Source organism: Sceloporus occidentalis, unplaced genomic scaffold (assembly GCF_023333645.1).
Source record: "Sceloporus occidentalis isolate IW3139 unplaced genomic scaffold, rSceOcc1.0.p SCAF_54, whole genome shotgun sequence".
In the NCBI taxonomy this organism is placed as follows: domain Eukaryota; kingdom Metazoa; phylum Chordata; class Lepidosauria; order Squamata; family Phrynosomatidae; genus Sceloporus; species Sceloporus occidentalis.
Window position 1 is genome coordinate 4,666,271 of NW_028317034.1, and position 144,179 is coordinate 4,810,449.

Below are 144,179 nucleotides of genomic sequence, written 5' to 3' on the forward strand. Positions count from 1 at the left end.
AGACAGTCATGTGGATCGTCCTCGGGAGGTACATCTGGAAAATCGACATTAGATGACTGTGTATGCCACAATAGCTGTTCTTGAAGATCTTCTTCTGTGGCTAGATCAATAAAATCCGTAGACGGAATATCAGAATACTCCCCCCTTGGAAGTGGAAGGAGGGCAGCCGGATTGAGAACATTGCATCGTTGAATAGTAACATTGTCGGGCAACAACAGACTCCCTTGGAGACGAAGATGACGCTGAGCAGTGAGATGTCTGGGTTGAGTCTGTTGTAAAATAGCTGAGATATCATGTGGAGCTAGAATTGTCAAAGGATGTCCGAGAACAATATCTGAAGTGACATCTAGAAGACAGCTGGCCGCATCAATAGCCCTTACACAGGAGGGTGCTGCGCGAGCAACTGGATCCAAACGTTTGGAGTAGAATCCGAGGGGGCGATGTCGACAGCCGTGCATCTGAGTGAGAACGCCTGTGGCATGGTCTTGTCGTTCCATTACATATAGACCGAACGGAAGAGAATAGTTCGGAATTCCCAAAGCTGGAGATGAGGCAATCATTTGTTGTAGAGCGTAGAAAAAGACTAGGGCTTCTTGTGTGAGATAGAAAATTGCTGGGAGTTCTCGAGGAATACAGTTATATAGAGGCTGCATCACGACAGAAGCATCAGGAATCCAGGAACGACAGTATGAAATAAGACCCAGAAAAGTCTGTAATTGATAGAGTTTCTGGCAGGGCCAACTCTAGGATAGCCTTCTTTCGTGCCATCGTAAGATGTTTGCGGCCTTTGGTAATACAATGTCCCAGAAAAACAACTTTTTGAAGACATAACTGTAGCTTTGATTTGGAGACCTTGCAGCCAGCTGTGGCTAGAAAATAGAGCAGATCCAGGGTATTTTCTTGACACATGGATGAGTCTGAAGCACAGAGTAGCAAGTCATTCACGTATTGCAGGAGTTCAACTTCTGGGTGAGCGTCCTGCCATGAAGAAAGCACAGAAGACATAGCTTTGCTGAAACTGGATGGGCTGTTTTGGGCTCCTTGAGGCATCACAGTCCAGATATACTGTCGACCAGTGTGGGTGAATGCAAAAAAATATTGACACGAAGGATGCAGTGGAATGGAGAAAAAAGCATTAGCAAGATCAATTACAGTGAACCAGGAAGCCGCAGGCGGAATACTGGACAGAAAAGAGTATGTGGATTCGGCACGATGGGGGCATCCAGAACCGTAGCTTCATTGAACTTGCGCGTAGATCTTGTACCATCTTGTACACTGGAGGTTGTCCTTTTATTTGTTTCTTTTTCACTGGGTACAGCGGAGTATTGCAAGGAGAAGTGGTAGGTATTATTGCACCTGATTCTAGAAGTGCAGCTACTTGGGTGGATATTGCATCTTGTTGGGCCACTGATAAAGGATATTGGGCCTTGTATGGAAGAATGTTAGGATCCTTAAGCACAACTTGTACTGGTAGGACCAATTGGTGGGGATTTTCCACTAAAGACAGTTGGTGAAGTGCGTCACAAGATGGCGCTGGTGTCTGTGCCAGACACAACATGGTAGCCAGAGTAGACAGGGGGCGGGGGGCCTCACAGTACAGACAAAAGCGACGGCTTCCTGACGTCATTGCATTACAGGCTGTGCAGTTCCACCCCTTGTCCGACAACTCGGCACCATTATAGGGCGGTGGCGTATGAGACACTGGAATTTTACACAGATATCTTGAGTGCTTTTCATCATACGTTTCTTTGCCATCTAACGATTTTAATTCTTTGCTACAATCTAGCCAGATTTTAACAGTATCTTTCAATCCGTCGTCATTTTATTTTTCCTGCCTTTTCATTTAGGAGGTTTTGCCAGGTGCAAATCGATAAGGTTCCTCCTTTGGGTATTTTGTATGGTTTTTCCAACTTAGATAACTGCTTAATGTACTTTTTCCCTCGTCTGTCGGCAACTAATTGGGAGGGCGTACAAAACCCACTTGGAACGCTGTTATCTTTCCCCATTTCGCAACAATATCGTAACCTTGTCCGCAACTGTTCCGAAACCTTCAGATACGAGGCACACACACACACTGTAGTAATATAATATACTGGGGACAGGCGACTGGGCTGTCCAAATTAGTATCAGTCTCACGAAACCGTCCAGGGATCAGAGCAACTGGGCTGATCCGGTGGAGACTGTTAACACTTTACTGACTGGCTAGTCTGACGTCACCGTCTGGGGATCAAGGCAACTGGGTTGATCCGGTGCAGACTCCCAGCACTTTACCGATTCCTTCCTACTACAGTGTGCTTGCCAGAAAAGGGAGGCACCACAGTTCAACAAGTGACTACGACAGTATATTTACATGGGGTTCTTTTATTGCCTCTCGAGGGTGCGTCAACCACCTGAGTTCCCTCCTCCGAATACACACGTGAGTAACGAGAGACACACAAGGTAGATAAGAAACAATCTTACCTTGTAACTGGGTTGCGATCCCAGGGTCCAATCGTCAGTTCACGGTGCAAACTCTCCCGGGAGGGACCCCCGACGGGTACGGCTTCCTCGAGCCCCACGTTGGGCGCCAACTGTTTTGGATGCTTTCCAATAAAGCCTTTCTTCAGTTGTTGAACTGCTCCAAATTATATGAATATAAATGTACGTGCACGGAGAGAGAAATAAGACACACGACACACTCTGGGTCAGGTCCAAAATCACTGTTTTATTACGTTTAGGGTATAGGTTATATAGTGTACAAAAAGAGGGACGTCTTAACACATAAATCATATTAATTGGTTATTCCTTAAAACTATACGGATATAGGCAGAAAACCGTTAGAACAAGATGCTATCTTGTGGTTAGCGCGACAAACGGTACATTTCCTGTAGCTAGAACAAACTGCTATCTTTGTGGTTAGTAAGACAAACATGAACGTTTAGAATACTGCTACTTGCGTCTCTCACATATTCATGTGAGGTTTAACTCTTTATACTAGTCAAAGCCAGCTTATATTCACTAAAACCATAAGCGTTTCTTGCTGATATATATATATATAGTTATAAAACTGGGTTCCATAAAAGTGGCACAACATTTGCTATGCGCCAGTCCTGGGGAACAGACCCTGTCACTATAGAGTCCTTCAATATTAGAACTAGGGGTCTGTCTATTACATTACTTAACTCTCTTAGAACGCGGGGGTGAATGCCATCTGGAGCTGGTGATTTGTCTATTTTGATTTTTTTTAGGCGGCACTGCACTTCTTCCTGGGTTAGACAGGTGACATGTACTGGGGCGTTTATCTCATCCTGCTGTATATTACCTGGCATTTAATTTTCCTCTGTGAATACAGCAGAGAAGAAAATATTTAATAGATTAGCTTTTTCTTGATCCCCGTCTATAACTTCTCCCTCATTACTTTTTAACGGGCCAACGCTTTCATTTTTAACCTTTTTACTATTTATATAGTTAAGGAACATTTTGGTGTTTGTTTTACTCTCTTTGGCAATGAGTCTTTCTGTCTCCACTTTTGCATATTTTATTTTTTTCCCCGATAGCTTTTTAGTGCTTCCTCACTGCCTTCCTGTTTTAGTAGCTTAAATGCCTTTTTTTACCATTTACTGCCCCCTTTACATTTTTATTTATCCACTTTGGTTTTCTCTTGTTCCTGACTCTTTTATTCCCATACGGTATGTACCTTTCACAGTGAGAATTTAAGATATTTTTAAAAATCTCCCATTGAGTGTCTGTACTCTTGTTTTTGAGGACATTTTCCCAATTTACAGTGTTAAGTGCTTCTCTTAGTTGATCAAACTTTGCCTTCCTAAAGTTCATAGTTCTTGTGGCTCCTCTAAGAGTTCCCTTATTGAAGAACAAGTTATAATGTATTATATTGTGATCACTATTTCCTAGATGCCCCCTGACCTGCACATTAGTTACTCTGTCAGGTCTGTTGGTTAATATTAAGTCCAGTAGGGCGCCCCCTCTGGTCGGGTCCTGTACCGTTTGGGACAGATTATCTTTAGTTCAGAAACCGGTTTCCTTTATGAGATTCACAGGTCTCGGTTTCCCAGTTTATGTCGGGATAGTTAAAGTCCCCCATAATAACCACCTCATTGTGATTTGCTGCCTTGTTTATTTGCCTTAATAATTGATCTTCTGCTGCTTCCATTATATTTGGTGGCTTATAGCAAACCCCGATCAGTATTTTATTATTTTTCTTTCCATATATTTCTACCCATAATGAGTCCACATTATCATTTCCCTCACATATATCCTCCCACAGTGTGGCCTTTAGGCTGGACTTTACATTTTTCGATCCTTCCTGAATAGACTATAACCCTGTATGTTAACCGCCCAGTCATAGCTATCATCCAACCATGTCTCTGTTATACCCACTATGTCATAATTTTCTTCAGACATTTTCTTCAGTTTTTATTGGTCAGACTTCTGGCATTAGTAAGCATGCAATTTAGAGGTGTATGTTTTTTTTTTCCTATGAAGCCTATCCCTATTAACTATTCTAACCCCTCCCTCCGCTCCAGCACCAGGTACATTTATAAGCCCCAGCTATCTATCTACACTATCTTCCCCTTCTATATTGTAGTTTCCCTCCCCCCCATTCCCTAGTTTAAACACTCCTCCACCCTTCTGGCCATCTTCTCCCCGATTAGTTTTCGATTAGTTGAATCAATTTTATTGAATCTAAGATGAGGTTTTTTTTCAGAGCAAATGCTCTGAAAAATACCCTTCTTCTTATAATTTGACCTCAAATAGAGGTCGGATAATAACGCAGTGCTGCAGGGGACCTGGATCATCCTCTCTGACAGCCGGCATAGATCCTCCGCTACTGTCCTCCACTTCCGCCGGGGCTTCTATGAGGGATCACCAGCGTGACATGACCTTCCGGTGCCCCAGTAGAAGCGGAGGTTGTCTGCGTACTTTGTGCAACATTCGCCGGCTACCAGAGAGGGGGATCCACCGCAGCGCTGCAGGGGACCTGGATCTTCCTCTCTGGCAGCCGTCTGTGCGTGCAGACATCTGCTACTGCCGGCACTTCCGCTTGGACTTCTATGATGGAGCACTGGCGTCACATGACCTTCTGGTGCTCAATCATAGAAACTTCAGCAAAAGGGCTGGCCAGGAGCAGAGGTTTGTCTACGCGCATCGCGCAAACGCCCACCAGCTGCCCCTACTAAACACCAAGGTGTATGGAGCATGGGGGGGGAGGATAAGTCTGGGGGGGTGCAGAGTGGCATATTAGGGGGTTATAAGACATATTTGGGGGGCACAGTGACATATCAGGGGTATAAGGCATATTTGGGGGGCAGAGTGGCATATTTGGGGCAGAGGAGCATTTCTGGGGTATAAGGCATATCTGGGGGGGCAGAGTGGCATATAGGGGGTTATAAGGCATATCAGGGGGCCCAGTGGCCTATGGGGGTATAAGGTATATTTGGGGGCAGAGTGACATATTTGGGGGAAGAGTGGCAGATCTGGGGGAAGAGTGGCAAATAGGGGGTATAAGGCATATCTGGGAGGCAGAGGGGCATATCTGGGGTAGAGTGGCATATCTGGGGGTATAAGGCATATCAGAGGGCACAGTGGCATATGAGGGGGTATAAGGCATATCAGAGGGCACAGTGGCATTTCAGGGGGGTATAAGGCATATCAGGGATATACGGCATATCTGGGGAGGGTGGAGTGGCATATCTGGAGGTATAAGGCATACAGGGGGTATAAGGCATATCTGGGAGGCAGTGTGGCAAGCCTCGGCTCAAATGTGCATAACTGGGGGCAGGTTGGGAAATAAAAACAAAACATGCATTTTTCTCAAAGTTTTTTTATTCTGTTTGTTTTTAACATCCAGTTTGTTCATTAAATTATTTTAAATAAACGAAAAATAATGGGATAACTAATCGATTAGGAAAATAATCGTTAGTTGCAGACCTACTAGAATGCAAAAGGCCTGGAGCCAGTTGCCAAAAGTCCTAGGAATAAGGCAATACCGGCACCTATCCTCATCCTCCTACTTACAGTGCTCGTTACTCTTTTTCGATATTAAAACTCTCCAGCGGCAGTAATGTAAATATATCCACATATTCCCCCTTCCATACGTTGTCTCTGACCTCAGGCTTTAAATGGGCGCTGGAGGCCTGGACCTCAGAGGGCGCGTGAGAGCAACAGCAGCGCTACCTCCCGCTGCAAACTCTGGGAAGCGGGTCCGGACCCACTCCTCGCCATTCTGCAGGGCAGCAGCCCTGATACTGGACATCAGGGCTTCCATTAATGAAAAAAAATTAAAAAGGAGGGAAAAAAGAAAATAAAAACCTGATGAGGCGACAAAAATTGGGGAAATAAGGAAAAAATGGCTGATGGCCAACAAAATAGAGAAAAAACTGACAAAAATATAAAAGAGGGACAAAAAAGAGGTGAACATTAAAAAATATATATAAGGGAAGCAAACAGAATGGGAAAATTAATTTGATGGGGATAAAAATATGCTATAAAATAAAACAGTGATGAAAAAATTGGGACAGTACCTGCACGACAATAACATAACGACGATAACATTTTGTAAAGAGAATGTTACATCCACTTTACAGGCTTAAATGCACATAAGCCTAACCCCCTTTTATGGAAATCTAATTCTAAATCACTTCCCCTGTCATGTGCCCCCCTACCTAAAATGTGCTCTGTTATGGGCCATTTGCTTAAAACCTATCCCATTTGGCCAGTAAACGCAAGCACCTAAGGTCCTGTCAGTACATCAGTACACCAAAAAAGTAATCACACGAGATGCCTGAAGCCACAATTTAGTGCCACTAACATATGCAGAGTGAAATAGTCGAAGATATATACGCAGATTGAAATAGAGTAAATAACACAAAACCTTTACTTTTCCTCTCACTGATTTCTGGGCCTGGAAAGTTTTGTCCTCTGAAGGGACTACAAATTCAGGAGGGCGTTTTATCTATGGATAAGTAAAGATTAAATAGTTCAATTTATTCCCACAGAAAGTAAAGTGCCAGGAAACAGATGACCAAATACACACACAAGAACAGGCTATGCCACACTGACACACAGAAAATCCAATCAGGTGCGCTCGTGTCAACCGACCATGAAAAAAATAAAAGAAGGGTAGTATTTAAGAAGGGTAGTATGCCCCTTTATTTTTATTTATTTTTTCACTCCACATACGGGCAGAGACTGGTTTTCACATTCTTTTTACACTTTACACAAACACACACACCAGGACAGGCTCTGCCACAACGACACCCAAACACACACAACAGGACAGGCTCTGCCACACTGACATCCAAACACACACACCAGGACAGGCTCTGCCACACTGACACCCAAACACACACAGCAGGACAGGCTCTGCCACACCAACACCCAAACACACACACACCAGGACAGGCTCTGCCATACTGACACCCAAAGAAACACATCAGTACAGGCTTTGCCACACTGACACCCGCATCCGGATGGGCTTAGCTACAACAACAAAAAAAAGCAATGCCCCCACAGCTTTCCCCCTTGTGTATTGATGCCGCCAGCCCAGATAAAATGCTGCCCTGCAGTAAGGGGGGATGTATATCTGACTAGTTGGTTCCTTCCATGAATCTATACATCCCTCATACTGCAGGGCAGCATTTTATCTGGGCTGGTCAGCAATATGTAAAAGTTATGTGTGTCCTGGATAACATGGCCTATGTGGTCACCCTAATGCCCCCACACCATTGTGTATTGCCCCAGCTAGCCCCACATTGTATATTTATCCCATCACCCAACGCCCCCTTTAGTATTGATTTATGTGATGCCAGCACCCCTTGTGAATTAATGCCCCCACATCCTTTGCATATTGCCCTTCCCTTTAGTATCATGGCAGCCCTGCCACCCAGACTCCATCCATAGGGCTTGCCCAACCCCCATATTGGCATCCTAGCCTCAAACAGCCTCCCTGTGCCATGCTTCTCCCTACTTACACATCCATGCTATCACACACATATTCATACATTTACTCATTCACATACTTATTTAAATATACTCATTCATTCCCTCATTCAGACACTCATTCATTAACTCGATTACACATACTCGTTCATACACCCTCCCCCACCTCCTTACCTTAACTGCCGCTTGCAGACTTCCGCAGGGTCCGCTGCTTCCCTCTTCATGGTTCAAACTCTGTACGTGCACTTCTCTTATACCGCACAGGGGAAACAAGAACGGAGCAGTCATGTGACGTGAGGTAAATTCATGTGACTCTGCTGGGTTCGTGGTTCCCCTGGGCAGTACTGGAGAGGTTGCTTGCATGGGTAAGCTGCAGGGCCCTTGCAGAAGTAAACAGTAATCCAGCCCCGCATTCGGGGACATGTCCAGGGACATAATTTGTCTGGGGACAGTGTCCTCAATCCGAGGACTGTCCCCAGAAACCGGGGACCAGTAGCGTACCTAGCGGGGGGCGGACGGGGGGCGGTCCGCACCGGGTGCCGCTCATCAGGGGGGTGCCAACTTGCCGGCACCCGGCACCCCTCCAGAGACGGAGACAGAGATAGGGGGTAGAAAGGGAGAAGGGAGTGAGAAGGGGTAGATAGGGAGAATGGAGGGTAGCAAGAATATTGAAATAAAGAGTCAGAATGAGAGAGAGAAAATGAATGGATTAATGTGTGGATGAATTGTGTGAATAAGTGAGAGAATTTATGAATTTGTGAGAATGCATCGATGAATATGTGTAAATAATTTGTGTGAAAGAATAAATGATTGTGTGAATGAATTGTGTGAATGAAAGTGAATTAGTGAGGGACTGTAAAAGTGTTTGTGTTAATCATAGGTGTATAGTTGATTTGTCAAAAAGGCAAAGATGGTATAAGCAGGGTGTTTATGGGACAAAAATGGCGCAGGCAGGGTGTTTATGGGACAAAGATGGCACAGGTAGCGTGTTTATGGGACAAAGATGGCGTACACTCCGCTGTTTTGGGAACAGCCTCCGCTGTGCTGGGCTGTTTGGGAGCAAAGATGGCACATCCTATGTGTGTGTGTAATTTGGGTGCTGGTCAGGTTCTATGTGGGCAATGTGGACGCCCGCTTTGGGGTGTGCAATCTGATATATATGCCTGTAATTTAGGGGGTTTTATCTATACCTTTTATTGCTGAGTTTTTATGTGATTTCTAGTTGATCTATACCTGCAATGCTGTTTTCGTACATTATTATTGTATATCTGCAAATACGGGATTTGTACGTCTGATTCTATGCCTCCAGTGCTGAGTTCACATGTGAACAATAATAACAACAATATTAATATATATATATGAATGCTAACAGCATTCACACTCCTATCATGCCCAGGCAACAAGTACATGCTAGAACCTGGGTATGCATGGGCATGATACATGTTGACAATCATATATATATATATATATATATATATATATATATATATATATATATATATATATATTGCTATTTAATTTTTTTGTCCAATTTTGATGTGTTACTTACTTTTAATAAAAGTGTGAGATTTTTTTAATGGCGTGGGGGGGGGGTCATTTTCGGTTTTGGCCAAGTAAATGCTGAATTTTTGGTTTCGGTCTAGAATTTTGTGGCTAAACATTTTATTCCACTTTTGCCTCAAACCTCACCTCTAGCCAATAACGCTATCAATGTGAGACCCCTACAGCCTGCTTATATTGCCTACTAAACTATTCCTGAAGGGGAGGATCAGCTTCTATTTTAAATTGAAAAGGCTGCAAATAAGAACGAAGTTTTAATCATGGGAGATTTTAATTTCCCATATATAGATTGGAATAGTTCCACTAAGGGCAGCAAGTTTCTGAACCTGCTTAATGACCAATTTATGTCACAATTAGTAGAGACCCCAACCAGAATGGATGCATGTCTCGATCTGGTAATAACTAACAAAGAGGAACTTATCTGAAACATCAAAGTAAGAGAACACTTTGGGAATAGTGACCATAACATGGTTTCATTTGAGATTAATTCCAAAAGGCAAATGGGTAACTGCTCTACCAAAACAGTCAATTTCAGAAGGGCAAACTTTAATGGGCTAAGGTCAACTATGGAGTCTATACGACTGGGATGGATTGTTCTCTGGACTAAACACAGAGGACAAATAGAATTCCGCACACAATTACACATCCCATTATACCAAGTACAAAAAAAGAAAAACAAAACCTGAGTACATTGCATAGGTCTCATGGGGGTATGTTTGAGTTGGGGAGGGGGCCACTAGTGGATTTTTGGGGAGACTCCTTACCTGCCTGCCCAGTCCTTTCTTAAGTAACTCTGTGCACAGGGTGACTGGGAAACCATGTCTCGTCTGCCAGAACCAGACTCCCATGGACTAGCAGGCTATGGGGGCTCTACAAGCCAGGAAACACTCAATGCACCTGACCGTGACCTAGCCGCAAATTTCTGGAACTGTGTGGCGGCTAGGAACCGTGGCGATGCCCGCCGACAATTGGAATAGCGTGGCTACGGACGCCCTTTGCCCCACCAAGTCGCTCTTTTGAGGGTACATTAAGCTTGTGTTCGGCAACAATCGGTGGGGAACCCTGGTTTTATTACCAATTTTTACGACCGGGGTTTACCGGCTACCGCGCCGATTGTTCCCAGGAATGTTTCCGACGCTGTCGCTCAGGGTCCCCGACGTCGGATCAAGCCGCTTTTTGGATCATAGCATCTTTGGACCCTGAGCTCTCCATTGGTACCCCGGGATTGAGGCCACTCCCTTAGGATCACCCTGAAAGTGACTCTGTTGTGTGGCCATTGCTGGCCTTAGAACTGTATGGTGGCGCAGGCTGTCTGGTGGTTGATGGGATTATACATTTAATCCTATCATGTTTGCTGTATATATATATATATATATATATATATATATATATATATATATATATATATATATATATCTGTGCTGTCCTCAATGAAGAGAGATCTGTTTTACCCCTACACTTAGTCTCAGCTAGTGCTTGGGGGAATATGAAAGGTTAATCCCTTGAGCAATTAAGATCTTTACAGCGGAGAGACTCAGTCGGAGTACGGGTCTCCGTCACAGTCACATTTGGGACGTGCACAATACTTTTTTCTTTTATCTTTACATCTGGTTTCAAATAACATCAGTTTCCTCCTATGGATTGGAAGATACAGCACCAATTTTAGGACTTGATCATAATAATACTTTTTTATTTTATTTTTATTTATTAATTTTTTACATTTCTTGGACATATATTGTTTGAACTGGGTGATTCCCCCTATGATGTCACTGGGGTCTTTTTTTTATTTTATAACAACTATTTTTACATTTTATTTCACTGATGACATAGTGATTACGGTAGTTTGCTGGGCTCCATTGACTCAAAGTCAATTATATAAAATATTACGTTCACATTCACAAGAAAGGTATCTTTACATGGATTGGCCTGATTTCTGTAGCACTACTACGATACAGGGTTACAATGAATATGTATCAGATAATCAAGTTATGCAAACATATGCTTGAATTAAATCGACCGGATTAGATTTAGTTGTAGACAAAAAATACTGAATTGTGATTGTGTATACAGTGTTACTGAAACAATTCAATGGCCCTGACTAAAAGCTATTGAACGATCCAAATCCACTTAAGCAGCAGGCGACCGTATCACTTAAACTATAACATATGGCATGAGAATGGCTAAACTGCTTAGACAACCAATTAGATAAAAGAAAAAATATAAAACCATGTTGGAGCATGCTGTTGATACAATAAGTGCTGAAAGCCAATTAAGATGGCTGAGCTAGGGGCTAAGAACTGTGGCTAATATTTACTTTAGAATAAACACCAACAAAATAGTTACCTGCGCACTATCCCAAATCCCCATTGCTTATTTAGACAAATGGAGGTTTTTAGTTTCACTCCAATGGCCATTAAAAGTGGAAGCTCGCCTGCCACGTCACAGTAAACCTCTTAGGCGAGTCACCTTGCTTCAGTGCGGAGCGGAAATCTGTAGGCTCGCCGTCATGAGTTAAAAAGACCGAATGGCGAACCTATGGATTTCCGCTTCCGTCAACCCCTGCGATGCTGCGTAGATGCGCGTAAACAACCTCCGCTGTCGGTACCCACGAGGGGAGTCCCGGCAAGGGAGATTGTTAACCCCTTAACGTCCATTGCCTGACACATCATGAGACTTAAACAAGCTTAGAAAGTGATCAACGATCACTTTCTAAGCTTAAACGGTGTTGCTGTAATGCCTCGATGTCGAGGCATTCAGCAACACCGAGATCGGCACCATGGGCCATGTCTGGCCCCTCCCCGGGGCGTCAACATCGGACGCCCGTTTTAAAAGCGTTAAGGAGGCGATCAACGATCACCTCCTAAACTTCAATGGTGTCGCTGGAATGCCTCGATCAGGACGGGCTTACCCCAGGACGCTCCGGAGAGCGGTCACAGCCGCCACTGCCAGTGATCTGCCAGTGGCGGCCGCCCAGTAAAAAAAATAATAAAGTTGAAAAAGTTTGCTAGATGGTCTCCAGACCCTCTAGAGAACTCTGGCTCCACTTGCAGGTTGAATACACGTACTGCATTCAACCATACAAGTCAACGGAGCCCAGCTTTCTAATCACTATGTGATTAGTAAAATATTTTAAAAAATTTAAGAAAAAATTTTTGGAAAAAAAGAAAAAGCTTAAAAAAAAAACATGGTAACATTTAAAAATTATTATGCATCAGAGGAACTATCCAGTTCCAGCAAAATGTAAAAAAAAAGTTCAAAAATAAAATAAAAAAATAAAGTTTATTATTATGAGCAAGTGCTAAAATTAGGGGGGGGGAAAAAACGCACTTCCCAAATGTGGCCTTTTAACCCCAAACAGCAGTCAAACCCATGCATGGGTGGTATCACTGTACTCGAGAGATGTTGTTGAACACATATTAGGGTGTTGTTTGATAGTGACGTATACCTGAAGCTATAAATTTATACCCAAAGTACAATTTGTGTAAAAAAAATACCAAAAAAGTACTACCACAAAGTGTGGCAAAGGCTGGTGGTAGAATCTCATGCATGGAAAGGGTTAAAATACTAGCATTTGAAATACCTTGGGGTGTCTAGTTTTCAAAAATATATGGTATGATGGGTTAAATTGAATTAGCCGGCTTCAAAGATGGTCCTATTAGGCCATGGGGGCAGAATGACCAGATGTAAAAGTTCCAAGTTAAAAAATGTGCACTTCCTAAATGTGGCGTTTTACCTCCCAAACAACCCGACAAACCCATGCATGGGGGGTATGACTGTACTGTATGTTGGGGTGTGTCTGCTCTGGTAATTCAGGGGGGGGCAGGGTGGCAGCATATCTCTAGGGGGGAGGACAGAGTGGCAGCATACCTCGGGGGGAACAGAGTGGCAGCATATCACGGGGGGGGGACAGAGAGGCAGCATATCTATTACAACTTTTTCTTTAAAAAAGCACCAAATTTTTAGGGTGCGGCCTATATTCGGGTGCGGCCTATATCCGAGCCAATACGGTATTTCCAGTCATGCGTACCTGCAGCCACTAGTGGTCACCCTTCCCTCTCTGGAGCACCCATATCCAATTACCTGGCACAGCAGTTGTTACCTGAGTTTAGCTCTGGCTTTATATACCTGCTCTGCCCTTCAGTCTGGGCCTTTGTATTGTTTGGCTTTGGTTTCTGTTATTCCACTTGCAGCTAAAGATCCCTTGCTTTGCATTGCGGTGTGTTTGGGCCCTGATTGTGTTAAAACAGTCATTTAAGGCAGCAGACTGCCTACCTTACGCCTGAGTAATTTTATTGCTCTGGAAAAAGGAAAATGCCTGCAACCATCAATTTTGCGTCTGTTAACCCCTTCATTCCCCTATAGACGTACCGGGACGTCCAAAAAACGCCCACAAAGAAACCCCTATGGACGTCCCAGTACGTCCAGCCCTTCGTGCAGCATCAGGGACACATCCATGCCGCTGCACGGGAGACCAGGCTGTCATTTGACAGCCTGGACTCCCCCCTGGCAGCAGAAGCCGGCATCGCCGGCTTTCTGCTGCCCGATCTCCCGTAACAGCTTCCGGCATGAAAGCCGGTAAGCTGTTACGGTTGAAAGTGCCCGATCGCGCAGTTGCAAACGCGCGATCGGGCATTCCCTGCGGGGATATCCTGCCCTCCGATGAGGCACAGAGACGCTGCGATCTCACAGACCTGCATAGAGATCACAGTGTGATCGGTGCAGGAGGATCGCGGGGAGGGGAGTGAGAAACCATCTCTCTCACTCCCCCTCCCGTCCTGAAAGAGAAAAGCAGAAAAAAAAAAAAACTATGGTATCAAACGAAAGCTCTATCTCTCCTTGAAAAAACAATATATAGTTTATATGGGTACACTATTCACAGGAAAAGAGAATGATCGCTAAACCGACATACCCCAAAAATGGCAAAATTGCTCTGGGCTTTGAGGTACCAAAAACCCCTGGGATTGAAGGGGTTAAGGACGGAAGACTCAGAAATTCGATTGAGATTGAAGTTACTGAGAGAGAGAAGGAAGGAAGAGGAATAAAGTATGTTGTAGAGGAGTTGCTAATTAAAACACTTGGAATGGATCTTAAAGACATCTACGGCCTGCAAGACCAAGTGAAAGGTACATATGTAGTAACACTACTGAACATCGGTGCATGTCATAACATCTACAAGAGCCTCAGAGGAAAGAAAGATGACCCTCGATTGGATGGACTTCGCTTCACGTTGCTGTATGGCGGTGAGGAAATCCCTCTTACTGTTCACATGTATAACCCATACGTGTCTGATGAAGCTATCATAGCCTGATTATATCGCTATTGTAATAAAGTATCTAGCCCACAGAAGGGGATTTGGAACGGTAAGAGGAGGTTCCTTGTGCAGTTAAAAGGGCATAAAGAAGGGGTCAGTGGAATAGTGCATCCCACCCAGAGCTTCTCAATAGGTAGCAACAAGGGATATTGATTCTACCCAGGGATGCCATTCCTGTGCAGGAGGTGCAGGGGCTATGGGCACACTCAGGCGACCTTCACAGCCGACCCTAGGCCCTTATGCAGGAGCTGTGGAGAATGGGGCCACCTCACCGCTAGCTGTGATAAGTCCAAGTTGTGCAACAGATGTGGCAAGCCAGACCATGTGTATAAGGACTGTCCTAGTAAGCCCCGGCGGTCCTGGGCAGATATGGCTGCTGGACAGCCTGGGAAATTAAATCCAGGTCCATGTAAACCCTCCTCTACAGCTGACCCGAAGGAGCCTGTAATGGTGATGCCGCCACTGGATGATCCTGCTGTGGTGGTTGCAGTGGGATCAGTAATGCAAAGCAATCAAAAGGAAGGAACTGGCTGGTTCAGGTCCAATGATCCCTCCCCAGTAGGGGGTCCTGTGAATCCCAATGTGTTTTTAAATCACACATTATGTCACATTCCTGTGAGAGATCCTGAGAGCAGTCCTGATGACAGAGGTGGAAAGCCCAGCAGTGAGATCTTGCCTTCAAGTCCGGAACAAGAGTTTACTACAGCTGTCATGGAGGAGACTGTCCAATCCCTAATCTCCATTAACCCTGCACATATGATTGCTCTGATGGAAGCGGATGTGGAGTATCCAGCCGGTCTCATGCCTAAGAGGGGGAGGTCTGACCGTGAATGCTGTCTGGCACCCCTTCTGAAGGCTGAAGTGGAGGTCCTGGGAGACAACGCAGAGGAGGAATCCAAAGTAGAGTTTTTCCGAGAGCCCTGGTGATGACACTGCGGAAGTCAGAGCAAGGAGACCTTTCAGAGTCATCTGTCCGAATGGTGGCTCAAAGCATACAGAGCTGTGCAGGTGTTGCTGAGATGGGACTTTCTCTGTCTAATCCTTTTTTCATCATGGATTAGAGCAGCGTATCAGAAGTTTCGGACTCAAGGTGAGAGGGACGCTGAAAAAATACACTAGACCTCACACTGGATCTCACTGTTGCCTCACTTAATGTGAAGAGTCTGAGGAACTCTGTCAGAAGGGCTGCTTTGTTTGCATATTTACAGACTCTAAATGTGGACATCATTTTCTTACAGGAGTGTGCAATAGATCATGGACTGTTTTATGGTTGGGATCCTTTTTAAAAACAAACATGTGGTTTTAAATTCTTTTATTGAAATTGCTCCCGGGAGAGCAATTTTAATTGATGTTGTTTTTAACCCCTTAACGACAAAGCCCGTACATGTACGGGCTTGCAGTGCAATGTAATAACGACAAAGCCCGTACATGTACCGGCTGCTGTTAAACAGCAAGTGAGGCTGACCGTGGATCCGGGGAGGAAAGCCCTCCCCACAAGAAAAATAGCCGCCGGACTGATCGTCAAAGATGATCAGGCTAAAACAGCATAGGAAGCGATCGGAATCGCTTCCTAAGCATAAAAATTGTTGCTGACATGCCTCCCTAACCCGATAGCCTTGTGATTGTTCCAAAGAGCAACCACAAGCACCATTATGTAAACGACGTTGCCGCCACTCACAAGATGGCGTCAACAATAGAAAAATTAATGAGTTCACAGGACTTTCCAGACCCTCTTGAGAACTCTCGAACTCCTCCCGCAGGTTGAATGCATTCAACCATGCAAGGTCAATGGAGCCCAGCTCACTAACCAGTGTGATTAGTAACCAAAATCAGTGTGATTTTAGTCACCAAAAAAAAGAAAAAAAGTGTGTGTATATATATATATATATATATATATATATATATATTTTACATGTGCCTCTGGTTTTAAGCTGAATCTTAACAAATGTGACTATTGGTGATTGGAATGGCAGTCAAGACACCTACTGTCCAGACCCAAGGTGACAGTATTAAAATTCTGGGAGTGGTTTTTGATTACACAAATAATGGCAAGAGATCATGGGATATTGTTTTAGAAAAATTTAATAGGATTATGACAAACCTGAAAGCTGACAATGGAAGGGAGAATTTTAATCAAGGCCATACTCTTAGCAATAATGATGTATTTAGGAGTGGTATTTTCCCCTTCTGACTTGTATTAACCCCTTAAGGACAATAGGGGTTTTTACTCATAGTATATGTTGGTTGCCGGGGGTGGGTTGATGAGAGAGAGAGTGAGAGAGTGAGGGTGAGGGTGAGGGTGAGGGTGAGAAAAATGTTCTAATTCGGATTTCACACAAATCCGGTATCAAAATCGTGAGTGGTGGCAGACTACCTGGAGGGATACAGGCAGGATTTGGGGGTTCATTTGGTGTAACTTATGCCTTGTTAAGGGGTCAAGTTAGTAAATCCAGAGGCCTGGTGCTATTAACCCCTTCACGCCCACGCCTCTAAAAATCTCTAATGAGACTTTACCTTTAGCTCACAGCAGCGAGGTGAATTGTTTAGTGTAGGACTCGCCTAAAAGGTTTGCTGTGACGTGGCAGACGAGCTTCAATTTTAATGGCCATTGGAGTGAAACTAAAAACCTCCATTTGTCTAAATAAGCACAGGTGTTTGGGATAGTGCGCAGGTAACTATTTTTTGGTGTTTGTTCTATGTATTTTGGGCCGATGAATACGATAGCCGTTGCTGCCGCCCAAGAGTGATGGGAGTTTGAGCGCAGGGCTTTCTTCTGTGTGTTTTTATTTCAATTTTGTATTTCACAGCCAGGTTACTATTGCTGCCGCAGGTAACTATTTTTTGGTGTTTGTCTCACCATTGTTTTTCAGGCCTGGTGTAGTAGTTCAGTGACAGGGTTGTCATATTTTAAGCTGGAAAGCATGTGTATTATATTTAGTGGTATGAGAAATTTTGAGTAGAAACAACTTTCTAGTTTCTCAACTAACGTGAATTTCACAGGTTGCTACATTACATTAATTTATAAAGCGCCGGCAGATTCCGCAGCGCTGTTACAGTCAAAAGAACAATTTAGAAACACATACAATAACACATACAATAACAAACTGGTGCAAAGGAGAAGAGGGCCCTGCTCTTGCGAGCTTACAATCTAGTCGGTGGTTGAGGGGGAAGTGAGACAATAGAGAGGACTGCTTGGATGGGGATGAGTTGATCTGGTTCCGATGTGTTGAAGCTGTTGATTGTTCAGATGGCTTGATTATGATGATGGTTGGGAGTACTGGGAAGGAACGTTGTACGTTTCCCTGAACAGGTGGGTTTTCAGAGAGGTTTTGAAAGTTGCGTACGAGGCAGAAAGTCTGAGGGAACGGGGAAGAGAATTCCACAGGAGGGGTGGGACGCAGGAGTACGGAAGTGGGAAGAGGTAACAGCAGTAGATCGTGAGAGGAGGAAAGGGGACGGGTAGGGGTGTATTTGGATTGGAGGATAGAGATGTAAAGTGGAGCAGAGTTGTTGAGGGCTCTATAGGTCAGGGTCAGAAGTTTAAATTTGATTCTGGAGGGTATGGGGAGCCAATGAAGTGATTGGCATAGTGGGGAAGCGGATGAGGAACAGTGGCAGAGAAAAATTAATCTGGCTGCAGTGTTGAGGATGGATTGAAGCGGCGAAAGGCGGGAGAGGGGGAGACCGGTTAGTAGGGAGTTGCAATAATCCAGGTGGGATATCACAAGGGAGTGGATTGGTAACTTGGTGGTTTCTTGTGTGAGGAAAGGGCAGATTCGGGAGATATTTCTCAGGTGGAGGCGGCAGGATTTGGTGAGGGACTGGATGTGAGGGATGAAGGAGAGAGCAGTGGCAAGGGTGACACCAAGGCAGCGAACCTGGTCTGTTGGTTGGATAGTGGAGTTGTCAACAGAAATAGAGATATCAGAAAAAGTGGACAGGGAAGATGGCGGGATTACCATGAGTTCGGTCTTAGAGATATTGAGCTTTAGGTAATGGGACGCCATCCATGATGCAATTCCTTATAGCCAGTCAATGAGGCGAGTTAGAAGCGAGGGAGAAAGGTTAGGGGCAGAAATATAGATTAGGGTGTCATCTGCATATAGGTGGTCCTGGAAACTAAAAGAAGAAATAAGTTGTCCGAGGGAAGAAGCGTAGATGGAGAAAAGCAGAGGCCCAAGAACTGAGCCTTGAGCGGTAGAGGAGAGGAGCAAGTTCCAGTAAATGAGACACTAAAAGTATGGTTAGAAAGGTAGGATTTAAGCCATGAAAGAGCCGTGTCACGGATGCCATGAGCATGGAGGGTTTGTAGGAGTAGTGGGTGGTCGACTGTGGTAAAGGCTGCTGAGAGGTCCAAGAGAATAACCAGTGACAATTGGCCTTTCGTTTTAGCTGCGAGGAGGTCATTAGAAATTTTAGTGAGTGCAGTCTCTGTTGAATGCTGTGGACGGAAACTGGATTGTAGAGGGTCAAGCAGAGAGTTTGAGGAGAGAAAGTTTGTTAGTTGATTGTAGGTTAATTGTTCCAGCAGTTTGGAAGCTAGCGGGAGAAGTGAAACTGGACGGTAGTTTGATGGGGATGTGGGATCAAGGGAAGGTTTCTTTAGGATGTGGGAGATGATGGCATGTTTGAATGAGGATAGGAATATACCAGAAGAAAAGGAGATTGAAGATGTGGGTTAGGGTTGGGGTAAGGACACTAGACAGGGGTGGTAGGAGATGTGAAGGTGCAGGGTCGAGGGGACAGGTGGTGAGGTGGGAGGACAACAGGACCTTGGAAACCTCAAAGGGTGTAACTAAGCTGAAGCAGGTGAGGATGGATTGAGGTGAGGAGGGAGGTTGAGGTACTATATAATTGGCACTATAGGGGAGGATTTTATCCCTGATGGTGTCAACTTTGTTTTTGAAGTAGGTGGCAAGCTCTTGGGCAGAGAAGTTGGAGGGCAAGTTTGGTGCTGCGGGTCTGAGAAGGGCCTTAAAAGTGGAGAATAAATGTTTAGGATCATGGGAAAGAGAGGTGATTAATAAAATATGTTTGCTTAGAGATGGAGGGATGATGTGTAGGAACAGAGCATGAGTTTGTAGTGAAATAAGTCTTCAGGTGAACGAGACTTCCTCCACAGGCGCTCAGCTGTACGTGAACACCTTTGAAGGAGGCGTTTCTGAGTGAAATGCCATGGCAGAGGTGGACGGCACGGGGATTGCATACAGTTACAGGGGCAACCATATCTAGGGCTGAGGCTAGTGTATGGTTATACTGAACTGTTGCTGTGTCAGGACAGGAGGAGGATATACTTGAGAGAAGTGGCCGTAATGTTTCTGTAAGCTGTGGAGTGTTGCAGATGTAACGGTAGGTTTGGGGTGGTTTCTTGGGAAGAGAAGGTGTGTGTGGTATGTTAAGATTAAAGGTAAGTAGGCTGTGATCAGACAGATGGGAGGGTTGGAGAAATGAGATGTGGAACAAAGGCGGGAGACCACTAGATCGATTTGATGACCACCATGGTGCGGATGGGTCATCAATAGGTATATGGAAGTCCCCTAAGATTAGTGTAGGGATGGTGGAGGAAAGAAAGTGGGAAAGCCAAGCAGCAAAGTGATCAAAGAAATGTGAGGTGGGGCCGGTAGATCACTGGAACGCGAAGGGAAAATCGGGGAGAAAAGGCAGACTCTGAAAGACGAGAAAGAGAGGGAATTGGTGGTAGACATTGAAAGGTGCATCGGGGAGACAGGAGAATACCAACACCACCTCCCTGTTTGTCTCAAGGTCTGGAAGTGTGGCTGAAGTGAAGGCTACCGTAAGAGAGAGCAGCAGGAGAGGTAGTGTCTGAGGATGTCAGCCATGTTTCGGTGATTGCTAGAAGATAAATAATGGAAATATGCTATAAAGTTTTTAATTATATAAGTAAAAATTGAAGCAAGAGGAATACAATGACAATAACAAGTATGCATATGGCATTGCAGTTGATGTACGAGTAATATAATAACAGTATTGTAGGAGTACAAAGTTACAGTACATAAACAAGGCATCAGGCATTATAACTTAAAAAAACCTATTGTGGTCTGCACAGCTGGACAGACTTTATAAGGGCACAGGAAAGGTTGCATAATGATAAAAGAGTTAAACGCCTAGTATGGGCGGTCGACCCAGCAACATCTGCGAAGAAAACCAGCCCGTATGCAGAAAGACACACAAAAGTGACATTTTAATAGGTCTTGACCATTTATTGAATGATGCTTTAGCTTTGAGTTCTTTATGGAGAGAGGCCTCAATCCAATTCATTCTGAAAACAAAATTGAACCGAGAGAACATCAAATCCAAAGTTGAACCTATTGAGTTGTATCCTATTTGCACATCACTGATATAATTTATAAAAGTTTTGTCCCTGGCTAATAGACTATTACTTACATTAGGGGTAGCATCCCAAAAAGTGCCTAGGAAATAGAGATCAAGAAATGTATTTTCAAGCTACAGTTGTAATCAAATGTTTGCATCCCCTTGGAGAATAAGATATATACCATTTTATAGAAAACATGAGTGAGCATTGCTTTTATTTAGTATGGGATTCATATTCAACTGTAGGTTATAACAGAATGGCACAATCATGAAACAAAACTGCCCATTCGTCATGGCAAAATGCCTTGAGGTTATGCAAAGTCTTTGGTCATCTTGCATGAAGCGCAAGTTTGAGATCTCCCCAGAATGGCTCCATAATATTAAGGTCAGGAGACTGTGTTGGTCACTCCAGAACCTTCCCCTATTTCTGCAGTAACCACTGGAAGGTCAACTTGCTTACGATCATTGTCGTGCTGGAAAGTCCAAGAGCGTCCCATGTGCAGCTCTCGTGCTAAAGAATGCAAATTGTCTGCCAGTATTTCCTGATAACATGCTGCATAGATCTTTCCATCAATTTTCACAAGATTCTCTGTGCCTTTAGAGCTTACATACCCCCAAGACATCAGTGAACCACCACCATGCTTCACAGTGGGAATGGTATTCTTTTCGCTATAGGGCTTGTTGACCCTTCTCCCAACATAGCACTTATGGTTGTGACCATAAAGCTCTATTTGGGTCTCATCACTTCAAATTACAGTGTGCCAGAAGCTGTGAGTTCTGTCAAGGTGTTGTCAGGCATATGCAGCTAGCTTATGGGAACATCTGTGGTCTGTGGTTATTTTGTTTGGATTCTAGAAAACACTCCAATGAAACAACAAACAGCAGGGGTGAAAGGGAAGTACCGTATTTGCCCGAATATAGACCGCAACCCCCCCCTCACTTTAAGTCTTTAAAGTGGGGGTGCGGCCTATATTCGGGGTCTAGCGCAGGAATGCGCAATTCGTATCACCCAACGCCCGGGACATGCAGCTCCGGGCGCCGGCCAGGCAGCAGGGTTAGGATACAGATCCCCCACAGCCCTGCAGAGGACCTGCATCCTACTCTCCGATGCGATGAGACAGCCTCCCCTGCCAGCACTTTCCTGCTGCCGGCAGGTCTGCACGATGTGCTTTAACAATATGGGAAGTCCCGGCAAGGGATATCGTTAAAGCACATCATGCAGACGTGCCGGCAGCGGAGGTCGTTTACGCTCGCATTGCCACAGCCAGTGAACGTCTGCGCGATGCACTTTAACAATCTCCCTTGCACTGGAAGTTGTCTACGCGTATTGCGTAGCTGTCCTCCGCCGGCCGCACGACACCGGGAGTCTGCTTTGGTAAGTCTAGGGGTGGGGGGGCACATCTTTGGGGAAGAGTGTCAGCATATCTCGGGGGGAGGGGGCGACAGAGTGGCAGCATGTCTCGGGGGAGGGCCGAGTGGCAGCATGTCTCGGGGGAGGGCCGAGTGGCAGCATGTCTCGGGCAGGCAGAGTGGCAGCATATCTGGGGTGGGCAGAGTGGCAGCATATCTATTCTATGGTTTTATTTACTAAGAAAAAAAATTCTTTAGAAAAGCACCTAACTTTTAGGGTGCAGCCTATATTCGGGTGGGGCCTATAATCGAGCCAATAATTTGCAATACTTAAGGAGCAAGATGTCATCCACTTTTTCATCTGGCCCTTGGTGTCGAACACAAACCAAAACCCATGTCATTATGTAGTGACCCAAACCCATCTCTCTATCATAATAGCCATAATAACCTTCTCATTATGATTTGTAGCAAAATAAAATAATGTTGTAGTAATCAGATAACACTCTACATGCCTCAGCTACTACCACTGGGTTTGCCAAGGGGACCATTTAATCTGCACATGAAAACCCTAGGAGTAGCTGTAGGTAGGAGATACCAAAACCAGGAAATGATCTTACCATATCATGGGGCCAATCTTAGTTTCTACCAAAAATATTATGAAGAGAACATTTTTTGTGACATTTTATTCTAAGGTATTTATACGATAAAATGCTCTCTCCACCAAATGTATCGGTTTGTCTTAGTCTGGTCAATTCTTGTCTTGTCATATCCCTTGAATTTATGTATTGTATTAAGCGCTGCGTAAACTGTTGGCGCTATATAAATAAAAGATAATAATAATTATATAAGGCTATGTTTTAATAATATTTTCTGGGCATCAAGGCTTATACAGAGTACTCCACTAGGTGGTGCTCATATATCAAACAAATCCTCAATGAAAGACACAATATACTGTAGAAACTGTAACAGTCACTATTCATCTTAAACAATGAAATGCAATAAAAAAATACATAATTTAAACCCTTAATGATGCGGGACATAATAGTACACCCCAAAATGTTTTAAAGTAATGCCAGGCGATGTACTATTATGCCTTGACTATTGCAACCCTGTCTTAGTTGGTCATACTGATTCCTATCTTTTAACCCTCTACAATCCAACATGAACCCTGATGGTTTTTGATTAATATATACCGTATTTCCCCATGTATAAGACGCACCTTTTTTGAAAAATTTTGGGTCTAAAAACTGGGTGCGTCTTATACAGTGGTTGTAGATTGTAGATTGCAGCTACTACTTCCCAGTAGCTCCTTGCAGTCACACTGGTGATTGGCCCCACCCCTTTCTGACTCAGTCTCGATTGGCCCTGCCCCTTTCCTTATAGCGTCCACACTGCTCAGACAGCAACTCATCTAGAGTATGTCTAAAATTAATATTTGGGCTGCTGAAAGGGGAGGTGGGGGTTCATTTAAGGGCAGTTATGGTTAATGGGGTGTTTAGGGTTAATTTAGGGGCAGTTATGGTTGATTGGGTCTTTAGGGTTAATTTAGGGGCAGGGAGGGACTGTAAGTAGTAACTGCTGTGAGTCACACTGAATGAACTGAATTATAAAATGAGGGGTATTTTGTATTTTCCAGAGCATTTCCTCTGAAAAACCCTCATCTTATAATTGATAAAAATTGATTCAACTAATCGATTATGAAATTTGTTGGCAGCGATTTTCATTATCGATTAGTTGTTGCAGCCTTATATTTTTTTTATATTTTGTTCACTGCTGATCAGTGTTCTGATCAACAGTATTTGACCTTAAGGGGCTAATTCTTTTTTTTTTTCTTGTACAATATTATTTAAGTGTGGGTGGGTGTTTAGTTAGTGGGGAACTTAGTTAGTTGATTAGGCAGGGATTAGGGTTAGGGTTGAGTCTAGGGTTAGGTAGGGCTAAAAAAAAAAATTACATATATATATATATATATATATATATATATATATATATATATATATATATATATATATATATATATATATATATATATATATATATATATATATATATATATATCGTATTGGCTCGGATATAGGCCGCCCCCGTATATAGGCCGCACCCTAAAAGTTTGGTGCTTTTTTAAAGAAAGTTTTTTTCTTTAAAAAAGCACCAAAAAAACATGCTGCCACTCTGTCCTCCCTCCCCGAGATATGCTACCACTGTCCTCCCGCCCCGAGATATGCTGCCACTGTCCTCCTCCCCCCGAGAAATGCTGCCACTGTCCTCCTCCCTGCCCGAGATATGCTGCCACTGTCCTCCTCCCTGCCCGAGATATGCTGCCACTGTCCTCCCTCCCTGCCCGAGATATGCTGCCACTGTCCTCCTCACTTACCATCTACGCAATACGCGTATACAACTTCTGGTGCCGGCACTGGATGTGCCGGCACTGGAAGTTGTATACGCGTATTGCGTAGATGTCCCCCGCCGGCCCCGCAAGACACCCGGGAGTCTGCTCCGGTAAATCGGGGGGGGGGGGGTAAAACGCATTGTGCGGACGGTCCGCACGATGCACTTAGACAACCTCCCGTGCCGGCACCCCCCCCCCCGTGGGAAGTGCTGGCAGGGGAGGCTGTCTGAGCGTATCGGGGATTAGGATGCAGGTCCCCTGCACCGCTGCGGGGGATCTGTATCCAAACCCCGCTGCCTGCCCGGCGCCCGGGACTGCATGCTAGACCCCGAATATAGGCCGCACGGCGCTAGACCCCGAATATAGGCCGCACCCCACTTTAAAAACTTAAAGTGGGGGGAAAAAAGTGCGGCCTATATTTGAGCCAATACGGTATATATACTGCTCCAAAAATTAAAGGGAACACTAAGATTACACATCTTAGATCTGAATGAATGAGCTAATCGTATGACACTATGTCGAACTAATCGTATTCAACTATGTCATGTGCGGACAACAAAATCACACAAAAATTCTCAATGGAAATCAAATTTATCAACCCATGGAGGTCTGGATATGGAGTCACACTCAAAATCAAAATGGAAAACCACACTACAGGCTGATCCAACTTTGATGTAATGTCCTTAAAACAAGTCACAATGAGGCTCAGTAGTGTGTGTGGCCTCCACGTGCCCGTATGACCTCCCTACAACGCCTGGGCATGCTCCTGATGAGGTTGCGGATGGTCTCCTGAGGGATGTCCTCCCAGACCTGGACTAAAGCATCCGCCAACTCCTGGACAGTCTGTGGTGCAATGTGGCGTTGGTGGATGGAGCGAAACATGATGTCCCAGACGTGCTCAAACGGATTCAGGTCTGGGGAACAGGCGGGCCAGTCCATAGCATCAATGCCTTCCTCTTGCAGGAACTGCTGACACACTCCAGCCACATGAGGTCTAGCATTGTCTTGCATTAGGAGGAACCCAGGGCCAACCACACCAGCATATGGTCTCACAAGGGGTCTGAGGTTCTCATCTCGGTACCTAATTGCAGTCAGGCTACCTCTGGCAAGCACATGGAGGGCTGTGCGGCCCCCGAAAGAAATGCCAACCCACACTATTACTGACCCACCGCCAAACCGGTCATGCTGGAGGATGTTGCAGGCAGCAGAACGTTCTCCACGGCGTCTCCAGACTCTGTCACGGCTGTCACTTGCTTAGTGTGAACCTGCTTTCATCTGTGAAGAGCACAGGGCCACAGTGGGGAATATGCCAATCCTGGTGTTCTCTGGCAAATGCCAAACCCCAACCCCCACCTGTGGACATCGGGCCCTCATACCACCCTCATGGAGTCTGTTTCTGACCATCCTGGATGAGCTGCACTACCTGAGCCACTTGTGTGGGTTGTAGACTCCGTCTCATGCTACCACTAGAGTAGTGACCAAAACATCAGCCAGGAAGCAAAGGAACTGAGAAGTGGTCTGTGGTCACCACTGTACCACTCCTTTATTGGGGGTGTCTTGCTAATTGCCTATAATTTCCACCTGTTGTCTGTTCCATTTGCACAACAGCATGTGAAATGTGATTGTCCATTGCTTCCTGAGTGGACAGTGTGATTTCACAGAAGTATGATTGACTTCGAGTTACATTGTGTTGTTTAAGTGTTCCCTTTATTATTTTGAGCAGTGTGTATATAAAAAAAATATGGATAGGTTTTATACAGTGGAAGAGGCACTCTAGCGTCAGACTCTGTGCATCCATCTTTGGGGAGAACAGTTTGGGGACACTGCGTCAGATTTTGACATGGGCCCGTTTACCAGCAGCTCTGATGATGATGCTGCACACCCAGTTGAAAGGAGCCGTGTTGCTTCAACTATTCCTGATCCCTCTGATGAGTGGATCCCTGCAGCTGGCACTTTCCCAGATGTTCCCCCCCCTTCACTGCCAATTCCGGCATTCATCCGGATGTCACAGATTTTACCCCATGCCAGTTTATGGAGCTGTTCATGGGCAATGAGTTTTGGGAGGCATTAGCGTACCAAACTAATTTGTATGCTGCCCAGCAATTTGCCAATTCTAGCAAACAAAATAAAGCCAAAGCAAACAAGCAAAAGGCATGGACTCCCACTGATGCGTGCGAGTTAAAAACATTCTGGGCACTCACCATGATAATGGGGATAATAAAAAAGCCCTGTTTAAAGTCCTACTGGAGCACAGACCCCATTATTTCAACCCAAATTTTCTCTAACACCATGAACAGGGGAAGGTATGAATACCTCCTCTGCTTTTTACATTTTAATGACAATACCCAGTGCCTTCCCAAAGATGACGCCAAATATGCCAGGCTTTTTAAAATTCACCCCCTTATTTCTCACTTCAAAACCAAATTTTCTGCAGTTTATACCCCCAAGCGAGAAATTTGTCTTGATGAGTCCCTAATGAAATGTAAAGGCCGGTTAGGGTTCAAGCAATACATTCCGTCTAAACGCTCCCGGTATGGGGTTACATTTTACAAATTATGTGAGAGCAGTAGTGGCTACACATATTCCTTCCGGGTGTATGAGGGGAAAGATGCCAAGCTTGACCCACCAGGTTATTCAGACCATCTGGGCAAAAGTGAAAACATTGTCTGATACTTTGTTTGCCCCTTACTGAACAAAGGGTACCACTTGTGTAATAGTCGTCCATGTACAAGTGTCCCTTTGTTCAAGTTGCTGTTTTGCATGGACACCGTGGCCTGTGGCACCATAAGGCAAAACAGAATAGGGCTCCCAAAACAGCTTAGGGAAACCAAATAAAAAATTGGGGCATCCTTGTAAAATATAGGGACAAGAAGGATGTGTACATGTTAAGAACAATTCATGATGATGCCACTGTTCCTGTTCCTGTCTGGGGCAAAACACTGGTCCAGAGAAAGCTGACCTGCATCAAGGCCTACAATAGGCATATGGGCGGAGTGGATTTGGCCGATCAGTTATTGCAGCCATTACTCATTATGAGGAAAACAAATACATGGCAGATTGCAACTCACAATGCCTTCTTAATTTAAAAAAAAATAAACCCTACCACAAAATACACATTTTTTTCTTTTCAGCTTAAGTTACTCAGGGAAATCTTGGCTCCAGATGAACAAGGCCGTTCAGTGTCTCCGATAATTCAGGAAGAACATTTTCCTTTCAAATTTCTTCCAACTTCAAATAAATTTAAAACACAGAAACGGTGCAGGGTGTGTTGTGCCAAAGGGCACAGGAAGGACACAATATTTTACTGTTCTGGTTGGCAACTGTTTTAAGGAATATCATACAATTGCCAGTTACAAAAAATAATTTCATTTTTTCTTTGGTTAATATACTCTCTTTTCCCCAATCATAGTGTTAATATTGTTGGATAGTTTGAGGTTTTTACTTCTTATGTTTTATATTATATTATTCATCATACAATGAATTCAGTTCCCATGCTCCAGTTTTGGCCTCATAGCTTCCTCAAAAAATGCATGAACCATGCATGTGAGGCCTTGTTGGAATCAGGGGATAGTGGTGAACAAAATGGTGGTGTCCACTGTTGCACATATGCTGTGCAAGAAATTAACTGCAACATTGAAATATATGCGTTAAAAACGCAATAAAATAAATTTTCCGTGAACTTTGGCAGACATCAGTGAAGAAATGGCTGCCTGAAAACTGTCAAAATTATCCTAGTTGAACACCTTGACTTGTCTACTGCTCATAAACATATAATTTTATGGGGTAATTTAAATTGGGGGGCTTCCAAAATGTCCCAAATGGGATATGGGCCCAGTAAACCAATTTCTGAAAATTTGAAAACTAAAATGCGCATGTTCCAGTTTTGGCCTCATAGCTTCCTAAAAAATGCATGAACCATGCATGTGAGGCCTTGTTGGAACCGGGGGATGTTGGTGAACACAATTTGTTTTTTTTCTGCAGTTGCACATATTCTATACAAAATATAATATGAACTCTAAAGCAACTTATGGAAAAAAAACCACAAAAATATCAAAATACCTCAAAATTTGGCAGCAATTGGTGATAAAATCCCTGTTTAAAAAGTGTCAAAATGACCAAAGTTGTACAGCTTGACTTATCTACTGTTCATAAACATATAATTTTTGGGGGGTAATCAGTATCTGTGACAACTATTGCAGTTATTAGCCTACCATGCCAAATTTGAAAAAACATGATGCATGCCTTGCAATATTTGCCCTATACTGGTCAAAATAGATTAAAATCCTGGCCATATAGGGTGGTTTCCAAATCAGAAGTTAATGAATATATTTTGGATAATTTTTTCCCATTGGTTCAATGTGTGTATAATTTGAATGTATACAAAACTAAAAAAATGCTCCCTGGTGCTGGGAAAGTCTGGAAAATCTATATAAATTAGGTATTTCTGAAATCAGGACACCTGAATTGATAAACTTGGAGGGGATTTTCCATCACTTTACCTAATTTTGTGAGGATTCAGAGGGAAAATGTAAAAAAAAATTAGTTTATTTTTCTAATCTTCGCTAGTTTTTACTAAATTCCTCATTCTAAATTTTCAGCTAATCATCCAACTATGGTATCAAACGAAAGCTCTATCTCTCCTTGAAAAAAAAATATATAGTTTACATGGGTGCACTATTCACAGGAAAAGAGAATCATCGCTAAACCGACATACCCCAAAAATGGCAAAATTGCTCTGGGCTTTGAGGTACCAAAAACCCCTGGGATTGAAGGGGTTAATGTGGTTTCAAATGAAAGTCCTACTTGTGCTGAAAAAAAACAATATAGGATTTGTGTGGGTGCACTAATTGAGAAGAGAGAAATAACAGTTGAAGAAAGACATACCAAAAACACAAAAACGGCTCCGGTCTTTTAGCGCAAACTTAGTAACAAAAAACCGGCCCTGAAGGGGTTAATTGTTTTAATTTATTCATACAAAATAGCGTCTTACACTTGTGAATATGGTTTCAAAAGAAGAGATCACTTGTGCTGAAAAACCGTACACTTCCATCACACAGAACACAGCAAGGAATCAGAGGGAAAGGTTATATGGGCTATATGCCTCTCCAAAGTTTCACCAGTTCTTTATGCCCCCCAAGGTTATTTAATTTTTATATAATGTTTAGCCCTATCCCACAGCACAAAATGAACACAGTAGCACAGACACAGTAACATACGTACACAAACACTAACTATTACAGCACCAACAGTAATATTTTCACTCACACACCTAGACACACATTCAGTAACATACACTACATGGACAAAAGTATTGGGACACCTGACCATTACACCCACAGGGACTTCTATGGCATCACATTCTACATATACACTAATATGTAGTTGGTCCTCCTCCCCCTTTGCAGCTAAAAAAAGCTTCCACTCTTCTGGAAAGGTTTTCCAAAAGATTTTGGAGTGTTTCTGTGGGAATTTTTGCCCATTCATCCAGTAGAGATTTATGAGGCCAGGCACTAATGTTAAACAAGAAGGTCTGGCTCCCAATCTCCATTCCAGTTCATCCCAAAGGGGATCAAGGCTCTGTGCGGCCAGTCAAGTTCTTCCACAACAAACTCATTCAACAATGTCTTTATGGAGCTTGCTTTGTGCACTGGGGCAGTCATGCTAGAATAGAAAGGGGCCTTCCCCAAACTGTTCTCCCCAAAGATGGATGCACAGCATTGTCCAAAATGCCTATGCGGAAGCATTGGGGTTTCCCTTCAGCATACCAAGAGATTTTGGCCAGTGCTATGCTTTCAAATAATGTGGCAAAAATTGACAATTGTGTCTGATGATAGCAACATAACCACTAAAATAAAAAAAATGGATAGAAATCAAATTTTGCATTAAGTCTCTTCAGTTGTAGTCTATCCAAAACAAAACGGCACTTAATTTCTCTCCTTATTTCATTAATATCACCCCCAATGTTTCTCAATTTGGTCAACTGCACACAATTTAATACCATTTGATCTTTTATTATGTTTATCCAAAGAATGTTTAGATACTTAATGTTGCCCATAACCTTTTTCTGATATTTCTTATATGTTCATTCAATCTAATTTTTTTTCAAGTATGTGACGTTGTTCCAATGTATTGGTATCCACAAGGACATGTTAACATTCTTGGAAGCAGAAGTCAAAAATGTTTTGTGAACAGGTTCTTTGATTTACTTGTTGGGGGTATCACCGAGCACATTTATCACTTTTGTTTTAGATGTTATTATTGTGTTACAGAGAGTACACTGATTCACACGCAGCTCGTGAAAGAGTTAAGCGCTAGGTATGGCCACTACTTTTCTATATATGAACAACGACCTGTGCCCTTCTAAACGATCTCAACGTGCTTTAATATGCATTTTTATTTACCCGGAAGTAGACAGAAAAATATACTTGTTTTAAAGGTTTCTCCAAACCTGTTTTGGCTGCTTGAAGAAAGTAGGGGCCACAAACCGTCAAGCCACATGCAGAACACAGGCTTGGCTGTTCTGGGGCAACCTGCAAAGGACATATAGATCTGTGCAACCAGGGTGTATGGATGCCAATCATTTTTCATGACACACATACTAGATTAATCAGTTTTGCATTACTATTGAACTATTAAGGTTATTAAAATTAATTTAAACACAGTGTGGGCTGTTTGTCAAAGTGAAGTACTGTATTACTTTGGAATTAATATTCCATATGCTTCAGTCAGGATTTCTTCTAAATAATCTTTTGATATCGCCAAACCAGCAGTTTGCCTTGTGATGCTGGTGTACTTAATACCATGAACGGCGATTACCCTTTTCTAATGCTTAAGAACAAATCTGCCTCCTTAAGTCAACTTAAATGACGCCGTCCAACATATCTAGGAGAAACCCACATGATGTGAACAGCTGCATAAAATCTAGTTGCATTATGACATCACTAAGCTCATTTCAATGTGACCTCGTAAGTTTTCTATGTTGTCTTTGCTGTGATTGTGTTTACATTCTTTGTTTATCAAAATATCAATATACATTTGTATATGTATTGTGTGATTGCCTGGGCAAAGAGTACAAATGGCCAGAGGGACACTTTTCTCTTTACCAATATGCAAGTATGTGACCTGATGTTGGCTAATTGTTTAATTGACTAAGAATAACTATTGGCATATAGAAGAATGTACATGATCGATGACACAATTTCCTTCATAAATACATGTGTGTATTTTATGTACATTATCCCTACTCAATTTGGGACCCAAATACAGATTCCCCCCTTTTAATAAACATGTACAGTTTGGATGTGCACTATTTACTGGTATTTTTGCCTTAACAATAAACATTTAAAAAAATTACAGGGGGGGTAAGATGACGTCAGATGCAGGACCAATCTGTGACGAATGCAAAAAAGCGCACTAAATGTTGCTAGCATTTGATATTATTCCGTTTATTTTAATTTCTCATTCCAGCTCTTCCAAATAAAGCTTATGGATACCTCAGACTTTTTTTTTTTTAAGACGCCTACAAAGGAAATGATTGCAATATCACGCAACAATGAAACCTTACGGTATCTCTAAGCCTGTAAGCGGCAGCCGAGTCCTTAAAACGGTAACAAAGAAGGTCCCCATCACCGGGTCCCCGTTACTCTGGCATAGCAACTAACCGGCCAAGTACTATCCGCAAGACTTACTGAAATGCCTTATTATCGGGAGCGCTCCTTACCGCCATCGAGCCAATTCCAAACTGCCGCTCCACTTAGGGGTGGAGCTTCAGTTGGTCGGACGTGATGTCAGAAAACAAGGGGCGGCGGCATATGATGCCTAGCAACTGAGGCATACCCCCCCCTAGCAACAGGAGGCAGCAAACACACTGGCAGGTACTTGTATACCACTCAATGGATTTATATAGTTAATTAGATATATCTTTACCGTATGAATCCCGTGGATGTAATCCATTGTGCATGTGCATCTATATGATAAACAGGTTGGATATAAAATATATATAAAATAAATATCCCAGTTGGATAAACATCTCTGTACTGCTCATAGACTATTAGCTGTCCTGTCATTTAGATCTGTCTATAGTTCTTGCTATCTTAATATGTTGATATATATTATCACTCATATATATATATATATATATATATATATATATATATATATATATATATATATAAGTTTGGGGCACTGTTATTATACACCGTACAGTGTGTATGTATGATGCAGTGGTTTTGCTGATTGATCCACTAAACCCCATGGTGTTTATTTTTCCTCTTCAAATAAATGAATCTGGCACAGTCATGGAAAAGATGTTCGATAGACATGTTACATCTAATTGTAAAATGGACCTGGGAAAATCTTCTGATGACCCACATAAATGATAAATACCAAGCTCACTACCTTAGCTCTGTTAAACATTTCAAGCTTGCTCTGGAAAGTCTCATAAAGGGCAGTCTAAGAACTATATATATTACTTTATTGTTTTCATAAACATAACTCAATTGCTTTACATTATTTAAATTTACTGCTAATGGCCATACGTGATTTCTTTAACATTTGATGACATCACATTTATTAAAGTGACAATATATAATTTGACAATAAAATGAACACTCATTAAGATATACTAGCACGGGAAGAGAAGGAGCCAAGGTTAAAATCCTACTAGTGAGTTTACAGTCTAATTTAGTGTTTCGCTCGTACACATTTTGTGGCAAATCTCCTTTTTGCTCGCTTGGCTCCCTCACCTGTCAAGCAGGCAATCATGTTGAAGACATGGAAAGGCACTGCATGGTTCATTGATCCAACTCGAGCCATAAATGAGATTGTATTGTAAGTGTACACTCAAAACTATTTTCAAGGAACCTGGCTGAGTAAAGTCTGTATATGTCGTGGTTATAAAGCAGAATTATAATAATGGTAAAAAAAAACGTAAGGATTGATTCTCAGGCCATCCAGAACACTTTTGTGTTATAACGGCTAGACATGTTTTGCGCATATGTTGCACTTAGGACATAGTCTTAGGCTATTTGCAAGCATACATAGTAAATACCAGTTGTATGTGTGCTAGAGATTCAAGTGCTGGATGTAAAATTGAGAAAAATAAATTAAAATTATTGTCATGATACGATTATTGCACGACAACCTGGCTGAACAGGTTCACTCACCAAAAAAGGTGACCACCAGCAGAGTTACTAAACCACTGAAAAAGTGTGCAGACTGAACTGAGATTATTTAACTGATTTCTGGGGGGAAAAATAGCCATCACTGCTCCTTTTATCTGCCCAGTCTAATATGCCCAGTCATCTGTAGCATTTTTCTATATCTGTCCAACATTTTAGCTGATTATGGCAACCCCTAACCTCCTATATCAACAACATATTATTCTGTACATATCTATCAGCTATCCAAGCTATACACATACAGTGTATTGTAATATATATATTATCATTATTTTGACGAATACCGTTTTGAAATCACAGGGAAATATCCGGTAATTCTTTGATTTCTTTCTTTCTAAATACATGTCTGTGCAGGCCCAGCTGTCACAGTGTCTATGAATGTATATACATAGACATGCAGTGACTCCTGTCTTCTCTCTCATGCTCTCCCCCCCTTACAACGTTCCTCTACTTTCATTGGATTCCCCTTTTCAGCCTGTGCAATACACACACACACAGGAACGGGAGGGGGAGCGATGCTAGCCTTAGTCACTTGGCACAGTCTCTTCCCTGAGGCAGCACATCACCACTCTGTGTTTTTTTATATTCATATTCCTTTGTGTTTTGTTTTTTTTTTTACCTCTGGAGTATCGTTAATTTCCTAACCTCCCTCACTGTTCTATTAGGGGGAGGTGAGTAGGCTTTGGAGACGTTGAAGATGGCGACTGGAATGAGCTGGCACCAACATAATTATCACGGTGGAGGGGCTTCTGCCAGTGCTGCCAAGTTTGTGCCCTCTTCTCCTGGCATCATGGCACATCAAGCCGGCATGAGCATGGAGTATACTGCAGAACTGCACCTCAAGATGAGCAAGAAGATAGCCCAGCTGACAAAGGTAGAGTCTGCTAACACTTGTGAAGAGCAAGATAAATGCTACAGTAAATCGGTTGTGTTCAGATCATAGCACTTACATGATTTCTGTAGCATGTGATAATATTTTATTTATATATTTGTTAGGATGAGTTGGTTAATCAGTAGAAGCCGTACGCAAGTTGATGTCACTGATGCTTGCTTTCAAAAGTTGGCAATATTTTAATGATCTGAAAACATAATATTGCTATGACTGAAGAATATAATTAACTAATGTAGCCAAATACTGTTAAATGGACGCGTATGGCCGACAATTAAAAGGCTGCATACTTATGAATGTTAAAGTTAGTGAGCATGTTTAAGGGGAATGATAAATAGAAGAGGAACCTACGTGAAAAAAATGGAGAGGTCTAATCTCATTGCAGTTACCTGCAGTAGTTTTTATGAGCTTATTTAACAAGCAAACATGGCTACATGGCCTTGCATGTGTGGCTGTACATGCAGAAGAATTGGAATGATATGACAGTGATTTTGTGCCCCTGCCCCGAAGAAAAGCGTTTTGTAAACACAGTCTTGCAATCTAAATGACCCGTTCTGATGTTCAGAGCAGCTTCCTTACCATGAAGCGTTCCAACATCACCTATGCTGCGGTATATTATTGGTGTAGTATTAATCATTATGTCAACTTAGCAAAGTACTTGATAGTTGAGTCCTTTTGTGAAGATCATTAGCGGCTTAATATATGTTTTTTATAGTGATACAGCAATTTACCTCTTATTTCTTTAGTCTCATGGGTTACCGGTAGTTTTTATGCTTTACTGCAGTTTATCTAGCCCTCTCTTGTTTAAGATGTTATCACAAGTAGGGTTTCCTATAGTCACCTTTGATATTTTATCTTGCTTTGTGTGAGCGAGACTCCTGTGGATGTTACGAATGACTCTGTACACCTGGCTACCTCCCTGGAATTCTCAGTACACATTGGACCGGTTCCTGCCTGTCTTTCAGCTTTTGAGGATGGAGATATTTAAAGCAAATCATCCAGATGCATGGTTTTCTTTATATGTGGCGATGCTTCATGGTGGTGTGGGAATAAAACATTTAGAAACACGAGGTTTGGGGCCAAATGTTGTTATTAAAGGTGAACTAAGTTGAACAGCCTCGTAGCAGAAGTGGTTATGGGTTAAACTGTAAATTAAAAATGCATAGGATAGGCATATAGCTATTTTGAATCTAAGACAAGACTGAGGAGTGATTAAGGTTTGAGTCTTGTTTTGAGGTTTTTTTAAGGGAAATTAGATGTGTTTCTTAGTTTAGTTAAAACAGTTCTTTATTAACCATTTCAGTGCTGCTGAAATGCTTGCACAATTTTGTTTTTACATGTTTCCTTGGAAATAGGCAACTACACTAAATTGCAAGCTCCACTGATCTCTGCTTACAAGCAGGATCTGGATCTGGATTGTTTTCTTTTGCTGTAGAAGGAATATTGTGCTGCCAATCTAAAAAACAACACACTGGTCGACCCCGCTGCCTAGGTATACCACTGAATAGCCAAGGTGGCATGGTTGGCGTTCTAGGACTATTCTGTTAAAGCTTATTGTCCTCCACTATCTGCAAAAACCTTTCTAAGCAATCTATATCACACCTATAACTGGGTGAAGGCAACTTGCATTATCAGCTTTCTCCTGATGTGCAGACATGTCTGGTTGTTCATGCAAAAAGCAACAAATCATGTTAAGTGCCAGATTTAATGGATACATGTTTGTTGGGTTCATCCATAAATACAAACAAATTTAACCACACATTTGAAGTGGTAGACAGAAGTATTTATAAATTCTGATTAGTACCAAATTTTATAAATGACCCTTATGTAGGGTGACCACCGTCAGCCATCTTTCCAGAACACATATCCATTTTATGTAAAGTGCTGCCTTGCAGTATGGAGATGTATGACAGTAATGGTTCTGCACATACTGCAAGGTAGCACTTAACATGTCTTGGTTAGCAATATGTGAAATGGATAGGTGACCTGGAAAAATAACTGAATGTCACCCTACACCCATGACACTTTTAGGTATATGTAGATCCGGCGGTTAAATTATGGAATAGATTGCCATCTGAAGTTTTTTTTGGGGCCAATTCAATCAATATATTCCAAAAAACATTTGCATGTTTTTCTAGAGACAAAATGCATACAAGGTTATGAGTAAAAGTAAGTAAGGTAATGTTGATCCAGGGTGAGTCTGACTAACTTCAAGTCAAGAAGGAATTTTTTTTTCTTAGAGACGACATTGCTGTCTCAGTGGGTTTTTTGCCTTCTTCTGGGTCAACTAATATGGGTTTGTGGAATGGTTAAACTTGATGGGCTAAATGTCTTTTTTTTTCAACCTAATTAACTATGTAACTGTAACAACAGAGGACCAGGAGTTATGAGAACTTAATTGAGCACCATGTCTATGTGAATTGGTTTCTTTCTACTGAACACTAGTAAGCCAAACACTGTTTGACCTTTCCTCTAGATGAGGCCACTGCATCATTATAAAAATATAAAGATTAAAAGATCTACCATTTCAGGTGTGTAAAAATGAACACTGTAGATAACATGTTTTATTAAACCTTTTGGTACGTCCACTGTTTCCTAATGACCATTTAATTTATTGAAAGAAATACGTAAGCTTATGTACATAATTGTACACGCTCAGCTTCAATTTATGTAGGTTTCTAATACATTTTATTTTTTACAATGCTGTGAAGAAAATAAGTGAGAGAATTAAATTCAGAGATACAGGAATTTATACTGAGGATTTTGAAACTGAGCCAGGACTCGAGGAGCGCTGATCTGATTTACTTTGACACCGTTTGCTCTTGTATAATTACAAGGATGTTGTTTCCATGCTGTTGATAGGCACATGATTGGCCAATGTTTCAATTAAATGAGAGATCCACAGCACAAAAGAGCAAGTTAGCAGATACTATAATGCCTTTGATCAAACAACATTTAGGACTGGAGTACTTGATTTTACACTATGGCTGTATACAATGAGGTGTTCTTGCTCTCTTAATGCATCAGTTCTCCTCTGTATTTTTGTTGTGGTTTTTTTAAACTTGATTGAGCAGCCAAAGACAAGTAATTGAGCAAAAAAACCCTGAAAATGGCATCTGTTAAGATAATGGTGTATATTTTATTCGAAGGAATAATTATTGGGGCCGTTTCCTGCTTTAGCTTAACCAGAACATGCAACCCTGCTGGCTTTGTTGCATTGCTTGCTTCTCTTTAAGACCTCAAAAACAGATACTCCAAAGGCCATCTATTATGTTTTCAGAGCCCCGATTTGATATTTTACCCTTTACAAGGACCAGTAAATAGTTTTTGCTATGTTTAAGTATGTTCTCTCGATACACAAAAGCACTGTTTGCAAACAGCAACACATAGCATTTGGGATTGTATCTTGAATTTAGGCTGAGCAGTTTGGTCCCACTTGGCTGGACAGAAAGATTAACCAGATTAATTTATACCAAAACCAATAGAACCACAAACAATTGAGTTCCAACTTTAAGAATAACATGAACATGATTTTTCTGTGGTTAACCAGTAACATATGTTCATATCTGTGAAATTCTTCGCTATGGCTACACGGAGCCCTACCTTGCGGGACGTGCCAGGACTGCCCACTGATGTCGGTGGGTGGTCCCGCTGATGTTGGTGGACGGTCCCACTGATGTCGGTGGGTGGTCCCGCTGATATTGGTGGACGGTCCCACTGATGTCGGTGGGTGGTCCCGTGACATCGGTGGGAGCGGTCCTGCTGACATCGGTGGGAGTTCCAGCTGACTTTGGAGGTGTTCCCATTCAAAGGGCAAATGGAGAAGCGGTGCTTCACCCGGAGATCTCCGGGGCAAACTCGAAGAGTTCCATGCGTGTTATAATGTTTCATATATGTAAGTCTTTAAATCAATTTGAACAAAATAATTTGTTGTAATAAAAAAATGGTTTAAAGTAAATTTTGTAAAAAAATTCTGTCTTCTCCCGTCTTAATTGTCTCTTTTGGAGATTTTATTCGACAGGATATAGCCTGGCTTAATGACAACAGATATCAACAGAAAATATATCCTATGCAGATGTCAGAAACTGCCTTCAATATTAAAATGCTCTATTTAAAGAACGGTTGTGTTAACAGTTACAAATTAGATTACTGAAATGCCTAACTGGAATGTCTTTAGGATTTTGCAAAATCCTTTCTACTTTGTAACATATTATGCAGGAGCGTTTATAGTTTTAGAAAAATCTTATGTTCGTCATAGAATCAGCTTCATATTGCAACTGAATTTCCAATTTTTCTATCCCCAGCCATAAATATGTTTACAGGTTTATTTTGATATACAGACAAGTGTTAGATGCATTCTCCCTCTGCTTGGTCTAATTTGTTTGAGAATGCCACCAGAATAACAATTTTTAACGTTTCTATCTGGTACCATACTGGATGCATGGCTTTTCCACACTTGAGAATGGTAGTGTTTTTTGTCTGATTTCATACCAGCCATGTAAAGAATAATGTGTTTAAAATACAAAGGTTCTATCTGTCAGCATTCCTATTGATTTGAATTGCTGAAAATAAGTACTTACTTGGACAGCTGATGGTATGCATCCCCGTAAGAATATCAATAATCCTGCCATCTTCTACATCAGATTTGAAAAGAATCTGATTATTGATGAAGTCTACTGTTTGTCACATCTGTCAAATCAATATATCCGTAACGTATGATGAATTTTCACAACAATCAATTAAAAACTATTAAATGCGGACTGAGGTCTGAACACATCTCCTGCACAGCATTTATTTGGGGAGGTGGAAAGGGGCACATTCATATAAGGAGGTTCTGCACAATCCCTCCATTCATTTGCAAAACGGACAACAAGAAAATGTAAAATGACCACGCATCTATCATATAGATTAAAGGACAACTGTAGTGACGAAAAAAAATAAATCTTTAAATTCCTTAAATACTGACATATTTGCAGTAAAACTATAATGAAAGGATATTGGAAATCACTCTTTTTCAGCTCCCACACTCCCCATATAACATGTTGGGCACATACATATTGCATAAAATATCAGTCGGATATGAGCAAACATTAAAGTTTTCTGCAATTATGGTGTTGTTTTTATCTCACTACATTTGACCTTTAACCCATTGATGACAAATGACGTGCCAGGCACATCATAAGGTTAAATGGGTTTAGAAAACAGGCAAAGTTTTCTTTCTTCTCCCAAGCGGTGTTGCTTCAATGCCTTGATGTAAAGGCATTTAGCAAGAGTGAAAACTGCAGCAGGAGCCCCATCTGATCGCTCCCCGGAGCGACAATGTGGTCTTTCCCCCATGCAGGTCCATGGAGCCCATTACAATGTAAATATTAAAATAAATGAAAAAAATTAAAAATGTAAACAATCCGGTTCCAACAAATTTTTTTAAAAAAAACCCTAAAAGCCCTAAAATTACTGCTTTATCGTCACCAAAATTCAGGTATTTGAATAGTTCAAACATTGGCATTTGAAATACCCATAGGGTGTCTAGTTTTCAAAAATGTATGATTTGATAGGGTTGATTGAATTGGCCAGATTCAAAGATGTCCCAAATAGGGCACAGACTGGCCAAAATGTCCACCTCCCAAATGTGGCCGTTTAGCCCCAAACAACCCAACAAACCTATGCATAGGTGGTATCACTGTACTCACGAGGTGTTACTGAATGCTTATTATGTTGTTTCTTGGCAGTGACATATACCTGAATTGCGTATGAAAAAAAACCCCACAAAAAATATTACCACACACTTTGACAGTGGTAAAATTAGTGCACAGAAATACCAGCATTTGGGGCGTCTACTTTTCCAAAAATATATGGCGACTAGAAACCAACTTCCAGGCACCCCAGGGTTTTTACAGGACAAGGGGGTTAAAAACTGGCCAAGGCTACCATTGTAGCCCCCTCGCCTCATAGAGCTCCCACACTGCTGGCTACCTTCTGCCATTATGAGTTTGATACCATATGCTTTCCTCCAGGGGAGGTGCAGTGAAGCGGGTGCTGCGAGGCACCTGGCAGGGTCACATAATGTTCATTCCGTGACCCTCCTTGGCACCTCACGGCAGCGGGATGGCAGGTCTGTGAGTGTGTATGTGTGTAAATGTATAGTGCTAGAGTCAGTATGTCTACTGTATTTTAGTGCCAGATTCAGTGTGTATGTGTGTATAGTTTTAAAGTGTGTGTTTTTATACAGTGTGTGTTAGCCAGTGTGTTCATGTCTATAATAGTGTAGCGTTAGCGTGCATGGTGTTGTGTATGTTACAGTATGGCATTAGCATGAGTGTGCATGTCAGCATATAGTGTGTGTATTGGTATATGGTGTCAGCGTGTGTGTACATAGGTGTATAATGTTAGCATGTGTGTTACTGTAAGTGAGTATAAGACATTAGCATTTGTGTGTCTGTTACTGTATGGTCTTAGAATAATGGTCAAACACACAGGCTTAACTCTTTATGGTGTAAAATACCCCTTGAAGAGATTAACTGCATTACCATACAAAGTGGTGCAGCACTGAAGAAAAGTGTATTTTATGTTGTATTGGCCCACAAAAGATCCTCTAACTGCAGACCAGTGGGAAATATATGAAAATAAAAATGATCCAAATTTGTTGACCCCTGGGATAAATTGAATTGGCTGAGTTCAAAGGTGTCTCAAGTAGGACATGAGACAGAATTCCTAATTGAAAAATGCACACCTCCCAAATGTTGCCTTTTATCCCCCAAACAACCCAAACCTATGTAGCATGGGTGGTATCACTGTATTCAGGAGATATTGCTGAATACATATTGTTTGGCAGTGACTTATACTAGGAGCTGTAAATTATTATTATTATTATTATCCTTTATTTATATAGCGCCAACAGTTTACGCAGCGCTTAATACAATACATAAATTCAAGGGATATGACAAGACAAGAATTGACAGACTAAGACAAACCGATACATTTGGTGGAGAGAGCCCTGCTCGCAAAAATTCATACCTGAATACCTGTACAAAGCATTTCCACAAATATCGACAAAGGCTGGTGATAGAATTAGTGCATGGAAAGAGTTAAGATGCTAGCATTTGAAGTACCGCGGGGTGTCTAGTTTTTATACATATAAGGTTTGATGGAGTAAATAAATCTGACTGGCTTCAAAGATGTCCCAAAAAATGATTTTAAAATTGCAATATCCTACTTGTACTTATTGCCCTTTAACTTGCAAAAAGCAAAACACCATAGAACATTGGGTATTTCTAAACTAAGGACAAATATTTGAATCTATTTAGCAGGTTTTTTCATTAGCTTTTGTAGATGAGTAAAATAATTTTTCAAATCAAAGTCATAAAAAGTCATTTTTTAATTTGTACCACAATGTATAATGTTCTTAATAGTAAATTAGATGATATGATCAAAATAATGATATCTAAAGAAAGCCATGCGTGTCCTGAAAAAACAATATATGACTTCTGTGGGTACAATAAATGAGAGAGAGGAAAATTACAGCTAAGCATGAGTACCGCAGAAATGTTAAAACAGCCATTGTCATGAAGGGTACAAAAAATAAAAAAACAACTCTGTCAGTTAACCTCTTCGGTACTGGAGGGTAAACATATGTTTTAGTTATTTTAACTTGTTTGTAGTTAACCTCTTTGGGTGCTGAAGTACAACATTCATATGTGTCTGCATTTGAATATGACAGCAAATTGTAAACAATGTGCCATATTGCAGGCTGGGTGCATGAGGCGCTCATCACACCCATTCTAAAAAATTGTTCCTTAGACCCCATCAGTCTGACTAACTACCGCCCTATCTCACTAATTATTTTTACCTCTAAGTTGCTTGAGTGGATTGTGTACAGTCACCTTACTAACTTCCTCTCCTCTAATTCCCTCCTCTGCAGTATGGTTTCAAACCCCTTCACTCTACTGAAACGGCTCTAACAAAAGTCTCCAATGACTTGCTCTTTGCCAAAGCAAAATGTCACTTCTCCATTCTAATACTCCTGGATATCTTACTCATATCTTACATGTTGGTGTCCCAAAGATTAGTTCTTTGCCCTCTGCTGTTCTCTCTTTATGCTTCATCTCTTGGCAATCAGTATCATCTACCTGTCTTGTCCTGATCTCTCTCCATCTCTCATGTCCCATATTACCAACTGCTTGTATGCTATCTTCATGGATGCCACAAGGCTACCTGAAACATAATCTTTGTAAAATTGAACTCATTATCTTTCCTCCTTCCATCTCCACCCCAGTACCTGAATTCTCTATCACCATTAACAACATGACTATCTCTCTCCCATTCAGTCCCTTACTAGATCCTGCCACTTGCGTCTAAAAACATCTCTCGTATCCACCCATTCCTCACCCAAGAATACACAAAAACTCTGGTTCATTCCCTTATCATTTCCTGTCTTGACTATTGTAACACTCTTCTGGTTGACATTCCACTGTATCTCCTCTCTAGTCTATTCTAAATGCTGCTGCTAGGCTTATCTTTCTTGCATGCCGCTCATCTTCTGCTTCCCCACTCTGTGAAATCCTCCACTGGCTTCCTATTACCTTAATAATTAAATTTAAAATCCTTGTACTAACATATTAAGCCCTTCGCAACACTGCTCCTCCATATATGTGTACCCCCATAAAAAATACTCCCCTACCCTAGCCCTAAGGCTTTCTTACTTACTTATCACCTCTTCCTTTTCCTGCCTACTTTACTCGTGCTGCCCTATAACTTGGAACCTACTTCCACCGAACCTTCAGCTTTCACTCTCCCTCCCAACATTGAAGAAAAATCACACTTCTTCAGAGAACACCTTCTCGGTTGCTAGAACTTCCCTGTCAATGATACAACCACTTTACTACCTCTCACCTTTTTCTGTTCCTTATGTTTGTTCTCTCCCCATTCCTTCAAGATTGTGAGCAGGGCTCCCTCTACCTAATGTATCGATTTGTCTTAGTCAATTCTAGTCTTGTCATAAACCTTGGCTATAATAAATGCTGCCTAAATGTTGGCACGATATAAATAAAAGATAATAATAATAATAATAACAATAATAAATGACTGAAATGTAGGGCTGTGTTACTAGTATGCTGTGTTAAGGCTGGTTTCCCCACTTTTTGAATGTGGCAACCCTATTGGAGAGGTAATAAAAGTACACACACCAGAACATAACTCACATCACTCAGAGACATGCAAAGACAAAAGAACAAACAGGCAGACACTGACGCATGTCATGCCATTTCCAATCCTTTATGCTTTATGAGCTTCTAAAGGAAAGAAAGGAAAGTCCCAAGGCTGCGCGACAATCCTGCCTATCAGCAGAACGAGGTGTCTGTGTGTATTTCATCATGACACACAGTCAGCGCAGGAGCCACGCAAAGCCATCTTTGGTACCTAGAGGCACTAACTCTCAAAAATCATTCACCTCCAGTTACTAACGTCAGCTGTGTGCATTGTGTTATGATGTCAAAAAACTAGCACAAATCACAGAAGCAACCATGGGCGTAGGAACCCCTAAAAATCTGGGGGGGACAGCATTTTCCCCCATCAGATCCCCACTTTCTCACACTATCTACCCCCTCTCACACTTTCTTACTATCTACACCCCTCCCTACCCTCCCTTCTCACAAGCTACCCTCTCCCTACCCTCCCTTCTCACTAGCTACCCTCTCCCTATCGCCCCCTTCTCACTAGCTACCCTCTCCCTACCACCCCCTTCACACTAGCTACCCTCTCCCTACCCCCCCTTCTCACTAGCTACCCTCTCCCTACCCCCCCCTTCTCACTGTCTACCCCAGGGGTGTCCAAGTTTTTTCTGCAGTGGGCCACTTCATCAGAATTGTATCCGTGCGCGGGCCACACTCATTTTTCACTGTGAGAAAATATGGCCTTTAATAAAATATGCAGATTAAAATAAAGTAAATAACACAAAACCTTTACTTTTCCTCTCACTGATTTCTGGGCCTAGAAAGTTTTGTGACTACAAATTCAGGACTCAGGATAATTAAAAATGAAATAGTTCTATTTATTCTAGGGATGCACCAAAATGAAAATTCTGGACCAAAACATTCACGGTTCACTTAGCCAAAACCGAAAATGACCCCCCACCTTTAAAAATAATAATAAAAACTCACATTTTTAATAAAAGTAGGTAACACACCACAATTGGACAAAAAAAATTAGCAATATGACTTGGCATGATAGGAGTGTGATTGCTAACAGCAATCACACTCCTATCATACCCAGGCAGCCAGTACATTCTGGTACAGGGTGGCTGTAAGTGATGTGCAGACCCCATACTGCTGGCAGCATCAATACACAAGGGGGGCAGCTAGCTATGTTTCAGCATGTACTGGCTGACTTGGCATGATAGGAGTGTGATTGCTAACAGCAATCACAGTCCCATCTTGCCTAGGTTCCAGCACCTTCACATCCAACCAGTAAATGCTGTAACCTAGGCATGATGGGACTGTGATTGCTGTTAGCAATCACACTCCTATCATGCCAAGTCAGCCAGTACATGCTGGTAAAGGGTGGCTGTAAGTGATGTGCAGACCCCATACTGCTGGCAGCATCAATACACAAGGGGGGCAGCTAGCTAGGTTTCAGCATGTACTGGCTGACTTGGCATGATAGGAGTGTGATTGCTAACAGCAATCACAGTCCCATCATGCCTAGGTTCCAGCACTTACACATCCAACCAGTAAATGCTGTAACCTAGGCATGATGGGACTGTGATTGCTGTTAGCAATCACACTCCTATCATGCCAAGTCAGCCAGTACATGCTGGTAAAGGGTGGCTGTAAGTGATGTGCAGACCCCATACTGCTGGCAGCATCAATACACAAGGGGGGCAGCTAGCTATGTTTCAGCATGTACTGGCTGACTTGGCATGATAGGAGTGTGATTGCTAACATCAATCACAGTCCAATCATGCCTAGGTTCCAGCACTTACACATCCATTCTATCACACACACACTCATTCATTCACAGATTAATTCCCTCAATCACGCATACTCATTGAAACACCCTCCCCACCCCCTTACCTGCACTGCAGCTCCTCGATGCCGCTCACAGTCTTCAGCAGAGGGCGCGGCCTCCCTCTGCGTTCTCTGGTACTGCACAGAGGATGTGATGTAATGTCACGTGAACTCTGCTGGGTTCCGGTTCCTCTGTGCAGTACAGAAGACCCTCCCACAGGTAAGTAGCAGGGCTTGAGGTGCGGACCGCGTAAGATCGGTTGCCCTGGCCCTGGGGGGGATTTCTTAATTATCGGTCCCCCCGCATGAGTTACTGGGGGGGATCTATCCCCCCCGTCCCCCCCGGTTCCTACGCCCATGGAAGCAACCCTGCACAGGGTTGCATCTGCAGTACACAACGCATAGCTGATACTTATTGCTGGTTCTTCATCCAAGGGAAAGAAATTCAGGGCTCCTTACATGCACTAAGGGGACTTAGTGAACGTGTTCTTATGTGTCAAGTGCATAAGGTACTTTGGATTAGATTAACAGCACCCTCTATTCTATGGCTGTTCATGTACATGAGGATACATGAAGGTGAGCATGCGTCTCATATTTTATTGTTCTCCATGAGCTGATCAACTCCAAGCATCGCACAAAAGTAGACTTACCAGCTCAGGAGTAGAAGCTCTGGAGATGAGAACCAGCTTAACTAATGTGGCAGACTGCATGTGAAGATTTAAAGGGCCAGATATGGTCTGTATGCTGCCATTTGGCACCTTTGGTTTAACCTATTGTATCTGTGTATCATTTCTGGTTCAGTGCAGGTTTTCACTTGTTCTCTTCTGATGTGCACAGACAACTCAGATCCATTTATTTTTAATGAGAAATAGTCTTTGTTGACGTGTAGATTATGATGTTCATGTATAGTGTCTAGGGCTGCAACTAACGATTATTTTCATAATCGATTAGTTGGCCGATTATTTTTTAGATTAATCGGATAAAAAAAATGAATGTAAATTTTTCATTTATTTAAAATAATGTAATAAATAAATGATGTTAAATACAAACAGCAGAATAAAAAAAACTTTGATAAAATGCATTTCTTGTCTTTATTTCCCAACCAGCCCCCCCCCAATTTATGCACATTTGAGCCCAGGCTTGCCATGCTGCCTCTCAGACATGCCACGCTGCCTCCCACATATGCCACTCCACGCTGCCTCCCACATATGCCACTCCACTCTACCCCCACATATGCCACTCCACGCTGCCTCCCACATATGCCACTCCACGCTGCCTCCCACATATGCCACTCCACTCTGCCTCCCACATATGCCACTCCACTCTACCCCTACATATGCCACTGTGCGGCCTAATCTTCATAGATGTGGTCTGTGACTAGCACCCGGTGGAGTCCGTGCTAGAGCCCTGCACAGGACTGCTTTTTTAATCCCTCTCCTGCTGATTTTTTGTCCAATCCCGCCCGCTCCCGCAATGTGTGTGTTCCACTCCCTCCCGCTTCCGCAACATGTGTGTCCAATCCCGTCCGCTCCCGCCACATATGTGGTCAATCACGCCCACCTCCTTACCTAAACTGCAGATTTCTCGCGCAGTCCTACAAGGCTGCCTTCGTGTTACTCCCTCACATCGCCACATGACTCTGGAGTGTTCCTGGTCGGAGCAAGAAAGGAGATGCTGTGAGGGAGCAGCGCGAAGGCAGCCTTGCGGGATTACTGGGACCCGCAGGTACAGTGTCTGACATCCCGCCCGCTAAACCCCAGCAAGACTGCCAAACCCGCATCCCAATGCAGTCCTCTAGTCCATGGGGGTGAAGATACCCGTGGACGACGGGGAACCGAGGAAGGTTCCTGACAGTAAACTTGTATTAGAATTATTCTTTTAATGACATTTCCCTCTAACCACTCCAGGTCTGTATTCCTCAATATTTAATGAGTCTGCTTGTTCCCCAGATGAGTCTAAAATCCAAGTATTTATAGCAATATTTATATGGAGTTTTTCATATTTAGCATACTTTGTACTAAGAACAATGACAAGTTCAAAAGAAATAAATCAGTTGAATTATTAGAGCCAATCCTGTATCACATGCTTTACAATAATGGCATGTTGTGTTTTATTATAATTTGCCTCTTGATTAATGTGATTATACTTATAGCTTAATTGCAGTGAGCATTTGTTTAATAAATAATAACTAGTGCTGAAAACAGAAATTAGGTCTGCAATCTGAAGCTTTTCATGGACTAAATAGATAATGAGCTGCATGGTTCTTAGGTTTGGATGATACATTTGCGGACAAAGTGCCAGACACTGATCCAAGTGTTTGAAGTAGAATCATTCGTTGTTATTTGGTCAGAGTACGGAAACCAAAATATATGGTTCTCATTCTTCTCCAGATAATTGATATTATCATCTTAATAGGTAATACAAAAGGCATTTGGTTGGTAGTGAAACAGGGAAATACTTAACCCTTTAAATAGAAAATGCATCAACATATTCTTCTTCATACCTCTTAGCTAATATGACGTTGATAACGGAAGGGTAAAGGTCCCAGAGTTGTTACTAACATAATTTGAAATGTCCATTTTAAATAGCTTGTACACCCATCATTGTAAGGAATCTTATTTTTCTTAAATGTGTTTGGCAGTAAGTATAATGAGTAGTTCTGGTACAAAAAAGGAAAGTACAGTTCTGCAAAAGTCTAAGGAGCCCTTCTACAATAAATATTGCTAAATCACATAACTTCAGAATCAGTTTAATAAATTTTTTCTTAAAAACAGTGTTAAATTTTAAATGAATAAGAATATTTTTCACATTTTTTATTTTTCATTTTCATTTATCATTGTCTGCTGAAAATATTGACCGTTCTTTATTTTGTTCTCTTGTTTTGTGGTCTACACTATGCACATTATTGACCTGAGTCTAAGCCAATATAATTAATATACTAGAAGAACCTCCCAATACAATTTTTCTTATTCTCTTAAAATGTCCCTCATTAAAAGTACATTTGAACATGAATATTGCAAATTTTATGTTTCAGTTAAACATTCATTATTAGATTATCACACCTTTAAAGTATGACAGTGCAGTTAAACATTATTAGCCCCTGCGGTAAGATAAAATGGCATTGCTCTGTTTGAGTTTATCATGAATTTACCTTCTCTCAAGTAGAAAAAAATAAGTAGAGGAAATAAATATATGTATAATATATATATACCGTATTTGCTCGATTATAAGACAAGGTTTTTTTCAGAGCAAATGCTCTGAAAAATACCCCTCGTCTTATAATCGAGGTCGTCTTCTAATCAGACCTCAAAAAAACGTCTGCTGGGGCCAGGCTGCTTTGGTCGCGAGCAGCGTCTCTTCTACTAGCAGCAGGAGAACAGGAAGCTAGAAGAGTGTCACATAACTCTACCTCCCCCTCCTTCCTCTGGGGGCGGGGCCAGAGAAGTTGCTCGCACAGCCGGGCCCCTGCAGAAGTCTTCGAGTGAGAGATCTGCAGTTCAGGTAAGGGGGTGGGGGAGGGTTTTTGAGCAAGTATGTGTGATTAATGGAATGAATGAGTATTTAAATGTTTGTGAATGAGTGTGTGTGTGTGTGATAGCATGGATGTGTAAGGAGGTGGTGGTGGTAGCATGGCATAGGGAGGCAGTACTCACACTCCTATCATCCCCAGGTTCCAGCATGTACTGGCTGCCTTGGCTTGATAGGAGTGTGATTGCTGTTAGCAGTTTTATATATATATATATATATATATATATATACCTCCAGAAATGCCTTTTAACCCCCTATATGGCACTCTGCCCCATGATATGCCTTTTAAACCCCTATATGCCACTCAGCAAAGTGCGCTATGACTGTACAAGGGGCTTCTTCATACCGGAACAAGGCAAGGAACTGCCAGATAATGTTGAGAGTAGATGTTGAAGGTCTGATGGATAGTGGTGTGTATAGTGTGTAAGTGTGTGGGGGTGAGGCGCTGCTAGACAATGTCATGTGCAAAGCAGGTGAGAGGGGCTGTCAGGTGGCAGTGTGTAAAGAGTGAGAGGGCTGAGGATGTGTGTGTGAGAGAGGGGCTGTTGGATGGTGTTGTATGTGGAGACAGGGGAGGGGCTCTCACATACTGTTGTGTAGAGTGGGAGAGAAATGAAGAGGAAGGGTAGAGAGTGAGTATAGAAAAGAGAAAGAGAGAAAAGTAGGAAGAAGAGAGGTGAAAAGTAAGAAGAAAAAAATATTTGTATAGAGGAATAAAATATTTGCACATTTTGCAGTTTATGGGCATATGAGAAATTATTATAATATTTGTTATAGCATTGTTATGGGACATCATACCTTAATAACTATGGGTGCATCAGATGTCTCATGTTCTTATCAACACATAGGTACCAAACATCCCTTTTCTAGCTATCTGTGGAATCTTCTGATTAACCCATACTTTATACATTTACTCTCATTAGGAAGACCATAGTCAGTCCATAGAAGATATTTTATATGACTGTTGTTATTATTATGAAACTGTAAGTGTATATATATTTTTTGCAATAAAGCAATATGCATATCATGTGCTGTAACCCCAGTGCCTGGTCCAGAGCAGTTGTTGGCACCCTGGACAGAATAACTGGTACTCTTTGAAGCTTTCCTGCTTGGGTTGATCCTTATGAGCGATTACTTTTACAGTGGGCTCTGGTCAGATGAGAGAACATTATAAGAGGTCTGTCACTTGTCACTTTATAATATGATCTGTCACTTGTGTTTGTGAAAGCATTTAGCAGACCACATCTTTGCAAATGTTAGTCTTTCTGACAAGCTTCCAGGCCGATGACATGAACTGGGTGCTGCTGAGATTTGCTCTTTACCTAGCTGTGAGGGAGAATGCACAAATGAGCAGACACTGAACACTTGTGTACGTACTCTCACTGATTCAGCTGATTCCAGAGCTTATCAACACATTCTTAGACATCCAGGATTTCCAGTGCTTTTGTACATTTGCTCAGCATTCCAGCATCCCCAGTGATTGCACTGACACTCGGCAATCCTGTATTGTGGTCACTCTTGCACAGAGGCGTATCTACTGAAAATAGCGCCTATGGCAAGCACTGAAATCGTGCCCCTGTCCAAATATCTAAAAACCCATTTATTAGCCCCTGCTGCCTATATATATATATATATATATATATATAAATACCCTGCTGCCGATATCAGGTATAGATCAACACATTAACACACAAACCCAGCTTTGCATGTATAGATCAATTGAAATTCACTTGTGATTCCAGCACTAAAGGTATATATCAAATCAACAGAATCAGACATCCAAATCCTGTATTTGCAGGTATACAATAATAATATATGAAACGTAGCATTGCAGGTATAGATCAAATAAATACATGGAAACAGCATTGCAGGTATTAATCAACTGAATATGACATAAAAACCCTGTACTTGCAGGTATACATAAATAACATATGGAGACTAATGTATGGAATTCACATAAAAACACGACATTAAATGTATATTTAAAACCCCCTAAATTACAGGCATAGATCACTGGTTGCACACCCCAAAGCCAGCCTTGGCGTCCACACTGCCCACATAGAACCTGACCAGCACCCAGATAACACACATAAGATTTGCCATCTTTGGCCCTAAATAACCCAGCACAAGTCAACTTTGTCGCCAAACAGTCTGGCCTGTGCCATCTTTGTCCCATATACACCCTGCCTATGCCATCTTGGTCCCCAAGGCTCAAACCTCCTGCTAGTGCCATCCTTGCCCTTCCACAATTATACATCTATGATACACAAACACTTTTACAGTCACTCATTAATTCACACTTTAATTCAGACAACTCATCCACATCCACATTAACTCATGCTCTCTCTCATTCAGACAACTCATCCACACATTAACTCATGCTCTCCCTCATTCAGACAATTCATCCACACATTAACTCATGCTCTCCCTTATTCAGACAATTCATCCACATATTAACTCATGCTCTCCCTCATTCAGACAATTCATCCACATATTAACTCATGCTCTCCCTCATTCAGACAATTCATCCACATATTAACTCATGCTCTCCCTTATTCAGACAATTCATCCACATATTAACTCATGCTATACCTCATTCAGACAACTCATGCTCTCCCTCATTCAGACAATTCATCCACATATTAACTCATGCTGTCCCTCATTCAGACAACTCATCCACATATTAACTCATGCTCTCCCTCATTCAGACAATTCATCCACATATTAACTCATGCTCTCCCTCATTCAGACAATTCATCCACATATTAACTCATGCTCCCCCTTATTCAGACAATTCATCCACATATTAACTCATGCTATCCCTCATTCAGACAACTCATGCTCTCCCTCATTCAGACAATTCATCCACATATTAACTCATGCTCTCCCTCATTCAGACAACTCATCCACACATTACCGTATTTGCTCGATTATAAGACGAGGTTTTTTCCAGAGCAAATGCTCTGAAAAATACCCCTCGTCTTATAATCAGGGTCGTCTTATAATCAGACCTCAAATAGGTCTGATTATGAGACTAAGATCCAGATCCCCCGCAGCGATGCAGAGGACCTGGATCCTCCTGTGTTAATCCCCCCCCCCCCCCCAACTTACCGGTGCTTCTGAGTCCCCGGTGCTTAGTCCGGGCTGCGTGTAGAGCTCTACGCGATACAATCGCGTAGAGCTCTACACGCTTCCCGGACTAAGCACCGGGGACCCAGATGCAGGGGACCTGGATCCTCCTGTGTTAACCCCCGACCCAACTTACCGGTGCATCTGAGTCCCCGGTGCTTAGTCCGGGCTGCGTGTAGAGCTCTACGCGATTGTATCGTGTAGAGCTCTACGCTCTACACGATACAATCGCGTAGAGCTCTAAACGCTGCCCGGACTAAGCACCGGGGACTCAGAAGCACCGGTAAGTTGGAGGGGGGGGGCATAACACAGGAGGATGCAGGGGACCTGCATCCTCCTGTGTTATGCCCCCTCCAACGTACCGGTGCTTCTGAGTCCCCGGTGCTTAGAGCTCTACGCGATTCGCGTGGAGCTCTACATGCTGCCCGGACTAAGCACCTGGGGCTCAGATGCAGGGGACCTGGACCCTCCTGTGTTATGCGCCCCCCCCCAACTCAGAAGCACCGGTAAGTTTGGAGGAGGGAGGGGGAGTGTTAAATGTGGGTTTGAGGCATTTCTGGAGGCAGAGTGCTCTGTGAAATGCCTTTTAACCCCTTTAATGCCACTCTGCCTCCTGAAATGCCTTAAACCTCCCTATATGCCACTCTTCCCCATAATATGCCTTTTAACCCTCTAAGTGCCAGAGTGGCATATAGGGTTAAAAGGCATATCATGGGGCACAGTGGCATATAGGGTTAAAAGGCATATTATGGGGCACTGTGGCATTTAGAGGGTTAAAAGGCATATCATGGGGCACAGTGGCATATAGGGGGTATAAGGCACTTCTGGGGCAGATGTGCATAACTGGGGGACAGGTTGGAAAATAGAAGGAAATAAAACCAAAATATTTTTCTCAAGCATAGCTTTTATTAAAAAAAGTGTTTAAATGAATTAACATTTACTGGTAAAACTTTTTTCCTATAGGGTCGTCTTATATTCAGGCTTTTTCTTTTTTTCCTAAATTAATATTAAGATTTGGGGGGTCGTCTTATAATCAGGGTCGTCTTATAATCGAGCAAATACGGTAATTCACACTCTTTACTTATTTCATTATTCTTACTACCCTCTTCCTCACTATCTACCCCTCTCCCTCCCCTTTCCCTACTACCCTCTTCCTTAATATCTACCCCCTCTCCCCCTTTCTCACTTTCTACCCTCTCTCCCCCCTTTCTCACTATCTACCCCCTCTCCCTCCCTTATCACTTTCTAACCCCTCTCCCTCCCCACTATTTACCCTCTCCCCTACCCTAGGCACCCCTCTCTCTCCTCCGCATCAAAAAAAAAGTGCTAAAAAGCCACTCACTGGTGCCCACTGCTGAGCGCTGAAATATGACGTCTTATTCCGGCGCTCAGCATGAAATGCCGGCACCGGGACGGAGGTAGAGGCCTCGTGTAGGAGAATGAGGGGCGCCGAGCGGTTGCTAGGCGCCCCTCTCTCTCAGCAAAAAAAAAAAAGCCGTTTAAAAGCCGCTCACTGGCGCCCCCCTTTGCTCTTGCATACTCTTGAGGAATGAACTGATTTTAAACCAAAAAATGCATGCTGCGTTCTATTACTACTGCGAAACCGTACCCTTTCATTTTATCAGTGGCTTTTGGAGAAAATGGTTGTACTGTAAAGGCCAAAGCCAGTCACATGTGGACTTCCTCATCCTACCTTTAGTTCTTCTACTGAAGAGTAAAGTCTGGTCACTGCATAAAATTGGTTAGGACAGATCTGTAAGCAAATTTTCTATTTCCATTTTAAAAACATTTGAACTATCATGCTGTGCCAATATCTATTACTGTCTGAGTGATGTGTGATTCAGCAGCCTCCAATGTTCTGATTACTCATGTGGACTTCACGGGGTTAATTTTATATGCAAGCTTCTTTCCTTCCTGCTGTTTGTTCGTCTACGTTAAATGGCTTCTCTTTGATCTGAACCTTAATTTAGATTTCATTCTCGTGTCCTTTTAAATATGACAGATAACCTAGTTTTTTGACATATTTTCCCTGCCTTTTCCTCTTCTTCAGAAGCAGAATCTTGCCATATAGGGATCACAATGTATTATATATTTTCATTATGTATGCCTGGTAAGTTAAGGAGTGTTTAAGTTAATATATTCATTAAAGGTTACATAATATGGATACTTAGAAGAAAATGGTTTTACTTTGTAGCAAAGTAGGACTCCAAAGTGAGAATACAATTCTCTTTGAGCTACTTTCTTCATCTTTATGGACCCAAACCTTAGTTTATTTTGTTATTATGCTGATGCTGTTTTTGCTTTTTCTCATCACTTTATGATCTTAAGGCATTATTTGTTGTCATGCTGATGCAATTTACTATAACCAACTATATATATATATATATATATATATATATATATATATATATATATAATCAATGTATTTCTAGCCCTTATATGTACTGTTTTAAGATATCAAAATGTAGCAGTAGTGACTCATAAATGCAACATTTAATTGACCCATAGCTACAGAGCTCTAAGTAAGAATGCCACTAAAGCAACCAGGATGTTTAAAGAGTGTATACAGGGCCGGCCTAAGACATGTGCTGCTTGGGTCCAAGGGTGACATGGTGCACCCTCACCAAAACCAAGCCCACATCTATTATACTATATCAAGATTAATACCATATTTGCTCTATTATAAGACGAGGTTTTTTTACCCCTCGTCTTATAATCAGACCTCAAATAGGTCTGACTACGAGACCACTAAGATCCATATCCCCCGCAGCTGCAGGGGACCTGAATCCTCCTTTCTCCACCCCCCCCCCCCCGCCCCACTTACCGGTGCTTCTGAGTCCCCGGTGTGTAGCCGGGGCAGCGTGTAGATGTCTGCACGATTCGCGTAGACAACTTACACTGCAGCCGGAAGGTGTGGCTAGTAGCAGGGGTTGTCTGCGTCCATCGCGCAGACCTTCCCCGGCTGTCAGAGATCAGAGTTCCCCGCACCGGCACCAGTGTGGGGAATTCTCTCTGACAGTCGGGGAAGGTCTGCCTTTTAAGGTCATTCTACAGCATCTCAATCTAATTCAAGTCAGGGCTTCACTTGATTTGATGAGGCCTCTCCAAAACCTTCATTTTGTTTCTTTTGAGCCATTCAGAGGTGGACTTGATTGTGTGCTTTTGATCATTGTTCTGCTGCACAACCCAACTGCGCTTGAGCTTTAGATCACAAACTGATAGCCGGACATTCTCCTTCAGAATTTTCTGGTAGAAAGCATAATTTATGGTTCCATCAGTTATGGCAAGTCTCTTAGGTCCTGAAGCACAGTGTCACTTTTGGCTGGTCAGGAAGTAGATCCTCACTGCAGAAATTTGGAAAGGCGCCCCTACCGGTGATATAAAGTGCAACGGAGACTCTAGGCAGAAGACAGCAGAACTCGTAACCACATGGGTCCAAAATAGTTCAGGAACAAGATGATATATTCCAAGGATCAGGCAAAAGAATAGTCGGGGTCACTTAGCATAGGTCTGAGCAGGCGGCAAACAACAGTAGTCTGGAACAAGCAGAATTCAGAGAACCAATAAATACGGAGAAAGTCAAAGCGCTAGTGAAGGCAATAAGGCACTATCACAGGCAAAGTCGGAATACCAACTGAGGGTTAAAATATCCCTCCATACTCCTAGATCCTCCTACCCACCTAATTAGGGGGAGGAGGAAAAAAGATAAATTTCACTCATGACCTCGAGACATGCATCCCGTCTTGATCCCTCGTCTTGTGGGGGCGCGTGTCTAGAGGCAGACGATCACACTACCCCCACTGTGTTTGACTTTTGGTTTGATGTTATCATATCTCCTAACTTCTCTGCCCCCCCCCAGGCAAATCGGGACACTGGGGGCGCCTAGTAGGAGGTAGAGTGTCTGATTAGGAAGGTAGGTACTCTGCATGTTTGTGATATGGTTAACTAGATGTCACATTTTTCAGGGGACAGTCCCCTGATCAAGAGTGATCAAGACTTCTGTCCCCACTTTCATCAAAATTGTCTCTGAAGCATTCTTAAAACTAATGGTAAAGTAGTAAAAATCTATTTTTATATGCTATTAAATGTATTTACCATAGTCAATAGCATTATATAAATAAGTAGTAGGTCATTTAAATACGTTTATTCACCACAAGTTTGGTGCTCTTAAAAATGTATGATGTGTAGTGGGCACTTAGTTGAATCACTTCTTAAAAACCAATAGGGTTAATGTACGTTGAAAAACAATTAATGGTAGTATGCTGCTTTTGAAAAGACACATACTGTAAGAGATATTCAAATGGCACGATTTAGCATTGCTGCAAGGCTGAATGGATCCAAATGAATTCTTTTTGATAGCACTGTCTTGTTAATCTTTCACACACAGCACTGAAATGTAATCTGTTGCTTGCAGCTGTTTCATTCTTAAGAAATGTAGAGAAAATCCTAATTTATTGTTCCAAGATCTCCACTTTTGATTAATACATTCAGGGAGTTGTAGTGCTTTCTAAATGTGGGTCTATGATTTTCTACAAATCTAGTTGTTGTTTTTTTTAATCATAAATGTTTAAAAGGGTAATTTCATGTCATGTGGCCTCTGACCGGTAATTCTGGGTCTCTATTGAATCCTTTTAGGACATGTGTAAGGCAGCTTTAACCCCTTCGTGACAATTGCCGGTCCGGGCACGTCACTGAAAATCGTGACGATTATGACAATTGACGTGCCAGGACCGGCACGTCTTTAAACGGGTGAAAAAATCGATCCGTGATCGATTTTTTCACTCAAACGGTGTTGCTCTAATGCCTCGACATCGAGGCATTGAGCAACACCAAAAAAAACATTCCCGCCCCCCCCCCGATCGCTCCTAGGAGCAAAAAAAAAACATGTTTGAAAGACTGCATGTCTTTCAAACATGGCGGCGCCCGCCGCCGAAAAACGGGTTTAGGAAGCGATCGCGAGTCGCTTCCTTTGCTTAGCTGGTGTTGCTAAGATGCCTCAGTATCGAGGCATCTTTGCAACACCTGTTTAGCAAAGGAAGCGACTCGCGATCGCTTCCTAAATGCTCAACTTACCTTCCCGGTGCCGGTGTCTTCGAAACACACGCGGTGTTTCAAGATGGCGGCGCCCATCAAGCCGGGGGGCGGAGCCTGCTGACATCATCGGGGGGGTGTTGCTGGATGTCATGGACATCCAGTGAATAACACCCCTAGTGGTCAGATCACTCATAAGAGTGATCATGATTTGATAAATCAAAGGCAATGTTTTCTAAACATTGCCTTTGATCAGTATTGGATCTGCCCCCCTCCTTCACTTGCTTCTAGTGAGGGAGAGAGACAGATCGGTGTGTTCTGGTATTTCAGGTATTCCCTAATAAAAATATATATATATTGATCCAAAGGCTCTTATAAGAGCCACCCATATAATATTAACCCCTTCATTGCCATTGATCACTGCATAAACAGTGATCTTGCATAGTGGCAATTGTTTTTGGGTTTTGGTTTTTTTTTACATGTTTTTTTACTTTTTTTAGTTTTTTTTACTTTTTTTAGGTTTTTTTTTTATTTTTTATTATAGCCATTAACCCTTTCCTTCCCCACTATTTTTGCTGCAATTCTTACCATGCAGCGGTATACGGCTGAGGAGGCGTATGCCTTTTTGGCCACAGATTCTGAGGCCACTGATACAGCGTCAGATTTTGACGTTGGTCAGTTCACAGATACATCTAGTGATGTATCTGTGGCTGTTAGGACGCCTACCACACGTAGTCGTGGCAGTGCACCAGAGGCATGGGTAGCGCCTAATAGGTACAAGCCAGCTATCCCTCCTTTTTCTGGAATTCCTGGCATCAATATTGATGTTACAGGATTCACTCCACTGCAATTTGTGCAGGTTTTTTTGGGAGACGATGTCTTGGGAGACATTGTCACACAAACAAACATTTATGCCCAGCAGCACCGTGCTGCTAGCCCTAATTCTTTTTGGGCAAAACAGCCATGGACTCCCATTGACGTGCCAGAATTTCTTAAATTCTGGGCACTCACAATGTTAATGGGCATTATAACAAAGCCCTCCATCCGCTCCTACTGGAGCACCAGCCCCATCTTTAGTACCCCCATTTTTGCCCAAACTATAACTAGGCAAAGGTATGAAATGATTCTTCGTTTCATGCATTTTAGCGACAACAGCCTGTGCCCCCCTAAGGAGGACCCCCAGTTTGATAGGCTGTACAAAATCCGCCCCCTGATTACCCATCTCGCTGCCAGGTTTCCAGAGGTTTATACACCTGGAAAGAATATCTGCGTGGATGAATCCCTAATGAAATATAAAGTAAGGTTGGGATTCAAGCAGTATATTCCTTCCAAGCGCTCCAGGTATGGAGTGAAGGTGTATAAGCTCTGCGAGAGCGAGACAGGATATACTCATGCCTTCCGGGTATACGAGGGTAAGGATAGCTACCTTGACCCTCCAGGTTGCCCAGATCATCTGGGCACCAGTGCCAAGATTGTTTGGGACCTAATATTCCCCCTTATGAACAAAGGCTACCACTTGTATGTAGATAACTTCTATACAAGCGTCCCTTTGTTCAAGCTGCTGTATTGTTTCGATACGGTAGCTTGCGGTTCTATAAAAAAGAACCGCTTGGGTTTCCCACAACGCCTGGTACGAACCCGGCTAGGAAAGGGGGAGACCTCAGCTCTACGCCAAGAGGAGCTTTTGGCATTGAAGTTCAGGGACAGAAAAGAGGTGTGCATGCTGAGCACCATCCACGATGAGAGAACCGTGGAGGTTTCTGTCCGTGGCAGAGCTGGGGTCACTACAAAGCCAGTGTGCATCAGGGCCTATAACAAGCACATGGGTGGAGTTGATCTGTCAGATCAACTCCTACAGCCCTACCTCATTATGAGGAAGACAAAGGCCTGGTACAAGAAGGTTGCAATTTATCTAATGCAAATTGCAACCTATAACGCTTTTTTGCTGCACAAAAAAGCAGACACTGGGCTGAAGCTGTCTTTTTTGCAGTTTCAGCTCGAAGTAATTTCAGGTATCTTGTACCGTGATGCACCTGGTCCCCAAGTAGTGATGGGAACCAACAGAATTGGGGCTACCCATTTTATTTTTAAAATCCCCCCTACAGCAAAGAAGCAGAATCCCCAAAAGAGATGCAGGGTATGCTACAGCAGGGGGCAAAGAAAGGACACCACATTTTACTGTCCAGATTGCCCTGGAAAACCTGCACTCTGTGTCGGTGACTGCTTCAAGCTGTATCACACAGTTTCCCATTTTTAATTTTTTTTTTGTTCCTGCTCCATTTTTTTATTTTTTTTTAATTTTTTGTTACATTTACTGTTTTTTAGCTTTTATTTGCTCCACCATTTTTAAGCGTTTTTATTTGCACTGTCAAGTGACCCCTGTGTCCATTCCGTGGCATGAGGGACCACTTAAGGTGCTAGATCAAATCCCTTCTTGGAGATAGGCCAGGCTTTCTTGTAACCTGTCCCTACTGATAGTTGGGTACAAGCATTTTTCTTTACCCAGATGTAAAATTCCTACTGAATTTGAATTGCTCATGTTCCAAATGTGGCCCTTTTGCCCCCAAACAATCTGACAAACCCATGCATGTGGGGTATCAATGTACTCAGGAGATGTTGCTGGACACATATCTGGGTGTTGTGTGACAGCAACATATACCAGGAGCTGTAATTTCACACCTGAAGTACAAAGTATGTGAAAAAAACACCAAAAACAATTACTATCCCAAACTTTGACAAGGGTTGGTGGTAGGATTAGTGCATGGAAAGGGTTAAACTATCAGCATCTAAAATACCCTGGGGTGTCTAGTTTTCAAAAATATATGGTTTGGTGGGGTAAATTTAATTTGCTGGCTTCAAAGATGCCCCAAATACCACATAGAGACAGAATTACCAGATTCAGAGAAAAATGGTTTTGAATTAGCAAAACGCTACTTGTACTTATTGCCCCATAACGTGTAGAAGAAAGCAAAAAAACATAAAAACATTGGGTATTTCTAAACTCGGGACAAATGGTAGAATCTATTTAGCAGGTTTTTTCAGTAGTTTTTTATGATGAATAAAAGATTTTTCAAATAAAAGTGAGAAAATGTGTTTTTTTTTCAATTTTTCGTCATATTTTATTATTTTTATTATAGGAAATTACATCATATGAAAAAAATTTTGGTGTCTGAAGAAAGCCCTTCTTGTCCTGAAAAAAACAATATATAACTTGTGTGGGTTTAGTAAATGGGTTAAGAGAAAATTACAGCTAAACACAAACACCGCAGAAACGATAAAACAGCCATTGTCACGAAGGGTACAAAAAGTAAAATCAGCCTTTGTCACGAAGGGGTTAATCTCCCCGCTGCTCCACCAAATCAATGAAACCTTATTTAACTTTTGTTTAGGCACTGGTGGAAAGCAATCTATTAATCTATCCACAGCTGTAACCACTAGTTATACAACAGACAACACATTTTGCAATTTATAAAAATATATATTTTTTATATTTAGCAGAAATAAATATCTCACAAATACTGTTGGGTCATCCGCTATTGTATACCAGTTACGGTATACATGACTGTTATGTGCTACAGAGGGAATATTTAACATATTTATATTACTGGAGCAAAAATATCCTAAATACAAGATTATTCAAATTCTCATTTTCCTTTGCAGTTCTCATACACTGGTGTGAACCATTTCTCTCATGTTGTAACATACTTCATACTGCTGTACTCGTTATTTGCATTTTTACAACTGGATTGAAACAGTAGTCCTTGACAATGTAACTGGAAGATACTTCATATAACTATAAAGAAGCGAACCATCAAAATGGATGAGTAGGGGCCTTTTTTTTTCTCTTCAAGCTGTCTGATTAATATTTTTCTTGACTTGATAAAGTAAGGTTGATACATTTAAAAAAATTACTAAACAAGAAGGGGCCACTGCATACTACAGTTTTAGCTTAGGGATGCTAAACCATGGGCAGTGTTAACAGGAGAGAAAGCAGCACAAAACATTGTCAACAGGGCCAAAAATAAAAAAATATTGAACCTGTTTCTGACAGCAAATTCCTTTTAATAAACCGGCTCATAAAAAAGGAGAAAAAATAAAACAAAACATTTAGTGTAGTATTCTAGAAATCCTTATTGGTGATAATTATGCATCAAATTCACTCACATTTGACCAAAAGAAATCAGACACTTCAGGGGATCTTTGAAGGTGTAACGAGGGGTTACATAGGTTCACATTGCAGCTGGTGAATAGGTTTAGCCCTGTGTTGTTTTCTTTCTTTTTGATTATCAACAGGGCCGCCACCAGACATCTTGGGGCCCAGTACAAAGACCAAGCCTCCTTCCCTGCCCCACTCCATGCGCCTCTCACCCCCTGACCCATGCTCTTCATGCAACCCTGACCTATGCTCATTCCAGCCCAATCCCATGCCCCTCCCACTGCCCCACTTTATACTCACAATAAGTCACCAAGCCCCAAAGTCCAGAGAGAGGCCACTAGGCCCCATTTTTTTTTGAGTGGGCATTGGGCCTCAGTCCCCTGAAATGGACCACTAGGGCACCGATGTCCACAAGGGGCAGCCATGGGTAGCAGGCCATGAGTGCCAGTGAGAAGGCCTGTGACAGATCAGAGTCCCCTGCTTGTCCAGGACCCATACACAGGCACTGGTTGTTATCCAGCTGAAGTATTATTATTTAGAGCCAACCCCAGTGAGCTTCTACTACAGAAATAGCTTTATTGGTCCTGTATGATGTGTTAAATCTGTGAGATTTCTTTAGTTGCCTCACCCATTAAATTATGTATAATGCAGGGCTAGCTCAGCCCTTTCGTGCTACAGAAACCTGCTAGTATTGGTCCTTCATCATGCATTGTGAAGTGAGGAAGTTGAAACCACAACCTGGCAACTTTCCCTTTTGTAAATAAACTTCATTGCAGTCAACACTTGCTTGCATTTGTGGTTCTGCTCTGATGTGCGTAACCTGCAGGAACTATCTGATGACACATGAGCAAAGCAGATCTAGGAGGGCCAAGTTTTAACCCCTTGATGACAATTGCCGGTCCGGGCACGTCACCGAAAATCATGACGATTATGACAATTGACGTGCCAGGACCGGCACGTCTTTAAACGGGTGAAAAAAATCGATCCGTGATCGATTTTTTCACTCAAACGGTGTTGCTCTAATGCCTCGACATCGAGGCATTGAGCAACACCAAAAAAAACATTCCCGGCCCCCCCCCGATCGCTCCTAGGAGCAAATAAAAAAACATGTTTGAAAGACTGCACGTCTTTCAAACATGGCGGCGCCCGCCGCCGAAAAACGGGTTTAGGAAGCGATCGCGAGTCGCTTCCTTTGCTTAGCTGGTGTTGCTAAGATGCCTCAGTATCGAGGCATCTTTGCAACACCTGTTTAGCAAAGGAAGCGACCCGCGATCGCTTCCTAAATGCTTAACTTACCTTCCCGGTACCGGCGTCTTCAAAACACACGCGGTGTTTCAAGATGGCGGCGCCCATCAAGCCGGGGGCGGAGCCTGCTGTCATCATCGGGGGGGGGTGTTGCTGGATGTCATGGACATCCAGTGAATAACACCTCTAGTGGTCAGATCACTCATAAGAGTGATCATGATTTGATAAATCAAAGGCAATGTTTTCTAAACATTGCCTTTGATCAGTATTGGATCTGCCTCCCTCCTTCACTTGCTTCTAGTGAGGGAGAGAGACAGATCAGTGTGTTTTTAGGTATTCTCAATAATATATATATATATTGATCCAAAGGCTCTTATAAGAGCCACCCATTTAATATTAACCCCTTCATTGCCATTGATCACTGCATAAACAGTGATCTTGCATAGTGGCAATTGTTTTTGGGGTTCTTTTTTTTTACATTTTTTTTTACTTTTTTTTTTTTGTACTTTTTTTTTAGGGTTTTTTTAATTTTTTTTATTAGAGCCATTAACCCTTTCCTTCCCCACTATTTTTGCTGCAATTGTTGCCATGCAGCGGTATACGGCTGAGGAGGCATGTTCCAAATTTGGCCCTTTTGCCCCCAAACAATCTGACAAACCCATGCATGTGGGGTATCAATGTACTCAGGAGATGTTGCTGAACACATATCGGGGTGTTGTGTGACAGCAACAACATACCAGGAGCTGTAATTTTACACCTGAAGTACAAAGTATGTTTAAAAAACAGCAAAAACAATTACTATCACAAACTTTGACAAGGGTTGGTGGTAGGATTAGTGCATGGAAAGGGTTAAACTATCAGCATCTAAAATACCCTGGGGTGTCTAGTTTTCAAAAATATATGGTTTGGTGGGGTAAATTTAATTTGCTGGCTTCAAAGATGCCCCAAATACCACATGGAGACAGAATTACCAGATTCAGAGAAAAATGGTTTTGAAATAGCAAAACGCTACTTGTACTTATTGCCCCATAACGTGTAGAAGAAAGCAAAAAAACATAAAAACATTGGGTATTTCTAAACTCGGGACAAATAGTAGAATCTATTTAGCAGGTTTTTTCAGTAGTTTTTTATGATGAATAAAAGATTTTTCAAATAAAAGTGAGAAAAAATTTTTTTTCTTCAATTTTTCGTCATATTTTATTATTTTTATTATAGAAAATTACATCATATATAAAAAATTATGGTGTCTGAAGAAAGCCCTTCTTGTCCTGAAAAAAACAATATATAACTTGTGTGGGTTTAGTAAATGGGTTAAGAGAAAATTACAGCTAAACACAAACACCGCAGAAACGATAAAACAGCCATTGTCACGAAGGGTACAAAAAATAGAATCAGCCTTTGTCGCGAAGGGGTTAAACTGATTTGTTGAGAGCCATAAAGTTCCTCTTGTATACCAGTTAGTTAGTTCAATTTTAAAATAGGACAAGAAATTATTGTAAGAAGATGAAAGCTGTCCCTGGTGATACTAAGACATCAGTCCCAGTTTTTAATTCTTCTAAGGTAATTCTAAAACCTGGCTGAACATACACTGTACACATCGCCAGATGGCAAAAATAGCTGTAAGGCGTCCTACCAGGAATGGGCTACATTCATTTCTTTAGCTATTTCTACAATGCTTGATGCATTTAATTCTGTTCCTCTTGTTATTTTCCCCCCTATAGTTCTTAACTATTTCCATTATTTTGTGTTAAAAAAAGAAAATTGGTTATGAAGTCTAACTGAATCTAAATGAAACTGAAGCCCAACTGAACCATCAAGTTTTTTAGATGGCTTGCAAACAATATTGTGCAATCATATGTAATCTCCGAAATCTCTATGTGCATTCACAGCTGATTTAGCAGTGCTTTCCAGCAGGGTTAGAGTAAAGGCATATCTGTCAAGCCATTTGTTGAGCCTACCACAGATTGTAAACCCCATTATCAGTCATTTTAAACTCTTACAAAGCAAGGAAGATCCAAAACTCTTTTGCGAATATTCATTTTGTTTGCTTTAATTAAACAAATTATCTGTCATATTTAAGGCACAGCATTTAACTTCATCTGTATTATTCAATATGGGAGGCCTTCCAAGTCAGACAGGTGAGATTTCCTCTACTTGTGTGTGGCTTATGATGCTATAATAGATTTACTGAGATATAGCTTTATACCAGACCTCTCTAATACAGTTATAGTGACTGGAAAACAAAAAGCACATATAACAGGAATGTTCGCTATAAACATTTAATGATGCTAAAAGCTGTCTTGGTGGCTATTTAACTTTAATAATTAAATAAGCCCAGACAGCAGAAATAAATAACTCCCATGATGCTCCAACTGATATTAATATTTAACCCACTTTGTTTTTTGCATGTTGCATATAGAGCTCTAAAGTAAAAAACATTTTAATTTAATCATGGGCCGTTTAGTGGATGAGCTCCTTGAGGGAATTCTCAAGAAACGCACAACTTTGAATTAAATCCAGACTCTGGTCCCACTAATTTATTTGTTTATGACCTTAGAGAGTGGCTCCCTCTTTAAACAAAAATGTTTTGTGTCTCACTTTCTTTATTAGTTTCCTTCAAGTCATTTTCCTCGGCAACAACTGTACAGAAATATTACACTCAACAATTCTCTACCACAGATCCTCCCTCTTTTGACTTTATTTGACCTGTTCATAGTTTCATTTGGTTCCTTTAACCTCTGTTAACTCTGCAATTCTCTCTTTTATTTTGGCTATGGACGATCTAAAATTGTTTATAGCTTGTTTGCTAATGTAAATTTCTGTCTTCTCAGTCTAGATCTGTTTATCTTTTCTTTATTTTGCTACTTTTTGGTCCATGGATGATATTTGCCAATCCTGTGAAGTAATGGTTTCTTTACTTTTGTCATGTCCCTTTCCATCAAACCCCAACCCTATCCTCAAGTGCTATTCCTGCCACAATACCATGGGTTTTTGCACCTCTGGAACAGTTTAATGTATTACTGTATGCAATGATTAGTGGTGTTTCTTTGTATTTTGCATAATTATTTCTGGTGTACTGTTATTGATCATACACAAATGCTATCCCTGTATATACTTTGTTAAGCTGCTGATGTTCGTGTTCTGCACTGCATGGAAGTTTGCCTTGTATGTTTGCCTTCTCTGTGCCATTCGCTCCAGTGGCTCCCCATACCTTTAAGAGTTAAATTTCAAACTCCTGACCTACAGAGCCCTTAACAACTCTGAACCCCCATATATCTATAACCTCCTATCCAAATACACCCCTAACCGCCTTCTTTGTTCTTCTTGTGACAGTTCAGATTTTCTCCCCCATATGCAATTTTTCAAAGGCTCTCTGAAAACCCACCTCTTTCAAAAGCAAACAACCTTTCCTCATGACACTCTCAGCCAGCATCCTGTCTAAGCCATCAGAACAACCAACAACCTAGACAGCTCATCCCGACTCGACCAACTCATGCTCATCAAAGCAGTGTAGCTACATAGTACAGAACTTACAAATGTAATGAATGTTTTGATACCTAAAGTGTACTATTTTTATTATTATTGTGCCTGCATGTACTTGGTGAAGCTGTCAGTGTTTTGGAAAAAATACCTTACATTTTGGTCATGGACTTTTGGTTTCTTGTTGATTCTCTCCAAGTGTAATGGTGAATCTAGACATAGACCTCCTTGCTCACATTTGCCTAGAAGGATACTAACCATACCCGAGTGATTAGGCCATTGAAGGGCAAAATGTACATCTTGGGTGGTTATTTCTCTTGTATATAGAAACATTTACCTCATCTTAAAGTTCTGGGCTACCCATGCAGTTGGGGTACATTTTTTTCTATGTAATGCATAAGCAAACGTAAAATTTGAGAATCCCCTGAGTGTGGATCCACCGTACAACTTATGAATATACAACATTTAAACCTTGTTTTTTCTTGGCTGGCTTAGTCTACTACTTGTTTTGCATGTGTCATTAATTGGATAAGCACATATTAGAATTAATTGTATAGAGTACCGTTCAATCCTGTCACCCAATTCTCTCGTACTACTGTTTCTTGATCTGTCACCTATGCTTAACCAATCAACTTCAGATCTATGAAACAGACATATTGAATCATTTAGGTATGATCAAAGCATTATTTCTTGGACACTAATACACCAGGCCCCACAATTACTTCTGATTTTCCAGCACGGTCATGTTACATTTGAATTATGCCTCACTGCCTATTATGTACCCTACTAGAAGATTCCAGAGGAAGAGTACTTATGCAGTAAAGAGAATGCCTGCAAGGGCATCAAGAAGAATACCACAACCTCTGAGTACATGCATCACAAATACATTATACATTAATTCTTAGTTTAGCATGGTATTGCATATTAAGGGAAATATGTGTTTTAATATATTTCTTCTTTTGGGGGGGCTGTGCCTTAGAAAAGGTATTACTCAACGACCAAAATTCCTTGCATTTATTTCTGTGTATCACAGGCATCAACAAATGTGTTTTGGTTCTTACACCCAGTGTCTTTCATTGAATATTGTTGGAAAGGGTCACATGTTATCATTTAACTCCTTCTGCCCATTATGATGTAAAATGCGGTCATGAAGATAGTGTGCTTTAAACCCTTTTTGTACATCATGGCAAAATAGAATAGGTTGTGTTTTGAGTCATGGTTGAAAATATAGTAAAATGACAAAAAAGCTCTGGGTTTTAGAGAACAAAATAACCGGTTTTTTTAAGGAAAGATTAAGACCATATTGACATCACTGGATGTCAGCTACTGCCCTGTCCTTGAAAATAGATTATTCAAACCCAACCGCACTCAGGGCCAGGGGCAGAGCCGAGAACCATGCCTTCCTCAAAACATAAGGGTCTTAAAGGGGTGCATATCTATCTCCCTCTCAGAAGTTGTATAATAATTTAAAAGTGTCTCACATTTAGCATAACAATGGATGTTTAATACATGCTTAACAAAGCAAATGGTAATATGCAGTGTAATACACAGTTATGTGTTTTGTACGTTACAAAGCGTACCGTAGAATAAGCATAATTTGTGCTAAAAGGCTTACCATATGAAAAACTCAACCCCAAAAAAAGATTTATGTTATATTGGCACAATTAGTTATAAATATGGTTGGTAGCATTATAATTCGATGTGCAAACTTTGTAATATGTCATTCACCCAAGCAGCCTCGTATACATTAACTCCCTTGTAATTGATCTGAATTAATTGTAACACCAGTGAAAAATCACACATTAATCAAATCTGGGACTGCTATTGAGGTAACAGGTCCCTTGTGTAATATGTAAGTTATGATATCAAGATAAGAAGCCGATGTTTCACAATCCATTTTCATTGTTGTTTCAAAAACTAAATTTGTTCATTTTCTATTTTAAGTAGAATTATCCTGGTAATAAGATATAATTTGCATGCTGTTGATAATACTTATAGATTGAGGGATGTGTTGCATTTTTATTATTATTATAATTATGAATTCATTTGCTGTAATTTTATCCACAGGTCATATATGCCTTAAACACTAGGAATGATGAACATGAATCAGGAATCCAAGCCATCAAAGAAGCTCATGAAGAAGAAATCCAGAAAATCCTTGCAGAAACACGGGAGAAAATATTGCAATATAAGAACAAAGTGTCAGAGGAGGTAGAACTAAAGAGGAAGATCCAATCACTTGAAGAATCATTGGAAGAGCACCAAAAGATGAAGCAGCAAGCCCTGACAGAGTTTGAAATCTATAAACACAGAGTAGAAGATATGCAACTTTGTGCGGAGGCCCAGCATGTGCAGAGAGTTGTGACCATGTCTAGAGAGGTAGAAGAGATACGAAAAAGATTTGAGGAGAGGATAAGGAGTTTCATGCAACTTCAGATACAGTTTGAGAAAGACAAACGTGCAGCCCTTGAAGAATTAAGAGCAAACCATAGACTGGAAATTCAAGAGCTCTTGAAAGCTCAACACAGTCAGAATGCTACAATCAATAAAGGACATGAAACGCTGGAAGAAATGCACAAATTACAAGTTGAGGAATTTAACAAAAAGCTCGAAGACCTTCGACTAGAGAGGAAAAAGTTAGTGGAAGACTATGAAGGGAAACTAAGTAAAGCACAAGCATTTTATGAGCATGAATTGGATGCCTTGAAAAGATCTCAGCTCTTTACTGCAGAAAGTTTACACACTTGTAAGCAGAAAGAAGCAGAGTTGAAAAGAGAATTTCAAAATCAAGAAGCCATTTTGCAAAAGAACCTTGGAATCCTTAAAACCGAATTTCAAGTTGTACAAGAAGAAGCAGGAAGTTTGAGAGAAAAGTGCCAAAAACTTCAAGTTGCCCTAAATACAACAGAAAACAATGTTCAGGTGAGTAAGGTTCCAGAATTAACATATTAATATGCTGGGGAAAAATCTAATCCCTTCTAACATGCACAGTGATAGTGATGCTCCCACCCCATTCTAAAGAAAAGAGAACCTCCGCCATAAAAGATAAAATAACACCAAATAGACAATAATTTAATTAAGTATATTTTGTTTTAAAAAAATGACTGCTAAGCTATTGTACAGTTTAGCTCCCATCACCCTGAGCCATAATAACAATGAAGGTGACAGGAGTTGTAAAATTCTAAAGCAGGTGTACTAGAGGTGCAAAAACATTGAAATACTTGTAGGTATGTGTATTTTCCACCTAAAGTTTGTTTCTATACCACAATTATGCAGTCTACCTCCTTCTTATATGTGCCTACCCTGCGATATTTGTACAACAACATATATTGGGTAACTTTACTTAGAGCTTTGGTGAGCCTTTAAGAAAATCATTTCTGTGTATTTTACTTATGGTTTGGAATTTTATATGGAAATAGTGGTGAAAATGACTTTTTTATTTATTTAACCTCTATATTATGTAATTTACAATTTGCCTCAAACTAAGCGTCTGTGAATTGATTAACTTGTCCTGCAAAAATGTAAGTTTCCTTAGAGAAAGTATCAGCCGTCCATAATGTTTCCTCCTAATAAGTATAGGGGATACAATTTAGAAATAGCTTACACCTACAGCAAGACTACAAAACGACTTACAAAGTTCTTTAATGTGTATTATTCATTGGTGGGGATGTATTGGACGCTAGATTGCCCCTTTAAAGGGACAGTTGAATGACCCTGAGACCTGTACTACAGAGGGATGCATGTATAACTGCTCTGTGACCTGACATGGAAGTTATCTCCATGCTGCAAAAAAAAAAACACATTTTCCCCATCATCCGAAATTTTTGGTTGGCTGCTTAAGCTGCCAATTAGTGTCAGTAAAGTGATCCCTTTGAAAACTATGTGAAGACTTTACCAATACCTACTGGGATCTAAACAGACCTCCTCACTAAAGGTGAGATTCCCTGGAGAATCCTACCTATCATATGCCATATGGGATATAAAAACTGGAATTATTGCGAAAATATAAAAACCTGGAGGATTCTAAAAGTGAGATAAGGAAGATAGGATGGTTTTACTTTGTTGAATAACTTTGTGGTGGTATGTCAGTTTCAGCATAGACTGGAAGCACCTTAACCCCTTCGTTAACAAACTGTTTTTGAAATTTTATACCCTTTGTGACAATGGCTGTTTTTACATTTTTGTCTTTCTCATTTACTGTGCCCACACAAAATATTTATTGTTTTTTTGTATTATATATTATAAAAATATGGTGGTAGCAATTTAATTAGACCAAAAAAATTAATACCACAAACTTTGACAAAGGCAGATGGTAGAATTAGGCCTTTTAGCCACCAAACAACCTGACAAACCTATGCAAGGATGGTAACACTGTACTCAGGATATGTTGCCGAACACACATTGGGGTGTTGTTTGGCAGTGACATATACAAGAAGCTAAAGTACAATGTGTGTGGAGGAAAAAACTGACAACATTTTGATAAAGACATATGGTAGAATTAGTGCATGGAAAATGTAAAAATACCACCATTTAAAAGTAGCCTGGGATGTCTAATTTTCAATTATATATGGTTCAATTGGATAAATTGAATTGGCTGGCTTCAAAGATGTCCCAAATAAGGCTTAGATGCGGGGTGACAAGATGTCACAATTCCAAGTTGAAAAACTGAAATGTGCTCTTGAAGTTAATAATTAAAAATGTTATACTTTTGTTAATTAATTAATTGTGCAGTGATCAATGGCAAGAAATATCATAGAATATTACTGGATGTTCCTGATTTGATGTTCCTGATATTGCTGATGCAGCAACACCCCCTGAACGGCCTCATTGATCGCTTACGAAGCTCTTGCTAGAAGAAGGACAGCATCATATTTAAAAGGCACACTGCTTTTCAATATGGCTCTTGTAATATTTATTATTATTAATAATTTATCTTTGTTAAATGTAGAAAAAGTGCCCAAACACCTTATGTCACTCCCATTAGAAATAAACATACAAAACCGTTTCTTACCCTCGATCTAAAATTCAACAATAAGAAAAAACTGTCTAATATCTAAGGGAGCATTTTGCTTTCTTATAAAAAATGTGCATGTGGGGTATTATTCTTCTCAGGGGGTGGTGTTGAACATGAATCTGGGTTTTTACCAGTGAGACATACTGTTTTTTTTTACATATTATTCATACAAAATGATGGACTATTCAAAAGCCCTATCTGTCCTTAAAAATCTGATTGATTTATATTTAAATGTCTGTTTTATTGGATTTGAAATCCAAATCAGTCTTTGTTGCACTGGGGCTGGCTCCTCATACTTCTTGATATGTTTTTTCTCACCAACAAACCATCGATGTGTCATTTACACAAGTATGGCAGCTTTATAATATGCTAATTATTTCCATACAACCAACTGTGTAAGTACACATAAAGACATAGTCAAGACCCATCTAATTCACCATCATAGGCCTGCCAAATTGTCTGCAGTGTTTCAGTGAGGTTTGGTTAAAGTACGTTGGCTTGAGGTGCAAATGTGGTTGTATCACAATAACCAATGGTGTAGCCCAGTCAGCAGGAACATATCCCCATTATTTTTTCTCCTATGGTTACTTTAACATTTAATTTCAACAAAATATACATTGCAACTTAACTTGTAAATAATGACCAATTGCCCTAGCATTTTATCTTTTTTATGCTAAGTCGTGGAAGACACCTACAATGAAAAAATGCCAGTAAATATGTTCTTTAATGTGCCAGGATATAATGTAGTTGTAAAGCATAAAGTGAAACTGAAATTTGTTTTTGGAGTATCATTTTAACCTCATAGTGAAAAAAGAGAGATAAATGTATATAAATTTAGTAAACAAATTTAACCTAATTCTCCAGAGGAGTATAGTTTGTCATTTTAAACATAATTTACCATTTCATTTTACAACACTTTTCTAAACAATGTGCATTTGGTGTGGAAAGAGTTTCTGAACTAGATGTGATCATGATTCCTTAAGGCACATTTGCTTATCTCTAACAAGATTTTAAGTAATGAATTCTTGGAACAAAAAAAAGGCATAGTGTTTTAATTATGTCTCAGCGATCTAAATACATAGTGATGAATGTAGAATCAGTAGGTTGTACATTTGAACAGGCATTAACAAGAAAATATTTCATTATTTTATAAACCACTCACAGAGTCGAATGTGTGTTTTCCTATGCCAACTTCCCACCATTTTCCTGGATGTACGATACTTTGTATAAAACTCAACCTCACATATCCATGATTCACCATAGCAAATGTGAAATTGAACCCTTCAGATGAGGAATGATCGTTAAGAAATAACTATAACAAATATATTTAGCACTTATTTTCAGTTTGTCCCAAGCAGCACAGGGTTATATATGCCCCACATAAATGCAGATATCTTTTGACATATTATGCCATCTTCATATCTTCTTCTCCTCCATCTTTCCTTTTTGTTCTCCCCAGAGTCCTATTTATTCTCTCTGTTCTTTTGATATTTCTATTTCCTCCTTTTTTGACATTAATCCCAAACTCTTTCTTTTCCCTCCCTCTGCACAGTCCATCTGTATAATTTATCTCCCAGCTTCCATATTCTTTCTTTAATCTCTTTTCTCCTCCATGTTCTTTCCCAGTTCAGTCTGTCTTTTGTATTTCTTTTCTCTCTTCTCTCTAAAAACATGGGGATGCCAGTTAAAGTCAATCAAGTTATTTGATACAAAAACACTTACCGGTTTTCCATAAAAGTTGACACCATGGGGAGCTACTCTTGGCCTCCAGGTAACCACAACTCCTAAAGAGCATAGAAACATCCTATTTATATATTTATTTAATAGTTTTAAATACATACATATAAGTGTATAAACTTAAAGGAGCTATCCTCTTAACTGTCCTAATGGAGGAGATGACTACCATTCGAAAGTTTTGGGGTCATTTTGCTGTTTTCATGGAAAACAAGGAAATTTCTAGCTGTGTGACATAATTGCCAAATGGTTTTCTAATGGTCAATTAGTCTTTTAAACTTAAACTTGGATTAATGAACACAACATGCCAGAGGAGTGATGGTTGCTATGAAGATATTGCATTAAAAATCATCAATTTCCCGCTACAATAGTCATTTACAACATTAACAACGTCTACAATGTATTTCTGACCTATTTGATCTCATTTTAATGGACAAAATGTTCATTTCTTTCTAAAACAAGGACATTTCTTAGTGACCCCAAACTTTTGAACGGTAATGTATATGTACAGACCATTTTACCAAGAGAAATGCTTTGTGTAAACTTAAATGAGCAGATACATGTAAACGACTAACTTAGGGGACTTTTAACTTGACACATTACACGTTCTCGTTATTTAACCTAGCTCATGTAATGGCAAGATAAATTATATGTATTAGGCGCAAAGAGTAGGTGTGACTTTTGAAACTAAAAGCACAATTTTTGACACTTGTGATTCAAATGCCAGTTTTCCAGAGGGTTCCCACTGACTGGGGTTTAACATGGTGACAGACATGCTTTAACTAATATTTAAAATAGAATCAATGCATTCATCCACAAAATTGCTAGTTAATGTATAAATAATAAGTAGAATTAAAGTTGTAATACTAAGCAGTGAATAGGGCATGTAGTGCACAGGCATGGCTGTGACACAGAAGTGTAAGATAACAAAAAGTAATTTTCATATTTAAAATGGTCCCAAACAAAGTGGAAAATAATTAATGTGCTTGCCCCTTTTGATATTACTTCATATTTTAACAGAATTGGATCCCAGTTTAATGGTACAAATTTAAGCATGCCAGAAAGGAGTGCTTATTCCCACCAAATTTATATGTATTTATATTACAAAAGCACATGCCATTTTTCAGATTTTTTCCCACAAATATCTCTGCATATACACAAGCACAGCTGCTCGTTATTCATATGACTTTTGGGCGAAGGAAAAGATACTATTTACTTAGCACATGATGCCCATTTTACCTAAGTAGATTCATTGATTCACTCTGTTGATGCAGAAAACATGAATTTCCATTAAATGGAAATGCAATAATCTGCAATAACCCCCCCCCCCCGTGGAAAGTGCTGGCAGGGGAGGCTGTCTGAGCGTATCGGGGAGTAGGATGCAGGTCCCCTGCACCGCTGCGGGGGATCTGTATCCTAACCCTGCCCGGCGCCCGGGACTGCATGTCCTGGGCGTCGGGTGCTAGACCCCGAATATAAGTCTTTAAAGTGGGGGGGAAAAGTGCGGCCTATATTCGAGCCAATACGGTAGCTATGAAAAGTCACATTCCCTTTTTAAAAATGGCCGATACTAAATTTTAACCCCATGATCAAAGGGATCATGGGGTTAATTTTAGCCAATGGTAGAGGGAGGCAGCTTTTGAAATCTTGATGAACTGTAAATTAACTGCAAATATTATTAAAATCAGCCATTTAGCCTGTGCGGTACGTGAGTAACCATCTCATTGCTGGAGCGCCTTGCATTTTTACAGTAAAACTTATTTTTGCTGTAAAAGTGATTTTTTTTTTCTCCCTTTACCATCATTTCTTTGGGATTGTAAGGGGAAAGAATGGTGTGTGCTTCTGCGAGTGAATGTTTGGAAAGTATGGTGTGTGCTTCTGCGAGTGAATGGGGATATGAAAGGCGTGTGAATGGTCAGTAATTAGGGTTGAAGCCTTGACGTGGCATTACTGCAAGTTAAATTATGGCACAAAAAGTATACATTAGCAAAAACTACACCCCTTGGCGCATCAAATGAGGGGCTGCATGTGTTTCTAGTACAAACCTGGAGTGCGCAAGACACAAATGAACATGTCGCTATGGTTAGAAAAAACATATTCTGTCATTGTTTGTGCACTCAACTTTTGTCCTAGAAATACATGTAACCCCTCATTTGAAGCGCCAAGGGGTGTAGTTTCTTGAAATGTGTACTTTATGTACCCTAAATTAACTTCCCAGATGTCTAGACCACTTTAACTTCAGATATGGCAGATTTGATAATCTTGTTAAAAAATTGTCTTAAAACATTTAGGGGTGATGCCTGCAATTAGGCAGCTCTAGACAGCTGGGAAGTTAAATTATGGTACATAAAGTATACATTTTCAGAAACTACACCCCTTGGCGCATCAAATGAGGGGCTGCATGTATTCGTAGCACAAGACTGGAGTGCGCAAGACATAAATGAACTTGTCGCTTTTAATTATATTTTTTTTTTATTTTTAGAAGTGTGAAATTCACTTATTTGTTGTGCACGTCAGATTTGTGATACAAATACAAATAAGACCTCATTTGCTGCAGCTTGGGGTGTAGTTTCTAAAAATATATAGTTTTGTTGGCATATTTTAACATCCCAGGCAGCTAGAGCTGTTTAATTGATGCCAGCCATGCATTAAATGTAAAGATGTCTTTTGTGATAGTCTAATAAATTTAACTTTTAGCAATAAAATATTAGAAAAACACAGTCTACTCTTCTCACCTACTACAAATATTTAGCAACACAGCTTTTGATATTAGAGTTTAGAAAAATAAAATTACAAACTAGTTTTTATTGAGTCTGAAGTGAAAAATTACACTTTTTTTACATTTTTGGCTTTATTTTGCAAACCTAATGAGACATACACATATAAAAATGGTATATTTGGAATCTGCTGGGTGTGCTGAAAAAAACAATATATAGTTTGTATAGTTTATTCCCAAGAAATTTACTTCTAAACGCCTTTAAACGTGAGATGCACCAAAATGCCGAAAACCAGCTTAGCACCAGGGTGGGAAATGGCTTAGCAGCCAAGGGGTTAATGCAGGGGGAGTTTATGTCAGTGGTAGGCTTCCCTGAAGAGAAAAGTTTTTAGGGAGCGTTTGAAGGAGGATAGAGTTGGTGAGAGTCGGACAGCACGGGGAAGGGAGTTCCAGAGGGTTGGTGCTGCGCGAGAGAAGTCCTGTAGGCGGGCATGGGAGGAGGTGATAATGGAGTGATTAAAGCCCACTGTGAAGACTTACAAAGATATTTGAAATTCAGGCATCTGATGGGGTGTGTTATGGGTAAAATTAGTTGATGAACAATTGTTATGACTAAAATGATACTTGGGGGAACCATGGCAAAGTAATGCAGACAAGCAAGAAGAAGAGTGCTGAGGCAGAGCTCACAGGAGTTGTCAGAGCGATTCATTGCTGATAGGTATAGACTACTTCTTTGTGGTGGCTACCTAATGCCCTTTTAATGATTGCTGGCTTAAAAGAGGGTGTCCATATTGAGATGGGTCCACAGTAGATGGGGATAAGCAGCTCTTCCTATTTGGCAACCATATTAATATACCGTATAGCTTGTGTATTTTTTCATATATGGGCAGAATTAGCTATGGAAACATCTATTTAGGGCACGCAATATATTTATTCGAAAGCCAAAAGAAGGCAGACAATTTACTATAGAGCTGTGAAATAAATGGAACCTGGAAATAAACAATGTATACTCTTATGACAACAAGAGAAACAACATTCTAGTGTTCTCTACACGACTGACAGGCTAGAAACCAAAACTCTAACAAAGCAATGACTCTACCAGTCATTGTCTGAAGCCTGAATAATTATATTGTGTTATGATTTAACATTTTGAAGAATTTAGTTAACATCTGTTCTAAAGAGAGGTAAGAGGTGAAGTAAAGTGTTTTAGTTTAAAATGTTATTAAGAAAAGTGAGAAACGCTAGTAAAAATATCATAGATACTCTTTTGTAACAAATGCAAAATAAAAAAAAATCCTACATAGATAATTAGCCAATGCAGTGCTATGTATCTTTTCATTTGAACATTCACCATTGAGTTATAAAGAGCATCTTCTTAAGCATAACACGGTACATTTAATCGTACGTAACTGTAGCATTTGAGAAAGAATCTGGATTGTGTCTTTACTGTAGGAATGCAATATTTATACTTTGTCTCCATTTTCTGCATCTGTGTTTCATCCTGACTTGGAATGCATCGTTTATCAACTACTTGCATTTTTCATTTGTGGATTACGCCCTTACCATCCTCAAAAACATTATTTAGATGTGATTTGTGCTTTTCAATTGGAATTCTAAGACACAAAGTGAAACAACTAGGATCAGCAAAAATTGTTTCATATATTTTTCTCTTAAACAGCCTACTTTTCTGTACTGATACATAGTGCCTTGGAGTGCCTCAGTATGGGTTCTGTAATACAAAGTACAGTTGTTTAATGTACAGTAGCAAAAGTTATTAGGACTGCCTATCTTTCTGTAGCTTTAGTTGTAAATTCAACATGGGCATAACCCTCAGGTTTATATTATGGCTTTTAACATAAATACAAAGAAAAAATATCATGATTAATATGCTATAAATATTAGTAAGAATTAGAACCTGTGATTTTATGGAGAGCGGGAGTTCCTCTAAAAATGTTGTTGCTGCTCTGCCTCCTGACTAAGATCGAGTACCTGGGGTGTTTTTTGGAGCCCCCAGATTAGTCCCATCTGGAAACTCATGACTGTGGTGCTTTGTGAGCCAGTAATAGCACTGATTACACAGGGAACATTCTTTGCACTTTTTCATTTTCTCCCTGTCCGAACCTATGGCAGGAAGGTGATGGATATTTTTTTATTGTTTGTCCTTATGTAAACTGCATATTTTTATTAAAGGTTGTGTGTTACTTATTGAGAGTTATAACTTTTTGAGTTTTTGGTGGGAGATGTGTGCTGGTCTTTTTGGTGGGGGAGCTGGATTGGACTTTATCTTAAAGTTTGAGATGGAATTACTTCTTCAGTGGTTCCTCTGAAGGAGTCATGCATATGGTGAATGTGACTCCACGAGAGAAAGATTGAGGACCTGGTGATCCATTGTGGCCTTACATGGCATCCTCACCTTTTTAACTGATGAAGCATCAGGCTTCAGACATAATTCACAAAATATTATCTGTTTGTTCCAGCACACTCATATTATTGACCATTGCCAAATCATGGCACACTGTATTTTACTACTGTAATGTCTGTAGAAATAAATGACTTTAGGATCTCATATAACTTGACTAATTAAACAGTTAGCCTCAGAAACCTATCCACCTACAGACTAAAGTTTTGCTTGCTTTTCTTTTTGCATAGTTAATTTCTTTACTGCTTTGCGGTGTGATAAATTAAGTCACATACATTTTATGATGGCATTTGTCAGCTATAATTACTCTGTATGATTGATTTTATTTTCCCTTGCTGGCATTGTAATGGTGTAAATCTTGTTTTACATGGTGCCCTAGGTCCTTCAAAAACAGCTGGAAAATGTGAAGCAGGAGGAGATGTCCTTACTAAGCAAACAGAAAGATATGGAAGCTGAGCTAACAGCTGCTCGGGAGCGTCTGCAACAGCAAGCCACAGAACTTGTGCTTAAAGCTAGTAGGTTTAAATAACGATAGACCTCATACTGTGCTCAGCATCAATATGTGTACTTTCCTTGAGAGTGTTGCAGTATAGGATTTAGTTAATTTGCTGTAATCATTAGTGTCTAACAGACCATAGGCCAAGGGTAACAAATAAATACTGCATTCATTTTCAACAGCTTTTTGACTCACCTCTTCAAGTAGTCTTGTTCGTGTTAGTAAAGGGTACAACAAGAGGTAGCCCGTCCAACAATAAAATGCAATTCATCACAAGATTTAAAGGTGTCTTATTCACTTTAATAGAATGTAGAATATGTGCCATCAACAAGTAGTGCTTCCTCTTTCAATAAGATACACAGTCTTTAGTTCTTTACAACATTGTCTATGAATCCATTCACCTGAAAGAGTTGATGTGGTTCATCACATACTTAAAATGTGTAACTAACATTTTCTTTTGTTAGTATTTTCACACTGTCATGGACACCCCGACAGCAGGAGCAACCACCCCCTGCTGGCTTTCACTGTAAAAATAAGGGGGCATGGTCTTAAAATGGTTAATGGAGAGAAAAAAACAGCCCACAGGCTCACTTACTAGAGCAACTACACCTTATCGTCAAACCTGTTCAACCCATCACCCAAAAACTCTATTTGCTGCCGCTAGGGCTGCAACTAATGATTATTTTCCTAATCGATTTGTTGAAAAAATAAATGTACATTTTTCATGTATTTAAAATAATGACACTCTGCCCCCTGATGTGTCACTCTGCCCCCCCCCATGCTCCAGACTCCTTGGTGTCTAGTAGGGACAGCCGGAGAGCGTCTGTGGGATGCACGTAGACAAACCTTTGCTGCTGGCACTTTCACTGGAGCTTCTATGACTGAGCACCGGAAGGTCATGTGCCGGCAGTAGCGGAGGTTGTCTGTGCGCATCGCACAGGCGCCCATCAGCTGCCAGAGAGGAAGATCCAGGTCCCCTGCAGCGCACAGGAGAATCCTCCTCATTGGCAGCTGGCGAATGTTATGCAATGCGCGCAGACAACCTCTACCGCTGCTGGCCGGTACTTCCGCCAGGTCTTCTATGGTGGAGCACCGGAAAGGTAATGTCACGCTGGGGCAGAAGTGTAGGACAGTAGCAGAGGATGTCTGCGCACATAGCACAGATGCCCACGGCTGCCAGAGAGAAGGATCCAGGTCCCCTGCAGCGCTGCGGGGGATCTGGATCTTAGTGTTATTATCCAACCTTTGTTTGAGGTCGGATTATAACACGAGGGGTCTAAAAAAAACCCTTGTCTTATATTCGATAAAATCAATTCAACTAATCGATAATGAAATTAATTGGCAACGATTTTCATTATCGATTATTATCGATTAGTTGTTGCAGCCCTAGCTGCCACCAATGTGTTGTATTTAAGGTTTTAAAAATACCCCCTGAACTGCTCAAACTCTATAAAAACCTGAGACAAAAAGTTTAAACTTCCAAATTATAGAAACATTAACCTAATAATAGCTATTACTTAAAAAATAGGGCACAAATACAAAACTGAATTATTTATATTTAATCTGATCAAAATCTTCACAGTGCTTATACAAAAATAATAGCAACACAACATACAAAAATCACAAGGATAAACACAGAAAAGGTACACTTATACAGCAGTAAAATAATCAGCGCAAATCTCCAGATTCAGACGGTTGTCAGAATGTTTGTTCCAGGAAATTGAAAGTTTTACTCTCAGGTTCCTATTCTTATAGAAATCTTCTTCCTTTGTTGCTGGAAGACTGCCCCATTTGGTGTCATGTGGGAGTGCAGTTGGTTAATAACTCTTTAGGTTAACAACTCTAGCTATCTACCTGATAGCTAGATGACCCATTCTTATTTCTCAGGTCCCGTTTAAACCCCTCCTGGAAAGTGTTTGATGCTCTCATGTATTTTATGTCATTATACAGGCCACATTGGGATGCTACAAGCTACTCAGATGACTCAAGAGGCCACCATCCAAGATCTTGAATCAGAAAAGTCCAGAATAAAGGAAAAAATAGCCCGTCTAGAGGAAGAAAGAGCATTGCTACAAAGCAAAAATCAGAATCTTGATGAACGTCAAAGGCATCAGATTCTTGCATTGGAGAAGGTTTGTTTTATTTATAAAGATTTTGTTATATACATTTACTTTGGATTGAATAAGAGATGAGAACACAAATATGCACCTGACTCCCCAAGTTCCTGGACCCTAATTATGGCCTTAAATTTCAAGGTTAGTGAATGACTCTTATGAGAGGGAAAATCTTGAAAGCAGTCATAAAAAATGCTTGTTTAAGACAAAGGGTTAAAAATAAAGATAAAGATATATATATATATATATATTTTTAACCCTTTGTCTTAAACAAGCATTTTTTATGACTGCTTTCATATAGCAGTCATTATATATATATATATAATGAAGCACTGAGTTACAAAGTATTTTTGAATACTGTCAGCTAAACAAATCTGATGCTCTGGAGAAGGCATGTGGGCTGGCTGATTTCTAGTACATTTAGCAAAATAAAAGTGAAAGTTGGAAAAAAATTCAATAATTGTGTCCAGTGATTGATGTATGGATGAGTAATTGCATAATTGTAACGTGTTGTTTGATTCTTTTGCAGAAGATCAATGAAGCAAAGCAGACGCAGCGTGAATGCTATGAGAAGGAGCTCATTAACCTGCGCATCAAATTTGAGGAGGATACTGTGCAGCTAAAAGAGCTTCATGCAAGGACGTTAGAAGAGATGTCATGGAAACATCAAGCAGTGCTCGAGGCAGCTCAAAGCACAACAAATAAGGAAAAAAAGAAGCTACAGATGGTGAGTCACAGTGAATGCAGACAGTGCTGAACTCAAATGCAACCATTTTCTCAAGTGAAAGCTTTGTTTTATTCTATACTGTAGTGCTGTTATGTAACAACACTAAGACTAAGTACTGTTTACCATGACAGGCATCTCTACTGGCTTTCTGATGTGTGAGGCAAAAATTTCAATGCTAACTGTAAATGTCATCCAGTTTTGAACATCTGCCAGTGCAGTGTGTGTAGTAAACCAGGTCAACAAGGAAAATAGGCATTGAAGAGCTCCATCAGGCTTCTGTGTGTTCTTTAAGCCAAAATGGTGGCATTCATCAGCTCTGTCATTTATTAGGGTCTGCATAGTTCACAGATGTTACAAGACTGTCCCTATCCATATTTTCCCCTTTCTGCAATTCTTACTCTACCTGTTGGCTCGTGGAAACATTAATTGTGGAACACCGCCATTCACGCTAGACTAGAGGACAGCAAAATTCCTGTGGAGTCCTCAGGCAGATCGCTTACCAGCTCCGTTCTGCTAAAGCCTTAAGTGATTGTCCCCCATAAAGCATCGGATCAGTAAGATATTTGGGGACGAGGGAGGCAATTGTAAGAGACATCAGGGGATATACAAAGTTTGGAGTCACTTCTGGGGGGCCTGGTTTTCCATACACCAGGACATTTCACAACAGTTAGCAGGGACGAAGGGACCAAGGCAGGAGGCCGGAATGTTTGGGTGGGATAGGCAGAGTGGAAGGTATTGTATTTCAATGAGGGCTGTGTGTATATCTATGTGTCCTGTAGCTCAATAAAGTGTATGTTTTCATCCTACATCAAGTCTCGACAGGTGGGGAGCTACAGTATGTATCACTGAACACCCTGGGCAAAATTGAGAGACTTTGGCGGAGATACTTTGGTCGCGTATTGGAGCTCTGCCACAACAGATATGTTCCGCCTCCCAACTGAACACACCAGAACCGACCATCTGCTAGGAACTGTAAATAGGTGCAAGATCCCTCATATGTCCACATTTTTGAGTTGAGACATAAGGGGTCCATGGCGTATTACAGTAAATGTGCCTTTCACTGCCTTGTGCTAACCCACATTAATTGTATCCATACTTGTAGTCATCCTTAGCTGAGGAGGCAAAAATACAATGCATTTCTGGCACTGTGCTTCATAGGTGGTGGGAACGCAATGGATTTTATTTCATTACTGCCCAAGTGATCTCCTTCCATTATTTCGATTTTATTGACTTATCAGACATTTTCACAATTCACTTTACTTTACCTTTTTGACAGACAACAAAGCAACATTTCAATGACAAAAATTGCTTTATTATTTACCTTCTGTAATATACCAATATTAAATTCCTTCAAAAGTCATTGAATCGTACACATTCAGTCAGAATTTCCGGCTATCTGCCCTCACCCAGCCAATGATTTTACCCCTGGCAGCTAGGTTCATCTGCTAACATTGTACACAGTCAGTATTATGTTCCTTGCAGAAAAACTATTCAGAGCACAGTAAGGGTATGGGGAGGTAATTAAAAACTCTTTCTTTAAAGGTGTTGTTCCATTTATACAAAAGATTATGTGCTCTCTTATATATTAAGCAAATAAACTTTAGCAGATCTGTAATTATTTTTTCCACATAAAAACAACACAGAAGTAATAGGCTTTTGCCATTTTTATGGCAACAACCCGTCAGTTCCTACAGTTTTCCCTAAAAAAATGATGAATAAACCAATATTTGACATGATTTAAGAATTATTACTTGGAAGGGATTGGGAATTAAATAATACTGAGAATGATATTTCTTATGCTACATTTTTGTTACAAAAGGGTTCAATCAGCAGAATAAGTATCACAGAATCTTTAAGAAACACATGAGCATGAACTACTATTGTTTCATTCATATTTTTTCCCATAGCACATAGGGAGTTTGTTCACTAAAGTGGGATTTGGCAGGAGAGTTTCATTACAACTATATGGCATGCATACAAAATATGAGATATTCTTTCAGAGTTATATCACTAGTTACCAGGTGTCGCTTAACTGTCTTCTGCATGCTCCTTATGCAACTGCCAGAAAGCATACCTTTATTATACACAACAGTCAAGACCTGGAAGGAGGGTACGCCTCCTTCTAAAACTACAATGGCTTTACTCAATTCACTTACCGAACAACCTGGAGCTTCAGAGGGGTGAGGCAGCATTTTTGTCTGAGTTGTGGTCAAAAAGAGGCAATTTTGAAATGTATAGTCAGATCCCAATATAAATTGCTAACTCTCACACAGTGCAGACAGAAATACCCAGACATTCCCATACATTGGTATACATACTAGAGCCCTGCGTGGGACCGTTTTCTTAATCCTGCTCCAGCTGAATTTCTAACCATTACAGCCCGCTCCTGCAACGTGTGTTCCACTCCTGCAACATATGTGTCCAATCCCGCCCGTTCCCGCAACATATGTGTCAGGGCTCGGATAAGCAGGTCGGGTAGGAGCGCAGTTGCAGGGGATACTATGGAGTCTATCTGTACCCCTTGATGTATCTTGGTAGGTAGGTACAGACAGGCACACAACAGATCCAAAAGCAGGACTGAATGGTTGCAAGACAGGGGAACTGAAGCAAGGACAGGGAACTGAAGAAAGGACAGGGAAACTGTCAGAGTGACTGGCACACGACTTGGAAGCCCTCAGGCAGAGTAAACGGCTTGGAAGCCTCAGACAGGACACGTGGCTTGGAAGTCCACTGGCGGGGCGGGTGGCAGGAAGTCCACTGGCTGGGCACACGACTCAGAAGCCCTTCTGGCTGGGCGCACGAATGTCAGGGTACCAGTGAATCAGGACGGAGGCAAAAAGGTACTGGTCAAAATGTTTATTAAAATAAAATAATAACAAGAATCCAAAACATAAGACAAGCAGGTGGTCGTAGAACAAGCCAAGGTCAGGAGCCAGAACGAGTAGTCATACGAGCCAAGATCAGGAGTCCAGAAATCCACGTAGTCCAAAAGCAGGCAGGAGTCAGCACCAGAATGGGAGTCAGACAGGCCGGGTCATACACAAGAATCAAACACTGGAAGGAAGCACGCACTCACAGGTCCAGAACCACGAAAGGGCAACCAGCAACTGAACTAGCTGGTTAATATAGTCACAGCCTGCAGGAAGAGGAGGGGTTAACTAGGACATAAAGTTGGAAGAGGAAGGGGGCGCGGCCTAACAAACAGAGAGCCATGAGGAGGAAAGCCAGTGCAGGTAGGCCGAAACCCTGACAGTACCTCTCCCCTAACGACCCCTCCCCCGGGGGGAGGGACCAGGTTTAGAGGGGAAATGCATATGAAAGGCTCGTACCAGTTTAGGGGCATGAACATCCTGGGCAGGCACCCAAGATCGTTCCTCAGGTCCGTATCCTTTCCAATGAACTAAATACTGCAGGCGACCCCTGGACACACGAGAATCGATGATAGACTGAACTTCATATTCATCGTGACCATTAACCGGAATCGGGCGAGGGCGAGGAGCTGAAGCAGTGAATCGGTTGCAAACAAGTGGTTTCAGCAGCGAGACATGGAAGACATTCGGAATACGCATGTTGGGAGGAAGATCTAAGGCATAAACCACCGGATTAACCTTGCGCAGAATACGGTAGGGACCCACAAAACGAGGGGCCAGTTTGTGAGAGGGAACCCGGAGGTTCAGATTGCGAGAGGATAACCAAACCCTCTCCCCGACCTGGTAGGAAGGAGCCGGAAGCCGTTTGCGGTCAGCCTGGAGCTTGTACCGTCGTGCTGATAACTGGAGTGAGTCCTTGACCCGTGCCCACATGGATCGGAGTTCGCGTAGACGGTCCTCGAGAGCAGGGATGCTCTGGGGTGGAAAGCTATCGGGTAGCATGGTAGGTTGCATCCCGTAGTTTACCAGGAAAGGCGAGAGACCAGAGGCGGTGGATACATGGCTATTATGAGCAAACTCCGCCCAAGGCAACAGGTCAGACCAGTTGTTCTGATGATCCGAAATGTAACAACGAAGGTACTGCTCCAAGCCCTGGTTCGAGCGCTCTGCGGCTCCATTAGATTGTGGGTGGTAGGCCGAGGAAAAGGAAAGGCGTATCCCCAACTGGAGACAAAAGGCACGCCAAAAGCGAGACACAAACTGACTCCCTCTATCCGAGACTATTTCTTTAGGTATTCCGTGCAGCCTAAAGATCTCCCTCGTAAAGACGTTTGCCAATTCTTGCGCAGACGGGAGTTTCTTAAGTGGGATACAGTGGCACATCTTGGAGAACCGATCCACTACCATCAGAATGACAGTATTGTTCTGGGAGGGAGGAAGTTCCACAATGAAGTCCATGGAAATGTGTGTCCAGGGTCTTTCGCCATTGGGAATAGGTTGCAGTAAACCCACAGGAAGATGCCTGAGATCTTTACTTTGAGCGCAGGTCTGGCAGGAGGCAACAAATTCCTTAATATCATTACGGATCTTGGGCCACCAGAACTGGCGGGTCATACCCCAAATCATTTGATTCTTACCAGGGTGGCCCGCGGCCTTAGAACAATGGTAAGTGCGCAACAAGGAATGTCGGAGGGGAACAGGTACGTAGCACTTGCCAGGCGGTGTGCACGGTGGAGCCTGATTTTGTGCAGCCAGGATTTTCTCCCCCAATGGGGAGGTCAGACTGGTACGGATGCTTGCCAGGATGCGATCGGGAGGAATCGGTGTCGGAGGCACTTCTTCTCTGGAAGAGGAAGTGAATTGTCGAGATAAAGCATCCGCACGTACGTTTTTCGAGCCCGGGAGGTAAGATACCAGAAAATTAAACCTGGAAAGGAATAAGGCCCACCGAGCTTGCCGAGGAGTCAATCGTTTGGCCTCGGAGAGGTAGGTCAAATTCTTGTGATCTGTTAAAATCAAAACAGGTGTCGTGGTCCCCTCAAGGAGATGACGCCATTCCTTGAGTGCTAGAATTATAGCCAGAAGTTCCCTATCACCAATATCGTAGTTGCATTCGGCTGGAGAGAGTTTTTTTGAGAAGAAGCCACACGGGTGTAGCGGGCCTTCAAGTTTAGGACGTTGAGACAGAAGGGCGCCTACTCCAGTCTCAGACGCATCTACCTCCAGGATGAATGGTAGTGTCGGGTCTGGGTGGACCAAGACGGGAGCGGACACGAATGCTTTTTTCAAATCCTCAAACGCCTGAATCGCAACCAGAGACCATCGTAAAGGATCACCATCTTTTCGGGTGAGGTCAGTAATGGGTTTGACTAAATCAGAGAAGTTGCGTATGAATTTGCGGTAATAATTAGCAAAACCGAGGAAGCGTAGGACAGACCGAAGACCAACAGGACGAGGCCAATTAAGTACCGCAGAAACCTTTTGAGGGTCCATAGAAAAGCCCTTATCAGAAATAATATAGCCCAAAAATGCAACCTGGTTTTTATGGAACTCGCATTTCTCCAACTTACAGTATAAACCATTCTCTCTGAGGCGTTGGAGGACACGTTTGACGTCACTGATATGGGTCTCGAGAGAAGGCGAGTGTATGAGTATATCGTCAAGGTATACAACAACACACTCCTGTAGCATATCTCTGAGTACGTCATTGATAAACTCCTGGAAGACAGCAGGGGCATTGCATAAGCCAAAAGGCATAACCAGATATTCATAGTGCCCACTTCTGGTATTAAATGCTGTCTTCCATTCGTGTCCTTGCTTAATGCGTACCAAATTGTAGGCCCCACGTAAATCCAACTTGGTGAACAGCTTGGCCCCTTTTAACCGATCAAAAAGCTCAGTGATCAACGGTATTGGATATGCATTTTTGATCGTAATTTTATTCAGACCTCTGTAATCAATACAGGGCCTAAGTTCACCCCCCTTCTTTTTTACAAAGAAAAAGCCGGCACCAGCGGGGGAAGTGGATTTACGTATAAATCCCCTAGCCAGGGCATCGGAGACATAATCCTCCATGGCCTTATTCTCAGCAACTGACAATGGGTAGACTCGACCACGAGGAGGAGCAGCGCCTGGCTGGAGTTCTATGGCGCAATCATAGGACCTATGGGGAGGTAGGGAACCAGCCCGAACTTTGTCAAAGACATCAGCATAGTCCTTGTATCCTTGTGGCAACACCGGGGTAGCATCAGTACAAAGGACCTTGATAACTTCGCAAAGACACTCCTTTTGGCAAGAAGGCGACCAGGCTAACACCTCAGACTGCCGCCAGTCGAGGGTAGGATTATGTTTTTGTAACCACGGATAGCCCAACACCACAGGAAAGTAAGGAGAGGAGATCATCTGGAACTGGATCTTCTCCTGATGGAGAGCCCCGATGGACATGGAGAGAGGAATAGTCTCCTTGGTAATGAGCGAAGGCTGCAGAGGCCTACCATCAATAGCCTGGACGGCCAAGGGCTTCTCCCTGTTAATAACAGGTATACAATGGTTAGCCACAAAGGAGGTGTCAATAAAGGCATCGGCAGCACCTGAGTCTATGAGCGCTTTAGTAACAATCGAAGCCACTGGCCATGACAAAACAACCGTAACTAGAGGCTTGTTTTTGAAGATGTTAGGGGACCGGGTAAGCCCACCTAGAGTGTGTCCCCGACCGGACCCTAGGTGCGAGCGTTTCCCGGGCGAGTTGGGCAGGAACGTAGCAAATGCCCACTTTGGCCACAGTAAAGACATAGGCCCTCCCTCCTACGGTACGCTCTCTCGGCCTCAGAGAGCCGGGTAGCCCCCAACTGCATGGGCTCAACGCCCTCCGGCAGGACATCCACAGGAGGCGCGGGAGGAGAGGGAGGAACGGGTGGGTTCAAAAAGGTTGGCGCCAACCTAAAAGGATGCCTCCTCAGGCGTTCCTTGAAAGAGGGTCTCTCCCTAAGCCTTGTATCAATAAGGGTCAGGAAGGTGATTAAGGCTTCGAGGTCAGTAGGGAGATCCCTAGCTGCTACTTCATCCTTAATGGAATCGCTCAGACCATGGAAGAAAGCAGCCACTAGAGCCTCATTGTTCCACCCGACCTCTGCTGCCCAGGTACGGAACTCAATCGCATAATCAGACACAGTCCTAGTCCCCTGGCGAATGGACATAAGGTGTTTGGCAGCAGAGGTAGCGCGGGCCGGAATGTCAAAGACTCTACGGAAAGAAACCACAAACTCTGCATAATTTTGCACAACAGGCCGATTCGCCTCCCAAAGTGGATTAGCCCATGCTAGAGCTTTGTCGGTTAGTAGTGAGATCAGGAAACCAACCCTGGCCCGCTCGGTCGGAAAAGCCTGAGGCACCAATTCGAGATATATGCCAACCTGGTTCAAAAACCCACGGCACTGGGTGGGGTCCCCTCCATAGCGTTGGGGCAGAGGAGCAGTACCACTCATGCCTCTGGGAGCCAGTGGTTCAGCTGCAACAGCTGGTGCAGGAACAACATAAGGAGCTGGAGCTATAGGTCGTGCAGGTGGTGGTTCCAAATGCGCTGTACGGTTAAGGAGTGTCTGTACTGCAGCAGCCAACTGGTCCAACCTGTGATCCTGTTGGTCTAACCGGGTGAAGACTGTAGGAACAGGAAGAGTACCAGTACCATCAGGATTCATGGCCCTTTCGTAATGTCAGGGTACCAGTGAATCAGGACGGAGGCAAAAAGGTACTGGTCAAAATGTTTATTAAAATAAAATAATAACAAGAATCCAAAACATAAGACAAGCAGGTGGTCGTAGAACAAGCCAAGGTCAGGAGCCAGAACGAGTAGTCATACGAGCCAAGATCAGGAGTCCAGAAATCCACGTAGTCCAAAAGCAGGCAGGAGTCAGCACCAGAATGGGAGTCAGACAGGCCGGGTCATACACAAGAATCAAACACTGGAAGGAAGCACGCACTCACAGGTCCAGAACCACGAAAGGGCAACCAGCAACTGAACTAGCTGGTTAATATAGTCACAGCCTGCAGGAAGAGGAGGGGTTAACTAGGACATAAAGTTGGAAGAGGAAGGGGGCGCGGCCTAACAAACAGAGAGCCATGAGGAGGAAAGCCAGTGCAGGTAGGCCGAAACCCTGACAACGACTCGGAAGCCCTTCTGACGGGGCACACGACTCAGAAGCCCTTCTGATGAGGCACACGACTCAGAAGCCCTTCTGGCGAGGCGCACGACTCGGAAGCCCTTCTGATGGGGCACACAACTCAGAAGCCCTTCTGGCAGGGCGCACGACTCGGAAGCTCTTCTGGCTGGGCGCACGGCAGGAAGTCCTTCTGGCGGGGCGCACAGCAGGAAGCCATTCTGGCAGGGCCAAAGTTTACAACTGCTCTTGGTTGGATAACGTGTGGTCATAGAAGATCATGCCATGTCTTTAAGGAAATCACTTGGCATGTAGTTTTAAAGTAAACACTATGTATCATCTTCCTATGCTGTGGTAAATTCCCTTCTGAATTGTCTCTTTGAACAAGAACAGTTAACAGGCTTGTTCTCATAAAGAGCACTGAAGATATTTATTGTAGAGAAATTGCAAACATGCTGTTGCCTTGGGTCGTAAATAATTCTGAGAATCTGTGCTATTTGAAAAAAATATTTGATGCACCGATACATCAAGGATGTTGTTTTAGTGCAAATCTTTGTTTAGTCAACACATCAATTACCTATGCTGTTAACTGCTGTACTTATCTGAACTGTTTTTCAATTTAAATATTTATTCTGTTAGCTAAATTTAAATTAAGCTCCAATGTGTGCTTGTTCCTACATAAGTTGCACAGTTTTATTTATTTGCTGAAATTGCAAACATAACACGAAAGTTTGGTTCATTTTTCAAAGGAACTCCAGCAACAGTTTGAAAAGGAGAGACAGGAATTTGAAGAGGGAAAGAAACAACTGCGGCAGCAGCTAGAAAACCTTAAAGAAGATCTGACTACCAAGCTGACAGCTGCCAATCAGGAGGTAAACAACCACATTAGTGAGCAGCTAATTATGGTAGGATGGAGGGAAATAAATCAATAAATTCTTTGAAAGTACACCATCTTTGAATTCTATGGTTTTTCACATCAGGGCATACCGTAATAACAACCATCTTCCTTAGCAGGTCTAAAATTAGGTAAATACAGCCTCAGATAAACAACATATGACATATTACACGCCGTCATGATTTGTTCAACAGAAATATGCCCAAATAAGCCAAAATGCAGAAGCCATGTGTGAAAAACTTAAGTACACCCCTACTGATTCCATAGAAATTAAGGTGCTAAGTAGCAGACAGGTGCTGCTAATCAAAAGGCTTGGTTAATTGATCATCAGCAAGTGTGACCATCTCTATAAAAGGCAAAGTTTTAGTAGTTTGCTGGTCTGGATCATTCAGATGTGTTAATACAATGCCAAGGAGGAAAGACATCAGCAATGATTTTAAAGAAGCAAATGTTGCTGCCCATAAGTCTGGGAATGGGTATAAGGTCATTTTCAATTGAAAGTTCATTATTCTACAGTGAGAAAGATTATTCAAAAATGGAAAACATTCTAGACCAATCACCCCAGGAGCTGACGTCCCAGCAAAATCACCCAGTACAATGCTGAGAGAAATTGCAATAAAAACAAGAGTTACATCTCAGGCTCTACATGCCTCAGTTAGCATGTTTAATGTTAAGGTTCATGGCAGTGCAATTAGAAAAAGACTAAACAAGTATGGCTGGTTTGGAAGGGTTGTAAGGAGAAAGCCTCTTCTCTCTAAAAAGAACATGTCAGTACAGCTTTGGTTTGCCATCTGAACAAACCACAAGACTTCAGGAGCAATGTCCTTTGAACAGACGGGACCAAAAAGGATCTATTTGGCTGTAATGCACAGCACCATGTTTGGGGAAAACCAAACACAGCATATCAGCACAAACACTTTACACCAACTGTCAAGTACAGTGGTGGAGGGATGATTATTTTGGCTTGTTTTGCAGGGACCTGGGGACCTTGAAGTCATTGAGTCGACCATGAACTCCTTTGTATACCAAAGTATTCTAAAGTCAAATGTGAGGCCATCTGTCCAACAGCTAAAGCTTGGTGGAAATTGAGTCATGCAACAGGAGAATGATCTCAAGCACACCAGCAAATCTACAACAGAATGGCTAAAAAAAAGGATCAAGGTGTTGCAATGCCCCAGTAAAAGTCCACACCTCAACCGGATTGAAATTCTTTGGCAGGACCTTAAGAGAGCTGTGCAAATGCCCGCAAACCTCAATGAACTGAAGCAGCATTGTTAAAAAGAGTGGGCCAAAATGTTTCCACAATGATGTGAGAGACTGATAAAGTCATACAGAAAATGATTACGGCAAGTTATTGGTGCTAAAGGTGGTTCTAAAAGCTATTTAATCATAGAGTGTACTTAGTTTTTCACACATGGCTTCTATATTTTGGCTTTATTTTGTTGAATAAATCAAGACCCAGTGTAATATGTCATGTGGTGTTGTTCATCTGAAGTTGCATTTATCTAATTTTAGACCTTCTAAGCAACAGGTGATTGTTGTTATGTCCTCATATGTAAAACCATAGGATTCAAAGAGGGTGTACACTCTTTGTGATTAAGAAATATTGCCTAAATATAAGTCTTATCAATTGGTAAACCAGATTTTAAATATGCAACCATTCACTCTTTACTCAAAATTAAGCTTAATGTCACCAGTGACATGGCTACTGGGCGCTGCACGATTCTGAGAATCATCTGATTACTAACTTATTATCAGTGTCATTAATTACTATAACATACACATAATAGTGTCTAAATTAGACCAACTATATAAAAAAGACTGAACATCATATGCAAAGTTTGTGGTAGGAAAATTGTTTTCCAATGCTAACGACTGTTACGTTGTCACAGATTGGACGTCTGCAAGACCTGGTGAAGAAAAGTGAGCAAGGGCTTGGCTCAGCCGAGTGTCATATCTCAAGTCTCAAAGATGCACAAGACAGGCTTCAAAATGAGTTGGATTTAACAAGGGAGAGGTTAAGGGACACCAGTGACTCTCTTTTTGCTGTACAGGTTTGTATGAGACTGAGCACTTCTTAGTGTAAGCTGGATGTACAAAGAGAACAACAAACAAATGGAAAATGTTTGTCATAATACGCTATGTGGCAATTCTTTCAAATATTCATGAAACATGTATCAGTAAAAAAGTGTCTAAATCATACATATTTTAAATTTGTTAACAGGTTTAAATGTTCTTGTATTTGTCACACGCCAAACGATTTGTGCACAGTTACTCACCTTCCTTTGAAACACAGCATTGTGTAAAATACCTAAGTGCATTAGAAGATATACACTAGAAATGTAGTGTACGCAACATTGCAAGTACAGTACTGCATAGCTATAAAAATGCACCCAGATTATAATCAGGAACAATCTGCTGGTAAAACCATTTGTCTATTTTTGTCGGATTACTCCCTCATTTTGATTATATTGTTCTGAACACAGTTTGAGATTATAAATGTTTTAAGATGAGACAATACATTTATGGAATATTCAGAAATGGGTTCAGTGGATTAATGTGTGCTGTTTTTTTCAGACTATTTTTAGTTTTGCTCCTGGATATAATTTAGTATTCATTTAATCATCTGCAGCAAGATAAAATGATGTATTGTAAAAATTTTAGTTGCCGCTCAGTACGAGTTTAATTCTAACTAAGCCTGCAAGCTCTATGGGTCAAATGTTTCCTTTCTTGTTGATTCATACCTATTATACCCTAATCAGTATGTCCGTAGGATTACTCTACATTATATAACATTATATGATTTTATTATAATGTAAACTGTAAAGCACTAAGCACATCTGTTAAACTTAAATAACCAAAAGATACATAGATAATTATGTGCATTATGAGAACAATAATACCAATGTGCATAACAATACTAGGTAGATACAACAAAAAAGTGACATCCAAAAAATGGGGCCTGATAACCAAGCCAAAACCAAAGTATTATAACCCAATATTTAATAATTTCATATTCTTATAGCAGACGTATTCATTTATTTTCCAGTAAACAAATTACAAAACTCTTGGTGACGGTTTGATTAGAACAGGATTAGTTTGGGCATAGATCATTGATTCCAGTTTGTCACATGTCCCCAAGGACATCACGATAACAAGCTCTGATAACTATTTGATATATATTCTAATCAGTCTTGCAAAATAATCAATGAGCCCTAATAAATATTCAGGAAGCCGTAAGCCCAAAATGCTTCAATATACTAAACTAAAGTAACTGAGTTGTCTCATTCTAGTACAAGTCGAGCACTATGTTTATAACCAATAATTTGCATGTACAGATATAAAAGGTGAGTTTTTTTTCCTGTTGCGTTATTACAGGGGGAGTTGGAGAAAGAAAGACAGCAGCATGAAGCAACAATGGCTGCAACCCGAGAAGAGGAAAGATTAAAGATGGATAAGTTAGCTCGTGACCTTGAACTAAAATGGACAGAGACCCTCAGGTAGGAACATTTTAATTATTTTAAAACTTTGTATTAGGACAATAAAGGGTTTTTGTCATGTATATTTCTAGTGGAGCACAATGTCTTTTGGCACCTATTTTAACATTTTGTTCATTTTGCTTTTTTAAATTATTTTTTCATTATTATTTTAATTTAGACACACCCATTTTTCCAGTTTTTTATTGAAATGTATGCAATTTATTGTCTTAATGTATTCTAAAACTATTCTAAGGGGAATAATCCTTCAATAATGTTTATATATTTCATTACTATGTTATTACACACATTTTACTTTCTGGATTCTTTATGTTGTCAACTCTAGGCAAGAATGCAATAAGCTCAGAGAAGAACTGAGGATACAGCATGAGGAGGATAAAAAGGGTGCTATGGCACACCTTCTGCAGCTAAAAGAACGGGAGTTAAATACAGCAAAGGAAGGGTGGCAAAAGAAGGTAGAAGATCTCCTTGATCAGGTACATATATCTGTTCCAATCAGGTTCCCTTCTTAATGACTATAGACTCTGAGATTTGTTTTTTTACTTCCCGATGACGGTTTTGTATCTGCAGCCCCAAGGTATGAATCCAGTTCTCCAGCACAGCCATTAACTCATGTCTGGCTGTCAAATGTCATATATGTGTATGCATGTATGAGTGTGTTTTTGTGTGGGCATCCACATCTATATATATAGTTTTGTCTATCTGTCTATATATGTACCTTTCTATTTATCCATATATAAATATGTACTTACATAAGTCATGTTCATCAAACTCTGTAAAAACAAGGGAAGCCTGATTTTGGAAACCAGGTGTGCTTCAGTAGGACTCACCTGCGTCTGGTCTATGAAGTCTAAATGGGGCACACTTTCCCTGTGAAACAAGCTGATTTAGCCATTTTATGTAGTTTATACCCTAAGATAAAGATACATATTTATGGAAAATTAAAAGATGTATTAAAAATAGTGAAACTAGCGTTTGGTCTTCAATTGTAGACAATAGAAGTATAGAAACCTAGAGTATTTGCACCCGTTAATGCACTAAAATACATTTCTAACATTTCATTGAATGTTTTTTAGTTACGGACTAAAATGCTAGAGCGATAGCTCTTTGTTAATTGTGTTTGATCAGAGAGAAATAATGTAGTTAACATAATGAGTGCACCCAGGTGGCTTTGCAAAGTCTCTTCAGATTAACATTTCATATAACTGCCTTCACTAATTGGTTGGAGGTCTCTGGTGTTTATTTAGGGGAGAAACAAGAGAATTGTTCAGTCTTTTATGTTCCGTAATTGTTATGATTTGGGGATTCAAATCTGAATATTTTATTACCATAGCAATCCTAAAATAGGAGAACATGATTAAAATTTGATTTATGCCCAAGCTAAATAAAGTAATTTTTGAATATTTTAGAAAGGTGTTTTTGTATATTATAATAAATGACTGGGAAGTCATGCCACTATCGGCAAGGAGGATTAAAGGGATAGCTCAATTAAAGAAGAATGCATATGAAGGTACTCTGTGACTACTTTATTATGCAGTCTTTACATTAAAAAAAAACAAAAAACATTTACCTGAAGTAGCAGCTGCAGCTACCCACCGTGACCCAATGATTCTTACCACTTCTTAAGCTGGCAGGACTCGTACCCATTGATTTCTGAATAGAACCCCACAAAATGGACTATGTCATCCAATCTTCTACAGCTCCCAAAACAACAAAAGTCGTGCCTTTTTTTTAGTGGATTCACTGGATTCACCTATATATTATGAATAGACAACCCCAGTGAACTTCTCCCATAAGAAGCTGGCGCAGTATAATGCATCAGTACATGGAGTCTTGAATAGGTATTTGGAGAAGCTTGTGGCAAAGACTAATCTTGCAGGCTGCAGTGCCCTGTATATTCCAATCTAAGGTTTCCATTAAAAGGCGGTGCTTCGTAGATTCCTGTTTCTTTTTGTGCATTTAATGTGAACATCAGTTGGCTCTGTTGCACATTGGCATTTTCCTTTTTGAAAAGGGATTATAATATATGTTTACATACAATATACTACTTATACTGTCCCTAATTAAGATGTTGCATGTGCTAGTGGCAGATACATAACCCTACACATGAATAGCTCCTTTACCCACTATAATTATTGTTATTATTGTTATTATTCACTCTAACTAATGAGGTATGAGAGCTGATAGACAGATGACCATAGCAAACTATTCTGTACATGCCCCTGGCAATCTGTGAGTAGCTCCCATTGCGTGGCCTCGCCACGAGTAGATCTTAATAATTTCCAGAACAAATGCTACCATTGATTTTGCAATTTAGACTCATTTTCAACTACTGATATTCTTGTTCATTAGCTACGGACAGTATGAATGTGTGTATTCTACATGCATCTTGTTAAACTGTTCTCTTTGTTCGTTTCCAGGCTGTGATTATTGTTCTGTTTTCCACTCCCTCCTCTATCCCATTTTTTTTTTTAGCATAATTTCTGAATGTCTCCCTTTCTTCCTGTAATCTTTCCTGTGTAGCGGCACTGTCTGGGTGAGGCTTTACATAAATCCATCAGCAATGTAAGTCTGCTGCACTTACAGTATTGACGCCGAGGCATGCATGCATTATTATTCCCCGGCAGCTTATTGCATTTGAGCTCACTGCGTCTTGGGATATTACCTATACACATTCATTTGCCATAGGCATACCTAGCCACTAATCTCTAACCATGGACTATATTGGAAAATGGATAAGCTGCACCTATACAGTTGTATGTATACCAGCATTCATTAGACATTAGAACCCTCTATCATGCTTTGGCAGTTGTATATGTGGCATTTGCAATGTGAAGCAGCAGAAAGTTTGGGTAGCCATGTTTGCGAAGCATTCTGCATAGCATGACTTGAATGGCATTTGTAGAGCTTAAACACCCGCAGAATAGCCCACATTTCAACCTAACTCCATGATAATTATGTTCTTAAAAAATAAAATAATCAATAGAAAAATTTAAATTTTGTGTTAACATGTTTTAATATATCATGTGGAAGTTTCAAAGATATTCACACAAAAATATATTGGGCACAGCTGAGCATTGTATATCATAACCCAATTTCTGTACCCATTATAAAAACTTTACAAAGCTAAAGGATTGCTCTTAAAATTGCATCCTCCCAAAGGGCATTTGAATAGCATGCTGGGATATATCTGCAGCAAGGCAAGGACATGGCACATCTAGCATTTAAAATATATATATATATAGACAAGTTTATATTTGGTGACAGATTCACTTTAAGTAATATTATACCGCAAACTGAAAGGAGTAGTATAAGAAAACGTGTGGATTTGTTTATTAAGGACGGTTGTAAGTCATTCCGAATTTTGTTTCAATTTTGTCATTCAGTTTGTTCTTGACTTACATCAATTTATATATTTAAAACCACTAAAAATGCAGATGCTCATATATTATTTTTTTAGACTGTATATAGAGATTGTGTTGAGTGCAAAACAAGCTAATAGGTTGCATTTAAATTGGTCTTTTTTGAGAGCTGTGTTGTTTCAGAAAACGTGCTACATCATTGATTTTTCTGACAGGGAGAACTGTAATGTAACACACTTTTCTGAAGTGCAAAGGTGTGAAAGGGAAAAAAATAGTTATTTCTAATGGGATTTCTTGTGATAAGTCCTGTTGCCGTGTTTTTATTGTGATACCAGCTTGGTTTGGCAGCTGCTAGCGCTTGAGCATTGATGAATAACCAGTCTTCACATTTCCATTCATACTCATCACCTGTACCGAATACTTCATAGTGTACATTTGTTGCCAATGTATTTTCCACGAGACAGCATTTCCTCCTCATTAATTACCACTTTATATGTCCAATATAAATGCAATTTTTCTGTATATATCAAAGATTATTACATCCTTGAGGAAGATGTTTGCGATTGAGTAATATAGGATTACGGGTGAAAAAAAAACAAATGTTTAACGCCATACTGAATACTACTAATGGTTTCTTTATGAGCTAGACATCAGGTGTTAGGAAGGGATTTTGTAGTTGAAAGTTGAAAATTCTAATTTGCATGGCCTTTGCATGCTAAAAAGTTAATGGAGGGAGAAGTATCGCTTTGAAAAAAGTAGTGCAATTTCAACATACTTATATCTGTATAATGTATAGTTTAAATTGATACCTGCTCAAAGAATAATTCAGTACTGCTAAAATTCTTTGCCACTAAACTTTGGTTACACTATTTCTTGTCAAAAATCTATTTTTTCCCTATGTGGATGTGCGACCCATTTGGAAGAGTTGTATTCCACTAAACTTTGGTGTCAGAGAAATGTATATACCTACACATAGGCATCTGAAAACATGGTAGCACAGAATATATTTCTATAATAGGACCTTTTGAAAAGTACCTACATTGGCTTAAACAGAGCTGTACAATTGCAGTCAGCCACGTAAAGAATAGTGGGCCAAGATTCCTCCACAACGATGCGAGGGACTGATAGTTATATAGAAAATGATTACTTCAAGTTATTGATGCTAAAGATGGTTCTACGAGCTATTGAATCATAAGGTGTACTTTTTCACACATGGCTTCTCCATTTTGGCTTTATTTTTGTTGACTTAATCATGACACGGTGTGATATGTCAGGTGTTGTTGTTCATCTGAGGTTGTATTTACCTATTTTTTGACCTGCTAAGGAACAGATGATTGTCATTATGTCTTGATATGTAAACCCATAGCATTCAAATATGGTGTACTTTATTTTTTATACAATTGTACATGATTTTTGTTTGTGTATTGCTTGCCATTCTCATTTTTCTGTGTTTTTCTTGCTGTCTTAGATTTCTTTGCTAAAACAGAACCTTGAGATGCAGCTGTGCCAGTCCCAGAATGCTTTGCAGCAGCTGCAGTCACAGTTCAGTCAAGAACGTCAGCGCCTCACTCGGGAGCTTCAAGAACTGGAGGAGGAGCACCAGCAGAGGCAAAATTCCTTGCAGGAGGCCCACATGATAGCATTTCAAAGCATGGAGGATGCAAAAGATCAAGAGCAAAAAGCAAGTTCCAATTCACTTTGTGTGCAAAAGGACATATAGGACAGACAGACAGTAGATTTTCTAATTTGTGACACCAGCTCTATCAGATCCGTTACCCTGGTTTGACCAAAAATACCTTACTAGCCTTAGGAGAGGAGGTATCAATTTAGAGTGCAATTGTTCTCCTAACCGTAATCACTTTGTGTTGAGCACTAATATAATTGTTAATAGAATATGACCATTTTCTCTATCTTGCCTCTTAAGGTATAATTTATTTTTCAACCCTAATGAATCCATCATACAAGTATTTTTGTCTTAACTACACAGGATCTCGAAGATCACTTGCATCAGAAATACACAGGGGAGCTGCAGACTGTAAAGGAGGCTCATAAGCAGGCTATGGAAGCCCTTAGAGTGGAAATGGAACAGGAATTGCAAACATTACGCTTTGAATTGGAGGATGAGGGTAAAGCCATGCTAGGTATGTGCATTTATTAATTATTAATCTCAGTACATACTGTGTATTCACTGTTTTATGAGTGACAAGTCAGTTGGTAGAGGTATTGTGCTTACACCTCACATGAACACATTAAACTTTTAACAAATAACAATGTTGGATGGCTTCACTTGCTGAAAGCCTAATAACTAATTTTCCCTATCCAGAGAGTACCTATTGTGTGTAAAAGTCCCCCAGTAAATGTAACTAAAATTTGTCATAACGGATGAACAATTTCACAAAGCAAGTTATAGCCACAGTATAAAATAGAACATTTGAAAGTTTAGTATGCTGAAGTACTGTAAGCACTGAAAAAAATGGACAAAACAATTAGTTTTTTACTGATGGTGGATAAAGCAAATTCAATAAAAAGCTATTGGGGCTTCTTATGGACCATTATGGAGAACAATCCTCTGCCACCTTTCAGTTCTTCCTGTTCTGTTCACAATGGAGGCTCTGCACACATAGGACTCTTGTGCTGCCCTTTTGCCCCATTGTGTGCCTATCAGTAATGTGTACTGATATCTGAATATTTCAGCTTATCTCTTTACAAAGGGGATATGGCAAAGTTACAACTTTTTTTCACTAAACTATCTAGTAGATAATCAAGTTGTTTTACTAACTTGTTGAAAGTATATGCTGTGATTCCATATCCTAGCGTCACTACGTTCTGAACTCAATCATCAGCATGCAGCAGCCATTGACCAGCTAAGGCACAATCACCTTCAGGAGATGGAGGCAGCGTCAGAAGAACTTGAAAGACAAAGAGAGCAAAGCCGGCGTCGGGTAAGTCATAAAGGGGTCTATTGACTAAGGCAAGAGTTGGCCTAAGCAGTTAGAACAGCTTATTTGACCATTCTTGCAGGGAAAACTCACTGGGTCCAACACTACTCAGGGCTGGATTAACGTCAGAGCACACCGAGAAATTGTTCCAGGGCTCAGGCATTTACATATTAAAAATAACTGTTACCTGTCCCAAGAAGTGGCGATCCTATCGGGTCCTGCAATATGTGACAATCAACCTTCCTCACTGACACTGCGCACCTGGAAATTACATCACTTCTCAGTGTGTCCGTGAGAGAAGATGATGGCCCCATGTACCGGGACCTGATCGGATCACCACTCAGTGAGTGAGCTACAGACCACAAGGAACATACCGGAGCTAAGTGGAGGAGGTGGTAAGTACCGTGTGTATAGGTGTGTGTATATATATATATATATATAGATATATATGTATATATATATATATATGTGTGTGTGTATGTGTACATGTATATATCTGCATGTATATGTATGGGGGACAGAATAGAAGTTAGGAAGAGGATGAAAAATGTAAACAGCAGGCAAGCAAGACAAAAGATAAAAGGGAAATGGATATTATAATATATCAAACTTAAGGTCAAGGGCTAAAATACATAAGAAAATACCTGGGTTTGATAAAGAGTACACAGGCTATAGGATAGTCTACAAAATGGTACTAAACCATCGAGATGTTTTGCAAAGAGTATCCATTCTGGATTGGAATTGTTAATTCTGGTGACTATAAACCATATTAAATGTGAGAATATTATTTGAATATGTCTCTGTTTCCAGTTAAGTAGAGAAGAGTTTTCCCCTAACTCACAAATGCTCTATGGACACATCTGTATAGGAAACAACATTCAACTACTATGTAGACTATTTAAATGAAAAACCCTGGGGAGTAAGACATAGGATAAAGTCCCATAAAATTACCCAAATCTCACTGATGTATAAATCTGCAATTTGCTATTTTTTTTTCAACTTAGCTCCTGCAGGCAAGTGTATGTGAATTGAGAGTGATCTTACATGCATTCAAATGTGAGTGGTTTAGTTTTAGCTGCTGCAAACCTGCATTTCTTTATGCATTCACATACACTTGTAATTTTCACGAATAAACCTCCTGATCTTTTTCATTATTATTATTTTTTAATAGTGGACTGCTTAAGGACTCACAAGCAAGTGTCATGTTATGAAGTGATTAAACTGTTCATAGGGAAAGAAAATATGTGATTCTACTGGTAATAGATATAAAGTAGCTGAATTTAGTTATTGACTGTTTAATATTTAATCTAATGTTATTTCAGGAAACTGCAGAAGCAAAAAGTATTGGAAATCGGAAATCACTGAAATGTTATGTTTTGGTTCATTTTTATAGGAGTCTGAGCTTCTGGGAAGAATAGCAGATCTCGAGGAGCAGCTTAGGCATCAAGAACAGCATGTATCGAACCTGAATAAGGAGCTGGTGATACTGCACGAGAGCATGAATACTCTAACTAAGGAACTGGAATTGAAAGGAAAAGAAATACTTAGGATACGCAGTGAAGCCAATCAACAAATTAGGTATGCCGGGTTATAGTCCTATCCTTTAGCCATCTGTGCACTTTCAAATCAATATACAACGGTATTAATGAAATCATTCTAGTTGACGGCATGTTCAACATGTGCTGTATTGTGCTTTGCATCTTTGGGAGGCTGAAAAATTAAGACATTATACAACACATGGAAAACAGGTCATTTTGCTGTCTTTTCAAGGCTGTCTTTGCAGATCTTATATATCGAGGGTGTCCAACCTGAGGCCCTCCAGCTGCTGCAGGACTACATATCCCATAATGCTCTTTCAGCTAAGGGGCTGTCAGAGGAGTATGGGAGATGTAGTCCTGCAGCAGCCAGAGGGCCGCAGGTTGGACACCCTTGCTATATATGATGTCCGTATTTCATTATGTCAGTAGACACTTATAGAGACTAGAAGCAAATTGGTACTTATATCCAGTATATTGCAGGTGCTTGAGTTTTGGAATATTACCAAAATGTATTCCGAAACTCAAAGCCCAAAATTGTTTTAGACCATTAAAAGAGGTTTGTAAAATCAGCTAATGTCCCATTACAGATATGCTGAGCACCTCTTTCCAGGAGTTTGGGAAGGATCATTACAATGGTTTCTATAGGATCCTATGAGTTGTTTTCTTATTTAACCTCATCCCGAGCTTCTAGGTTGATGAAAGAAAATTACGATATCCCAGTAATCGTAATGTTTGTTTAATATATGATACATAGCACTATTATACATAGCATAATTTATTTGGGTCATAACAAGCAGTTTCAGTCCAAATACCATATCCCTTTGCCTTTTTTAATCAATGTTAACTATCACAGCTTTTAGACACATCTCTAACAGTCACCTCAACATTTGAGTCTAGCAGTAAGTGTAAGTGATTGTAAAACTGCACTGGGGTGATCTGCATTGGATGCAAAGCGGTTTAGGTACTTTAGGTAGAAGGGTATGTACACAAAATAAACTTTTAAGTGGCAATAACTGGAATTTGTTAATAATATTCTGTCTTGCTCCAAGTTTTTCAACAGACATTTGTAAATGATGATGTCATTCTGTATTAATTTTTAATATATTATATAAGATATTAAATAATTATATGGCACTGTTTGTAAATATACAGGGCATATAAAGAGTGAATCCCGTAATTAACAGAAATAGAACAATTTGTCTGATTCAATATCTCTGTAATTCATGAAGGTAACCAAGCAATTAATTTCATAGTTAGTATAAACTGTTTGAAACAATGGCAGTCACAAAAATAATTTCAGTGATTTGCCAATGGTGGCCTTATTTTACTGGCCCTTTAATTATGCTTCTGATCAGTTGACTGGTGCTGACTCAAGTACCGGAGTCTTTTGTTCTACATCTGTTACAGTATCATGGTTCAAGTAAACTAGTTCTTATGTGTGGCAAGCGAATAAATTGCTAAAAACTGTTTAAGCATGTATTTATTTAATTTTTGAAAAAGGATGCATGAACACAATTTAAGCAAGAAACATGAGGAAGAGATGAATGAGATAACTGCTGCACACATCAGTGAGAAGGAAACTATAGGGGCAGAATTTGCAAAGATTCAAGCACTGCTTATGGAAAAAAATTCTGCATTGCAAGTTTCGTAAGTCTAAATGAACCAAAACTAATTGATCTGCCAACTATAACACTTTATACTAACCAATCCTACCGTTATTCTTAACATCTCTTCTTAAGGGGTCTGTCACTTCACCGGATCCTACATCTTTCAGTTTTATGCACTAATTGGAACTGTATGCAATGGAACTGTATTAACAGAATACAATAAGCAATATACATGTATTTAAAAGCCCACCTTACGTGTATATCGTTGGGAAACCTCTTTTGTGGTACACAACCGATTATTTGTCTTTCTTGACAGTTTATCGATTATTTGGCAATGATTGCTTGAAGCATGTGTGGTTCTATACAGAGGAGAAAGACATGTAGTAGAACTGCATGTGACAGTCAATACATAATATACCATCCTGAAAAGCTATTTCAGTTCAAAAACCCGGCATCATCAGATGTGTCATTGTTTATTGATCAACTTTGTGGACGTGAACTTAGCATAGCTGCTAATATTTGGCAGGTTTTTTTTAGACATAAGCTTTTGTAAGGTTTGTTGGACCAATATCTTCAACTCATACATACCATTGGTTTCTATAGCAGTGACTTTCATATAGATCCTTCCACTTTTGTGAACTATGCACAAACAAATGTAGAATCATATGTACACAGGCATTTCTGTCATAATAATGAGTGTAGACACATATGTATAACACATGTATAACATTTTAGCTTATTATAGCTTGTCTAAACAACAGCTAAATGCACTAACATGTTCACACACTAAAATACCCCACACACTTACAAAAAATACCCACACATACATGCTAACATACCCAGAAACACATGCTAACATACTGAAAGAGACATTTTCACGTGCTATGTAAAGTACCCGCATATACACACCCAAGCACCCGCACTACCCGACACACACAGTTTCACTAACACACCCAAAGACACATTTACAAACTAAATTACCCTCTTACACTAACGTACTCACATACCCAGACACACAAGCATACCCAGGCAAAGACATATCTTCACGCACTGACTTATCCCCACACGTACTAACTTACCCGTATAAAAGCACATGTTCACACACTGACTTATCTCTACACACACATACTAACATACCCAGACAACGACACATGTTTACACACTAACATACCTACAGCCACATCCGAATCATGCCCAGACACACATTAACTCACCCAGACATACACACGGACACACCCAGAATCACAAGCATACTCAGACAGACACATGTTCACACAGTGACTCGAAAATGTTGTGTGACCCGGTCCAACCCTACCTCCTGCTGAAAATTAGAGAGATAAAGAGGTAAGTCCGGATGTCAGCACTTACCTTTTTATCTCTACTCCTGCATTGCCCCCCCCTTGATCCAGCAATGGTTGGAGGTGTGATTACCTCTGTAGATATCATGCAAGATGCACCTCAATGTCTGGCAGGCCTCATTTGGCCTATGGGCAGCATGTTGGATTGGTCTACAACATGGTTAATATTGTTCATTTCCAACAGTTGTATGTATACTCTGAAAATTGTTGAAGTATGACTTCTAGAGTAAGTTCTCACATCCTGCCTCAACCTTCATATGACAAGATGTGCATATATATATATATATATGTATGTATGTTTTTTGTGCTCAACTGTTTTGGCAAGAGCAAGATCAGCTCTGACATCTCTGAGACCCTCACTGCCTTCCAATTTTTAGCTATAACTTTGTGTTTGCGGTTTTATGTAAAATAAGAACTTTTTTTATACATATGTTAAGATGATTTGGAAGCATGTCTGCCAAAGCCATTGCACAACCCGACTTGCTTCTCTAGTTATCTGCTGTCAACAGCTTCATTTTCCACAAAGCTTGTTTATTTAGTATCAGACAAGTGGTGTCAACTATAGACCTCCTTTAACCTTTTTCTAGTTGATTGAAGTGATGATTCTGTGTTTTGTCATCACTGGCATCTAAATTAATGTTGACATTTTGGCAGAGAGGGTAGAAATCCCCTTTTTTGTTAGATCATTATAATTATATATTTCTCGACACTAGACAGCTTTTAGTTAGATAGAACTACGAGTGGGATTTTATTTATTCCTCTTTAGTACAGCTGAAGTAATGAATTTTGTTTAGTTAACTTATAGAGTTGTTTTGTTCATCACATTATCTTTTTTAGATATTTATTAATAAAAGTTAGGTTTTAGGATATCCTTGATACTTAGTGAATCACTCAATTTGTTGCCCCATTTTAGGATGATTTTAGACTTTTGCTCTTGAGGATTTATGCTTTGGTGCACTTCTTCTGCAACAGCTACCTCCTTCCTCTGTGATCCAGCTACTTTTTGCAGTGACTGGCTGCTTGAAACTGTAAAATCAGTGGCAGAAAAGTGCTCCTAATTGAAATCAATGGAAGGACTTTCCACACACGCGCCACTGGGGTCTGAACAGACCCCTGGACGCAGTGTTTATCGGAGCCAACACAGGAGGTGAATATGTCACGTGTAGGAAGATGTGTTTAGGAGAACACATCTCCCGCATGGCATTTACCTGGTTGTAAGGGTGGAAAAGGGCAAATGCATTTCGGGTTATTCTGTTGAATCCCTTCATGTTTTGCAAAACTGACCCCATGAAAAAATTAAAGGGACCAATCGCTTATCATAAGCATTAATGGAGAGAAATAGTCATGCAGATCCTGAGAACAGATATCTGCTGACATTGTTAAAAGGTTGGGTTTCTCATACATCTATATTGCTTATTTAATGTATAAAAACCATGACATATGTTTATTTAGTGTACTGGGCTGTAAAAATGTGACGTTTGGGAAAAGTGACAGAACCACTTTAAAGTTGTAGTATGTATAATTTTGCTGAACTGTATCCCTGCAGCAATGATTCCTCTACAGCTGCTGACAGTGCCTGTCAAAAGAAAATATGCAGTAGTTATATTTCCCATCCACATTCGTCACGGTCTGTGCATCAGATCGCCAGAACTAAAATGGGAATATTGCAGTTGTAACTCTACTACTCCGAATATGATAAAGTGGAAAATCAATCAAGAAATAGCAAAACAATATTGTTCAGCGTGACAGCACTACAGCGATTATAGCATGAAATGCTTTTTTTTCCACTTTCAAAGGTTAACTGAAATGGAAGAAAAATATCAAAACAGGGAATCCAGGCCAGAGGACCTTCAACTCATATCTGAGCTAAAGGATATGGTTGCCGAAAGGGACCAACTTATCAAGAAACTTATTGTAAGAATTTTCTGTTTCTTTTCATACATTTAAACAAATTGTGTTTACTGGTGAGACCCAGTGTCATTAACAATTCAGTGATCTTTAAACGCCCTAAAGTTCATAAATTATAACTGGCCTAATCTATTATTAAACAAAGAGGCATTCAGAAACGAACGATTTGTGTTTAAATTATTAACTACATGAAATACTTGAAAGCAATTATATGGACATTTAAAGTTTGATAAAAGAAACGAACCAAGAGTTATATTTTTTTTTTCTCCAGGAAGACAAAAAGTTTTACCAGCTTGAGCTAGTGAACCGCGAGACCAACTTCAACAAGGTGTTTAATGCAAGCCCTAACGTTGGTGTTATTAATCCTCTTGTCAAGGTACGTAAATTGCGTGGCTCTTCAAAATCAAACCATGGGTTTATTCACCTCTTTTAAATGTATTTTAGTGATATGAATTCATACACCCTTAATTGTGCAGTTAAACATGTATTATCTGTGCAGTCACAATAAGACATTTTGTTAAACCTTTCTTAAAAAAAAGAGTATAAGCAGTTCAGAGTTTCGTTATTACCGTATTTGCTCGATTATAAGACGAGGTTTTTTTCAGAGCAAATGCTCTGAAAAATACCCCTCGTCTTCTAATCGGGGTCGTCTTCTAATCAGACCTCAAATAGAGTCTGATTAGGAGACTAAGATCCAGATCCCCCGCACCGCTGCAGGGGACCTGGATCCTCCTGTCTCACCCCCCCCCCCATCATACACACACTTACCGGTGCTTCCTGCTGTATTGCCGGGGCAGCGGGTTGACGTCTACGCGATCCGCGTAGACAACGTCCGCTGCAGCCGGAAGGAGGTGTGGCTAGCAGCGGGGGTTGTCTGCGTCCGTCGCGCAAACCTTCCCCGACTGTCAGAGATCAGAGTTCCCCGCACCGGTGCGGGGAACTCTGATCTCTGACAGCCGGGGAAAGTATACGCGACGGACGGATACAAACCCCCGCTGCCAACTCCACCTCCTTCCGGCTGCAGCAGAAGGCGACGTCAACCCGCTGCCCCGGCTGGAAGCACCGGTAAGAGAGGGCTGAGAGGGGAGGGGAGAGTGTGTGTGTGTGTGTGTGTTAGTTAAATGGGGGTATAGGGTGTGTGTGTGTGTGTGTGTGTGTGTGTGTGTGTGTGTGTGTGTGTGTGTTAAATGGGGGCATAGGGCATTTCTGGAGTGGCGTTAAGGGGGCATTTAATAGAGCACTCTGCCTCCTGAAATGCCTTATACACCTATATGCCACTCTGCCCCATAATATGCATTTTAACCCCCTAAATGCCAGAGTGGCATATAGGGGTATAAGGCATTTCTGGAGGCAGAGTGCTCTATACAATGCCTTTTAACTCCCTTAATGCCACTCTGCCTCCTGAAATGCCTTATACCTCCCTATATGCCACTCTGCCCCAAAATATGCATTTTAACCCCCTAAATGCCAGAATGGGATATAGGGGTATAAGGCATTTCTGGAGGCAGAGTGGCATATAGGGGTATAAGGCATTTCTGGAGGCAGAGTGGCACATAGGGGGTCAAAAGGCATACCATGGGGCACAGTGGCATATAGAGGGTTAAAAGGCATATCATGGGCCACAGTGCCATATTGGAGTGGCAAGCCTGGGGGCAGATGTGCGTAACTGGGGGACAGGTTGGAAAATACAAGAAATAAAAACAAAAAAAATATTTTTCTCAATCATAGCTTTTATTAAAAAAAATAGTTTACATGAATTAACATTTACTGGTAAAACTTTTTTCCTTTAGGGTCGTCTTATATTCAGGCTTTTTCTTTTTTTCCTAAGTTAATATTCAGATTTTGGGGGGTCGTCTTATAATCAGGGTCGTCTTATAATCGAGCAAATACGGTAATTTCTTTAAAGGGACAGTACAGAGAAAAAAATAAATGGGAGTGTGTTCTGCATATACAAGCTGGAGTCTCATTAAACAGTTGGAGCTCTCATGTGAGCTAGGGCTGGAGCTGGCTGGCAAAGGGTATAGCACACATTCTCTTTGACGGGTAAGAGATATGTTCAGCTGAACATGTCACCTTGCAACCCTTGGAGCTGGGGTGTGAAGAATATGCAAAGAATGATCTCTGCGGAATCCTTCCATGCATTTTCAAGGGGTCGAAATTATGATTTAAATGGAAGACAGCTACATAAGGGTTAGCATTTATCAAGAAACAAAAAAGCTTTTCAACTGCAAGTTCTATAATCTGACTTAATTACAGTAACCAAAAATGTCAAAAAGCTGCCTGTTATTTGGTAGTGTACCATGCAGTATATATGCACTTCTAGGGTGCATGTAAGAAAGTTGGTCCTTTTTGGTTGGTAAGTCCAGTAACTGAAATGACAAATCAAGCCATGCAAGATGCTGAATATAACATAAAACTTCAGTCAACATGATTAGCTTAGTGAAATGCTAACAAACACAATGAGCAGATAAGTGTTCATTGTGCACTGTGCAGTTGTGTTCTATTCTTGGAATTGTTAAGAGCTGGATCAACAGCTAATATTGCAAGCTTATGTCTGACGTGTCTTAAAAAGTGGCACTAAAACTTTAGACTCAGATCTCAGATGAAATGTTTATTTTCCCAGCCTCACACCAAGCAATCTTCCTCTTCGACAACGATTTAATGTTACTTCACACAACTGCAATGGATGGGTTAGGAAAAATGCTGGCACCAGATATATTTAATTGTTTAATTGTTTAACTTGGTTTACTTTAAAGCTCAACAGATCTGTTTGCTTTTTAAAGGGACACTCCAGCTATCAAATGCACTTTAATGTATATGATAGGTGCGTGGTCCCTTTAAACTTTAAATGTAGTCCGTTTGGAAATCCATGGGAGGATTCTGCTGTCACTGCTGTCACTCAGAGAAGGAGAGATGACATCCAGCAGGGTCTGTCTCTGACTATTCCCCCCCCCCCCCCGGCTGATCACAGCGTGAAGAAAGTGAGAAATAACATTTCTCTGACTTCCAACAAAAATGAAAAATAAAATAAATAAATACAGTGAGCTCAGTGATGTCATTGTGACATCACTGGTATACATAATATGTATATCCATATTGCACTAACAGTGGAAAAAAAGGATATTAAAAAAGCCCTGACATCCCATAGGCCTAAAAGTAAATGTTAAAATTATAACCCCCCCTTTCACTACCCTGCAACTTTTTAAGCCAAAAGTATTTAAAATACTAACCTATAGGGTTATAGCTAGATGAGGCCTTCTAGAACATAAAAATATGTATGTGGGGTATGTCTGTAATCAGGGGATGCTGCCAAACAAATTGGTAGAAGAAAGATAAATTGGTAAAGTGTAGGAGAAATTCTAAGCCCTATTTTTCCTTTAAAAAAATATGTATAATTTGTGTGGGTTCATCAAACACGTCAAAGAGAATCTTGATTAAACCAAAATGGCAAAACACGTACAGTATGTATGTAGTTAAAAACCTTGGTACGAAAAGGATTAAGCTGTCAGTCAGTGAAAAGAATACTTTCATTGATTTCATTAGAATTACCACTGATTGACAGCTTAAGTAGCAGTCAGTGGGAACACATTTTGGATCATGGAGGAAGAAAGAAGAATTTGCACCATGGCTACCAATTCCGTGTTTTATTTTTTTTCCGCTTCTATAGTAGGGATGTCAGGGATGTTCGACTGTCTCTTCTTGTGATAAACTGGAAGCCTTCTTGTTCTGCTTTGGCAAACTGATTCATCGTAATGGTGGCACATATTCATGAAGATTTGGGAAGTTACCCATAAATCTCTATATTATTTTGACTGCTATAACTGACTTACCACAGAGAGGAGAAATTTCCCTCTGAGGCAACTATAAAATTGTCAAGATCACTGTGAATGAACATCGTATGTGTGTCCAAGGCAGCAGAGGTTGCTGGATGGTATGATTCGTATCAGTAAGGCCAAAAGAAGTGTGTCTAGAATTGGAAGACATAGGACAGGGGTGTCCAAGTTTTTTCTGCAGTGGGCCACTTCATCAGAATTGTATACATGCGAGGGCCGCACTCATTTTTCACTGCGTGAAAATATGGCCTTTAATTAGATATGCAGATTAAAATAAATGACACAAAACCTTTACTTTTCCTCTCACTGATTTCTGGGCCTAGAAAGTTTTGTGACTACAAATTCAGGATTCTGGATAAGTAAAAATAAAATAGTTCTATTTATTTTAGGGATACACCGAAATGAAAATTTTGGACCAAAACCGAAAATTCAGGGTTCACTTAGCCAAAACTGAAAATGACCCCCCCCCCCACATACTTTTAATAAAAGTAAGTTGCACACCAAAATTGTAGCAAAAAAATTATATATTATGATTGTTAACAGCAATCTCAGACATACCCAGATTCCAGCATGTACTGGTTGGCTGGGCATTGTACCAGTAATTTTTGTCCAATTTTAGTGTGTAACCACACTTTTATTAAAAGTAACACACCACAATTGGACAAAAAAAAATTCAACAATATGACTTGGCATGATAGGAGTGTGATTGCTAACAGCAGACACACTCTTTTCATACCCAGACAACCAGTAAATGCTGGAACCTAGGCATGATGGGACTGTGATTGCTGTTAGCAGATTGCTGTTAGCAATCACACTCCTATCATGCCAAGTCAGCCAGTACATGCTGGTACAGGGTGGCTGTAAGTGCAGACCCCATATTGCTGGCAGCATCAATACACAAGGGGGGCAGCTAGCCAGGTTTCAGCATGTACTGGCTGACTTGGCATGATAGGAGTGTGATTGCTAACAGCAAAGACACTCTTTTTATACCCAGGCAACCAGTAAATGCTGGAACCTGATGATGGGACTGTGATTGCTGTTAGCAGATTGCTGTTAGCAATCACACTCCTATCATGCCAAGTCAGCCAGTACATGCTGGTACAGGGTGGCTGTAAGTGCAGACCCCATACTGCTGGCAGCATCAATACACAAGGGGGGCAGCTGGCCAGGTTTCAGCATGTACTGGCTGACTTAGCATGATAGGAGTGTGATTGATAACAGCAATCACAGTCCCATCATGCCTAGGTTCCAGCACTTACACACTCATTCATTCATATACTCATTCATACACATTCATTCCCTCACAGGCATACTCATTCAAACAACCTCCCCCACCCCCTTACCTACTACAGCTCTCGATGCCGCTCACAGACTTCAGCAGAGGGCGCGGCCTCCCTCGTTCTCCCCACAGAGGAGGCAGGACTGGAGCAGAGAATAGACCCTCCCACAAGTAAGCAGCAGGGCTTGTGATCCTGGCTGCCTATCTCACGTGCACCTCGAGGTCACGCGGGCCGCATTTGGCCTGCGGGCCGCATGTTGGACACCCCTGACATAGGATATACTGTATTAGGCAAAAGGAAACAAGCAATGAGTTGGGAGCAGAAGCAAAGTAGGTCATGGATTAGAAAATAGTTTTTATCTGTTCTTTCCTTTTTAATAACTGTGCTATTTGTTTCACTTTGGTGAAGGTATTAATAATTTTAAAATTGTGTACAAATCTGGTGCAGAACCTGTTTCCCCAGGTCATTAAATGCCAGCTTAATTTAGTTGACTGCCATCCTTTATTGTGTTAAGAGTATTGCCAGGCAGCAGTTGTTTTGGAGGAGTCTACCACGCCTTTGTTGTTTTTAATGCAGCAAAAGAAGAAGAATGATAAGTCCACAAACAGGTTTGTGAGTTCCCCTAACCTAAATGCCCTGGACGAGTCTGGTGGAATGGGAAACGGACATCCTAACCGCCTGGAGCCCATTCCTAACTCACCCATCCACGATATTGAGTTCAACAGCAGCAAGCCTCTACCATCACCTATACCACCCAAAGAGGCCAAGACCTTTTTGAGGTGAGCACTGCCTCACCAGTGTAACTGCTCGTGAAAGTGCAGTGAAACGACTCATATAGTCTACGGATATTTTTTATGTAATGTCTGCTACCTCTTTATAGAGCTCCTTTTTGGATAATTGTTTTTTAAACACACATTAAAGGGAAAATATACTCAACATTTGGCTTAATTGCCCTTGCATTTGTATAGTATTTCTTGCCACTACTCACTTTCTTGCGTGCAAGTTGAACCTCCTGATATATTATACAAACCCTCCAACCCAGGAGAGTTAACCGCTGCTTGTATATTGATACTAACATTAATACTATGTAAGCTTTATGGCGACGCATGCACTTAATGGCAACTGAGAAATGACTGCTGCCAGCAACCTTAAGTTGGCTACATTGAAACAACATACATGTAAACGTGGTATGAGATACTGCACATTTGTAGAAGCAATTACGACGAATAGATACTGTGGTATAATTCCCCTTTAATTAAAAATTTGTTATCCAACCTTTGTACTTTTATCCTTGTTAAAATGCTATTGTTAATGCATGTACTTGTACGTTTAAAAGCATGCCTCTGTACTGTGTATATAATATATATATATATATATATGCACAAATATATATATAAATATATATATAAATATAAAAAATGTTTTAGTGATTTTCTTTGCACATCATATACTTATGTATATGTTGCTGTTTTTATTGATGGCATAGAAAAGAGAAAAAAGGCACTTGACATGTTGTTGGTTTAAAGTATTTAGTTTCCTGTTAAACTATGCAAATAAGTTCTAGTTAAATATATATATATATCTTTGTCACCTTAATGAGAAAATGTAAAATGTGCCAAAGCTGCTTAGACAAATGTTCTTGTCTTAGTGTTCCCAAATTAGCACTCTTTGTACTTTATTCACTGAACACATTTGATGGATGTAGCTTTCTAGATCTATATCCTACTCTTAAAGTAGCCCTGTTGCTAGAACAACAGTATCAAATTATATATTTTTAAACTATATTGCAAAGAAAAACTATCCACAGATTCTACCAAGAACATGTCTGCTGTTATGACGGTATTGTATATGTTTGTATGTATGACTTGCTCGCAGAATAAACATTGTGCATGTGAACAGCATGGAATGAGACCTTCCCATTAATTGTTCCTGTGTGCGTGGTTTTCTATACATTGACACCCCTTGTTCCCCCTGTCTATTCCGTATAATTTCAAGGTATACCTTTGCAACATACCCAATGAAAGCACATCCTTTATGACAAAAGGTTTACCTGTGTGATACATATATATATAAAACTATCACCGCATGAGCTATGGGAGTGCAATGTATGCCCCTGGGTTAGATCTATTGTGTTTGTGTAAACCACATGAAGAAGTATACAACACACATTACCCTTTAATGTGCCCCAGCTTGTGCCATACTTCTCACAAAGGACTGTGTAATTGAAAAGGAGGCTAAAAGAGGGCCTACTAAAAGAGACCCCCCCCCCAATAAATACATTAAAAGATTCAGCTTATTTTTCCATAAATGTACTGTCTGTCACATGAAATTGGTACTTTTTTGTATTGTAGCATGTGCTGCTGATGTATTACAATGGAGTGGATGTGAAGGTGTCACACAGGGACAATAAATAAGGAAATCAACCAAGATACATTTGCATTTGTGCTAGGCCAGCAATGCTTTATGGCCACTTATCAGATCTGTTTCTTTCCAGCTCCCGTGTCCTCTGTTCCTTACGGTTATGCTTTTACAGTGTCTTTATTTTCTCTCCTCTCTCTCTCTCTCTCTCTCTGGGAAATAGCCCTCCTCAGACTGATGCTTCACCCGTGGCATCTCCTGATCCACAGCGCCAGGAATGGTTGGCTAGATACTTTACTTTCTAAGAGACTCTATTTGACAATGTTACTATTTCTTTTGTGGCACAGCTTCGATGTGGACTGTTTGTAAGAGCATGACCTTGACAATTCCTTCTGTGACCAAGCTTTGCCGTAAACACTGTTTGTCAAACACTGTGACCAAGAGTACTTGTCTCCAATTGCAAATGCACTGTATTTTTATTTCCTTTCTTCTTTAAGTAAGTGATGATCTCTCTTCTTTTATTTGTCATAAAACTTGGTCTACCATTTTTGGACTTACTGTGCTACCTCCTTGTCCGATGATTCCTCCTTTCCATAGTAACATGTGGGCCATATGACTACTTCAGTGCCGGAATGAACCGCATCACATTGTCTGTACTGAAGTGATATAAACGCCTTCTTAATAGAACCACTCACAAAGCAGTGTAATGAAATGAAATCATTTAAGTTCAATCACATTTCATTGCTTGACACCAGAAATAACAATGTGCCTGGAGTCAGATTCTCAGCTTCTGATTGGTATGTATATACTATGTATGGCAATTGTACTCCTAATGTAACAACATCTTACCCTGTATCCCAGTGTGTTATTTCCTATGGAAGTCACTTTTATGATATAAAAATAATATTTTTCTTATAAGAATACATCTTGTGTGTTGTTATTTAAACAAATCATGAGTAATTGGTGTTAATGAATCCTTCATTATAGATACATTTGGGTTTATGTAATAAAATAAGTTAAACTTTTAAAAAGTGGCCTTATCACTATAGCAACCAACGGACTGGTCCATTCCGCAGGATCATGTCATTGATATGTCGCTAAAGACCAATTTTCCAACATTTCATTAGGAACATTTTTATGTATAATCCTGTTGGTTTCTATTTAATGACTTCTTGTAAAACATTTTTAACCAGGGCCAAGATAAAGGCCTACTTGGCTTTGTACTTTTCTAATAGTCCAAATATACTTTTTCTAAAGAGAAGAAGTGACCAATTTGTAGTTGTTTACATCAATATCTTCCAATGGCCTGAGGTGTTGTTTAACCCCTTGATGACAATTGCCGGTCCGGGCACGTCACGGAAAAACATGTCGTTAACGACAAATGACGTGCCAGGACCGTCATTTGTTAAAACGGGTAAAAAAAAATAAAAAAAAAAAAAAAATAAAAAAAAAATCGATCCATGATGGCGGCGACCCGGGAAAAAAATAATAAAGACGAAAAAGTTCGCTAGACGGTCTCCTGACCCTCTAGAGAACTCTGGCTCCACTTGCAGGTTGAATATAGGTACTGCATTCAACCATGCAAGTCAATGGAGCTCAGCTTTCTAATCACAGTGTGATTAGAAAAAAATAAATTAAAAATAAAATTAATAATCATTAGAAAAAAAAATAGTAAAAAACCAGTAAAATGTAAAAATTATTTCCCTCTGATGTCACTATCAGGGGAACCTTCAAGTTGAAAAAAAATCTTAAAAATGTTTTAAAAAAGGCAAAAAAAATTAAAATATATATATAAAAAAAATATATTTTTGTGAGCAAGTCCTAAAATTAGCACATTAGCTTAAAACAATTCTCGCATGGAAAGAGTTAAAATACTGGCATATTAAATGCCCATGGGGTGTCTACTTTTAAAAAATGTATGATTTGATGGGGTAAATTGAATTGGCCGGATTCAACAATGTCCCAAATAACACGGGGGGGGGAAGGATGGCCACGCATCTAATTTCCAATTAGAAAAATGCACACGTACCAAATGTGGCCTTTTAGTTCCCCCCAAACATGACAAACCCATGCATGTGGGGTATCACTGTACTCAGGAGATGTTGCTGAACACATATTGGGGTGTCGTGTGACAGCGGCATATACCAGGAGCTGTAAATTCATACATAAAGTAGGTGTGTGTGGGAAAAATACACACACAAAAATACTACTGCAAACTTTGAAAAAATGCTGGTGGTAAAATGTGTGCATGCAAAGAGTTAAAATACCATCATTTAAAATACCCTGTGGTGTCTAGTTTTCAAAAATATATGGCTTTATTGGGCACACTGAAATGGCCCGGCTCAAAGATGTACCAAATAGGGCATGGGCAGTGGATCCCCAAATGCCAAAGTTCCACATTGAAAAATGTGCACGCTCCAAATGTGGCCCTTTTGCCCCCAAACAGCCAGGCAAAATCATTCATGTGGGGTATCACTGCACTCAGGAGATGTTGCTGAACACATATTGGGGTGTTTTGTGATAGTGACATATACGAGAACTTTTTAATTCATACCTGAAGTAAAATGTGTGTGACAAAACAAATGCAAAAAAATGACTACCACAAAGTTTGACAAAGACTGGTGGTAGATATGGTGCATGGAAAGAGTTAAAATACTAGCATTTGAAATACCCTGGGGTGTCTAGTTTTCAAAAATATATGGCTTTATTGGCCACACTGAAATGGCCCAGCTCAAAGATGTATAAAATAGAGCATGGGCAGTGGATCCCCAAATGCCAAAGTTCAACATTGAAAATGCGCATGCCCCAAATGTGGCCCTTTTGCCCCCAAACAGCCAGGCAAAATCATTCATGTGAGGTATCGCTGTACTCAGGATATGTTGCTAAACACATATTGGGGTGTTTTATGATAGTGACATATACCAGAACCTGTTTATTCATACCTAAAGTAAAATGTGTGTGAAAAAAAAAATGCAAAAAAATGACTACCATAAAGTTTGACAAAGGCTGATGGTAGAATTAGTGCTTGGAAAGGGTTAAAATACTAGCATTTGGAATACCCTGGGCTGTCTAGTTTTCAAAAATATATGACTTGATGGGGTAAATTGCATTGGCCGGCTTCAAAGATACCTGAAATGGCACATGGGGGGAAGAATTACCAGATTTGGAAAAAATGGCTTTGAAAAATACTTTTTGCCCCATAATGTGTAGAAAAAAGCAAAAAAACATAAAAACATTGGGTATTTCTAAACTCAGGACAAATAGTAGAATCTATTTAGCAGGTTTTTTCATTACCTTTTATAGATGAGTAAAAGATTTTTCAACTAAAAGTTAGAAACAGTCATTTTTTTCTAAATTTTTCACCATATTTTATACTTTTTTTAATAGTAAATAATATGATACAATCAAAACAATGTCATCTAAAGAAAGCCCTTCTTGTCCTGAAAAAAACAATATCTAATGTGTGTGGGTTCAGTAAACGGGAAAGAAGAAAATTACAACTAAACACGAGCAGCGCAGAAATGTTAAAACGGCCATTGTCACGATGGGTACAAAAAGTAAAATCAGCCTTTGTCACGAAGGGGTTAAAGAATATACAAAATCCCTTTTTTACATTGGCAATAATTGTGTGTCTTGGTAATGGCAAATTACCGAACAATATTCTCAGAACCTTTTACAATAATCTTTAGGTATCAGCATTTCAGCACCTACATTTTTGAGTTCTCTTAAAAGTATGGATATGGGCGCAATGGGCCTTTTTCAATCCTTATCTGGCCCCATCAACTGAGCTAAGCTTTAAAGGGATTTTATTTTAACAAACACAGCACCGAGAACAAATGCAGGTGAGCGTTCTAGAAGAAAACACATGTGAAACTGTAATTGCTGACAAAACCACTGTTCCCAGAATCACATGAGATCATAAGACTCCAGCAATGTCATAAAGCTGCCTAAGTGTTGTTCCAAACTGGCTAGGTGTCCATTTGTGCAAACGATTGAGAGATCAAAACAGGTGTAGTACTGTGATCTCATAGGGTTCCAAGAAGTACCAGAAGACAACAGTTGTTAACAGTAAAGAATTAAAAGTTGTATCAAGTCTTCTTATATTTGAGAAAGGATCAATAAATGTTGGCTGGCAACCTACATCTTTCAATACTCTACAGTACCAAACAGCTAAACTCTTCTATTTAATCTACCTAGTGCAGCTGGAAAAAAGCCCTTAATAAATTGGTTTGAACATGTTTTGTTAATTATAGGGCAAAACAGGGTAAATGATATTACTCTAAAATACCGGATTAAAGCAAAAAGAAAAAAAAGGAATAAAACATCACCAAACTATAACTCAAAACACAACCAGGCTACAGATTATCATGTTCTCTGTCTCCTCCATGTGTAAGAAAGAGTATTGTACATCAGTGGTACAGCCAAACTTTGCAGACATTCCTACTTTCAAATGGAAATTTTGGCTCATGTGATTTTCTATATAAGCAATCATATCTTCAGAGCAACTGAGGATTGGCTGTAGAGTGACGTATGTCTCGCCCAGGCAGCCAGGACAGTGTTCTACTCCATCATGTGGATTAAGAGTGAGTTTGAAAAAAGGCATCTATACAACAGGACATTACATTAGATTTATGTATAAAGCGCCATCAGATTCGAAAGCGTTGTTACAGTCAGAAGAACAATTTAGAAACACATACATAACACATACACTAACAAACTGGTGCAAAGGAGAAGAGGGCCCTGCTCTAGCGAGCTTACAATCTAGTCGGTGGTTGAGGGGAAGTGAGACAATAGGATGGCATGAGCAACAAACCTGACCAAATATGCTGTTCTTGAGTTTTGCCTCAAGAGCTGCTTGTTAATATTATCCCATATATTTCCTGGGTTTACTCTTAGGGAGGCAAACTAGCAATGTTACACAGTAGTATCTAAGGGAAAGACAAGCTAGCCTTTACCGAACTAGGCATACCAACATTTCAGGTGTTCAAACCGGGACCCTTGTGTTGGAAGGTGAGGCACAAGTGGCAAGGCCAGTACTGGAAGTGAGAAGAGCCAGACATGTGGCCACCCACCCACATCATTCGAACAGACGCGTTGTACTGCTGATTTAGAATGCTGCAAGGTGGCTACGCAACAGCTCCTCCAAAAGTACAGACCACCATTGCTCCCTCGGCCAGTCTAGGGAGAAGAGAAGATCATCATCTACGTAGGATAGTGTCCAAAAAGTCAACAAAACTAGGACTGCTAGGAGGTACAGAACAGGTTATGTGTTTAACCCCTTCGCGACCTTTGCCGGTTTAGGACAAGAAGGTCACTAAATGACCTTTGACGGTCCTGAACCGTCAAAAAATTAAATAAGTTTAGAAAGTGATTAACGATCACTTTCTTCGCTTAAACGGCGTTACTGTAATGCCTCGATGTCGAGGCATTCAGTAACGCCGAGATCGGCATCGGGGGCCATGTCTGGCCCCTCCCCGGGGCGTCAACAGCCGCCATACATTGTATGGCGGCGGACGCCCGTTTTAAAAGCGTTTAGGAGGCGATCAACGATCGGGAAAAAAAACAATAAAGAAGAAAGAGTTCGCTAGACGGTCTCCAGACCCTCTAGAGAACTCTGGCTCCACTTGCAGGTTGAATACAGGTACTGCATTCAACCAAGCAAGTCAATGGAACCCAGCTTTCTAATCACTATGTGATTAGTAAAATATTCAAAAAAAATAATAAAAAAAATAAAAAATGGAAAAACAAAATAAAAAAAAAATGTGCTAACATTTAAAAATAATTATGCAGTGATGTCACTTGATGAACCATCCAGTACCAGCAAAATATGTAAAAAAAATATAAAAAAAGTATTAAAAAAATAAAATAAAAAAATAAAGTTTATTATTTTGAGCAAGTGCTAAAATTTCTCAAAAATCTCAACAAAGAGTTAAAATAAAAGCACTTCAAATACCCAAGGGGTGTCTAATATATAAAAAAAATGGCTGATGGGGTAAATTGGAGTGGCCGAGCTCAAAGATAGGGCATAGGTACAGACTGACCAAAATGGAGAAAAAAAGCGTACTTCCCAAATGTGGCATTTTAAATCTCAAACAACCCGACAAACCCATGCATGTCGGGTATCACTGCACTCAGGAGATGTTCCTGAACACACACATTGGGGTGTTGTTTGACAGTGACATATAAGAAAACCAGAACCTGTATATCTATAACTAAAGTACAATTTGTGTGAAAAAAAATAAAAAAAATTACTATTACAAAGTTTGACAAAGTGTAGTTCTATAATTGGTGCATGGAAAGGGTTAAAATAACAGCATTTGGAATACCCTGGGGTGTCTAGTTTTCAAAAATATATGGTTTGAATGGGTTAAATTGAGTTAACCCGCTTCAAAGATATTCCAAAGAGGAGATGGAGGCAGAATGACCAAATGACCACCTGGATTACGCATGCCCCAAAAGTAGCCTTTTACCAGCCAAACAATCTGACAAACCCATGCATGTGGGGTATCGCTGTACTCAGGAGATGTTCCTGAACACATATTGGGGGGTTGTTTGACAGTGACATATACCAGGACCTGTATATCTATAACTAAAGTACAATTTGCGTGGAAAAAATAAATAAAAAAAATTACTATTACAAAGTTTGACAAAGTGTAGTTCTATAATTGGTGCATGGAATGGGTTAAAATAACAGCATTTGGAATACCCTGGGGTGTCTAGTTTTCAAAAATATATGGTTTGAATGGGTTAAATTGAGTTAACCGGCTTCAAAGATATTCCAAAGAGGAGATGGAGGCAGACTGACCAGATTTGTTAAAAAAGATTTGGAAATCATAAAACGCTGCTTGTACTTATTGCCCTATAACTTACAAAAAACAGCAAAAAAACATAAAAACATTGGGTATTTCTAAACTCAGGACAAGTAGTAGAATCTACTTAGCTAGTTTTTTTACTTGCTTTTTTAGGTGAGTAAAAGATTTTTCAAATAAAAGTCATAAAATGTGTTTTTTTTCAATTTTTCACCATGTTTTTTTTATTTTTTTTATAGTAAATAAGATGATACGATCAAAATAATGGTATCTGAAGAAAGCCCATCTTGTCCTGAAAAAAACAATATATAACTTATGTGGGTACACTAAATGGGTGAGGAGAAAATTACAGCTGAACACAAGCACCACAAAAGTGTCAAAACAGCCTCGGTCCCACAGGGTACAAAACGAAAAATGAGCCCGGTCCTTAAGGGGTTAACTTACAGCACGCCTGGTGCTCATGAGGCTTTAGACCACCCTCAGATATTTTAGGCCCAGTACCACTTTAGCACCAGAGTCTCCATCCCACAACAACCCATCATGTTATTAACTCAAGGTGTCCATATTAAAAAAAAAAAAGCCCACCTCCTCTTGCACCATGCTAAAGAAATACAGCTCCTTGGCCTCCATGTTATATGAACCTACCCTGAATGCAATGCATCTGTATTCATAATTCGATATAAGTGAAGGGAGTACACTACTGTCTATCTGGGGGGGGGGGCCTCTATGGATGGTGGGTTTGAAGTGAATGGCACTATTACATTTTTAATGATGGTATGAGTATGGTGTTCTTGTAAAGCACTACAAAGTTATATGTAACTTTGCATACAAAGATATTATCAGTAATGAATTAATGATCATTTGTTCAATACCTATTGTATCTTTCTAAATCCAAGAAGGATCTTATTGAGAACCTCTGCTGTGTTACTCACCTGCTGGCCGTCTCCTGATGTTAGTCAGCTGAACAGAGTATCTATACTTGTGTGGGTGTGCTCTCAATGCATTAGCAACAAACAAAGTAAGGCATTTTTTATACCATATGTTGGGATTCAATGGCTCCCTCTTGAGGCTGAGTGTCTATGGATTTTTAACATAAGCTTAAGGGTAAACAAACCTTTAACCATAAACATATGATCACAGCCTTTAACCCCTTAACGACCTTTGCCTGTTCAAGCGAAGAAAGTGATCGTTGATCACTTTCTAAGCTTATTTAATTTTTTGACGGTTCAGGACCGTCAAAGGTCATTAAGTGACCGTTTTTCCATGACGGTCCTGAACCGTCAAAAAATTAAATAAGCTTAGAAAGTGATCAACGATCACTTTCTTCGCTTAAACGGCGTTACTGTAATGCCTCGATGGCGGCGGACGCCCGTTTTAAAAGCGTTTAGGAGGCGATCAACTCCTAAACTTAAATGGTGTCGCTGGAATGCCTCGATCAGGAGGCATCCAGCGACACCAAACACTTACCTCTGGGTGGGCTGTGACCGCTCCGGAGAGCAGTCACAGCCGCAGCTGCCAGTGATCTTCGCCATCAGCAAGATGGCGGCGGCCTGGGAAAAAAAAACAATAAAGATGAAAGAGTTCGCTAGATGGTCTCCAGACCCTCTAGAGAACTCTGGCTCCACTTGCAGGTTGAATACAGGTACTGCATTCAACCATGCAAGTCAATGGAGCCCAGCTTTCTAATCACAATGTGATTAGTAAAATATTCAAAAAATAATAAAAAATAAAAAAAATGAAAAAAAAAGTGCTAACATTTAAAAATAATTATGCAGTGATTATGCAGTGAGATGGAGGCAGAATGACCAGATGCTAAAAGCCTGTATTGCCTCAAAAGTAGCCCTTTACCAGCCAAACAATCTAACAAACCCATGCATGTGGGGTATCGCTGTACTCAGGAGATGTTCCTGAACACATATTGGGGGGTTGTTTGACAGTGACATATACCAGGACATGTATATCTATAACTAAAGTACAATTTGTGTGAAAAAAAAATAAAATAAATTACTATTACAAAGTTTGACAAAGTGTAGTTGTATAATTGGTGCATGGAAAGGGTTAAAATAACAGCATTTGGAATACCCTGGGGTGTCTAGTTTTCAAAAATCTATGGTTTGACGGGGTTAAATTGAGTTAACCGGCTTCAAAGATATTCCAAAGAGGAGATGGAGGCAGAATGACCAAATGACCACCTGAATTACGCATGCCCCAAAAGTAGCCTTTTACCAGCCAAACAATCTGACAAACCCATGCATGTGGGGTATCGCTGTACTCAGGAGATGTTCCTGAACACACATTGGGGTGTTGTTTGACAGTGACATATACCAGAACCTGTATATCTATAACTAAAGTATAATTTGTGTGAAAAAAAAAATAAAAAAAATTACTATTACAAAGTTTGACAAATTGTGGTTGTATAACTGTTGCATGGAAAGGGTTAAAATAACAGCATTTGAAATACCCTGGGGTGTCTAGTTTTCAAAAATATATGGTTTGAATGGGTTAAATTGAGTTAACCGGCTTCAAAGATGTTCCAAAGAGGAGATGGAGGCAGACTGACCAGATTTGTTAAAAAAGGTTTGGAAATCATAAAACGCTGCTTGTACTTATTGCCCTATAACTTACAAAAAACAGCAAAAAAAACATAAAAACATTGGGTATTTCTAAACTCAGGACAAGTAGTAGAATCTATTTAGCTAGTTTTTTTTCTTGCTTTTTTAGGCGAGTAAAAGATTTTTCAAATAAAAGTCATAAAATGTGTTTTTTTGCAATTTTTCACTTTTTTTTTTTTATAGTAAATAAGATGATCAAAATAATGGTATCTGAAGAAAGCCCATCTTATCCTGAAAAAAACAATATATAACTTATGTGGGTACACTAAATGGGTGAGGAGAAAATTACAGCTGAACACAAGCACCACAAAAGTATTAAAACAGCCTCGGTCCCACAGGGTACAAAACGAAAAAACGAGCCCGGTCCTTAAGGGGTTAATTATGAAAAAGTGCTTCTTATTGAAAGTTTTGTTTATACTGTATAATGTTTATCCCTTTGTTACTTCATGTACTCACAATGAAAGGGCGAGTGGACCAGGGTGCCTTCCTCAACTTTCGTCAGTATACAGCATCTGCATACCTCTTGAAACATCAAAAGCCACACAGGAACACCTTTAAATTCTGAATCAGTTCTTAACTAAAGTTATTTAACCCCTTAATGACAATTGCCGGTTCTGGCACGACACGGAAAAACAAGTCGTTTACCACAAATGACGCGCCAGAACCGGCACGTCTTTAAACGGGTGCAGAAAGCGATCTACGTTCGCTTTCTGCACCCAAACGGCGTTGCTGTAATGCCTCGACCTCCCCGGGGCGTCAACGCCCGGGCGGACACCCGTTTTAAAAGCGTTTAGGAGGCGATCAACGATCACCTCCTAAACTTAAATGGTGTCGCTGGAATGCCTCGATCAGGAGGCATCCAGCGACACCAAACAGTTACCTCTGGATGGACTGTGACCGCTCCGGTCTCCAGACCCTCTAGAGAACTCTGGCTCCACTTGCAGGTTGAATACAGGTACTGTATTCAACCATGCAAGTCAATGGAGCCCAGCTTTCTAATCACAGTGTGATTAGTAAAAATAAATTAAAAAATAAAATAAAATTAATAATAATTAGAAAAAAATAGTAAAAAAAAACCCAGTAAAATGTAAAAATAATTTCCCACTGATGTCACTATCAGGGGAACCTTCAAGTTGAAATTTTTTTTTTGCATTTTTTTAAAAAAAGGCAAAAAATTTAAATATATATATAAAAAATATATTTTTGTGAGCAAGTCCTAAAATTAGCACATTAGCTTAAAACAATTCTCGCATGGAAAGAGTTAAAAAATTGGCATATTAAATGCCCATGGGGCGTCTACTTTTAAAAAATGTACGATTTGATGGGGTAAATTCAATTGGCCGGGTTCAACAATGTCCCAATTAACACGGGGGGAAGGATGGCCACACATCTAATTTCCAATTAGAAAAATGCACACGTACCAAATGTGGCCTTTTAGTTCCCCCCAAAAATGACAAACCCATGCATGTGGGGTATCACTGTACTCAGGAGATGTTGCTGAACACATATTGGGGTGTCGTGTGACAGCGGCATATACCAGGAGCTGTAAATTCATACATTACATAGGTGTGTGGGGGAAAAATACACACAAAAGAATACTACTGCAAACTTAGAAAAAATTCTGGTGGTAAAATGTGTGCATGCAAAGAGTTAAAATACCAGCATTTAAAATACCCTGGTGTGTCTAGTTTTCAAAAATATATGGTTTTGTTGGGCATGTGATAGTGACATATATACGAGGACCTTTTAATTCATACCTGAAGTAAAATGTGTGTGACAAAACAAATGCAAACAAAATTACTACCATAAAGTTTGACAAAGACTGGTGGTAGATATGGTGCATGGAAAGAGTTAAAATACTAGCATTTGAAATACCCTGGGGTGTCTAGTTTTCAAAAATATATGGCTTTATTGGGCATACTGAAATGGCCCGGCTCAAAGATGTACCAAATAGGGCATAGGCAGTTGATCGCCAAACGCCAAAGTTCAACATTGAAAATGCGCATGCCCCAAATGTGGCCCTTTTGCCCCCAAATAGCCAGGCAAAATCATTCATGTGAGGTATCGCTGTACTCAGGAGATGTTGCTAAACACATATTGGGGTGTTTTATGATAGTGACATATACCAGAACCTGTTTATTCATACCTGAAGTAAAATGTGTGTGACAAAACAAATGCAAAAAAAATTACTACCATAAAGTTTGACAAAGGCTGATGGTAGAATTAGTGCTTGGAAAGGGTTAAAATACTAGCATTTGGAATACCCTGGGCTGTCTAATTTTCAAAAATATATGACTTGATGGGGTAAATTGCATTGGCCGGCTTCAAATATACCCGAAATAGCTCATGGGGGGAAGAATTACCAGATTTGGAAAAAATGGCTTTGAAATAGCAAAACGCTACCTGTACTTATTGCCCCATAATGTGTAGAAAAAAGCAAAAAAACATAAAAACATTGGGTATTTCTAAACTCAGGACAAATAGTAGAATCTACTTAGCAGGTTTTTTTATTACCTTTTATAGACGAGTAAAAGATTTTTCAACTAAAAGTTAGAAAGTCATTTTTTTCTAAATTTTTCACCATATTTTATACTTTTTTTAATAGTAAATAATATGATACAATCAAAACAATGTCATCTAAAGAAAGCCCTTCTTGTCCTGAAAAAAACAATATATAATGTGTGTGGGTTCAGTAAACGAGAAAGAAGAAAATTACAGCTAAACACGAGCAGCGCAGAAATGTTAAAACGGGCATTGTCACGAAGGGTACAAAAAGTACAGCCTTTGTCACGAAGGGGTTAATGTACAATATCATAGCCCATTAAGCGGCCCCAAATTAATGCAGAGTGAGAGATAATGAGAGATGAGGAGAAAGGAGAGAGATAAGAAGTAGGAGAGTGTCGGGGTTCTCAGCCTTCCCCCGCTCGTTCTGCTTTCTGCTTAGTAAACTATTACACACCTCTACCTGATCACGTGTTAATTAGCCAGCCCTTTTTGTTGCTGTGTTCTGGCTATTAAGATGCTAAATTCAGTACCTCACTGCCAGTGGCGTCGCTACAGGGGAGCAATTGCCCCCCCTAGGTTATTCCTTGCCCCCCCCCCGGCGAATTTGTAACCCCCCCGGAGAGTCCCGCAATGGGACTTTAACCCCTTGACTGCTAACAACGGCATGGTGCCGTTGCTAGCAGTCCCAGTCAGGTGCTAACGACGGCACCATGCTGTCACTAGCACTACCTTACCTTGAAGGAGGTCTGTGGACCTCCATCACCACCTACCCCGACGATCTGCCCCTCAAACTGAAGGGCATCACCGGGACCACCCGATCTGCCCGGTGACGTCTCGCACAATGACGCGATGACGTCACCGCGCAACTTTATTAACAACTGACAATTGTCAGTTAAAGAGGTATGGGGGCATGCTGCTTAGATTATAAAACAAGGTTTTTTCAGAGCAAATGCTCTTATAATCGGGGTCGTCTTATAATCAGGTCTCACTATGAGACTAAGATCTAGATCCCCCGCAGCGCTGCAGGGGACCAGGATCCTCCTGTCTGGTAACCTCCCCCCAATTTACGGGTGCTCTGACTCCCTGGTGTGTAGTCTGGGCAGCGGGTAGATGTGTTCGTGATTCGCGTAGGCAACTTCTGCTGCAGCCGGAATACAGCCATCACGCATACAGCCTCCGACTGTCACAGAAAATTCCCCGCAGTGGAACTCTCCTCTCTGACAGCCAGGGAAGGTCTCGCAATGGACGCAGACAACCCCCGCTGCCAACGGCACCTCCTTCTGGCTGCAGCGGAAGTTGCCTACGTGAATTGCGTAGACTTCTACCCGCTGTACTGACTACACACCAGTAAGAAGGACCGGTAAGTTTTTTTTTTGGGGGGGAGTGTTAAATGGGAGGCATAAGGCTTTTCTGTAGGCAGAGTGCTCTATACTATGCCTTTCAACCCCCTTAATGCCACTTTGCCTCTAGATATATACGTTTTAACCCTCTTTATGCCACTCTGCCTCCAGAAATGTCTTTTAACCCTCTGACTTACATGCCCATTATTTATAAATACATTATATTCAGTTTATAAAGAAATGCAGAACTTTGCTGACAAATATTTTCCCTTTGTTTTATTTATTTCACATGCTTTATGGCATAATCAATCCCAACGAGGGACTGCTACCAGTGACATATGAGCCACTGAGTTTTGTGAAGAACCACAACATAAAATATAGGACAGTTTCTAATGGCTGTTGAATGTGTATGTTAAAAAACAACACTTATAAGTGAACAATTACTTCTGATAACACTATGCATTTATTTATAAATGTTACCCTCCCATGAGCCAAAACGGCCCTATCACATATAGAGCTAACGTATGTTTACAAAGACAATGTGATGAACAAGTGTATCTCCCCCACTGACCGCGCATGACTTGCATTCTCATTGGCTCCAAATTGTACCCGCCAATAACGTTGAGTGCCGCAACTAGTCATGGGCGGGGAAAAGACTCTCACGTGCTGGTGTAAATATGATTGTTCATTTGGAACACGTTGACGTATTCGCAGCCATTTTGGACCAAGGCAGCTGCGCACGGAATATATTCAGAAATAAACCAGTAGACGAAATGTCTAATGCAACGATAATTATTTTCTTGAAAAGGCAGCCAGCTTTGTGTCGCACCCTTCAGAAGATATTGTGTGCTACAGAACATTAGAAAATCTCTCTCGAATGCCAGTCTCAAAGATGGCGGTTAGCTGTGTGTACGGTTAGACTGCGAAGAGGCTTGGAACGCATTACGGATAGCGCATGCGCAGTGCACTTGCCCGCCTGCGTTGCGGCTGCTGGCAGTGCGAGTGTATGTGGATATCAGGGAACAGTGGCACTTCACTCAGGAATGGGTAAGTGCTGGAATTGGAATCAGTAGTATGAGAATGGGTATTTTTTGCGTCACCCACAGCACACGAGGAGCCCATTGCAGAATCCACTAAATCTTGCAACCCCTCCCCTTTTAAATTGAGATATATTGCATTACAGCTCGTTTAAGTTAGTTTGCTATTAAAAGTGTCACAGACACGCTTATAATGCACATGGTTTAACGGACATTCATGCTTAGGGAAAGCATAATTTCCCTTTAAAATATAACACTTAAAACATGGAATGACTGGTTATTCTGGTAGAAAGCAAAAAACTTTTTTTTTTTTGCATAACTGTCCCAATTGTCATCAGTAGGGGGCAAGCATACCCCTATACGTGTAGATTCTACTAATGTTACTCTGTCCATACCTTCAAGTTGTCTCTGTTTAGAAGCAACAGTCCCTCTTTGGGCGCCAAATATCTGTGTCCCTCTTTTGCCCCGTGATGTCCCTTTTTTCCCATAAGATTCCCGGAAATGAGTGTTCTACAGCCCTTAACGTTGCAACATTTATATAAACATCAGAAAATATTGTTTACAAATAAATGCAATTAATGAAACTGTTGTAATAAAATAATATTATTATTATGAGTCTTGCTAAAGCTTTGCACCCCAGCCGTGCCTATGACCACACATAACCTATTTAACCATTTGAAGACCACATCCAGTTGGAGAAAAGTTTTTTTGCTTTTCTGGCATATGAAGGTTATTCATAACTATAATGCTGTAATTGATTGAGCGTGATGAGAGTTGTCTATAGCAACAAAGATGTCAAAACTGCCTATCCTTATTTATAAATGAGACTGCAGTATTGCGTTGATCCCAGCGTGACATGCAACTACAGGAAAGAATAGACCACATTTTATAAAAGAAAATTAAATGTGAGAGATATCACGATGGTGATCACTGAAGAATTTGGAAGTTGGCGATGACCTACGTCTGTGTTCAGAATTGCTAACGTGGCTAGATAAGTATACAGTAAAAGAAAATATTTACAAGTTGAATTTGATTTTCAGAATATATTTGTTCTCAGTTGTGTTTCTAAATCAAATTCATTATATCTCTTAAGAAGTGCACGCACATATGTGTTATTCATTATATTAATACTTTGTATGTTCGCTTAAAAACAGTATTTCATTGTATATATTATATAACTAGTGGGTAACAACCACAAATCTATTATTTATTTATTTATTGTGCTTAGTACTTTGTTTTACCATTATTTCTAAAGCGTGTGCAGAAACTGAGATCATTTTAACTGTTTCCTTCTCTTCCGAATCATAGTTCTAGCGAAGTAAAACATGTATCTAAATTCAGAACAAGTAACGCTGGTGGGTCAGGTGTTTGAGTCGTACGTCTTGGAGCACCACAAGAAAGAGATTGAGCAGATCCTCGCAGAACATGACGAGGACGCACACTTTTCTGTGGTTGTGAATGCAATGACTCTTTTTGAAGCCAACATGGAGATTGGAGACTATTTCAATGCTTTTCCCAATGAGGTTCTCCCAGTGTTTGACAGTGCGCTGCGGCGAGCAGCCATGAGCTTCCTACAGTCATCGTCACAACAAGGAAACCTCACCATGAAGCAGAATCTGCATGCTAGGATAACAGGTATGCTACTTTATCTCATGTGTGTTATTTGCTTGCTGCAACATGCTCGGAGTATAGACAAGTTTTGCTAAACCAGTGGTCAACAGTTTTACCCCCAAATATTCCTGGTTTTTGGTAAGTCTTCTGAGGCAGTTCAGGTAGTGATTTGATCTTTCTGACAATTCTACATGGGCTAATGAAAGAGCCGTCTTTGCATTTGTAATTATTTGTCCTAAGTACCTGCAACACCAAGGTGCCGCAAGGACTATTTACGATTACAAAAAATGTGTTGTTTGGGGGGAGGGTTTGCACAAGAAAGAAATTGTGCTATAGCATTAGATAAGTCAGTGTACAGTGTCCATTGATCTTCTGTTCTGGTACATAGAAGTTTTGGCTGGAAATTCTATATATCTGTTTGTTCCCCCAATGCCCCTCTGTCTTCCTGCCTTGCTTTTTTTTCAGGTTGGGCTGCAAAGTCTAAAATCGTATGTAACATGCGCAGACAGCTGTCAGATCCATTGTGCTGGTTTTGAGATTATCGCCAGGACATTAAGCAATTATCATTGCTGGACAGGGATACTAGCTGCATCTAGTACAGCCATCACACAGACAAATTTGAATCTTATTTGCCACAGTTAATGTTATCTGAATTTCCCATCTCAGTAGGAATACCCCAGGGCTTTGTCCTGGATCCCTATCTCTTCTCTCTGTATATAAAAAAAAAGCACAAAAAAACCCTTTGTATTCAAGCACCACCTCTATGCAGATGAGGTACAAATATCTGTCCACAACCTGTCATCATCATGACATCAGAAATGTAACATACGTTTACAGCATGCCTTACAGCAGTATCTCATCAACTATTAACACTTTTGTCAGACACCAAGCTTATTTTCCCACATCCCATCCCAGCACCTTATACAAGCACTAATCATTACCCTTGTAGACCATTGTACCTGCTTGCTCATTGATCTTTTTTTCCCTGTATCTCCCCTCTACAATGGGTTCTCAACTCAACCATCGGAATACCCTTCCCCTCCTGCAGAACTCCGTTCACCCTCACACTAAAACCAGTGCCTTGTCTTCCTATTAAACAGCGTATCATATTCAAAATCCTCCTTATTACTTGCCATGCCATATCTTAGCAGTCATCTATCTGCTTTAACAGCTACTGCTCTTCTCCCTTGCTGCACATATCTCTGGAACTCCCTTCCGTTCTTCACAACTTCAAAAGCAAATAATAGCTTAAGACAGGAGGCTCTAGGTCCCCTTCAGCGCTGCGGGGGATCTGGATCTTAGTCTCATAGTCAGGACCTATTTGAGGTCTGATTATAAGACGTCCCCAATTATAAGACGAGGGTTCTTTTTCAGAGCATTTGCTCTGAAAAAAACCTTGTCTTATAATCGAGCAAATACAGTACATTTATTACCTTTTCCAAAACTCACTTTAATATCTTCACATTTATTTGCTACCCGTTTGCGCTATAAACAATAATATATATATATATATATATATATATATTGACATTCTCACTTTATACACAGAAAATAAAAATGTCTGTTCTTGTTTTAATCGCTACTGTGGCCATCTTTATGCCCTAGGTCTGCCAGTTTGCCCTGAACTTACAAGGGAGCACATCCCTAGGACCAGAGATGTCGGGCACTTCCTCTCAGTCACGGGCACCGTGATTCGTACCAGTTTGGCGAAGGTGCTCGAGTATGAGCAGGACTTCATGTGCAACAAATGTAAAAATGTGATGACCATCAAAGCAGACTTTGAGCAGAATTACCTGTTTTCTCCTCCCACTGTCTGCACCAATGAAGACGGGTGCAACGCTACAAAATTCACATGTCTGTCTGATATATCCTCTCCGGCCAGCTGCAGGGACTATCAGGAGATTAAGATCCAAGAACAGGTGATTGAACTGTTTACGTCTATATCTGTATCCTTATGTAATCTATCTTGAAAGGGCTGTTCCACTTATTCTGCAAAATGTAACACTTTTGTAGATAAATGCATCATTAGAAATGTGATTCCTAGTACTGTTGAATGCCTAACTATTTCCCAGAAAGAATTGTTTAATCATACCAAATGAATGCTTCATTCATAATTTGCCCGGAACACTTAATTGGGTTACATACGAGCATGCTTTGATAGGTTGTTGCTATAGAAACTGCAAAGGTCTCTTGGAAGTTTCTGTGTTGTTTTCATGTGATTAAACGTTCAAAGGAAAGAATAACATTTCAGATCTACGATGATCCCATGTCCATATTGGAATACATTTTGCTAGGATTTCCAGTACATGTAAACCTTAAGCTATGCGTGTTAGAATTGCTTCATTGAACTCGTAGCTACCTCTGCTAGTAGATAATACCGTATTTGCTCGATTATAAGACGACCCTGATTATAAGACGACCCCCCAAAATCTGAATATTAACTTAGGAAAAAAAGAAAAAGCCTGAATATAAGACGACCCTAAAGGAAAAAAGTTTTACCAGTAAATGTTAATTCATGTAAACTATTTTTTTTAATAAAAGCTATGATTGAGAAAAATATTTTTTTTGTTTTTATTTCTTGTATTTTCCAACCTGTCCCCCAGTTACGCACATCTGCCCCCAGGCTTGCCACTCCAATATGGCACTGTGGCCCATGATATGCCTTTTAACCCTCTATATGCCACTGTGCCCCATGGTATGCCTTTTGACCCCCTATGTGCCACTCTGCCTCCAGAAATGCCTTATACCCCTATATGCCACTCTGCCTCCAGAAATGCCTTATACCCCTATATCCCATTCTGGCATTTAGGGGGTTAAAATGCATATTATGGGGCAGAGTGGCATATAGGGAGGTATAAGGCATTTCAGGAGGCAGAGTGGCATTAAGGGAGTTAAAAGGCATTGTATAGAGCACTCTGCCTCCAGAAATGCCTTATACCCCTATATGCCACTCTGGCATTTAGGGGGTTAAAATGCATATTATGGGGCAGAGTGGCATATAGGTGTATAAGGCATTTCAGGAGGCAGAGTGCTCTATTAAATGCCCCTCCAGAAATGCCCTATGCCCCCATTTAACACACACACACACACACACACACACACACACCCTATACCCCCATTTAACTAACACACACACACACACACACACTCTCCCCTCCCCTCCCCTCTCAGCCCTCTCTTACCGGTGCTTCCAGCCGGGGCAGCGGGTTGACGTCGCCTTCTGCTGCAGCCGGAAGGAGGTGGAGTTGGCAGCGGGGGTTTGTATCCGTCCGTCGCGTATACTTTCCCCGGCTGTCAGAGATCAGAGTTCCCCGCACCGGTGCGGGGAACTCTGATCTCTGACAGTCGGGGAAGGTTTGCGCGACGGACGCAGACAACCCCCGCTGCTAGCCACACCTCCTTCCGGCTGCAGCGGACGTTGTCTACGCGGATCGCGTAGACGTCAACCCGCTGCCCCGGCAATACAGCAGGAAGCACCGGTAAGTGTGTGTATGATGGGGGGGGGGTGAGACAGGAGGATCCAGGTCCCCTGCAGCGGTGCGGGGGATCTGGATCTTAGTCTCCTAATCAGACTCTATTTGAGGTCTGATTAGAAGACGACCCCGATTAGAAGACGAGGGGTATTTTTCAGAGCATTTGCTCTGAAAAAAACCTCGTCTTATAATCGAGCAAATACGGTACATCCTGACTTTTCTCTCCTAACCTCTTACCCTCTTATCAATATCTCCTCGCTACCGAACAATTCAGGATTACTGCCTTATTGTCACACATTTGACTCCGCTTTTTTTTTTTTTAACCACTTGGTCACCAAATCATGATCCCTTTGCCTGTGATCTCTGAAATTCATTCTTTCCTTACACAAGACATTACTAATTCATATCCCGTCTGGATTATTGCAACGCAGCAGTAGCCAATCACATGTATGCTGTAGGAACGCTGATGCTTTGCTAGCTCTGTGTGATTTTGCTGACTACGCTGTCGCTTTAATGGTTTTTTTAAGTAGAACAGCAAACTTGCATTAAGTGGGTGATATGCATCTCAAAAACAGCTGTGCTTCTGTGTGTAAATTGAAACATTTTGCTGTAGTCTATGTCTCATTCTTAAGGCTCCACTCACAAGAGCTGGATGTCAAAACCCAGCATGAGCACAGCGTCCTTACTTAATTTGTACACCACACATTACTTATTGCTTTACTATTCAAGCCGTTTCATGTTAGCACACCATATCATTTTAAATAGACATTTTACATTTTCTTTTTTTGTAAAGCAAGGAATGTTTTACAGGATTTCTGCTACAGGGATAAGCAGTGGATTTCTGTCTTCTGTTTTCTCACCTGTTTTGCTTGTAGAGATTGATACATGTGAACTGCTGCTAGAGTTGTCATCTTTAGATTTGCTTATGAATAAGACCTTTTTATACATTCAAGACAGATGTTACCAAGTGTATTTTGAGCTTGTGATGTTTGTCTAGAACACAGATATCTGTCTAGTGTACAGAGAAAAGGTTTTATGTAACTTTGGTCACGTAATAGAGATTGCATGAAGTATATTTCAATGGAATATAAAAAGGTTTGTTGGCTTAGATGCTCTTGTAAAGAAATATAAGTCATGTATAATTTCTGTTTCATGAATTTTTAGCAAAATATGTTTTGTTCATTTATATTTTGAAAGTAAATGACAAAAAGGTGGCCATTTTTTATGTCATAGCAGTTTGAATAGCTTTGTTATTCACTTACAGAGGAGGTTAAAGAGCAGCAAAAGTACTGATTATTCATTGTTTTTTATTTTATGGGTAGAATGTACTTTTAATTGGTTATATTAGTAAACATTGGTATGTCTTGTTGGTTTGTGGTATATGCTTGTGGAAAAACTAAAATTGCGTGTTCTTTAGGTCCAGAGACTGTCAGTTGGAAGTATTCCCCGATCTGTGATTGTGGTTTTAGAAGATGACCTGGTCGACAGCTGTAAGTCTGGTAAGACATCACACACACAAAAACATTATGAATGGAGCTAAATTTTACATTAAATTGTCTCTGAAAAAAGGTTTGGAATTCAGTATTAGGAATGATGTTTGTAGTGCTGCATTTAGTTAAAATATTTTAAACTTTAATATTCATTTGTGTAGGGAAAAATGCTTCTGCGAATGGATTACTTTTTTCTTTTGAAATTTAGCTTTGGCTTGACATATTTCCAAGCATGTAGTAAAGAAAAAATCTTATACGGGCCTTTTTCTATAAAATGTTATTGTTATATACATATATGATATAGTATAATCTTTTACGCTTTTTAACATAACAAAATTACTCTTCGTTTCTGAAGGAGATGATGTCACAGTGTATGGTGTGGTGATGCAGAGATGGAAACCCCTTTACTTGGACACTCGCTGTGACCTGGAGATTGTGCTGAAGGCCAATTATATCACAGTTAATAATGAGCAACCTTGTGGTGTAGTCATAAACGAAGATGTGCGCAAAGAATTTGATGAGTTTTGGGAGAAATGTAAGCACAACCCTTTAGCAGGTATGTCATTAAAAAGAGTCCCGATCTGCAAAAATAGTTTAAATAAACAAACTGGCGTACAAAAAGAGTATGAGATGCTCACTAACAACAGACATAGCCGATCCAACGGTGAGTCCCCGCTTGGGAGTATCTGGCATTTTAGCTCCCTCGCGTAATTACAGAGGAAAAATCTCCATCTACGTATGAGTCTGATCCTGCCCAAAAGGGCAGTCTAGAACCAAAAAGTGAGGCAAATGTTCTTCTGCTTGAGGGAACCAACAACCCCAGATATACATTTCGAGCCTTTATTGGCCTGGTCAGTGGGGTTTAGTTGTTATCCCTCTAAGGTAAGAGAGCAAGGAGGTCCAACCCTGGACTCAAATTTACATTTGGGGTGAACCCCAAGAAATCCCAGAAGGGTGAAATGCCATACTAAGAGAGGATGAGGTCCTCACCAAGAACAGCTGCTTCTTAGTCTGTCTTATGGTGCATCCCCACTTGGGAGCATCTAAAACTTGTGCCCTTACAGAGGAAATATCTCCATCTACAGAACCAAAATGTGAGGCAAATTTCCTCTGCATAAGGGAACAACAACCTCAGACGTACGTTTCAGCCTTCATTGGCCTAGTCAGAGAGGTACGGTTGGTATCCCTCTAGGCCAGGGGTAGACAACCTTCGGCACTCCAGATGTTGTGGACTGCATTTCCCTTGATGCTTTGCCAGCATTATGACTGTAAGAGCATTATGGGAGATGTAGTCCACAACACCTGGAGTGCCGAAGGTTGCAAGGAGGTCCACATCTGGACTCACCTTTACACTTTGGGTGAACCCCAAGAGATCCCCGAAGGGTGAAATGCTATACAAAAAGAGTATGAGATGCTTAAGCAGGGAAGCACTGTAAGACAGTTAAATTCTAACATATTGTTAGGATTAAAACATTCATTTCTAGTGTCAAAGACTGATCAGTGACTATGTCTGTATATTCTAAAGATTGAGTGGATTTAATAAAGAAAGGGCTTCTGAAGAGGTAGCCAAAAAGAAAAAACGTTGGTAGTTGTTATTTAATGGTGTGTTTATGTTTTAAGTATGGGTCAATACAATGAATGTTGTATTAAAATAGCGTAGAGAATGCTACATGACAAGCAAAAGCTTTTTTTTTTTTATAAATCTCATTTTGTTTCCAACAGGAAGAAATGAGATCCTGGCCAGCCTGTGTCCACAGGTGTTTGGCATGTTTGTGGTGAAACTGGCAGTGGGAATGGTACTAGCAGGAGGAGTGCAGAGGATTGACCCAGCTGGAACCAGAGTAAGAGGTATGAGTGTGCTAAACATGCTGACAGAATAAATGTGGTTTGTCCTGATATTCATAATTCACAAAATATCGTAGTGTTTATTTTATAGCCGGACATTTTATGGTATTTTGTACTTTACAAATGGATTGTCATCATTCAGAATTAGGAACACAAGCATAGTATATGCCTGTTTAAAGATACAGCAGGGTCCGGCACATAAACATTGAAATTAATATCCTACTTTTCATTTGTATTGTATTTTATTTACATTTTTAATCTTTATTGGGTGAAAAAATGATGCTTTACTCGCAGAGTTTAGAGTTCGACAATGGAAAAGTGACATGTGGTAGGAGCATGGTAACTTATACTAGAAAGAGCCAAAGCAGTCCATCTTGTTGCACAGTAGAAACAGGACCTTAAGACTACTCTATTGTTTACCAAACATTTATTTGTATAGCACCATCAAATTCTGTGGTGCTGTTACAATGCAGGGCACTGAAAATATAAAAAATTTTTCCAGCTGTTCACGGGACAGATCATGTGATGCTTTTATCTAAATCCAACTCCAGCTGGAGTTGTTGCTGGTTTTACTTTTTGCTGGACTTTTCATTTTTAATTGTGACTGTAAGGTATCTGATACATTGTATCTGTCGATATGCATTAAAGAGGATGTGGGCGGAGAAGTGCTTATTGGTTGGTGGTGGCTTTAGTCTCTGGTATCCAATTTGAAAGAGTTGTGTGTCTTAAGAATGCTTCTGCTATGGGGATCATCTTTGATCATCAAATCTGTATATAACCCCCTTTCTCACTAGAATTGTTATTGCATACAAGAAGTCTGTAAAAGTTGTTTGGAGTAGTTAATTATACATGTGTTATTGGTTTCTTTTTCCATAGGAGAATCTCACCTTCTTCTGGTTGGAGACCCAGGTACAGGAAAATCACAATTTCTGAAGTATGCTGTAAAAATTACGCCAAGATCTGTGTTGACTGCAGGCATTGGATCCACTAGTGCAGGTATGTGCAGAAACGCCAAATAATTTGGCTCCTTAAAAAAATGTTACTACCTTTTTTTTTTTTTTGTCCTAAGTAAACGAATAAGCAAGCCTTAATTATATTATTGCATACAGCCAGCTCCTGTATGGTTGGAGACTGGCTTGTCCACTAAAGAGGCACAAAAATGCCATATTAATGCTACTGTCATTTAGCCATGAAGGAAGTAGTATTTATTTCAATAAGAACTGATTTTATGGCTTTGTACGTCTTCACCACGTGCGTCTCAAGTTCAGTTCCCATGGTATTTCATGAGAGCAAAAGTTGAGAAGAAATGATCTGACAGAACACATTAAATAAAATGTTAACTGATTCTAGCTTAAGACCTGTACGGTTTATTGGGTGGAGATTTGTAAGTACAAAGTGTTTTGTTTTTTTACTATACTATTTAATTAACCCCTTAATGCTTTTAATGACATAAAGCTACATTGGAAGTGGAGTGATCCAAACAACCATGGTACATCCTAATGATACACGACAAATCTAATAATGGCCTAGTGTCTCTCCTGTGAGCAACAGCCAGCATTGCTAGCTCTGTGTAATGGAGCTTGGTGCAGTACCACAAGAAGCACACAGGAGAGGAGAGCATCAGATGTTATTAAAAAAAGATAAAATCATAAAAATTACTTAATACTAATAAAAAATAATTATGCGAATATCAGCTATGTACTCACCTCTGATACTGCCAGGTTGCAAAAGAGATCCCAAAGAAAACTAGTAAGTACGCAGTTTAAAAATTGAAAAACAAAAGGCGTGTACATTATATATGAAAAAGAGGAACGATAGTTGAAAAAATATGGTAAAAAGGGAAAAAACCTCTGGTCGGAAGGGTGTCTCGGCCCAGTTTTTTTATTTTTTTTGTGTTGGTGACTTTGCCTTGCATAGATTTAGTGTTGTAGAAAGAACCCATCCAGGTTAACCTTTCCAAAATAACCCTTTTTATTGATTCAGAAGGAACCAAACAAAAACCTATCAAAACATATAGCAATGTTGCCCAGACGTGAAAAGGTTGTAGTTACGTAATCATAATCCCTGTCTGCATCTTGAAAAGCATGGTTTGTCTTCTCATTATAGTCTCAATTGTTAAACATATTATTTTGCTTACAAATTCCATTGTATGTTACTTTATTAGCTGATGATTTGTGGGATACCTACAAGTACAGCGGCATTACTGGGAACAAAAATAGTTGTTCGCAGTAAACTTCTAAACTTGAAACTAAAATAAAATCCTGACCTTAAAATGACCTTCTGAAGTGCAATAGGCAATCCAGTAATGAAAATTTCTATTCTGAAATGCAACAGGACAGAACTGTACAGAAAGTAATCCTACTAGTAAGTAAGTTAGCACTTTCACCCCTGAGAACTTCAAACTAAAGCTAAATGAGCCAGACTCGAGCCAAAGCCAAGCCTGGCCTACTCCTTTGCTCGCATGGACTCTCAAAGTTGGGCTTCTGCTTGCCTACCTCTTATTCACATGAACCTTAACACAGGGTCACTGTAGACTTTACAGTGGTGGTTTGGAGTTTTTTTTTGATAAGGTAAAAAAGGGCTCACCATGCACTGTCGGCATTCATGTTTCAAGGAAATGTTACATTGCAACTGCAGGTTCATTCCACGTGACATTTCCAAAGTTTACACATGTCTTCGATAAACCCTTCTGGACATTGTTATGCACTACTTTTAATTTAGGAAAAAAAGAAAAAGCCTGAATATAAGACGACCCTGTAGGAAAAAAGTTTTACCAGTAAATGTTAATTCATGTAAACTATTTTTTTTAAATAAAAGCTATGATTGAGAAAAATATTTTGTTCTTATTTCCTTTTATTTTCCAACCTGCCCCCCCAGTTATGCACATCTGCCCCCAGGCTTGCCACTCTGCCCCAGAAATGCCTTATACCCCCAATATGCCACTGTGCCCCATGATATGCCTTTTAACCCTCTAAATACCACTGGGCCCCATGATATGCCTGTTAACCCTCTATATGCCACTGTGCCCAATTAAATGCCTTTTGACCCCCTATGTGCCACTCTGCCTCCAGAAATGCCTTATACCCCTATATGCCACTATGGCATTTAGGGGGTTAAAAGGCATATTATGGGGCAGAGTGGCATATAGGAGGTATAAGGCATTTCAGGAGGCAGAGTGGCATTAAGGGGGTTAAAAGGCATTTCATAGGGCACTCTGCCTACAGAAATGCCTTATGCCCCCCATTTAACCCCCCCAACTTACCGGTGCTTCTGATTCCTGGGTGTGTAGCCGGGTCAGCGTGTAGACGTTTACGAGATTCATGTAGACAACTTCCGCTGCTGCTGCTGCAGGAAGTGCGGTTAGCAGCGGGGGTTGCCTGGGTCCATCGCGCAGACCTTCCCCGGCTGTCAGTGAGGAGATGGTCTGCGCGATGGACGCAGACAACCAATGCTGCTAACCGCACCTCCTTCCGGCTGCAGCGGAAGTTGTCTACGCGAATCGCGTAGACATCTACGCGCTGCCCCGGCTACACACCGGGGAGTCAAAAGCACCGGTAAGTTTGGGGGGGGGGCATAAGACAGGAGTATCCAGGTCCCCTGCAGCGCTGCGGGGGATCTTAGTCTCATAGTCAGACCTATTTGAGGTCTGATTGTAAGACGACCCTGATTATAAGACGAGGGGTCTTTTTCAGAGCATTTGCTCTGAAAAAAACCTAGTCTTATAATCGAGCAAATACGGTACTTAGGGCAAATATGTGTTTTGTTTGCTTTTTAAAGTACAGATTTTTCAAATGTTGTTCTATTTTATCTTAAGATTACGTTAGTCTCCAATGTGTTGGAAATGGAGTCTGTAGTCAAAGATGATACTTTTAATTGGGCTCAGAGGTCTCTACTTTGGATGGAATCACATTGGAAGAGTGTGTTGGAAAAAATCACAATACATTTTGGTTACTGATCTGCCCTCTTTTTGAATAAATCCTACCTAGCCAAGAATGGATGAAACCGACACTTAACATGCAGATAAAAATGATCACACATTTATATAAAAGAAAAACAGCAAAATATATATTTTTTTCTACATGAGCATTTTGTTTTCACTTTACTGTGGCTTGTATTGTTAGGTGATATCACTACGTCATTCCAGTGTAGATTTATTTTATATGCCTGGACAGCTATAGCTCTAAAATATCTAAATAAAGCAAGTATTTTGCTTGTTTGTTTACATTTTGTTGTGGATGAGAAATAGTAAATGCTTTGTTTTATCGAGCCTAGTAAAAAAAAAAAAAAAAAAAGTATTTTTCTTCTTTACATGTGAAAATGTGTTTCTTCACAGAAACCTTTTAGGATGAAGTTTTGTTTTTCTTCTATGTTGTTGTTACATTTTTTTCCCTGCTACAGTGTGCTGATCAAGAAAACCCCAGTGCCTTGGCTTGTTGACCCTGGTTGCGTAGACAGGTTGGCAGTAGAGTTAAGGAAACAGTAGGTCACATACAGTCCATGTGGGATTCAAGCATTATGTTCAGGGAGTTCTCTGAGGTGGACCAGCCTTTAGTGGTTGATGGCATGGTTTCTGTACAAAGCATGGATTGTAGATTCTGGTTGCTGTTATCCATTTCATCTAGTTTCTCTGCATTGTCTTCCCAGTTTATGTGGAACCTGGTTACCCTAGGATTCGATGCCAGTATATTCCTCTGAAGCTGTAAAGGTGTAATAAAGGGACACACAATACAATTGTCAAATGGCTGAATTCATTAGTTACTGCAAACTTAGGTGTTCAGCTCCCCTATGAAAATCCTTGCATTTGGCATTGAGCAGTGTGTATTTACAAGACAATGAATTTATAATGTAATGGGTTGCATCAAAAATCTCCAGAAAGCATGGTTACTGATGTCATTCAATCACCATTCCCTGGTAATATTTGATCAAAAGACTATATGTTGTGATTACAACAAGGAAAGTTCACATTGCAGTACACTGTTTTTCATTACTCTGACACACACAACATTACATTTAAGATAAGCCTACACAACACCGACTGAAACAGGGAGCTTTCTTACTTTCTAAAATGTGAACAATAGGTTTAACTAATTCTGGAATCGGCCATAAAAATTCAAAAGTGAATATGAAATTTAGGCCGACTCTGTCTTTAGTGACTGGATACAAAAGAGAGAAACCTTGTGTGAGCGAGAATCACAGATGCACACGAGGTGGTTTATTCATCAAAAAGATAATTGGCAAGAGATTTGTGGTTTTAACTCCTTGACTTCGCTATTCATTATAAAGGGCTGAGCTGGCATGGGGAAAATGCTTAATTCAGTGGCAGAGAGAGAAATCTCACTGATTTAACTATGTTATTGTGCAGGCCCAGTCAAGCTCTTCCTATAGCAGAAGGCCACTGGGAACGGGCCTTCTTAATGTATAGTGACGTGAACATGCTAAAACTCCCATAATTCTCCCTTTAGTGATTAGACCCCAAAGTACAAACCAACGGAGTGAGATAGCTGCATGAGTATTCTGTGTCAACTTTAAACAAGCAGATCAACATATCTGCTAGCACAGAGCAAAATAATAGAAATGTGCAAATGAGTCAAAACTGAATTGTTTGGTTCATTTTTGGCCCATTTGTTTTCAGGCAACAAATTACATTCCCTGTCCATTTGGTTCTGACAAAAATGGGGGGGCATTTTTGATTCGGGAACAAAAGTCGTTGCCTGGTCCCCATATTCACTCTCTCACGCTAAAATGGTGGCGCTTCCAGTGATGTCCTCTCCCTCGATTGGAGGATTGGACATAACCTAGTGTGAAATTATGCCAAAATGGTGACGCTTCTAGTGACTTACACTCCCACGATCCTCCCATCCAGGGAGAGGACGTCACTGAAAGCATTGTGATTTGGGTGGAAGTTCACCTTAAGGCAAACTGGTGGCGCTTTCGGTGACGTCCTCTCCCTGATTGGAGGATGAGGGAAGGGATGACACTGGAAGTCCTGCCATTTTGGCTGAAGTTCGCGGCAGGTTTTGTCCACGGAGGTACGGATAAAGGTAAAAGAGAGAAGATGAAGAACAAGATGTGACAGCAGAAGCAAAAGTGATGAGCAGAGAAGGTAGGGAAACATTAAGAGAGCGAGAGAATGAGGATGGAAATTCTTAGCTTGTTGCTTTGTTTTTGTCTGCTTTGTCTGGCCTTGTTTTCATGGTTTTGTACCAATAGCTGAATATGCCAAAATTCGGTAAATTTGCAATTCATATGAAGTCTAGAAAATAACGTGACATTGTAAAGTAGTGTACAACATATATATCATATATATATATGATATACATATACGTATGACAAGCATAAAAATCACTGCCTGATGCTTTAGCATTTCAAGGACACTAATGAATCAAGCATGCTGCCTTCTTAAACCTCACAAACCCATAATCTACCAAAATAGTTTCTTGAGCTTCTGTTGACTATATATAGTACAAAAATATTATTTTGTGTTAAAGAATACATAAGGGATCCCAAAGTGGGAGAGAACCCTTACTGGATTGATGGTGGTGATTTGTTGACTGGAGAGTTTTTAGAGTAGCAGGCAGGAAGGCTTTTAAAGCAAAGCTGGAACAGGTATGATTGCTTGGTGTAATTCCTTGGCAAGGGCATCATAAACTCATTTATAACTCATTTGCATTGCACAAATATCTTCTACAATTAAATACATAATAAGAAAAATGAACAAAATTGAAGCTGTATAATATTAACTAGATAATTACACCAAATTTGTGTGACTCCTCGTCTGTGTGTGTGTATATATATATTTATATCATTTCTTTTTTGGTGCAGTATTTTAAGGTACATTTTATATAATTCTCTAGAGACTGTACCTATGTGTTACATATTTGTTCCATTAATCTGCCTTCCTAAAAGGATTTATATTACATTTTGGGCTATAAGTCATAACTACACAATAATCATTACGTATCCTTTTGATACGCCTCTGCTTTTAGTCTATTGTCAACCTAGCTGTTAGTCACTGCCTCCCCACTGCTGTTCACAGCACTCCCAATAATAGAATCTGTTGATTATGCATGATGTACCGCTTCAACACTTGGCACTTTAATTACAAATACGAGCCTTAC

At 40.5% G+C, this 144,179-nt stretch overlaps 2 protein-coding genes and 1 non-coding gene across 6 annotated transcripts in view; 2 read left to right on the plus strand and 1 right to left on the minus strand.

Annotated features, from left to right (window-relative positions):
- The first annotated feature begins 34,757 nt into the window (after positions 1-34,757).
- Positions 34,758-114,644, plus strand: LOC149288043 (protein FAM184A-like). 4 transcript variants are annotated; one of them, XM_089492202.1, is made up of 19 exons: positions 34,758-34,934; positions 68,586-69,440; positions 78,781-78,916; positions 80,848-81,029; positions 81,541-81,738; positions 90,514-90,636; positions 92,552-92,713; positions 94,038-94,159; positions 94,482-94,632; positions 96,680-96,721; positions 98,987-99,199; positions 99,506-99,659; positions 100,333-100,460; positions 101,851-102,035; positions 103,496-103,642; positions 106,757-106,874; positions 107,140-107,244; positions 112,558-112,760; positions 114,563-114,644. In XM_089492202.1, the coding sequence occupies exons 1-19, from the start codon at positions 34,758-34,760 to the stop codon at positions 114,642-114,644; spliced, it is 3,483 nt and encodes a 1,160-aa protein (XP_089348328.1). The 4 variants fall into 4 exon arrangements, with proteins under 4 accessions (XP_089348328.1, XP_089348329.1, XP_089348330.1 ...); XM_089492203.1 differs by lacking the exon at positions 96,680-96,721; XM_089492204.1 differs by lacking the exons at positions 34,758-34,934; positions 96,680-96,721; positions 103,496-103,642 and having other exon boundaries at positions 68,787-69,440.
- Positions 59,998-60,127, plus strand: LOC149288044 (small nucleolar RNA SNORA35). The gene has a single exon (XR_016277428.1). It is a non-coding gene; the product is annotated as a small nucleolar RNA SNORA35 (small nucleolar RNA).
- A 26,901-nt stretch (positions 114,645-141,545) lies between the features above and the next one.
- Positions 141,546-144,179, minus strand: part of LOC149288045 (histone chaperone ASF1-like) — a 6,507-nt gene continuing 3,873 nt past the window's right edge. Inside the window, exon 4 of the mRNA XM_089492206.1 lies at positions 141,546-141,758. Coding sequence (XP_089348332.1) covers positions 141,546-141,758 — 213 coding nt within the window. The remainder of the gene's footprint in view (positions 141,759-144,179) is intronic.

Bases quoted from the DNA above. Each gene is read 5' to 3' on its own strand.
- LOC149288043 (XM_089492202.1), top strand. From the start codon at position 34,758: ATGGCGACTGGAATGAGCTGGCACCAACATAATTATCACGGTGGAGGG. The intron at 81,030-81,540 runs GTTTGTTTTATT...ATTCTTTTGCAG, and splicing joins AGATTCTTGCATTGGAGAAG to AAGATCAATGAAGCAAAGCA. The intron at 92,714-94,037 runs GTTTGTATGAGA...GCGTTATTACAG, and splicing joins ACTCTCTTTTTGCTGTACAG to GGGGAGTTGGAGAAAGAAAG.